The sequence below is a fragment of the Phallusia mammillata genome, chromosome 8, assembly GCF_965637545.1.
Source record: "Phallusia mammillata chromosome 8, kaPhaMamm4.hap1.1, whole genome shotgun sequence".
Taxonomy (NCBI): domain Eukaryota; kingdom Metazoa; phylum Chordata; class Ascidiacea; order Phlebobranchia; family Ascidiidae; genus Phallusia; species Phallusia mammillata.
In genome coordinates, this window is record NC_137259.1 from 7,347,141 (window position 1) to 7,479,469 (window position 132,329).

General features: G+C 37.6%; 8 protein-coding genes, 2 long non-coding RNA genes and 1 pseudogene across 12 annotated transcripts; 8 read left to right on the forward strand and 3 right to left on the reverse strand.

The window, feature by feature from the left end:
• The first annotated feature begins 7,983 nt into the window (after window positions 1–7,983).
• Window positions 7,984–21,602, forward strand: LOC145203880 (protocadherin alpha-4-like). Its single transcript, XM_080076237.1, has 18 exons — window positions 7,984–8,115; window positions 14,407–14,527; window positions 14,688–14,908; window positions 15,205–15,376; window positions 15,778–15,891; window positions 15,964–16,097; window positions 16,342–16,550; window positions 16,621–16,766; window positions 16,887–17,145; window positions 17,585–17,762; window positions 18,109–18,249; window positions 18,621–18,794; window positions 19,046–19,225; window positions 19,454–19,660; window positions 19,873–20,039; window positions 20,149–20,405; window positions 20,602–20,751; window positions 20,843–21,602. Exons 2-18 carry the CDS (start codon window positions 14,422–14,424, stop codon window positions 21,505–21,507), a joined length of 3,480 nt encoding a protein of 1,159 aa, XP_079932363.1. The 5' UTR covers window positions 7,984–8,115; window positions 14,407–14,421; the 3' UTR covers window positions 21,508–21,602.
• A 5,218-nt stretch (window positions 21,603–26,820) lies between these two features.
• Window positions 26,821–32,553, reverse strand: LOC145204697 (uncharacterized). The gene has a single exon (XM_080077289.1). The coding sequence runs from the start codon at window positions 32,551–32,553 to the stop codon at window positions 26,821–26,823; it is 5,733 nt and encodes a 1,910-aa protein (XP_079933415.1).
• A 17,868-nt stretch (window positions 32,554–50,421) lies between these two features.
• LOC145203881 (protocadherin beta-15-like) lies at window positions 50,422–63,124 on the forward strand. Its single transcript, XM_080076239.1, has 19 exons — window positions 50,422–50,624; window positions 51,207–51,442; window positions 51,988–52,168; window positions 53,177–53,293; window positions 53,678–53,811; window positions 54,639–54,844; window positions 55,551–55,696; window positions 55,978–56,118; window positions 56,525–56,642; window positions 57,240–57,414; window positions 57,841–58,008; window positions 58,490–58,666; window positions 59,238–59,426; window positions 59,542–59,790; window positions 60,244–60,374; window positions 60,861–60,999; window positions 61,457–61,526; window positions 61,721–61,873; window positions 62,072–63,124. The coding sequence occupies exons 1-19, from the start codon at window positions 50,504–50,506 to the stop codon at window positions 62,452–62,454; spliced, it is 3,234 nt and encodes a 1,077-aa protein (XP_079932365.1). The 5' UTR covers window positions 50,422–50,503; the 3' UTR covers window positions 62,455–63,124.
• A 7,630-nt stretch (window positions 63,125–70,754) lies between these two features.
• On the reverse strand, window positions 70,755–79,563 carry LOC145205343 (growth hormone secretagogue receptor type 1-like). Its single transcript, XM_080078038.1, has 9 exons — window positions 79,397–79,563; window positions 79,067–79,195; window positions 78,631–78,760; window positions 77,694–77,822; window positions 76,061–76,200; window positions 75,253–75,389; window positions 72,837–72,971; window positions 72,246–72,384; window positions 70,755–72,169 (listed from the first exon to the last, which is right to left on the reverse strand). The coding sequence occupies exons 1-9, from the start codon at window positions 79,426–79,428 to the stop codon at window positions 72,025–72,027; spliced, it is 1,116 nt and encodes a 371-aa protein (XP_079934164.1). The 5' UTR covers window positions 79,429–79,563; the 3' UTR covers window positions 70,755–72,024.
• Window positions 79,564–88,512: 8,949 nt separating this feature from the next.
• LOC145205192 (uncharacterized) lies at window positions 88,513–91,711 on the forward strand. 2 transcript variants are annotated; one of them, XM_080077851.1, is made up of 2 exons: window positions 88,513–90,569; window positions 90,652–91,711. In XM_080077851.1, the coding sequence occupies exons 1-2, from the start codon at window positions 89,365–89,367 to the stop codon at window positions 91,604–91,606; spliced, it is 2,160 nt and encodes a 719-aa protein (XP_079933977.1). In that variant the 5' UTR covers window positions 88,513–89,364; the 3' UTR covers window positions 91,607–91,711. The 2 variants fall into 2 exon arrangements, with proteins under 2 accessions (XP_079933977.1, XP_079933978.1); XM_080077852.1 differs by having other exon boundaries at window positions 90,656–90,766.
• LOC145205193 (uncharacterized) lies at window positions 91,634–93,260 on the forward strand. Its single transcript, XM_080077853.1, has 5 exons — window positions 91,634–91,924; window positions 92,007–92,124; window positions 92,220–92,475; window positions 92,538–92,718; window positions 92,883–93,260. The coding sequence occupies exons 1-5, from the start codon at window positions 91,738–91,740 to the stop codon at window positions 93,083–93,085; spliced, it is 945 nt and encodes a 314-aa protein (XP_079933979.1). The 5' UTR covers window positions 91,634–91,737; the 3' UTR covers window positions 93,086–93,260.
• A 1,657-nt stretch (window positions 93,261–94,917) lies between these two features.
• On the forward strand, window positions 94,918–95,630 carry LOC145205173 (uncharacterized). The gene is made up of 3 exons (XM_080077835.1): window positions 94,918–95,153; window positions 95,236–95,401; window positions 95,544–95,630. The coding sequence occupies exons 1-2, from the start codon at window positions 94,945–94,947 to the stop codon at window positions 95,396–95,398; spliced, it is 372 nt and encodes a 123-aa protein (XP_079933961.1). The 5' UTR covers window positions 94,918–94,944; the 3' UTR covers window positions 95,399–95,401; window positions 95,544–95,630.
• A 6,098-nt stretch (window positions 95,631–101,728) lies between these two features.
• LOC145205723 (uncharacterized) lies at window positions 101,729–102,310 on the forward strand. The gene is made up of 3 exons (XR_013853706.1): window positions 101,729–101,777; window positions 101,966–102,131; window positions 102,258–102,310. It is a non-coding gene; the product is annotated as an uncharacterized LOC145205723 (long non-coding RNA).
• Window positions 102,311–102,900: 590 nt separating this feature from the next.
• LOC145205527 (uncharacterized) lies at window positions 102,901–105,266 on the reverse strand (annotated as a pseudogene).
• Window positions 105,267–106,040: 774 nt separating this feature from the next.
• LOC145205420 (uncharacterized) lies at window positions 106,041–106,770 on the forward strand. 2 transcript variants are annotated; one of them, XM_080078141.1, is made up of 3 exons: window positions 106,041–106,331; window positions 106,408–106,561; window positions 106,692–106,770. In XM_080078141.1, exons 1-2 carry the CDS (start codon window positions 106,132–106,134, stop codon window positions 106,556–106,558), a joined length of 351 nt encoding a protein of 116 aa, XP_079934267.1. In that variant the 5' UTR covers window positions 106,041–106,131; the 3' UTR covers window positions 106,559–106,561; window positions 106,692–106,770. The 2 variants fall into 2 exon arrangements, with proteins under 2 accessions (XP_079934267.1, XP_079934268.1); XM_080078142.1 differs by having other exon boundaries at window positions 106,414–106,561.
• Window positions 106,771–109,269: 2,499 nt separating this feature from the next.
• Window positions 109,270–110,379, forward strand: LOC145203644 (uncharacterized). The gene is made up of 3 exons (XR_013853357.1): window positions 109,270–109,423; window positions 109,854–109,988; window positions 110,322–110,379. It is a non-coding gene; the product is annotated as an uncharacterized LOC145203644 (long non-coding RNA).
• The last annotated feature ends 21,950 nt before the right edge of the window (window positions 110,380–132,329 follow it).

Consider the following 132,329-nt stretch of genomic DNA (forward strand, 5'->3'; position numbering starts at 1 on the left):
TGACGTTTAAAATTACTACGTGACAACTTTTTTCTATCGTTGCGTACCACCTTAACCCGGTTTGCATGTGTGGACCATGGGTCGGCAACATTTTTGGCGACGTTTGCCAATTTAATTGTTATTTCCATCATGTTCACATGTGACCTCGCGTGTCAACGTTTTTCTAAGTAATAGTGGTTCTTGTCAGTTGAAAGCAATAATTAAGAGAAAGCAGAGTGTTTTGTGTATGTAAGACTGAATGTTAAGACAGTGGCATGATGGAAACAAGCAGTTTAACAGGTTTATTTGTTACTTCAATATAAACAAATATATCGGTTGGCGTCCCAAAAAAAACACCCCCGTGCCAGGAGTTGCCGACCCCTGGTGTAGACCAAGAAATCAGCCTATTTTTCTCGATCAGGCTAGCATATTTCTAAAACCAGCAAAGTTTTCAGTTTTAGAAGAATGTCCTAACATCGAGTTTCGTCTCAAACCATGGCTAAAATAGTTGGGTCTTAACAATTGGATTCTTGGTCTGATTAAAATTAAGTACAACAGAAATCTACTTCTACTCGCGTACCACCTAAAAAGCTCCTGTGTACCACTAGTGGTATGCGTACCACAGGCTGAGAACCACTGATTTTGCCGATTTAAAATTTTACCCCGGAAATTGTATGTCTCTCTTTGGGGAAGATATATATTAAAAAAACGATGTTGAGTAGGTTTCCGTCGGAATATTTCAGTTTCAAAGTGGTTTTATATGATGTTTGCTTCCTAACGAACCACGATACCTGCTGAAACCGGCATTTAAAACAACAAAATTTAAATCGATTTTTAAAAAATTGCAAAGCAAGATGGGTCAAAATTTAGTAAATTTTCTATGTTTAAATAATTTTTTGTCGAAACTATACGAAGACAGTTACTTTTCTTACATACTTCTAAACTCATTTCGAGACGCCGGAAAAGCTCTTTATTGTCGTGTCTTAGTTCTCTAATTACCCTGGTTATTTTCTCGAGACAATAGGTACGTGCGATAAGTAGAACTGGTGCGGTGAATCAAAGAAACGCCGTGCAAGTAAATCTGTGATTAATCAGCTGGCAATCGACAATTCAATATTTGCACTGACACTTCACGAACAGTTTAATCCTATTAGCTAAGTTTTGATTGCCGTTGATTTTTGTACCTTGCCTTTTTATGTTCCGGAATTAGTTTGTGGTTTTTGCCGGTTTGCCCCTTTGAACCAACGTTGTTTGTGTTTGAGACAGTGGTTCTCGATCTCCAAATCTGCAAAAGGTCCAAAGTATGACTTTTAAGGGAGCGCATTATGGCAAAAACATGCAATTCAAACTGTTCACAACACTTTGTCTGTATTTGCACTAAAAGGTTGGATTTCTATTTGTGCCAATCGAGCTTTTGGCAAATTCTACGCAGATTTTAACAATCTTAAAAAATTCATGTAAAATTTTTAATAGAAAACTAAGAATATAAAATATTTTCCTGGTAACGCAATCAGTCAATAAATATCGTATAATATATATAAATATATATATATATATATATATATATACCCCAATTGGCATGATTAGTTCCTATAAAACCACAAGATAAAACATAAATAAAAGTTGTACAAAAGTAAATAAACAGAAATATTGAAAAGCACTGGTGCAATGAGTCAAATTTGCAAATTCTTATTTGTTTAACTACCTTAATTTTGAATTCAATGCGGTTGCCAGTTTTGGTTGAAGTCATTTTGAATTTGAATCATAGCAGCGTTTTTCAAAGTTGCATTCAGAAAACTCTACACGCGCCGTTCTGTTGTGGTGCAGTGGCGTGCAGCATCCGTAACAACATCAAACCTTTGGTGGTCAACGGAGCATGAAGTCACGTGTTGTTTTTCACGCACCCTGATAACGGTTGGCAAACAAAATTAGGTCGTTTTTTGTCACAAGTCCGGTGTTGTAATTTTACGCTTAACCTTACGTGACGGTAAAAATAATTTTGGGGTTGAAATATACGGAAATAAGATTAACTATAGTTCAAAAGCCGTTACATGTTTGTCGGTTTGGTGATATCGGCAAAATAAAAGACACCTGCTCTCCCAACCAGTAATAAATTTGACATGTTTTGGGGTAAATACCAAAGTAGGCAAGGTATGCTCAATTGTTAGATACTGAGTGATCAATTCCACTTTTAAAATCAATTGGAAGCTTGTATAAAAGTAACTTTTTCGTATTGGCTTAACGATAAATTGGAATAAGGCGCCTTATAACGTATAGCGGTAATACAATGCTGAATAAATTGGTTCAATTCTGTTACATAAGGTTCTTAGTGTCTTTTGAAATGATACAGAAAAAAACTTTAACCTCAAATCGATTAAACCCACAAAAAAACCTTTTGAGTGTTGCACAACATTCCTAAGTGGACAAAGGATATATAATCCATCCCGGAACAAACCAAGCCGCACAATTTAACACCAAAAATCACCTGTAAACCTGTTCAAACGTCACAATGCGTGTCACACGTCACAATGACATGAGTTCATGACCTTTGAAGAGTTGAAACCTTCAACAAGCAGCTGGGGCTAAGTGGGTCACATTAAGTGGTAATGGACGTCTTGTATAACAGTAGCTTCAAATGTTCAAGAAGTTAAATCGGTACTGAGTTTTCAATCTTTGTAGTTTTAAAGTTTTCACCAGTGCAAAACCGTTGCAAGCTTTTTGATAGTAGTTTAAAATGGCATATCAACTTAATATTTTGTTGGATACGCAGATGCCAAACTGTCCCTTAACAATAATAATTCGTAACGTATTCATGCTACAACATTTGCAACAAACTTCCATCATTAAAACGAGCTTTAGAAAGGTTAGTTTTTGTAAAATTTAAGTTGCTGTATGAACTGTTTTAAGTGGTTTAAATATATCCGCACCCTATACACGCATATGGGCGTCATTATTTGTGACGTAGCGTCATGACGTCACGTATGATCTTCCTAGACTATCCGCCCTAAAGAGCCGACAATCTGATTATAGCGGTACCAATTTGTTTGCCTTTTCCAGTGGCATTTGGCAAGGGTGCGAACAATCCCACACAGCTAAGCGGCGATGACTTGCTGTTTCGCGTCTAGGTCGCCGGAACACATCCCATATGCTCCGGACATATTTTGTGGGAATTCGGATATTTGGAGTGTATATGAGGTCAACAAGGACTTGGCAATACGATGTAAGATATCAAACACGTAATATGCGGAAATAATGAATAACGTTGATAATGCTTTATTCCTTTTGTGGAATCGATAAATATTGCATACTGGTACAGTTGTTTATCAATTACAGACAATGATTTTTGTCTTCAAATTTATGACAAAAATCGCAAAACTTCAAAACTGGTGCAGAGTATTGAAAATAACTTTTGTAGCGTCGATTTTGGTGAACTTTGCAACAAAGCCCAAAATAAAAGTGCTGTTGATAATCTTCAATCAAATTTACTTGAAAACAAATTCTCCTAAAAACGGTCTTCAAAGTCGAATTTAAAATTAGTGGCCATTCTTTATGATCAAAGGATTCGGTAAAATAACGCCTCAAACTCTTTTAAGCTCGCATTAACACGTTCTTATCAGCGAAGTAAAACTAATTGACGGTGTCTAGCAAGTCTATGCGGATCAAAACCAACTGTTTACTTCGAACTTCAAGGTGACAAATTCTTACCTCCTACCCACTATCAGTTCCATTGTTGTCAAACAATAGCGACGGAGCTTGGAACAATGGTTACGGAAGCTGGTCATTGTTTTGTCAACGTTTAAATATCTGCACTTGGAGTTGGGGTAACGTCATTGCAGTTTCTGCCAGTTTAGAGGAGCTTATAATTTGAACAGGGGTTTATTGATTTTTGGCACATGATTTTAAAGTTTTTTTAAAAAAGTGTAAACACCAACAATTTTGAATTTTCGGGCTTTTGAGAAAAAAGGGCTATAGCATTTTGACGCATTACAAGTGTATGTTGCATATATTTAAAAAGCGAGTCATATTTAAGATAAAAAAACGATGTTTTGAAGGGCTTGGGTGGCAATGCGCTGTAAAAGTAATGGAAAGGAAAGACTTCGGTAAAACTACAACATAGACAAAACAAAACGAGCCACATCTGTATTCAACATAATGCGCGTTTACGGGGAATCCCCGGCACGCACAGACGGCGAGGTTAGAAAAAAAGAAAAAGGCACTTCAGTGGCAGGGGCAAGATAATTTGCTCTACAGCGGGAGAGAGAGAGAGAGAGTAAGAGCTTTTGCCACAAGCTGCTGCTTGCGTCTTGTCTTGTCGGCCGAACTCAATTTTAGTCAGTCCGACAATTTTGTTGTTATCGCATGTATTGAGAGGCAGTTATGTCAGCTTTAGTCACACAATTTGTTTTTGCAAATGCACAAGGCAACTACTGTGCTTTTCTGATATTTTATGTAAAGTTTTTGTAAGTGCACGTTTGCTACTGCTTTGCGTGTTTCCAGGCAGTAAACGTGGACAAAAATAGTAATTTGCAGCCTAATGCACATTTTGTTCATGTTTTCTGCGGGATTCATATGTAAGTTAAGTTCTCTCGCGTACGGTTACCGATAAGCTTAAGCACATTGTTGCAAGTACGTATTCAAATTTCAAACTGAGGAAAAAATAGTTTTTACTTGAGATTTGTACTAACTTACCGTGGCTAAATCGTATACCCGTCAACGAAACGCTGTTAGATAAGAAGACTTCAAATGGTGGTGCAAATTATGTTTAAGGTAGGATTAGATTTATGTTTCTCCATTGTTAGCCTACACATGAATTTTCTACGATTGACTCGCTTATAAATCCACCTTATAAATTAAAGTAATCAGATGATTTGACGGATTTGCAGTCAAACAGGGAGATGTATAGAGGGCAAGTGGGCGTTATTTATGTAAATAATCTGCCGCATGGGACTTTTTGCCCTCGATAGTTCCGGATTATGACAACGCCCAATCGACCTTTTTAATACGGACCGGTAATGTGTGATAATGCGTTGTTTGGTGGATAATTCGATTAGATCCCGGGTTAATGGCTATTGTGTTGTTACCACACATCTGCACTAATGGAAAATGTTTGTCAACAAAAAAGGAGATTATCTTTGGAGGTTTTATGCAGTATTTTGTCTCGTGCGTTAACATTGCTATCGATATTGTATTTTGATATCATTTTGGTGTTAGCACATATTAATTTTAGGAAATTTTTATTTATGTTTTTTGGGTGATTCACATTTTTCGTTTCGATGTGGTCTTCGAATTATTTTACAACTTTGGCAATACTAAAGCTAGATTTTAAATGTCGCAATACATAATTACGCTAGCGCCTTTTGAAACAGTTGTAAAGCCATAATTAACCATACACGCGAACCAACAAAGCACATTACCATTATAAGCGTGGCTTACTTCACTGGGTGTAAATTGATTCAAGTTAACATTGGCCTTCAACCAATCCACCAATTCTCGCACGAAAAATATACTTCCAAGTTCCAACTGTAATCAACATAGCGACGAACTCGACGGCAAGCTACATATACCAGGTATCCCTCTACAGGAAATTCGAATTTTCATGGCTGGTTTGGAATTCCGTTTCAGTAGTCACGAGTAAAGGATGCACCTGATTTGCCAGATTGCGAAAACTTGTTACTTGCATGGCAGTTTTGACTCTCCAAACAAGATTAAGGTGGTTGTGTTTTTGAGTAAGGTTTTGAGTACTTTGGTAGCAAAATTTCAATAACCCATTTAGCGAGAGCAAGTTTAAAACGCGCTATGGTCACGAAAGATTTATATACATTTATGGTCTGGTCATTGTTAAAGTGCCGTGGTATCGCAATGATATTCCCTATTCTAAACGTCAAAAATTGCCAAATTCAGTTTGCAGTAGGCCTATTGGAGAGGCTTTGAATAACATTTATACGAAAACTGATGCTTTTCAACATATAGGGATAGTTATTGATGCTGTGTAACAACTTTAGGTTGTAGTATAACCACAACTTGTAGTAAGTATATTGATTCATAAAAAATGCTTTAGGCGTTGTCCGCTGTTCTTTTCGTTCATGTTTTGGGGCAATATGACATAATTCGCAAAGCCACAATTGGCGCGGTTAGTCCATTATTACCCCCTTGTTTTTCATTTTCGCATTTGTTTGAAACAGGTGGTTTCAGCGTATAATGTGGTGCGGTGGTTGCACATGCGCTAACTCGATCAGCCGAAAAGTCCGCGCCAAAACCCGGCGGCAAGTAAACAAACACTCGCTCTAGGGTGCGCTTGGCAGCTGGTAGGCGGTTAATATCGAAATCCGAAGCTATAATTTGGATGAGTTGGGCTCATTACGTGCACTCGACTATGACCGAACCAGGTGTTATCTTGTCGCTGATTCCAGTGATGTGGAAAAGCGATAGTGGCTATTTGGATTAGATTCAAACCGATGATTTTGTAGATGCATTATAAAGGGTGAAAATTTGTCATTCGTTGTACGTTCTATGTTTATTGTTGGAAAACAAAACTGCTTTAAACAGCACAGGAGTTTTAGTTTTTAATCTTCGTATGCGGAATGTACGTCGGTTAACAAATTATTGTGTAGTTTTTTTGTAGTCTTGAAGAATTAAGACCTTTTTCGGGGCAATGGCTAAGGAGGTAACTAACTTCATTGTGTTGTGTACCGTCTGGCACACGAAATTTTACGTTATCTCGCGTGTCTATTGTCAATATTAGCTAAAATCGGCCTATGTGAAATCTAATGCCGAGATGTGGAATGTATTTTATCTCAAAGATTAGAAAATGTAGTTACATTGTATAATTTATCGCAAAAATACTAAAAATAACTTGTTTGACGCCGGTTTGTCGCGGTCCTGTAGCGAAAAATTATAACAAAAGCTTAATACACGCTGCATAGGCAACCACCCTTGGAGGCTATTTTTCGTCAAGCAGGGAATTAGTCGGACAATTGCAGTTGGCGGGGAACACCTTTTCAACCTGTAAACATGACACAGAAGGAACAGGGCTTTGGGGATTTAATTGTAGGCTTTACGCCTATTATCAGAGCGCATTGTCAAAGCTTGTCAGGACCGCCCTCACCCCCGGCAAGTGAAACAAGCGCGTGCCCGGGTCGGCAACAGCAAATGGCGCTTTACTATTCTCGCGTTTGTTTTTGTTTAGTTAACTTGCAAATGCTGTTGTTATTGTGTAAATAATTAAACGAGTTGCAGCCTAGGGAAAGAAAGGTTTAAAAATCAAGGTGTTGGGTGCTTTTCAGTTTTCACACCTGTAATAGTTTATACTTTATTGAGAGTATTATAGGGTATACTTAGTTTTTTTTCATACTACGAAACAGTATCTAACAAATATCGTTTTGCAGCTCAGTTTGCGCAAAATCCTGCAAGGCACAACGTACATATTGTGTTAAAAACGCAGAGACAAACGGTAATAGAATTCGAAATGGTTCATTATCTTTAAAACGCTCACTAGAAACAGCGAATTTTCTGATTGGCTGGATTTTTCCCTCACCTACAAACATGATATAATATGTCATCTGTTGTTAACGGCACCATTACAGCTCCCAGCCGTGCAACAACGCGCATTGTGAATTATAAATGACCCCCATGTGGTAAATAGCACCGTGTATAGCGGCTCTCGGCTCTTTAGCTGTCAACGCATGAAATATGTATTTAATTGTAAAAATACACGACAGATGTGTAATCCTATGTCGCGCACAACAAGCATATAGATTTCAATACATTTCAAGCATATTTGTAAAAAAATGTATTTGTAAAGGCAGGTAATGTATTTTTAACGCGTAAGAGCCAATACCGTTTGTAAGGTTTTATATTTGAAGTATACCTGCTGTGTGTTTATTACATGCAAGTATGTTTATTCCTACAATATCGACAGTTGCCTATCGAAGATAATTTGAAAACAACATATAGTCAATAAATTACTTTAAAAAAAATTGTTGTGAGGGCTGTGCTTTAAACTTTTGTTTTCTTTGCAATGTACTTTTAGAAGTATAAGATTAAATATATATTGCATAACTGGCCAAATAAAGTGCGTGGAAGAAAAATATCCTTGAAATATTCAGAAGAAACAGACAAACAGAAATTTAATACAAGGTATGTTACAAAAGATGTGTATAAACTGTTTGTGTTGTGTTGCTATGGTTTTTCTTCATGTATACGCTTTTGCTACGACAAGTATGTTACTGCGTTTGTTTAGCTATTCGTCGTTGGGTGCCACAACAGAAAACAAATAAACCCAACAGGACAATGGGACGTAGTTTAATCGTGTTATGCCTAACAGCAAGCAATTAAGGGGCGTGTATTTTTAATGCAAACATTTTGTCTGGCCAAACACCTGGTGTATGTGGTTTCTCCTGGCAAAAGTTGTTGGGCATTTAAAGTGTGTAGCTAATTGACTATACCTTTGCTAACTGAAGATAACATAGTCTGTCTACTTAATAAGGAACATGTGCTCCTATCATGGCATAGAAAACTTGACTTTGTTGTACATAAGCAACAAGACCATTTATATAAATCGTAATAACAAAAGTTTTGGGGGAATAAAAGAAGAAGAAGATACTAGTGGAAATTGCATGGCCGTAAAACGTGGAGAAATAATATTTTATTTTAAATTTTAAACTTAGTTCGTACTTACGACTTTAGAGATAAAAAAAACTTACTCTCTTTGCAATAACTGTCCAAAATAATCTAAACACTTTTTGAAATATTAAAAACATGCAAAACCATACAGTGGTGCTCAAAAGCTCCTTAGGGCGACGCTACAAGTTTTAAACCATAGGCGATGTTCAAAATCACTCATATTGCATCGCAACGGTTATTTGTGTGTATTCAAACACTTTCCAAGTTGCTAGTATCTCATTGCGCTGGCGTTTCGATTGTAGCTTTTCTAGGCAGCTAAGCACCCTTAAGACTGTTTGAACGCTCAAGTCAAGACAAGAGGTTTCAGGATATTGGGTTTAGAGGGAGTTGCCAGGCTAGTGTTGTTTTTGGAAAGCGTTGGCCTGACTTCGAAGGAAAACACTCTCAGCACCGATATTGTGTGAAACTCTTGGTTTTGTTTTGAGATCCACAACCGCTTTGAGAAATAACAAATCGTTATCGTTTTCCCAAATCCACAGAAATTTGATTCTATGTGAAAATTGTCGGTCATTTGCATATGTTTGTATGGTGGATTTCGGTAATAAAGAAAGTGACATTTGTTGCTTTTTATATGACCTTATAATTGGCCCTGACTTTCAAACAAACTTTATGGAGCACTGCATTTTTTTAAAATAAATATTATTAGGTTAAACCCCGCTCTAGTTGACCTAGACACCCGGTTGGCAACAAAAGTAACAAAAACAGCTTTTAATTTTGTTTAAAGGCATAAAAAACGATCAAACTGTCATTTTTTGCAAGACATAAAAAAGCGAGTACAGTAACTTCCAAACCCAGTTGAAAAATCGTTTGTAGAAACAAAACCGCCTTGTTTTGGAAAAAAAATGTTACTTAAAGGAGTAGCAAATAATTTCCAAGTTACCATCAAAGTTTTAAACATACTTGCTTTCCACCGGATCATAAAATTTACAAGGCAAGTAGGGTAGGAAAATGCGCGTAATAATTCCTTTGATCTCGTGCGATTTCTATTAGCGACAAAATCCGGGCGCTCGAATAGTTTAACGAGCTTTATTATGTCTCGTTTGGATCGAACACAACACTTGTAGACATCGTAATGACCAGAAAGCAAAGAAAACGTCCCGATTCGTCACCGCTATTACATTATTGTGTTACGAGTTGCGAAGTCGTTTTTGATATCGCTTGGCCGGCGGAGTGAAAAAATTAGCGCCGCTTCATATAATTTTGCATTGGTTTTAGTGAAAGTAAATGAAATGTAGTTGTTGTCGCAATTTGAATGAGACAGTTTGAAGCTATGTTACTCATTACTAATTTGGGTAGGGAGATTAAATGATGAAAATAACAGCCCAAATAGACGAAAAAGCGACATGCTTTGGTGTTGAACGTTTCGGCAAATGCTCATGCCATCATCAGTGACATGAACGTATTTTTGGGCCGTTATTTTCATCATTAAATTATAAATAGATCCGTAGATATAAGGTAGGGAGAATTATCCGTTGAATTTTGTATTCGAAACCTTTTGCCTCATTTGAAAACGTCGACTGGTTTAAAGTTTTTATTTCAAAGTAATGCAATAAATAAAGTTCAATGTAAATTTGCGTTACACCTCGTATCAAATGTTCTTTTAACTTAAAAATTCGTTAATCTAACGGCACAAACTGCATGGCTTACTCAATTTTAAACGGATACACGGATCAATGGTGCTCTGCGAAACGTTTACTCATGACAAGAGACGCGGAAATTTGTATTTCGTGCCGATTGTTGCATAGAGAAGGGAGCGTGAACTTGACTTAACCGGGCACCGCACGACAAAGATCTGTTTAGTTGACCTTACTCCTTCCGTGTAGACTGTTTATACGAGTCGGCGGAGACACTAGGACCACCAAAGTGCCTGTTTTTCAACACTTCATCATAAATATTGCATTAAGTTTACTCAAACTTGACCTTTTTGAAGTGGGGTGTCTTGGTGGTTTCACTTTTGTAAATACCAGAACATTTGACTCAAAGTGGTTTATGTTTGCTAAACGCAGTTTTTCGCAGAGGCGACTCGGAAGCAAAATATATATTCGGTATAAATAATGCATTTGATAAGACACAGCAATGAACTTGCCCTTGACACATGCATTCATTGCTATAAAGGTCTAGTTTTGCGGCGAACGACATGTATTGGGTCCCTTGTCATTTGTAATATAAACACCTAAAACAATTATAAGCTAAAACCTGATTACTTATAGCATATCCACCGTGGTTCAAAACCTATCTAAAAATTTATGACGATAAATTGGCGCCTCCCGTTGAAAGTCCATTGTGACCACAGGATAATTTCAAAGGTGTTTGCATAAAGAAACGGCGCGACCTAGGAGGTAGTAAATAATGCAGATGGGGCTTTGCGAACGGGGCCACATTATAAATAAAAGAAACTGCGCATATAGTAGTGCTCTCTTTGAGTATATGAGCGGGCGATTATAAACGGTATATTCGCTATCTAGTTTCATAAATGCCACTGTGAAATAAAATATTTGAAAATAGGGTTGTGGTTAGTACAACTACTTTAGGCAAAGTTTAATCTTGAAAAATATTCTTCATTTATACGTGTTCTAGAACATCAGGTCACTATGTAACATGCACAAACGTATACAGGTGAATTGTAGATAAAATTGGGACGATTATATTTTATGAATTTGGTAGGCAACCCACATTGTACATGTGGTTTAAAAGTAATTAGGAAATTAAGGCAACTGTGAAAAGACAGTTTAAACTAACTAATTATTACTGCTTACGACATAAAAACACAAACTTAAACAGGTCGTTCTAACGTTTAACTAATTACCAACAAGGCCCGTCAATAATTACATGGTCTTTCGGTATTACAACTTATTACCAACTTGCCTGGTGAAAGATTACAATGCCCAATAACGCGGCGTCTTACAAGTTAATCACGTTAGCAGACGTGTCCGACCAAGAACCCTAATCCGGTTTAAAAGCGTCAATTGATTACTTAACTTGTTAGAAAATTCTATCCTCCGAGACTCGAACATATTGATGACACTGATGAATAGACAAAAAAATTCTGACCAAGACCGGAGCGTTATCTTTTGACATGATCTAGGTTTAACTTGGCAAACTACCTTAAAATATATACGTGTTGCATTCTTCGGCTTGAGAGCTTTGTGCAACGTTGAATTGTAGAAATTGGATATGTTTGACTTGGGTTTGTTTTCTGGCTAGTTGGGGCCAAAAACGAGACACAGGAACCTAAAGAATTTAGCTGCGCATTTTTAGTTTGCAGTTTGGCTATAAGTTCGCTTTTTCATCATGTTGTTATGTTCTATTGATTTAACGTATGGGGTAGATTTTAATGAACTTGAAAATGCCGTTGCGCTTGTAAATGGACTTGCGCGTGTAAAGTTTAATGTCGGATTTACATTAGTGCAAAAGTTAAAGTTTAATCTAATTTAATATTGAACATTTTTCTCGAAGTTTAGCATCATTCACTAAATGCGTAAATCATTACGATTGGTGTATTGTTTCGTGTCTTTTATAATACTGAAGATTTTGATTCTTCCATACCTGTATCACATTAATGTAAATTATTCGCATTGATCACCTACTCACACACTTACCACATCGTGAATGTTTGAAAAGCGCAAAATGTTATTCGGAAGAATGTCACATATTATTAGCTTTTATAGATTGATACTCAGTACGTGGAACCAATGACATACATAGATCGCATTAAATCCAAATAATCGCGCCTTTAAACGCTGTATATCTCTATTAGCCTTTAATGGTGGTATTAATTCTGAAAGCGATACATCACAATACACACACACGATAAAATCAATACGCCAATGGGCAAAAAAATCTTATGTAATCTGTAGCACCAATGCATTACCATTAATAGACAGTGTGGCTTGAATTTAGGGCACGCACAATTGCATTGCTTATACCAACACAGCATTACTACCAAATCGGACAAAACAGGCAACAATACAAGCCAATTTATATGCCCTTCAATCATTGGTCATCCGCCGATTCGAATCTGAAAGGGTTCAAATGGGTCGTAACGGTTTTAGAGTGGACAAAGTGTTCGATGTGTGTGACTTTTGTCGAAGTCTCTAAAGGCAAAAATCTGTATGTTTAGAGCCAAGATAACCTATAGATGATATTTGATCACAAATAAGACGCCTGTCATGGATTTTCTAATATAACTGTTTGGATCCAATACAAACATTTTCGAAAGTTGTTCGAAAATCTTTTAAAACTAAAAAACGTTGTTGTTTTCTGCACAGTAAATGATGTGTACGCTATCTAGTAGCATGTTGTAATCGACTAATGACTACATATAGTAGTGTTGTCGATTATTCTAAAGTTGCAGATATTATCGTTTTCAAAAGGTACCTTTTATCATATTTTGAGTTCGCGTTCAGGGTGTAAAAATACTGCGCGAAAACTGCCCATACTGCGTTTGGTCCAATGTTTAACACTAATCAAATGTCAGTAAATTGACAAGCCAAGAGCGGAAGGGCATCCTTAGGTCTTGTATCGTTTCAAACTGTTCACGTGCTTGAAATAAAAGCCATCCATCGTGGGTCTTCTTAAGTGTTCTTCTGTGCCAAACAATTGAAACCTGGCAGCGTAACGGTCATGGGACATAAGTTTTTGCGAGCGACAATGTTTGTAGTGTGATGAGAAGGGGCAGCTGCATTTGAAGGGACTGCTTCTGCTACTGCTGTTGTACTTCGCATGTAATTACCCCGGTTAGTAAAATAATCGCTGCGTGCAGTGTTGAGGACTTGAAAAAGTTGGAACATCAAATATGAGCTGAAGTGAGATTTCCGCAAGTGTGCGTATTGGGACAAAAAATCGAATATCCAATTTTTTATCTAAAATATATTATGCTATACCACGTAATGTTAATTTGCATGTAGCCACAAAAACTCACTAAGGTTTACGTTTGTCGCCTTTTGATCGTTCATAATTGGGTAATTTTTAACGTATGATTTCATGCAATTTCTATGATTTCATGCAATTCTATACAGTGGCTTCTGCATGGTTTAGTGTTCATACTTGAAAGTAAATATATAGGCTTCGAAAATAACTTCATTGATATATCCACGTGCAATTTTATGCAAAGACAAACCAAAAAATGCGGTTTAGCAGACAAACTAAAACGTTGGCAACAAACTTTTTTTCAGTTTACGAAAGTTGGCAAAAAGATTAATCATTCAAAGTTTGCTTAACAACCGTATTGTGCGTAAATACACATTTGCCGGTGTAAAACCTCATCCGCCATTCATTTTGCCACTGTAATTTATCAAGTTAAATTACGAGCCTTGGCACTTCCAACTGCAATCATAGTACATATACCCGCTATTTGACTGCATAACCCCATTTCTCTACACTGATGTTTACGAGTTTCACCCGAATAGTGCCCTACCCCGAACCGCAGGGGTTAGGTTACAGTTAGACAATATTTGAGTTTGTTTAAACCCAAGACGACTCCGTGTTATGGGTTCTGACGCAAAACTGCACAGACAGACTTGGAAGTAAAGTTTTTTGATCGTTAAGATTGCTAAAGCAAACACACTGGTGTATAACTTGGTGTACATATACCTGCCAGCAGTACATAAAGTAAAGCAAAAACACTTCGTTATAAAAGTAGCAAAACATTGCAAAAACGAAAAACGATTTTGTGTTCTAATTACTTTCTTTTGTAAAGTCTAATAATTTGCTAAATAATTTCAATAATTTGCTATTTTTTTGCAGAACAGTGGCAGTAAAATGCATTTCGATGCTTCGAGCACTCTTGTAGCTCTTCTTGTGACGTCATCGTGCGTCTTGTCTGCTGCGCGAAAGACCGTCCACCTTCCTGAAGAATCACAGACAGGTACTTACACCTTTATGTAAAATTGTAGGAGTTTATTAAAAAAAACTGAGAGTTTTGTTTAAATGAGCATTTTAAGTACAGCTTTTTTACGTTATTTTCAATTCTGTCTGTTGCTAATCGAAAAACGTCAACCTTCAAAGAATAACATATTTGATTGTAGGCTACCGTATTGGAAACGTCGCTGAAATTCTTCGTATCATCCCTGCACCGAAATCACAATATCAACTGCTGCAAGAAAACCTGGTTACGACATCCACGCACCCTCAACAGCGCCGCAAGTGGATAGGTGTGGATCTTCGAACGGGAGCGATCACGCTGCGCAATCGAGTGGACAGAGAACGGCTATGTGGTGAATCTACCACGTGCATTATTCGTTTACAGGTTTGTTTTTACCAGTAATTAGTATTTATCAAATATGTATAGCTCACGAAGTATTAAAAATTTCACATAACATTTAATTCACAAGCGTCTCCATTCATTGAATACAATGATCTGACTTGGACCAAATAGCTCTTGTTAAAGCGTTTTAATTCGAAATTCTAGAAAAAAAGTGGGCAATTATTATTTTTACGGCAGTTAAAAACACCTAATCTATAAGTTAATCTAATGCAAATTAATAATGAAAACATTTCGCATGCGTTTGTATGTTTAAACCAAAAATATTTTTTGTGTTACAGATTTTTGTCAGTGGGGAACAAAAAATGTTAGATCTTGACGTAATAGTTGATGACGTCAACGACAACAGTCCCGCTTTTCCAGTCAGATCAATTGAAGTGAATGTTTCCGAAACAGCTGAATTAGGCAAATTCATCAACCTGGACCGATATCTTGCCAAAGATAAAGACCTAGGTACGAATTAGACAACCTGAAAACGCATTAGAAAGTGAAACTTCGGCGTTTTGACCTTCTTCAAATTGTGCGATATGTTGTGTAAGGTCATAGTTAAAACTAGGTTTACGAGTTGTAAAATATTTAAGTGGAGATTTGAATTTCTGCCCTAAGCATACTTTCACATAAAACTGATAACATCTACGATTAATTTTACTCTTGAAACACTCGCGTTTGCAAGTTTGATTTGAAAACTAGTTGGTAATGAGGCATTATGCTTGAGTAGTTGTGAAAATGTTTCCTTCAGATGCGTTATCGTTGTTCTGTGCTTTCTTTTTCTGTTTCCCTTTTTGCTTGCAAATGTAAGTAACTTTCGAAAACTTTGAAACTTTTTGACATTTGAAACATTTTTATGTCAACAGGTAACAACTCAGCAATCACTTACTCAATAAATCACAACGGATTTTTCGAAGTTGATCAAATTACAAACGACATGGGTTCGCAAAGTTTGAGGCTTAAAGTTGTCAACGAACTTGGTAAGTAAAGTTTCTTTATCATTCATTGCCGCAAAAAGTTCTAGAAAAAATAACTAATATTTTTTAACGTAGATTTTGAGACGGTTACCTTTCAACAATTAGAACTAACTGCTGAAGACGGGGGAACTCCCAAACGTGCAAGTCACGTGCCTCTACGTGTTAAAATCGTTGATGCAAATGACAACAAGCCAATTTTTGAAAGAAAGGTGAGCCAAAAATTGTCATTTCAACACCTTTATAAACTCACCAAATTGCCTCTGTAGATTAAATACTACGTAGAAATGGAACAAATTTCGTAAAATTTTGTCAACCAGATAAAAAAGAATAAATAACTAATACATAAGTACCATAGTCAATTTAAATCTATGAAAATTTTTTTTTGTATTTGACCAGTATGTATTTGAACTAGTCTAGTGTTGTAAGTGCATTATGAATAACTTTTTTGTCCAGGAATACTCAGTCCAACTCAACGAAAATATTCCATCCGGTTACGTTATGACGCGTGTTCGGGCCCATGACGCGGACACTGGCCACTGGGGCACCGTACGATATTCGGTGTCTAAACAGAACAAAGCCCTCGCACGACACCTGGTGGACGTAGATGCAAAAACTGGTGACGTCACACTGAATCAAAAACTTGACCGCGAAAAGCATGATGGGTAATAATTTGTTAAGAAACGTATTTGCCTAAAGTAAATCACAAGTTAAAATTTTTGACCAATTTGGTAGGATTCGTATTGGGGTGGAAGCACGTGACATGAGCTCGACAAATCAGAAAACAGGATTTACTTGGCTTGTAATCCATGTCAGAGATAGCAACGATAATGCACCTGAGATTATGGTCAGCCTAATTCCTCCTGGAAAAGACACTACAGGTAGTTAAGAAAGTTGAAAATGAAATTAAAGTTTTTTTTCGGAACAATTTTAAGTGCGCTGAAAATGTGCTATTTCTATAACCTTAACGAAAGTGGTAAATTTTGATTTGTTTGTTGCAGCTTATATAAGTGAAGACGCACCAGAGGAAACAGCATTTGCTTACGTCACTGCCACTGACGCTGATCTCGGACCAAATGCTGACGTCACTATTGAAATAGAAACAGTAGTGCCCTCAAGTGGCGAGTATGGCGATGATGTGACAAATCGATTTCAACTCGACTCAACCGGGTTACTTGGAATTGCGACGCAGTTAGATCGGGAAGATGAAAACAAATATAAAATTGTGTTGAGAGCTTGCGACAAAGGATTTCCAAAACTGTAAGCATACTTTAAATTAATTGCATACCGTTTCAAACCCGTCACTTTCCTGTATATACAATATTACATGTTACCTTTGCTATTTACCATGATGAAGGCGACATATATAGAACGGTAGCCTATGCATAATGCAGTTGTCAAAAGAACCTTATTTGGTATATCTATCACTAGTAAAACATTAATCTCTGTTTAACCAATTGTGTCGGTGTTATAACCGCATAACACAATAAAAAACTATCTGGAATAATCCAGCATTATGTTTAAACCAAAAACACAAGAAGCGCTACATAAATAGAACCATATAAAACAGCTTGATCTACTCCACAATTTCCAAACAGTTTGTATATATTAAATGCATTGTATTGCAACCGTCGCCGTCACTATAATTGCAAACTTCAAATTGGACAGCAGTGATGAATTGCATCTTAAAACTTTGCAGATGCTCCAACACCAGTATTGACCTTGTGGTTCTTGATGTGAACGATAATTCACCCATATTTTCTGAACCTGAGGTGACTGTCACTTTAGACGAGGACACACCAGTGGGAGAGTTTGTTACAACTCTTCAAGCTGTCGATGGCGATTCACAGAACAAACCATCTTTTACTGAAAACGAGGTGCAATATTGTCATTAACTTAATGATTTGTTTTGTAGTTTGCTTGCAGTCAAATTAAACAGTGAAAACAACTTTTGTTTCACTTGAGAGGAAATAAGTAGGGTTAACAATATATATATTGTTCTCAGAGGTTCTGTTGTCTTTTGGTATATTTTATAGATGACCGGTGTTTACAATAAAAAACAGCTCAAGATAAACTACTCATGCCACTTAACTCGACAGTAATCTAAAAAAATGTTTGTGATAAATGATACTACAAAGTTATACAATTTTTCTCGGGTACTTATAAAGTGGCATTATTACGTCGTTTCCTGAACCATTTTGCAATAAAACCTTTTTGTTCCAGTACGGCGAGGTGGTTGCGTCATCAAACGGTGACGTCATATATTCGATTGTGCACAGTGAAGGGACATTCTCGATCGAACCTCATACTGGAAGACTAACTCTTGTGCGTCCACTAGACAGAGAAGCGAGAGACTCGTACACGGTAAGCAAAACAAACTTAACAGAAGAATCATACTACGCCAGGCCTATTAAAGGCGTTGTACCGAATCAGCTGGTCTCCCAAGCATTCACATATTCCCATATCCTTCCCATACCCCATTATATGCCGAGATCGCTGGTCTGCATCGACGCTTCAGGGCTGATCCCAGTATGAATATGTCCATCTTAGCTTTAACAGAAGAACGTTGACAAACCAAGACTCAGCAAATTTATTTTAACTGCATTAGGCTGTTAACTGCAAAATATCGTTAAAGACACAACTGTTAAATTTTAAAAAAACAGTGCACAATTTGTCAAGACGTATTGCGGTGTCAAAACACAAGATTCTGAATTTAACTTGATTTTACGTTTTAGTTAACTGTGGAAGCAAGAGATGGAGGTGTTCCCAAAGTTCTTTCTAGTTCCTGCAAACTAACTGTAAGGATTAACGACGTCAACGACAACTCTCCTCTATTTACGTATCCACCAGAAGACAACATGACTGTCCATGCAACCATCATACGTGATGACGTCATACTACGAATTCAAGTAAGTATTATAACTGTATACCACAGGCCTTAGTTTGATTGAAATGGTATCAAGCTTTTTCCAGTACAATGTATATTCTAAATATCTTAAAATTATTTTGAACTATTTAGCTACTTTATTTATTGCCGAAGTTTTCGCAAAACAGAGAATACTTTTCAAAGCTGGAGTTTCGCATGATAAAATCTTGTAGCACAAATTGTTTTTAGGTTATATTTAAGATCGATTTTAATCCTAGATTTTGTATTTTATAGGCTTCTGACTATGATTTGGGCCCAAGTGGTGAAGTTAACTATTCAATCGCCGCCATAAATGGAGCAGCGAAAATCGACACACCAGTTTTTATTCTTGATTCCAACACAGGCGACTTTCGACTTAACACAACCATGACTGACCTCAATAACGTGTTGGGTTCATACTTGGTTGCAATCATGGTAAGCTTGTAGTTTTTGTGTTCAGTTTTCGGAAAGTGTTTCTCTAATGTTACCAAAATTCCGAAGGTGAATAATATCTATGTAATATCGACTTAAGTAAATCGCTTATTCTTATGTCACGAACCAATTCAAAACTTGGACTTAATTTATTTTTTTAATAAATTTTGCGGATAATAGCATGAAAAGGCCAAAAATATCAACTAAAACCCTAAATGTATTTACTCTTAGGCCCGTGACCATGGACCTACGTCACTCAGCAGTATACGTCACATCAACGTCATAATCACGGATCGCGATGTTCTTCCCAGCTTGTTTCCTCCTGCACGAGCTGGAACGTCACCAAACATCATTATTATTATCGCGCTAGCGTCATCGCTACTTCTCATCACAGTGGTTGTAGTGATAATATTCCTAAGATGCAGAGCCTCTAAAAAGGTGAGTTTAACCAAACTGGTATAAACAAGTTCCCGTTATTTTGAGGTAAACCTTTCTGGTAAATTAAATTTGCCATATGACCATTACTTTGTATTGGCAAGGGCCTTATGACCAGTTCATGTTGCTACATTTAGACGATTTTTTTGTTCATTTGTTATAAGATTCCCAACAAACGATATAAAGCAGTGAAAAACAAACATAATTTTGTTTAGCAAACCCGGACTTACGCGTGCCACAAGGTGTCGCAAGATGACAGTGAGTGGAGTCGCGCATCAGTGAGCAGTTTGAAACACAAACCAATCGACGCGAGACGAGCGGTTTCCCAGGAAACTGACATGGGAGACACAAGTGTGTTGTGGGACGAAGGCAATAAAACAAAGTAAGTTTTCCAAAATATGTTTCACCAGCAAAAATTCTGCTTGCTTGGAAAAATAATTGCACATTTTAAAAATTCAGAAATGATAATAATACTTACAATGTATTTACAGAACTGACTTGAATCTAACCGCTTCCAACACTGACGTCACAAATTCGTCGCGCAATGACGTCATGATGACGCGCCATCTACGTAACTCGACCCGAAGTTTAGGAAGAGGTTATTCGCAGAGCAGTTGCAGCCGATCCAATTTCCCGGAAAAATTTCAGTCTGTTCCCCATTTGCTGACATCCTCATCACATGATGGCGATAGTGGGCGTGGGGACAGTGACCCGGATGTTGCAAGCTGTGACGTCACATACGATCATGGTAAGTTAGGTACATTATTTTGCTTACTTAAATAAGCGTTTACATCACATTGAAAACAATTCAAATTACAATGGAAAAGGCCTTCCTATATTGCTTGATCCAAAAAAGTGATGACACATCTTTAGTAACCCCCATTACTCCACATATACCCTACACAATTTTGTTCTAAACTTTAATTTATAAGCTCTCTTTTTAGACATTTCCCGTTTCCGTTCCAATTCATCTCACGTGAGTGCCAAAAGTGACGTATCAGATCGACCAACCAATCAGCTTTCAAGGCGATGCACAGAATTATGTTTGAAATACGGACACAGCGATGCGTGCTGGATGCCACCAAGCCCTTACGGTAGGAAAACACAATTATTTTTTTTCCTTTTTGGTATAATAAGACAGGATTTCTTTTTTCATCATCTCAATTTGCATTTTCATAATTTTAGTTGAACCACCAGCGTTCATTGACAACCCAAACTCGATGTATGTGCAACTCTGTCCACTACCACAGAATCACTTACCGCATCCGGAGCAGCAGCGACAGGTGGATCTGGAACCGATTCCAGAAGCTACCCCGATACGTTACTTCGCCGGCTACCCAGCTTCCGACCTCAGTTCAATTTACTCAAACGTTGTAAATGCTACTCGGGCGCATCCCCAAAACGGATACTACTCTCCCATGAGACCAATCATTGAGTCAACACCGCGAGTGACGTCATTCGATCACCAGACGCCTACGTCATCAAGGTTAAGCCCCATATCGAGTGTTTCGTCACCACCCGCCTCATCTCTGCACGCCGATGACAATGTACAGCGTAAAAATCATTGCATAATTCGTCGTGACGTAGCGCCTGATGACGTCGCTGCTACGTCACCATGTTCGGCACCGGCCTCCCCAAGAAGACCTTCGACGTCACTAGCTAGAAGTTATTCGGCGGATTTGCTGGCAAGTGAAACGTCAAGTTTCAAGGGATACGCTCCACCGAGAGTCGAGGTTCGATCTCCCGCGTCCAGCGAGCAGAATTTCCGATCAGACGCTTACGGACAAGTTAGCATGCGTGAAACCGAAGAAATAGTGCAGAATATTGAGAAGCTTTTAAACACGCAGTGAAGACTCTTCAATTGTGCCGTTCATTAAGTTGCATTTTTTTGCATGCCGCTTTTTTACATCGCTGCTTTTTTAATAAAACGAAAATTTATCTTTCAGTTGTGTAGAGCAAAAATCCATGAAACAATCGTGCCCTTAAACAAAATTAAACTTTTGAATTTATGAAATAGGACCAATAATATACAAAGCGTGGGAACTTTAGCAACTTTAGTCTACACATGCAGGACCCAAGAACCAGTCACTGATAAAAACTTAGGCATTACTTAACACTTTTGCGTGCCCTAAATAACGCAACTGTAGACAGGCGTGCCAGAAAGTGTCATGGTGGTATGTGCAGCCCGACCAAACGGCCCAAAAATGTCGAAAACACCGTTGAATCAGCAAAAAACTGCTTAAACCATTAACAGGCAATCAAGCGGGTGCAACGAGGCGTGACGGTTACAAACGCGACACGTGATAGCAAGATCGTCATGCATGACCTGTCAGGGATCTGGTTTGCCTCTGACGGGGAGAAATGTCTGCAAAGGGATGCAGCCGTTGAAGGTCTGTGCGCGGAGAAAGAGTGTTGGTTATTTCGCTAAAACTTTCCGGTTGATTGTCTGCTATCTGACACTTGATACCGCAACCACTCGATGCTGAAAAACCACGAAGTGAGGGCTCAAGTTGGGGCCTCGACGAAAGAAGTTCAGCACTGATCAATCATCTCCAAGCGTGTGAGCTGCAAAAAACAACATCGCTCGTCAGTAAGTTGAAATACTTGCTTACTTACTCACACCAACCTAATTATCTTTCAGACGGAACCACGATTTCAGAGGTTGTTTTGTTTGTCCCGTTCATTATCGAGATAAAGTCTAAAATTGTTTCAGTACGATTTTTTGTAGCTATCAATTATGACAAAGTATCCAGATTCTTTGTCCAAACTTTGGCTCGATAACATGATATCCAGCACTACTAAAAAAATTTAAGTTTAGTTAAAGATTTAGCATTAGGTTCTTAGAAATAATAGGTAAAATTGCTAGTGATATGTTCAACCACAGAAAACCCACATACAGTTAATTGGCAGGTAAATGTAGACGGGTTTTCAGTAATGATGTACCGAGTCGGCGAAATTTCGATTCGGCCGAAACCGAATATTCGGTGGTTTTGCCGAATCAACCGAATCATTTATGACGTCACGCGAAGTCGTACCCTACGCGTTTGACATGAAAACACAAGTTTATCTACCTGGCTATTAGTACAGAATGGTTGTGTTTCGTCCTTATTTTGGTTGCCTCAATCTAACAAGAAAAGACACGTTTACGCTTTAAATGTGGGTTCGTAAAAAAAATGGTTTCGACCGAATCGCAATAAATTATTCGGCCGAAACCGAATCTTTGCAAAAGTGGCCGATTTGGCCGAATAAATTCGGCAAACCAAATATTCGGTACATCTCTAGTTTTCAGTACTGACTGGGTAATTCATACCCTTCACTAAAACACGCTAAATTTTCATTGTAAACAAACAAGACCTGCTCAGCAAAAACATACATAAACCTCTTTAGGGTTGACAATAATTTATTAGTGAAACCTGTTCAAGAGTCGAGATACCCTAAAACTCACTAACAGGTGAGTCATCGCTACGCAAGACTTGACTTCAAAAAGTTTTAAGAACTGTTGCCAATTATTTTGAATTAATTTTTTTTCAAGGTGCTAAAATCAGTTGAAAAATCAATCCAATATTTTGGAAACCAAGTGGCATATTGTGTTACGTAACAATCGTTGTCACGAGGCTGTACAGTGTGAAAATCTAGTCAGCTTCCTTGTACAATGTACATTTGTGCGGTTGCACGCTGTTTGGCAGACAGCTATTTCTTAGGGAAATTAGTCTCAATTGTTTTGTGCTGATGAGACTGCTGCCTAAGCCCTAATTTGAGTGGAGACTGTGTAAGGTATGCTACCTAGGAACACTGTACCTGACAATAAACACACAAATGTGGTAAGCATAAAATTGCAAATGGTACTGTATAGTAATGTTTGGTGTATGATGTAACTCTTTATATTTACGTGTCAGTTTGAGACAAGAGACACAATACAATAAACAATAACCTTTGTACGTAATTATTCTCGGTAATAGATTGATTGGGTTGAATAATGATATAGTGTTTAAATATGCTGCATTGGATAAGAATTCAGCACGTGGCCAACGTAAAGGCAAAAGTGTTTGATGTCCTGCACGATTTTAAGGTGCCAAGCGATGTTGTCAAATTCAGTAAAGTTCTTGCGAAGATGGTAGACATACGGGTACATCCAAATCTGCTTGGATTACTTGAATCGCTTGGTGCACCTTAACATTACATTTAATATCGCTTGGTGCACTTTAAAATCACTTTGTAAATTCTGGAGTTAACGTTTTTATTAAATTATTCATGTTTTCAATTACCAAAGCATATGTCAGTAAAAGTTAATTGTTTGTCGAAATTACGTCTATACAGCCGTGATATAGAACTTTGCGCAAGGAATGTTAAATATGTCGGGCAGTAAGTTTATGAAAATGTTCCTCTAACTTTAACATGGGCTGTCTTTTATGTGTTACTGCATAACAGTTTCATGATTTTCGCAAGACACCAAGTGTAATGTTCGTTAATTGTTTTCAAAATAAAGCCCATTGTTTTGTGTAAAGACGGATTTTGAGCGCATATTATGACAAACAAACGATTGCGGAATCATATTTGTATGTGATATAATTTGCGCTTATTGGTATATGTGGTAATGAAGCATTTTGTTCTTAATACTACTTTTCACATTAATAACGGTGTGTTTTAGGTCGTTTTGCTTCGAAAATTTGGCAATTGTTTTCATTTGAGTTTGCAGTAATAGATGTTAAACGACGCATGCATTACACGCTTATAGTTTTGCTGTGCTTCATTGAATAAACTGACACTCCCTTTCCGTTATTAGCAGAACCAAAGCACGTTTATTTACGCTTAAACTCACTGCTAATATACCACTGAAAGGTTCATTAGGAGCTACGGAGCCATACCTTGAGCCATTAATCACCCTAATCTCCTGAATTCTTGCATTCCGACAGGAAAAACAGGAAACTAATACTTAGGGCAAGAGGTCCGGCTCACGGATATAAGGTGGACAATAGTTTAGCAACCAAGGAAACAGGCCCTAATGCTCGTAAACCAGACTGCTATTCGATATCCCTAGTGTCCGGCTCAAAAGGAATGTTTTTGGTCGGTTCCTAACAATGCTAGTTTTATGGCCCGTAAATTAGTACAGTACTATAGGAACAATCTGTAAAAAACAAGCTGGCCTGCCGATTTCAGCGCATAGTATAGATGAAATGGACGCATAACGTTGTTTGTTGTGTATCAAATAGAAGTACTTTGTTTTGTTATGCACGTTTGTAAACGTTCTTGCGCCTAACGACAAATGTGTGGTAAAAATTTCGGCGAAAATATAAATTTTGACAGATTAACAGTAAATTACTGCATGGCACAATACAAACACATTTTCCGATAATCTTATTAGCCTTTTCTAGCAGTTATTGACTTGTTAATTTGTTTTTTATTGGACGCACACGCTGTACCACCTGTGCTCTAATCAACTTGGTTATAATCTGTCTGAGAGGATAATTTGGTTATGCTGCAAACAGGTTTTGTCCACTCATGTTGAAAGATATGCGCGTTATTGCAGGTATTGCATTGGCGCGGAACGTTGCCATGTAGTGGTGGTGAGACAAAATGAGCTCAAGTTTCGTTTCGAGTTTTCCCCAACATCAACGCGCTCAGTGAACAGAAAAACCGCAAAATCGAGAAAATATGCGTTTTTTTTTCTTGGGATTACCAAAGTTCTGGCTCGCTGGATTAAAGGAAGGAGTGTTTTTCCGTAATAAACAGGCCATGGAATTATGGCGTACACGCTTCATTGTTGATTGCATTTTTGCTATTTTAATTTCATCTAGTAGTACAAATTGTCTTTGACGCTTATAACCAGCATTTCTGGCATCGAAATGTTTAAAATGCATTTTTTTGCTAACAGACGCATAGGTTTATTTGCAACCATTTGCCTCGCAGACAGTATCAAATTTCTTAGTTGCTATTTCCTTGGTATTCAGAGATACTGGGAATTAACCCCATGTCATGTTCGTCCTACTCCTTTGTTTGGCCCCAGTGTACAAGTCACTGCCCAATGACGTGTCATGACGTCAGACAACGCGTGCCATCAACATGAAACTTTGATACTGAACTGCTGTAAAAAATAAGAAAAACATCTCAAACTTTTTTGTTTCGATGATTTAAAAAAGAAGTCATTAGAATACAAAACGTTTAAACTTAAAGTGTAACAAATGTACACACACAAAAACCGTGATACTAAGCGACAATGAATTATAACTCACCCCATTTGCAACAAAAACATTACCAGTTACGTTTGTACCTAAAGCATTAAATTGCCCCTATTATTTTCACAACGAAAATTTCGTTTCTTACTGCAATAGAGTTGTACCTTGCACTTTGTTTGTGCAAAGTTCTAGGAATTGGTTTGAATTTCTCAGAAGACACGGGCGCATGTTGGATTAAAAGCTTTGGGTAATAGCTGTTTATGTGCTGGGGTTATGCACCACGGTTTCTCACTACTTAGAACAAAACAAACAACAAATTGAACCACCTAATTTTCTCCATGCGTCAATTAAAATGAACTCCCGTTTGTTGCCACGCTAAGGCATATTTGGTTTGATAATAAATTTGCATAGCAGCTTGTTGTTTCTGCAAAGATGGCGGTTGTACCTGCCTTTTGCAGCTTAACAAATGCTTTTTGCCACTGGGAGTTTTTTTTTGTTAGCAAAGTCCAAGTAGTAAAACCTACTGTAGAATTCAAGCAGTGTGCTAATTCTACCTTTCAGTCTCTTGACTGGCAGAACAAGATAGCCGGTTTCATATGCACTTTATTTTCAGTGTTTTAAAACGGATTTTTGACCACCTTAATCAAATAGAATCAAAACGTCACAATTACAAACAGTCCAAACAATTTACCTTATATAACATAAATTATCCACCTCAGCAAAGTTTAATACAACACCACAGATTTAGATACTACTTAAACAATGACTGGGCTACACGTGCAGAGACAAAAAACCGAGAAAGCAGGACGCACATAAAGTTGGCAGTTATGTCGTCACAATGAACGTATAGGTCACGGGTTACAACGGCGGGAAAAGTTCTTGCTATTGGGGAGCGTTACTGTCCGTTACATACCGGCCCCTAAATAACGAACGTGGAAACGAAGTTATTTACACAAAACGACATAAGGACAGAAACGAAACACAACAAAGTTACGCTGCCTCAAGTAAGCACAACTTGCGAATATCGCGCGTATATACAGCCCTCGCAGTGCGAACGCGAACACTTCTGACAGCTCCTTCACCATCAGGGTACACCTCTTCGACAATGCCCTTTGGCCAGGCACCCCGCGGATTCATTTCGTCCACGACCAAAACCAGGTCACCAACCCCAAAGTTTTTAGTTGGACGTACCCATTTCTGGCGCAGCTGAAGTATTGGCAGGTAGTCGCGAAGCCACCTCTTCCAAAACGTATCTGCCAGCCACTGGACTGTACGCCACGATCTCCGGTAGCCGTCGGCAGTCGCGAACTTGTCCGGAGGAAGAGAACAGTCCAATTTTCCTATCATTAACATGTTGGGAGTCAGTGCTCGCAGATCCCGAACATCATCACTAAGGGCAGCTATCGGTCGGTTGTTGAGAATGCGCTCAACTTCTGCGAGCAACGTACACAACGACTCGTCGGTAAGCGAAGCATTGCCAACGATTGCTTGTAAAATTCGGCGAATAGAGCGGATGACACGCTCCCAGACACCACCTTGGTGGCTTGCAATCGGGGGATTAAAGTGCCAGTTTGTCCCTCTTTGACGCAGATGGCCATGAATAGCAGTTTGATTCCATTTTGCCATGCCTTCACGAAGTTCACGTTCGGCACCTACGAAATTGGTGCCGTTGTCACTAAAAACATCAGAAGCAGATCCTCTTCGGCTGGAGAACCTGCGAAACGCATTAATGAAAGAAGAGGTGTCCAGCGAATGAGCCACCTCAATGTGTACAGCCCTGGTACACATGCAGGTGAATACACAACCATAACGTTTCACTTGACTCCTTCCTATCTTTACCAGAAAAGGCCCCATGTAATCAACTCCCACACTGGTGAATGGTGGGTTACCAGGAGTAATTCGTTCCTTAGGTAAAGCACCCATGATCTGTGATCCGGCCTTGGCGTGGCGTAGTTTACAACCTTTGCATCGGCGAACCACACGCCGCACAGCTGAGTGCCCTTTAATTATCCAATACTTCTCGCGCACAGACGCGAGCACGTGTAACGTTCCACAATGACCTTCAGTGTGATGGTAGTGGTTGATAATTAAGTCCGTCACGTGGTGACGGTATGGCAAAATAATCTGGTGTTTTTGTTGCTCAAATACATCTGACCTCCGCAGTCTTCCTCCAACGCAAATAATACCGTTGACAAGATAGGGGCGCAGCTTGCACAACGACGAACGATATTTCGTTGAGCAACAATGCTGCATTGCCTCTTCAAAGCTTTTACAGCCCGGCAAGCAGGCAAGGTCAGTGGGAAACGCTTCTTGTTGTACCAACTGCACAATATATTTTGACGCATTTTCCAACTCCTGTACAGTCAGTCCTACCGGGTTAAAACTTGGCGCATCCGCAGACCTATTCTTGTCGTATTTCCAAAGCACACAGACCTTAAAGCGGCTCAACCAAGCGATAGACTTTTGCAGTTTATCCCATGAAGAAAAACGCTGCAACAGCTGTTGCAGTGGCGTGTCATTGGCAGTCACCTTTGTAGTGCATATAGTATGTGATTTTATTTCGAGGTCTGTATCAGCTGCAGCAAATACGGCCGGCTGATCAGGCCAGGAATCCTGACAGGTCCATAAAAAATCTGGTCCCCTGAACCACTGTCTGGCTTTAACAAATTCGTTGGGCATTAGTCCACGCGAAGCAATGTCAGCAGGGTTATCTTTGCTTCCAACATGTCGCCATTGTGATGGCCGCGAATGCTCATGAATTATAGCGAGGCGATTCGCAACAAAGGTCTGAAAACGGCGAGCAGTATTGTGTATGTAGTGTAGCACAGTTGTCGAGTCAGACCAAAACAACACATTGTCTACGTCATAGTCCAATTCTTGAACAATCATTGTCCCTAATTTAACTGTAGTTACAGCAGCGACGAGTTCCAGTCGCGGTATTGTGACAGGTTTTAAAGGGGTCACACGAGATTTTCCAAGCACCAGTGAACAGTGAATATTCCCGTTTGAGTCAACAAAGCGAAGATAACACACCGCACCGAACCCGGTCTCGCAGGCATCGCCAAAGCAGTGCAGCTGTGTTGAAACGATGACTGCATTGGGAGGTTTGTAGCAACGCGGTATAGAAACGTTTTTTAATAAAGGTACGTGGTCCAACCAAAGATTCCAGTGCTCAACCGCACTTTCGGGCAGTGGATCGTCCCAATCCAGCTGCTGGTTGCAAAGAGACTGCATTAGCCGTTTCATAGGAAGCATAAAGGGTTGGATAAATCCAAGTGGGTCGTAGACCTGACTGATCATTGAGAGCATTCCGCGACGGGAATGCGGCTTTTGTTTTATATTCATTCGAACCCCAAAGCTGTCATTGGCCATGTTCCACTGAATTCCCAATGTTTTTTCACTGGGTAAGTCCGACAAATCCAAGTTCAGCACTGCACTTGAGCGGTCTGGTTCGTTAACAGACTCGAGTACGGCTGTCGAGTTGCTAAGAAATTTCGTCAGGTGAAATCCTCCCTCACGCAAAACCTCGGTTATGTCCCTGATTAGCGCAGTGGCTTGCGTAACTGACGACGCTGATTTGAGGCAGTCGTCGACATAAAATTTTTTCAAAATGGTCTCAATAGCATCATGCGAAAACATGTCCTTCTGGTCGAGCGCAGCCTTACGCAGCGCGAAGCTCGCGCAACTAGGCGATGATGTGGCACCAAACAAATGTACCAACATTTGATAGTCCACTGGCGGCAGGCTTGTATCCCCGTTCGGCCACCACAGAAATCGAAGCGAATCACAGTCCTCGGGCAAAACCCTAACCTGGTGAAACATGCCTTTTATGTCAGCGGCAAAGGCAATCATTTCTTGGCGAAAGCGTAATAGCACTCCGACAAGGCTGTTGGTAAGGTCAGGCCCTTGCAGCAACTTGTCGTTCAAGGAAGTTCGTTTGTAGGAAGCGGCGCAATCAAAAACGATTCGGAATTTGCCACCCGTCGCGTGATGCGGAATGTACCATGTTTGCTTTGTACATGGCAAGCTATCTGGGGGAATCTTTCGAGCAAATCCTTGTTTCAAGTAATCTTGCATCTTTTCTGTGTACCTTTCAAGCAATTCCCTATCCTTGTCGAGGCGGCGCTTTAAGTGTGACAAGAGTCGTTCTGCCAAGCTCCTGTTGTAAGGCAGAATGGGTTCAGGTGATTTCCAAGGCAAGGCTATCTGGTAATGTCCATTTACTTTAATGACACTGTTTTTCATGATTGAAAGAGCTCGTTTGTCATTAAGTGAAAGTCCTAGGTCACTTGAACTATTATCTTGAAACTCAGTACTGTATAATTGCTCCAATTGATAATGTAGCTTTGTGTCAGCGTGTATGTGATTTACGTTTGCGTTCTCAGTGTCCTGCTTTTTTCCTGGGCCAAACAAACACCAACCCAAACCAGTGCGAATAGCAACAGGATCGCCACGAGATGCACGTACCGCCTCATGTTGCTCGTGAGCCTCGTAAACATCAGCTGCGACGAGCAAGTCGACATTCGGACAGTTTATTGTAGAGAACTTGAGATCCCGAATGTGCGGATACCGCTTTATATCATCCACAGTAGGAATGCTGCCTTGTAGGTTGGGTAACTTGGGAACGACCCTAACATCCTTCAACAAAAAACATGAGCCATCGTTCAGGCCTTGTACGGATAGCGAAACTTTTCGACTGCGCAATGTCTGCGTTCCGTTTACGGTAGTAATTGTCAAGTTGTCTTCAACACCGCTTAGTCCCAGTTTCTTTGCCAATGCTGCAGAGCACAATGACGTGTCTGACCCGTCGTCAAGAAAGGCATGTGTGAAATGGGGTTTACAATCTTTATCCAAGACGGTAACTGGCACGACCTTAAGTCGCACAGAGTGAGTTCGCAGAGTAGCAGCGGATATTCCAGGCAGGGCCGATCCGTCAACTCCCGCTAAAGCGCTAGAAGATTGCCCGGATGGGCCAGAAGGTTGCGCCCAATGCAGTAGCGTGTGGTGCCTTTTCCCACAACCGTCCACACGACACACATAATTGGATGTACATTCGCCCGCACAATGCTCGGGACGAAAACAGTTAAAACACAGTTTGTTACGCCGCACTAGGGCATGACGTTCCTTTACCGGTTGGCTCTTAAAGGCCTCACATTTCCACAAAAAATGTGACGACCCACATTGGGGGCATGTAAGGGCCCGTCCCGGTAGATCGTGATTCACAAATGAGTCTTCACCGGACACTGCCGAGTATGCAGCTGCGACTCGACCCGGGAACTTGCCTTTATTGGTAACTTGGCTCTTTGACTTACGTTCCTCGTCGGAAACAAACCTCATCATTGGCGAGAGTGTATCCTCTACCAACAATTCCAAAAGATCCAGCAAAGTTTGAAAAGTCACTGGTTGACTTCGTAAACGAAGCTCGGATGATTTAGTGATGAACCGTCGAATTGCCCTCTGCGGCAAGCGCTGAACAACGGCCTCAACATTTTGAGGCAGATCGAGCGTGTATTTACAGTCCCACTGACTGAATAACTTGTAACTTTCTGCAGCTTGTGCACGAAACTGTCGCAAGCCCTGGAAGTCGCTATCCTTTAATTGTGGGCGTTGCGTCAATCTGTCCATATGCGCTCTTACTACAAGGTCTAATCTCCCATGTCTCCTGTGGAGTATATCCAATGCCTCCCTGTATCCTAATTCGGGAGGCATGCTTTTGCATTCCAAAATGTTGGTCAGAGCATTTTCAGTGCAAAATTCACAGAGATATCCCAGCTTCTCAGCATCAGATAAATACGCCTTGTTTATCTGTCGATCGAAGTCGTTCATAAACTTGTGATAGTTAATAGGGTCGCCGTCGTACTTCATCAATGACAGTTTCGGTAAATTGAAACCTTGTTTTATAGTTTCTGCAATTACATACCAATTCTCAGGGGTCGCCGGTGGACCATGAGGGCAAGGTTTTATTGCTGCATATTGATGCTCCTTTTCAAATGTGCCGGCCCCAGTGGCTTCTGCGCAGGTGGCAACCACAGGACCGAATCCCTCTGCCTTCGCTGGGAGGACTCCAGAAGGCCCGACAGAAACCTGTGACTTGGCTGGCGCAAGTGGTTTGTCTGTCGAGTTCACATTCGTTGTTCGTTCTGAAATAGCTTTCGATGGTTGTTCCTCTTGGGCACACGTTAACGCCTCTGTATGCTTATAAATGTTAGGCGTTACTTCCTGATTGTAGCCCTGTGCCTTTGAAGAAACCTTTGCGTGTTCCACTAGCACTACAGGGTTAGGCTTTTTGATCGGGGTATGATCCCATCCATGTGAAGACTCACATGAGTCAAACTCGCTTACTGTATCAGCAGCAAACTCGGCCAACTCGAATTCTTCTTGGGCTTTGTCTAACTCCAACTCGAGCTCCATTTCCAACTTTTGTTTTCTGGCTTTCAGTTCCAGTTCCATGTCCAAATTTTGTTTTCTTTGGTTTCTGGCTTTCAGTTCCAGTTCCATATCCAAGGCCTTGGACCTAAGAGCACATCGCCGTTTAAGTTGTTCCAGCCTTAACGCTGCAGCTTCGGCTTCACGGCGAGCACGCGCACTGGCAGTGCTCCTGACACTTCGCACAGAACCTTTAACAGACGAGGCGCCTTCGTTGGTTTGTCCATTTCTTACAGTATCAATCACTTCAAATAACTCCTGTGATGTGCTGGGAATGTTTTCTCCCTCAATAGACATTTCTCTCGAGACTACCGACTAGTCCAGAGCAAATAAAAACCGTTTTAAATGATGTAGAATTCAAGCAGTGTGCTAATTCTACCTTTCAGTCTCTTGACTGGCAGAACAAGATAGCCGGTTTCATATGCACTTTATTTTCAGTGTTTTAAAACGGATTTTTGACCACCTTAATCAAATAGAATCAAAACGTCACAATTACAAACAGTCCAAACAATTTACCTTATATAACATAAATTATCCACCTCAGCAAAGTTTAATACAACACCACAGATTTAGATACTACTTAAACAATGACTGGGCTACACGTGCAGAGACAAAAAACCGAGAAAGCAGGACGCACATAAAGTTGGCAGTTATGTCGTCACAATGAACGTATAGGTCACGGGTTACAACGGCGGGAAAAGTTCTTGCTATTGGGGAGCGTTACTGTCCGTTACACCTACTAAAAGCACAATACTCGCAATGTGTTTTTTAAATGGGTTGTATGATTCGAGGCTTCATGTTAATTGTTTACAAATACATGTTAGAATTTAACCCGGATTACAAAAAGAGCCGAATCCCTTAAACGCAAACCCAAAATGCGGTCCGAATCCGACCTTTTAAAACAGTGTTTCTTAACATTTTTGCGCTCGTACCCTTTAAGCTTTCATAAAACTTTCTCGTACCGCCTGTCTACAATGGCCAACGGAAGTAAATAAAATTGTAACAACCAAACTCAGTGTATCTATAACTGGGGTGTTGAATGCATGAATGAAAAAAGTATTGTAAGTAGTACAAAACTAACCCGTTCTGGATACTGTATGTAACAAAGTAACTTGTTAAGCATTATTCACAAATATGCCTAATTAGCATATAATTTATATTATATTATAAATTCTGCACATTTTGTGGGCGTTTATGTATAAATCAGTCAATCAAACTTTTGGGTCTAAACGCGGGCTTCCCAAAAACGATTTGGATTCTGGCCGGGGATATACTTTAGGGTTCGGGCTCAATATTACAAATCTGTACCCGAATATTGGTAAAATTATGGCACAAACAAGGCTGTATGTAAAGTTGGACCCGAAACAAGAACGTTATATCAAGCCCGAATCCAACCGAAAATCCCGGCCAGACTTACAACTCAAATATTGCGCGTTAACTTTAATTACACAACGATTTAACAATATGACAACAAACAACTGAGAATCCGGTGTCACAAGTTTCAACCAATAATTTTTACCTTTATAATTTTGTCAGTGGGACAAGTTACAGTAACGCCAACTAATCAGCCCTTTACGCTTGGCGTGTGATAAACGGGAATGAACAGACACAGGGATGTATCCTTTGTAAACTATCAACATAACAGCGGCGTTAGGAAGGCGTCGGCAATCTAAACTTCCTATACCAACACCTGGCTCGTTTTGTGCCCAGGATAGTTATTTTTGGCTGAAAAGTCGTTGTATGTGCATAGTACTCTGTATATAGGTTTGTGCTGTTGGTAAGTGATTAAATTCTATGTTTAAGAAGAACTAGCTGTGTTGTTAATATGTAAACAAGAAGGGGTTTGTGTTTAAGCCAGTAGTTCTCAAACTGTGCGTCTCGACGCCCCGGTGCGTCGTTTCAATTTTTCAAGGGCGCCGCAGAATAGTTCCGTTTCGTGGCTTTTTGTTGTTGTATCAATAAACAGAACTTTAATACTAAGTTCCTCACTAACTTTTAGGTGCGTCGCAAGTCCAGCAAACTTTTCCAGAGGCGTCGAAATAAAAACCGTTTTAGCACCACTGGTTTAAGCTGTTCATTTACATCAACATTGAATAAACTAGGCAAAAACAGATTTACTAAGTTTATGAATATAAAAAAATATTACTAAGTTTATATTTATGAATATTGTGTTTTGCGGAATGTACAAATAATAATATAAATTTCAAAATGCTATAACCTTGGTAAACGCTGCGTTTTTGTACCTTGTGGGCATTCTTTAGTGGTAGAGGAATTATTTTAAGTCTTTAAACATACAATAACCTTCAAAATGATTTTTAAATGTGTCATCTTTTGCAGCAATCAAAACACCATTGTATTATATACTAACCTTATGTGCATGCTTGGAATGTAGCTTGTAACAAACTGTCCGTGGTCTTTGAGGTCTCTGAACATGCAATAAAAACCTAATTACCCTCTCGCATTTGCAGTCATTTGGTTGCACCACGTTCGTATTAAAACAAAAGAAGGCACAAGCACCGGCGACGTTCGAGGTCACGGATGACTACACGAGCGGGATGCTCTTCCCCGGCACTGCTTTTCGTTTATGTTGTAATGCCGTGTGCAGGTGCAGACATTCCTGTTCTTCAGGCATTGAATGCGAATTTGTCTGTTTATGTTTGAGCAATTCTTGGCGTATGGCAAGCGCGCAAATGTAACTGTGTATCTGTTGGAGATTGGCACGCCTCGTGTAAGACGATTGTGGCTGGTGCAGAGACAGGGTAGGTGACGGTGTGTACGCTGATAGGAGGATTGACTGCTTCACGATTATGTCAAGTTTGTTCCACAAGCTTGAAGTGCTTGAAGCATTCTGAGGTCTCAGTATTATTGTAATCGCAGTGGTTGCATTTTATCAAATTTCTGGGTTGACAGAAAACAGCATTCAAAGTAGAGCGGTTGAAAGTAAGGTGCATGGTTTACAATTTCAATTGTTGCGTGAGTTTTCCTAGTGCTTACGGTAAAATTCTTTAAAGTAAGGCATTTGTCTAGTAGTCGTTGTTTGTTGGCTCGTTTAGTTTTGCTCTTGCTATGTTTAACGTTTTAGTGGTAAGTCAGCTAATCCGTGCGTTACTTTGCATTTTCTTGAATTAGGGGCCATATAGTGTTTTGAACAAAGGCCAAAGCATTTTGTAAAATTTGCAAGCGTTTTCGCAATATTTAAACATAATTAACAAAATATTTTTGAGTTAGGATCTGACTTGGTAATTGGGAATTAAACGTTATGTTTAGAAATGATTCTCAGGCAAACAATGGGCAAAATTATTTTTTGTACTGTAAACGCCCTCAAAATCGTGCAGGAAATTCTACTTTAATACGCGCTATTGAACTTGGTCGCCCGAAACGCCCTCAAAAGTCTGGGCCTTGGATGAAAAGCCGTGCTTTTGACATCAGTGGGCTTTCGAAGTAATCCATCTATGCATCACAGTTGACCCATAGTGACCCCACGACAAGGTTACGTTGGATCGCCAATTATGGCAATGTTTGCAGACCTAGACTATGCGCCACTTGTTGCAAGTCTTGACCGGATTAATGTGATAATCCGCGTCTAATCGGTAACTTCGGCTCCATGTGAAGGTTTGTTGCGTGTTGCCTTGTGCACGGGACGATAAATGCCGTACTTTCATTGGACCGTTACAGCACGTGACTTCCTTGGGTATGTTAAGCGTGTTGGGATAAATAAGTTTGCGCGATTAGGCGAACAATGGCTTGCTGTTCGAAAGGCTGTTCTGCAAACGGACAGGTTAAAGTCTACAGTTTGTCTGCTGTGCATACATGCTTTAAACTTTTCCCACTCTAGTTCTGTAGCATACGTGAGAATTTACCAGCAATTGACGGCAGCCCCGGTGCAAGAAAGTTCCCAAACATATCTATTGCACCAATGAAAGTTACAGATCAAAGCCTTGCGCTTGAATTTCACATGCATGATACTTAACCAGTGTAAGATATCGTGTAAGTCTATGTTTTCTGCTAATTTCCGTGTCGACCTTCGACCTTTGCCATCACCGCTTATAACCTTATATCGCCACGAGCTCATTGTGTCTGCTACACCCACGGGTAAGTTTGTTGTATACAAGTAGCGCGTGCATTTTTAAAATACCGTCGTGACTGTCTACTGTTTACATGCTATTGGCGATATTGCTATGTTATTTTTTAAACAGAAAGTAATGCCAATTATTTTAGATTTTTTGCGTATGGCAGAATTTAAACCGTTAAGTGCAGGTTTTGTTTGCAGGATTGTTTTTTTTTTTTCGGTACGAATTTGCGACAGCTTTGTAGTAGACATACTTATGAGAACACATACTTTATGAACAAGCGGTATGTGACCCTTCGTGAAGTAGTTTCTAGTATGTAGGCCTATAGTAGTACCTACGCTTATATCAACACCAAGGTCACCAAGGCAGAGTTGCAAGTCGGGCCGGGCTTTTCGGGCCGGGTTCGGGTTCGGGCCGGGTTCGGGCCGGGTTCGGGCTTAGGTATTTGTCAGAAAACGGGCTCAAAACGGGCCTGACTTTACGTTCCGTTTCCGTCATTTTTTAGTAACAATTCTCTCGCTTTGATCGAATGCCCACCCTGGTCTAAAACGTATTGTTTACCCCATTGTCTACTATTGTTCATTGTGTTTGTTGTCTTTTCTCTTTTTTTCTTTCTCATACTTTGTTGCAAGGCTTTCGTGGATAGACCTGTCAATCAAAATTTCGGGCCTAAACGGGCTTCTCAAAAACGTTTCGGGTTCGGGTCGGGCTTCGGGCTTATACTTTCGGGTTCGGGCTCAGATTTCGGGCCCGCTTGCAACTCTGCACCAAGGCCCTATACTCTCATCATTTATTGTTGTGTAGCAAATAAGGCTCATTAAATATATGTCACAAACTTGTCGAATACACCAACGAATTCTTGCCTTTGAACTTGACCAAATATCAAATATATTCTAAACTAACGATAGGAGCTTCCATGGAAGTGATAAGAACCATATAAGGTCGCATGCTGATTCCTGTGTCATTCCAAACATAGATTGTACTTGCAGAAAGCGGACCCAGACAGCATATCGCAAACATTTTCAGAACCCCTAGCGTTTTACCAAAACCCGCCTATACGTGTTCTGCCCCAATGCCTGTTGCGGAAATATGTGGCTTAAACGTAGACTACACTGTCGGTTAAAATTGACATTTGTTTGTCTCCTTGCTGCTTCGATTTCATTGTTAACGTTTTTGCTGTTGCGTGTAAAATACTGTATTTAACGTTCTGTTTAGCTTACTGTACATATTTTTCGGCAATGTTGTCGTTTCTACAAGATGCCGGTAATTGGTAAACAAGACGTTTCACGGGAGTTTGTAAACGGGATTGCTGGTAACTTTGAATAACAGTATTCATGTCAATTCTCTTTCGTAAATTACCCGAAGTTAAATATCTGCAAACAACTTCAAAAAATGCCTGATTTGTTACATTTTAATGATGAAAATAACGGCCCGAGTAGACCTAAAAAGCGATATGCTTTATTGTTCAAACGTTTCGACAAATGCATCATTAAACCTGTGAACAGATCCGTATTCAGTATTATGATTTGTCCTATATTTTTTTGGACACTAATTTTGTGTAATTTCGGTAAAAAATTGTACTGTGATATAATATTGTTAGATGTACTGTAACATAATACTAGAAATTAGGTTGACTAGAAAATACTAAAACGATATGATCCAATTCTCTTTTCACCACAAACTACCAATACTTGTTATGACACTGCTTGTCGAACACGTGTAAACGTGCGTCACAGGTACAAGCCTTGTGTTATTTCTGTGGGACCAATACATGCCACTTGATACAGTGACTGGACCTCCCGACATAACAACGTCGCCTCTGTGAACAAAACCCCGGTCGCCACACGCCAGACTTTAGGAATCCTCTGCATTACGTAGTTGGTAAACTTTGCATGTTTGGAGTATTTGCGATATGTTTAATGGGGTTTGGAATGCATATTTGCCCTACCCTATGATCCTAATATACCACAAGGTTTGTTTGCTTAAATGATAGTAGGGACCCCTTGTGAAGCATAGTACATGTGGCTATTTATACACCAAGGTCATAACTTGAATACTATATCTCTATTTAATGTTGTTATAAGGCAAAGAAGTCAAACTAAATGCAAGGCTGATATATAAGAAACGTCAGAACCACGAACCCACTTTTTTCGCGACTGCATACCAAGCAAGCTTTGTAAATTTTGCACAAAATGTGTAAACTGTAATTTTGATTTGGTACACTAGCCGAGAAAAGGAGATATCAATTAGCTTTTAGCAAAAGGGTAGGAATGTTTCTAGAGCTGAGAGTTTCCTGTTTATGTGTGTTTACTTGTTGATTGTCTCGTTTCATTCTTACGAGTGGCGCCTTCAGTCGCGTGCCAGATAAAGATTATGTTACTCAAGCCGTGTTTCTGTTGTTGGAAAACGCCACATACGTATTTGTAAATGATGTCGTCGAGTGTTAAACTGTTTGTAGTTGATTTTTACAGTTTGTTTGTGCTCTTTATACAGTGCTGTATACTAAAAAATAGAATTATGTACAAATCTTTGTGTGGTGCAAAATGGGGAATTAAGAAAATGTTCTGTTTTCAATTTGGCTGCTCTCTATAGTGTGTGGGACAATTTGTTTCAGGGCATAAGTCTGACTTAAAATTGTTTTTTGTCCTTTTTGACTTTGTTTTTACGTTGATGCTATGTTCTGAAAACTTTGTCTAGATAATTTTTAGGGGGTTCTTGTTTATCTAATTACTTCAAAGGGATTTAACGCTATGTATGGAACTCACTGTTTTAAGACCTTGTGGTTTATACTGGAAGTGAGTACTACTCCTTTTTGGAAGCAAAACCGTTGCTAATCTACAGTTTTAAGCAAATCCAATACGGGTTTGGTAGCTCGCCTTTTCGGAAATTTGTTCACGTTGGCTTTTAAGTTGAGTTCCAGCCAGGAAACGTTAGGATAAAACCTGAGGCTTCTTTTTTGCGGGGTAAAAAGCGCGTGTTTGAGCTAATCCATGTTTAGTTCTCTAAAAAGTTTTGTAATCAACCGAGCATGACGAGCGTTACGCTTGATAAAGCACAAGCACAATGCGCATTACTTGCGTAATCAGAAGATCGATTTTTTTTCGACTTCGGCCGGCCAGCAGCAGGACATGCGTAAAATTGGCAGCGGTGCCTTATTTGCGCATTACGTGAGGCGCAATTTCTGGAATTAAGTTGTCAACGAGATCTCTTGGCCGCCAGCTTCGACCCTGAGCGGATCAAAGCGATTCGCGCTGTATTGGTTTGCGGCTATTAGCTTTCAGCAAACAGATGTTTTAGTTGACCACTGCTCTCCCACACCAAGATTTCGTCATGTCTATAAATGATGCTATTACGCGCCAGTTAAAAAAATGTTACTTTGTAATTATAGTATGTATGCGTTTTTTTTCATCTCCATGTTTTGAACGTGCTAAACGCAGCTCTACACGAGCCAATAAGGTTTTTGAAATTGTCAAAACGTCTTGAAACGCTTTGTCCAATAGATTTGGACTTTAAATTGTTTCCCCATAAGAGATTAAAAAAGGGTGTAGACAATAATAAGATTTTAGGATTTTACGCGATAAATTTCAAAACTTTAAGGAATGCAGTTTCAAAACAGAAAAAAAAAACTGACAACAATAAAAAACGTACGTCCATACACGATAATGTCATTTTTACAGCAATTAAAATAATCGGGATTGAATGTGAGAAACGACTTTTCCATGACATCTTACAAAACACGTAAACATCCAAGAGGGCTAGGCTATGGATCAAGTTGTGTTTTTGAGCTTTTGTTGAGCTGCACACCTAGCGGTTTAACTATGATTATGCGACGACTGTGGAATTCTGTCAACCTTATACGGTTTCAACCCTGCTGGATTAAACTGTGTGTTTTAGGTTTCGGACTATATTTTCCGCAGCATAACTATTGAAACTCGATAGAAATGTGTATTAATGAAGACAGTATGGAGTTCTAAAGTTTTATCTGAATAACTTTTAAGTCCACGACTCGAGGTTAAAAACACTATCGTTTCCCATTGTGTTTAAAGATGGTTTTATATTGTCCTGAACAGAATCTATTATGGACATTTTTTTCCAAACGTTACCATTTTTGAGCTGTACGTTTGCAACTCAATATTCTCAAAAAGACTTTTCATCCAATTTTGTATTGATTCATGGTCTATCTATTGTGTCTTAGGTTTCAACATTGTTGTCAGTTTAGCTTTTTAACTGACAATATTTATTTTACGTAATTAATTTGGTGTTTAAACATCTTTTAATCATTACAAAAGTAAACAGTTTCAATGGATTAGGCTGTTTCTGGTGCCAATGTAATCATTTTTAAACCAAACTCGTTAAATGTTTAGAATGGCTTTATAATGCGGATTACTTAGTTTAACTTACAAATTTTGCGGTAATCAATATTCGCTTTACCTCCAAGTAAACCCGACAAACGCCTTTTTCCCACCATAAGCCATCTGCTATCTCCAAGGTATCGGTATTAATTAGTGAACTATGCCTGGAGATTAAGGGACGTATCATAAAAATTGATTTTTGACCGCATTTTATTGCTGACTTGTGCCCCAAGGGGACGAACTGCGATGCCCCGATTGCTCTAACGTTTTTGACTTCTCTCTTTGCTATTGACTCTCAATCCACGTTAATAACTATTACAAAGAGATGTTCTGCAGAAACCATAGGATTTACAACTGTTGGTCGGAATGTAACCCTTTAGGAATGGAATTTACGTCTTTAGGATGGAATCTCCCCAATTGCGTTGAGTGGTTTTTTTGTTTTCCATTCAGATTCAGAAGTTAGGTTTCGGACTGTAGTTTTCAGACTAAGTAGTTTATGTTTTATAATGTTGTTGTATATTTTGCAAAATAACATGTTTAGTCTGCAGCTGAGGTAGTTTTTTCTTTCTGCTTTCAAAATTGTTGTGGTTTGACTACTTTTTGTGCTAAACGACAAAACGCGTTTGTGGGGCAAGTTTCACTCCGTTTTATAAAAAATAGAAATAAATGCCGTCATTTGGTAAGTTATGACGTCATCGAGACATTTTTTGTCTTCGATTGGTAGCAAGTTGTATGCCCAAAAACTTTCTCGAAAAATCTGACTATCTTTTGCCTTAAAATCGTATAGAGCAAGAGCGTCTCTAAACGTTAATTTTTTATCAAAACAAACCCATCAGTTTTTATCAAAGGGTTTTTCACGTAGTAGCATTTGAATCGTCGGTTTTGCATTTTCGTCGACGTAGCAAAACTGCTGGACCAGGCTAAGTTGTCAAAGCCGTCAAACCCATCGTTTACAAGAAATGTCGCCAAAATCGTAGCGTCGTGCTAAGGCCGGTCAACGCAGGATCGGTTTGTTTACAAGATTAAGCGGATTACCGATGCTAAATAAGCCGCAGCAGTTGAGAAATTACGACCGTTCGGTAAAAATTCCTCTGTTCCACTGAAATTCGTGTTTGGCGTCGCCGCTTTTCAAAATCCAGTGTTTTTGACAAGCAGTTGAGGCTTTTGTTTATGCGTTGCTGCAAATTATGTAAGTTTCAGTGTCGTGTGTTGATGACAGTTTCTTTAAGTCTTGATTCCGATTTTAGGTTCCTACACTTGTTCAACGTTGGCATGATTTTGATTGCGATAGTTGTAAGCCTGTGAGGCATAGATTTAGTCAGTATGTTTGTCAAGAAGAAACATATACTTCGAATTGTCCTTATTTGAACTTGTACAATGCTGCTTCAAAGAACTAGTGTTGTCTTATACATTTTGCATTGGATGAAGTTATGCAGTTGATGTGTCGCTGAACGTTTGCAAAAGTTAATGAAGTCAACTTTTATAATAATATTTTATTACATACCAGGTTTAAACTATTTTCGTTATGTATAATTTAGCAGTGTAAGCAACGCTTAAAACCCGTTCCGTGTGATGTTTTTGCCATTTGAAGACAGTCGAAAACGGCAAATTTACAAAGCAGGCAAGCTTTGTAATTCAACAGTATTTGTTGAGTCTAGCGTTTCCCAAACCTAATAAGTCGTGCACTAATTTTGACTTAGTACAGTAATTCGAAAATTCAATGAAAATTTTAAATAAAAGTTGCGTGTTGTGAGGCGGTCACATGACAACTTTTACAGATTCATATGAGTCGGTGGCATCAAAATTTTGGAAACACTGGTTCATATATGTTTAAACGTTTGAAAGGTAAAATATTCCCGGTGCATGGATAAGAAATTCCCACGGCGTGTATAGTGGTGTCCCTCCATAGGGGGACATCATCACACACCGACATTTTGCCGATAAATCGCACTTTCATGTGCATCCCATGCATAACGGGTCCTGTGGGATTTGTGCGTGCGCATATTTCTGCTGTAATGTCTGTTTACGTCACAAGCCAAGTAATCGCTCATTGCGTATGACGTCACTCTGTGCAGTTTTCATTTGGGGTTGAGGTTTTTAGGTGAAACGTCGATATCAAAATAGATTTTCAGCGTTGTGAAGTGAAATACTTTGAAAGTTAATTATGGGTCCCCTTCCCTGAAGGGGACACATATTGATTTTACTCAAAATGTTTTGTTTTTTTTTCTTTTTTTTTCTTTTTTTTTCTTATTTTTTCTTCTCCCCAAAGTTTGTCCGACTCGTTTTTCCATCAAATCCTTGATGGATTTGGATGAAATTTACACAGATGGTAGATGTAGTTATGTAGATGTGCATCCCACTTTGTTTTTGTTGATAACCCCAGTATTTACCCCGCTAGCCCCCTAAAATGGGTATTTTTTCCCCGAAGTTTGTCCGACTCGTTTTTCCATCAAATGTTTGATGGATTTGGCTGAAATTTACACAGATGGTAGATGTAGTTATGTAGATGTGCATCCCACTTTGTTTTTGTTGATAACCCCAGTATTTACCCCGCTCGCCCCCTAAAATGGGTGTTTTTACCCCGAAGTTTGTCCGACTCGTTTTACCATCAAATGTTTGATGGATTTGGCTCAAATTTACACAGATGGTAGATATAGTTATGTAGATGTGCATCCCACTTTGTTTTGTTGATAACCCCGTTATTTACCCTGTTAGCCCCCTAAAATGGGTGAGTTTTTAAACAGTGTCAGAATTGGCTGAAATTTGGATTTCTTGTATAGTATGCCATTTATATGTGTCGATTGTTGCGTTCAACCCTGTAGTCCTAACATTTACCCCACAAGCCCCTAAAGTGTAAAACGTATTTGTATGTTACTGGTCACCACAAACGAAAGATTTCTTTGGAGCAATAGTGTTACAAGGGCAACCATTTGTATGTTGCTCATTGGTGGGTTGCTTGGTGGTCGTTTTTGCGCCATGGCAGTTAGGCGCTTGTTAACAGCCCTATGACGTCAGAAACATTAACGGTTGTTGCTCAAAACACCTCTAGTGGTCGAAATTTTAAACATTGGCGGATTGGGCTGAAATTTTGCAGTACTATTCATTGAGTCATTGTGGTTTTTACATATTTTTTAGTTTGTGTGTCGAACCCAATTAGTTGCTCTACTAGCCCCCTAAAATGGGTCAGTTTTTTAAAACGTTAAATAGGACATACTTCAAACAATATCTGGGGTGAATCTAATTTTATAGCTTGTATTCTACATAGTATTATTATTTAAGCCCAGTGCCGATCACTGTGTTTTACCTTACATCACCCGACTTTCTCATGGTTGTCTCTTGAATTGCATTATTTTCAACTTTACATTTGTGGGGACCCATGAGTTTTTGCCTGCAGAAACGACTAAAGTTATAAAAGACGATGGCTAATATGGGACCCAATACAAAATAAGCATAGGAAATATATTTATGTTTCAAAATAGGTTATAGTGTATATGCAAGGGCAATATGTGCTAAGCCACCCTTCTAGTTGAAAAGACATGGTTAAGTGCATAAAAGTCGTTAGAAACAGCATAAAACGTTTAAAGCCTTGCGTACAACGTGTCTCATGTACAAACAACCATTTTACTTTGGCCCTAACATCCCATGCCAATAAGACGTGATTCTGGGTTTGTTCTGATACCAAAAGCACGGTATTACAACAAAACCTGTTTAACGCCACTTCGTAAATCGTCCTCTGATGAGTTTTAGTTGGTCACATCTGTCAGCACTCGAAAAAAGCCAGTCGTTTTAGTGCCAAGGGGGTCCAGCAGCTCAAGTCATGCATGTATGCAGGTGTGCGGTCATTGCAACTTTTGAAACTGACGGCCTAATTGGGTCTGGTCACGCTAATGGTCCGACTTAGGGATTAACGACAATTACGTTGTTGCTACTAATTTTAAGTGCATTTACTAGCAGTCAATCTGAACAAAACGTGTACAAACAGAATATTTCTGAATATGTTCAAAAGACGTTTTAGCAGAAACATTTGGACTAATACTGGTGTCGAGAATTTCTTTGTTGGTAAAAAGACGCTTTTTAAAATTGCGAAAATTTTGCAGGCTATGTTGGTTAAGCTGTTCTGCATCTGAATGATTGGTATTTTTGAGGATTTGAGAAATTAAAAGTAAAGTAACATGTGGTGCAAAATTTTTTTAAACCATTATTCCGAATTTTGCTCTTTCTGGTAATGTATAAAATCACAAAAAGATAGTAAATGTCGGTTAACGCTTAACATAAGAATTCAGGAAAGGAAAGCTTTCTTAGTTTACACAACAGCGTCAACAGCGTAGACGCCGTGCAGAAGCCATGCAGAAAAATGCCTTGTTTTTCCAGATGGAAGCTGGCGCGTTTTAGAGTGTTGGGGGTACAACACGGTCCAGTGCCAGGCAAGTGTAGAATTACCCGTCTATGACTAAACGCCAAGCACTGACCGTGCAAAAGTGACTCGACTCTCTCCCCTTGACGCTTTTTCCCGTGACTTGTATTGTTCTGTTAAACTGTTCAAGGAAACAGATTTGTCAGTGCAGGCCAAACGGTAATAAGGGCATGCGACTTTTTTGGTGATTTTTTAAGCAAGTAAACCTGGACTGTGATTATTAGTGGGAATTGTAAACTATACCACGGTTTATTGCTATATGTTAGTGTTTATTTCAGCATGTTGATTGGAAACGCCATACAAACTGTCTAGTTCGTGTGTTGTGTTACGTATTTTGATCGCACGAAAAGTTCATAGGTAATTTTGGTTGTGTTGTGAATACTTGGTTGCTTTGACCAGCGAATTTGACAGTTTTTACAGAATGCACTGGATGCAGATATATTTAGCAGACAAAAGCTAACAATGCGAATCGCGATATAGTTTTGGGCCTTGATAATATTTGTTTGTTTCTGATTTTTAATTCAAAGGTGGTGAGTTTATTTAGGTTTAAGTTATATGAATCGAGAATCTTGGTAATGTCAAATGTTTGATACAGAAAAGATTTAGATGGTAAAAGAAATTCTAAAGGAAGCAGCTTAGCCTGCGTTTGTATACTGCAGATTCTCTATTTTCAAACCAGACATGAACCATCGAAAGTGCAGTGCAGTTGTGTCACAAAAAAGTACCACCTGTCAATTGTTCTACATAAGAGTCGCAATTGTCTTCCGTGACAGAACTTTGTAGTCTAAATATACGACGCGCCAAGTTTCTCACCGAATCCGTCCGCCTTAATTTAGGTTCACAGTCGGGTTACACTGTCAAGGAAGTTTTTGAAGCACTGAGAGCAACGGGGTAAACTAGGGAAGATATCAGGTAGCAAAGACCGTGAGACAATAGAAGTACCTTGGATGGGTGCTGACATTTTGTATAGCACCTCAATTCACTGTGGTCGTGTAGAGGTCGAACTCTTGCTCAAAGTACCACACGCAATGTAGGTGCGTGCAGCGCTGTTGGTGGCCATTTCTTTGCCAAGAATGTTCTTTTGCGATGCGTACGTTTAAACAATTAATTTGTATAATGTATGACAGGGGTTCTTAACCTGGGGTGCACGCACCCCCAAGGGGTGCGAGAACTGTTCCTAGGGGGTGCGGGGATGCTGAATCATTAAGGTTGGTAAGGTCTATTCTATTTAAGCAATTACAGAAGGGGGAGCGAAGATTGGTTAGTGATTTGAAAGAGGGTGCGAAAATTGGTTGGTGATTTGAAAGGGATGCAGCAAGGAAAAAAGGTTAAGAACCACTGATGTATGATTATGTGTATGATTCTGTTTCTATTCGGTTTGCTTTGAAAGTAAAAGTCGGGTAATTTTCATTGCTTATTTTCCACAGGAAAACCGTTTCAAACGTCACATTCTTTGTAAATTTATTGTTTTTTTTTAAATAAATGGACAATGATGCGCATTTTATACTAAACCGTTGTAACTTTGAACATTTGTCACCAAAGGTTTAAATGCACCAATAAGTTATATCCGAAATTTACCTCTAAAACTAATAAATTCCGCTTTATTACCAAAGTATTATGACCCTAACTTCATTAGCTGAATTTGCTATACACATGCAGGCAAATATCACATGTTGGATAATTGACAGATTCTCAACTAACAGAGGTCACAGAAACCACCACTTTGGGCTGATATTGTTTGTTTTGAGCGATTGTCGAAGCGTAAAACGGCAATAGGTCGTCCTGTTCCAGTGCTTTACCACTCGTCGTTGCGGTTAAGATTATCAAATCTAAACGCAATTAGAAGAGTAACCCGATCTTAAGGGATTACGTGAATGTTATGTGCTGATCGTAGACTATTTATAAGTCACAAGTCACTCGTTTTTAGACTGCTTGATGGTATGTAAAATATTCGTTTATGATTGTTTGGTGCTTGGTTTATCAAATCAAAAGGCATTTATAAGGGAAATTGAAGAATTCATTTTTAGCCTGAACTTGATTACATAGTGGAGTGTAAACATGAAATAAAATTACCGTTTTCCCATTCAAATTCACATTTTAACTTTTAAAGAATTGTTTATTTGGTCCTTATTGTAGCGTTATTTCCATTTTACTCTAGGACAAACAGAGGGAAACAACGTTCTTTATCTAATAATAGAAACGTTTTTCAAAACAATTACAGAATAGGTGACAGTTTTTTAATGCAAACACAACAAAATAAACGCTTAGTGCAATAAACATGCGTTTTGATTGCAACCCAGTCGAACTTCACGAAAACAACTTTATTTTATCTTTACACATGCAACCAAGCATTTTATTTGCTTTTTGGTATGTGGTCTTAAAACCTAATACAAAACGAGTGTTAAAAGGCTCCAGGCTTAACAGTTCTACCCCTTGTTTTTTCTTCTACCGTTGAACCGAATCCCACTGCTTTTCTGTCGGTTTTAGGTTTCAAACTTTTCGATTGGCGAACGTACACGAACCGCATCGGGTTTGCGAACTCGGCGAAACGCTATTTGTCGCTTCAAAGCAGGAAAATGTGATGTAAACAGACTACAAGAAAATTGTAGACGCATTCTCTTGTTGTGGTAGTAACGTCTCTAAACTTTCTTTAGTAATTTCCAATAAGTTTTTAAGGAACTAAAATTGTTTTAAAGCGATGTGCTTGTTTGTAAAAATTGTCTTGTGAAAGTTATTACCCCACTTTTTTGCGAATAAAAATCCCAATAAATAAATGCACAATGTTTGTTTGAAGCGTGCTTTAAGTATAGCCTGTGCTCTGTAACTTGGATCTAAAACCCTTTAGAAATAAGTTTATTAATATTACATTAGCATAAAGCAGAAAAACAAATTTATATTCGTTCAAATGAAACCAACTGGCCCTGTTTTAACCAAGGATTTTATCGTCCATTGCTTTTCCTGTTTTATAGTTGAATAAATGTAAACAGTGATCGTTATTCGAAGTCCTGCTGTTTATGGTTTTGATTCACTATTAAAACTGTTAAACAAATTTGTAGTTTAACTGGTGTGATGCAAAACGAATTACTAATTGTTTTTTTTAAGAACTTAATTTGGCTGACGTTGTGCCCACCTGAACGGCAGGGCTTCTTCAGAGCAATTAAGTGAAATATATGCCACCACACAAGCGAAAACGCCGCACCATTTAAATTTTAAACGACAAATTTGTGAAATATGCAATCTGGTGGACGAAACGCTCAGTGTTGTCTATTATAACTGTTGTTATGTCAATATTCTTACGATACGAAATCATTCATATCTGATGATGGCATGAGCATTTTCCGAAACGTTTGAACAATAAAGTATGTCGCTTTTTACGTTTATTTGGCCCGTAATTTTCATCATTGAACTTGTGAACAGATCCGTATATAGTATTCCAAAATACGAAATCATTCAACGAATGCCAATGTGATTAGAATTAACCACAACTAACACCTCAAGTTGGTTCACATTTGTCTTTGCGTGCGTGCGGATGCGCCTGTTTTGCCTCTTGCTATTTTCTTTCATGTAACCCAGTAAGTTCTCTGCACTTAGAGTTGCATTGCTCCATGAACTGCCAGGGTTATCAGCAGCAAACTCATCGCACGGGCACGAAGTTTAAATAAAAGAGGGATTTTCTTTTGAGATTTTGGTGTCTGTGTGTAGAGTGCTTGTTACTACGGGAGAAAATGTGATACGATAGTGGTGGCTTTGTTTTAACTTTAGTGTTCTATGGGAAAATCAAATTGGGCTGAGATTTTTTTGCTTTGTTTCGCTTAACGAATTTGTTCCCTGTAAGGTTTTTATTGTCGGCATTTGCTGTCCTGAAAAAGGGGAATAAAATGACCACTATACATGACAAGTTTATTATTTCATTTTTTAACAACCAATTCAACACAAAACGATAAAACATTTATAAAAACTATACAAAGACAGTTAATTTTAATGTAATTAGGCGGGTCTATTGAAATAAGTAAAAAAAGTTGCCATAAAAGCACATTATGGGTCAGCCGACTAAGACCCTAAAACTGGACACTTCGAAACATAACATTTACAACCAAATTGTTTCGAAAGAGTGTTAAGCTTAAAAAGTATGTGTTTTGTGCCGTGTCTTTAAATTTAGCTGACAATGTTTCCACTTTTCCGTTACGCAATCGTTGATTACGAATTCACAAATTTACTGCCAAATCGAATGCCTGCCAATTATCTTACATCGATTATTTAACTTCTTAAACGCACGCTGAAATCGGATTAGATTCATCGTAAAGTGGAATCGGAAGTAATGATTTTGTGAGCGCGTGTTTGAAGTGCTTTAACAATAGCTGGTAATCGAATCAGTGCGCGAACAAAGAACTGTTGTTGCACCAGTGCTAGTAATTTTCACCGCAGCAGAAACGCATGCACTTGCCTTGACTTTAGGCCAAATAAATTGTTACAATAGGAGAATCTGTTTTCAATTTTACGTGGTGGTAAACGCATTAAACTAAAATTAAATGACGAATAAAAGTTTCCGAATCTTAAGAAAAATTGATGAAAAATCATTACTGCTAAAATGTTGTGATTAATTAATGTTCATTTTATATCTTATGTAGAATTATATTGCATCTTTTCAGATGATTTTTAACTAAAAGTTCATTTGAACAACTTTTTATGTGGTTTGTTGAACTTGTTTTGTTGTTGTTGCACACACCTATTGTCATGCTCTCAAATCATGCAGATAAAACCCAAACGTTGGAACATTTTTAAGATTTTCCCGATTTTAGTTCTAACAAAATGGTTTCACTTCGCTCTTGTTGGTGTAAACGAGGACCTTTGAGCCCCACACACATGGTGTTGGGTAAGTGGGACCCCTCGTACCCCCGTTTGATCCAGGGGTCACTCTTAGTTACGCATAAGCTTGTTGAAAACACACACACAAATCACTGTGTGCAAAGAAAGTTTTGTTTGTTGTGTTGAAAAGCGAGGAAACCAAGCAAAACGCAGTCGCCATGTCTAAGTCAATTCCTTAAACACTTCTTGAGATTACAGTAGCTTGTTTACGTCAATTTAAAGGTCATATTTGGTAAAATTCTCATGACCACTCAAGATTTGGTAAATTTGCTAAGAATGAACTTATACCATTTGCAATATAGTACACTGACAGCTAGAATTTGTTTTTTGTTTACCGCTTTAACCATTATGCAAACCTCATTTTTGATAGTAATTACAAAGTAGTTTTGCATTTGGCAAACATTAAAATTTTGTCACGAATACTTTGCTAAATAAGTGCATTTTTCATTTATTACCAGCCACATACTAAGATCAAATATTTGTAAAATGTGTATAACGTTGTGAAAAAAAAACATTGGGATATTGCTGAACAACCGCCACTTGAAATGGAATTATTTACGACTGACATCTTTGGAAAGCTTTTATTACTCCTCGCTTTAAATCACGTGACTTTTACAAGAGCCAATGAGAGTCGACGAATCACGCGGTCAGAGGAAAGACCTGCAGGTATGATGCAATAACTCAAAACTGATTTTTTAGCACTTTGGCCCTAAATTAGTGGTTCTCAACTCAATCATATACTGATCGCGTACCACCTAACGACTTTTCCTGTCGCTGTGTAACACCTAATCCTAAACCCTGTTTATATGGGTAGATAAAGAGTTCTTCTTGATTACATTAGCAAATTTATGAAACCAGCAAGGTTAGCATATCCTAAAAAACGTCCAAAACACGGGTTTTGCACAAAACTAGGGCTGATCAGTTGGGTCAGTTAAGCAGCATTTCTTGATGTCAATTGAATTAAGTATGTCTGAAAGCTACGTACATACCACCTCAACAGCCCTGGCGTGTCACTAGTGCTACTTATACCACAGGTTGACCACTGCTGTAATGGCTTCACATTTTCACAGAATTTTCGTTTTATTTTCATCAACCGTTATCGAAGTTAACAACGAGTTGAAACGTTCTGAAATTAACAGTCGTGTTTCGTTATTAAAATATTTTGATAAAAAACTGCACTTTCTTGCATCTAGAGAGTTTTAACATTATTTTTTTTACAAATTTAAAGAAAGCTTTGTTTCATTTTAGGTTCGACTATTGTTGATATTCGTAATATTCTCGCCTCGCCCGTAGCGGAAACCCCGAATGCAAAATTCAAGATCTTGGAGCAGGAATTGAAATATCCTGTGAACCGTCCTCCTCCCCCGAACTCGAAACAGCGCGAGTTTCTGTTTGTTACATCACAAGGGGAGGTGAAACAACGCGAGAAGTGGGATCGTGATGAAATGTGTGGAGATGTCGTTGATTGCTACATAGAAGCCCGCGTAAGTGACTTTAAATAACCGTTTTTGCATTCTACATTGATTAGCTTTATTCAACGCAAACAACAATTTCAAATAAAAAGGATACAGCACAAAAAGTTAAGTGCAGATTCCGTAAACCTCGGTTAAACCGGATTCGGTTAGGATCTTTGCCCAATCCGAACAATTTTTTTGGTCCAACGGGTCCGGATTGACCGAGGTTTGTGCTATCTGCATTTAACTTTTGTGCTGTAGCCTGTTTAGTTTTGTTTAATCACTGCCCAAAAAGTACATTCGATTTCAATGTTGAAAGGAGATTAAGGACATAAAAATAATAAAAAACTATACTTTCAAGTTTTGGGGGTGAAAAAAAAAAACGGTTTTTGGTACCACTTTGCCGGAATATTCCAGTTTTAAACTAGTTTTTGGTCGGTTACTGCCTCCTGCCGAACTTTATTCGATTTTAGGGTTTCAAAAATTTAAAAAAATACGATATGTGTGGGTTATCCCCGAAATATTCTAGTTTTAAGCGTTAATTCCCAGTTTGAACTCGTCAAATTTCTACATAGGTTATAATGCGACCCAAGAATCACGATCTCCGCTGGTTGGAGCTAAAGATTTACATCGATGACGTCAACGATCATGATCCTCATTTTCGTTCGTCGGTGATTGACCTTGAGTTACCTGAAACCGCGCCACTTAATCACGTGATCAATCTAGATCGTTACCAAGCAACCGATGACGACATAGGTCAGTATTGATTTTTTGTGCATTGTTTTTATAGTTGTTTATTTTAAGTGAGTGATTTGCTGGATAAATCAGTTTAATAACTTTAAAGTTTTAGGTTTTTGTTTGTACACAGCATTATATTACTGAGCGGCTTCCGCATGACATTAAATTCTTTTTATGTCTTCGGGCCCCGTGTGCTAAAGGAAATAGCTACAGCGACTAACATAGGCAAATGATCAAAAATCACACACAAAACAAGTACCTGTACACATTAAAGTTTGAACCCATATATTTTATACCAGTTTTTTGCACTGAAATGCTAAATACTTGCGTTGTTTTTCCCCTGCATGATAGTGTATCTAGATCGCTATCTCTCACGTTTTGTCGCAAATCTCTAAGTTTGGCAAGTCTTCAACCTTCCACGTTTATGCGGTTCACCACATTGTATACATTTGGGCTAGGCGTGTTTTTCACACGTTTTTTACGTTAAAGCGAGTTGTGTTTGCTTACAGTAATTTGTGAGAATGAAAACAATAACGATGAAACGGTAGAATATGTAAATTTAGGGCTTGCTCCAGTGCATTTGGTCTCTGGTTGCAACCGCTGGCGGTTGAAGTATAAACGAGCAGATGCTTTGGGACTATTCCGTAATACTGAAATTTAAATGCTGATTTCTTCAATCCTTAATCTGAGGTCGCTTTCTCTACTACTGTTGTTTTCTGTCTAATCCAGTTTTGTCAGACAAAGTTTTTGCACAAGGGTTTTGAATGGAAATTTGTAAATGAAAAAAAGGAATCGTGGGGTAAACTGGCTTCTGTTTGACCCTAACAAATATTTCGGACAAGTAACATGGCCCAGGAGTATATTACATCTATTCACAAACAATTTCCGTCATTCATGACTTCCAGTATCCCCTAAGTATGCAAGCTGTTGGTATAAACCTATAAAATCTGCCACATCTATGTTGATTATTTTGTATTCATTTCTTGTTGAAGTAATAGGAAAAATAAATCATGATTTGTTGTTTAGGCAACAACTCGATGTTGACGTACACCCTGTCGCCTAGCAACGGCAACTTTGTATTGCGTCACGTGATTTCTGGTACTGGACTTTCCCAGCTTGAACTGGTTTTAGTCAAGGAGCTAGGTAAGAAAAAAGTCAAACACGACCATTAATTAGATTATGTACACTTTTTGTGAATATTTTCTGTAAAAATGTCAACTAATGTACAGGGACTGAAAGCAATTGTCTAAAAAGAAATACTAACTATGGTTTGGTTTGTTAATTTTCTAAATAATTCGAGGATTTGAATGATATTGTTGCGTCAAATGGTTTGTTGGGGGAAGCGGATTGCACAAATGTTTAAATAACTTATTGTGTCAAAATTTAAAGCGACTCTTTGTTTCAATGAGTCATTATGTATTCTTTAAAATCTACCTTATTATTGTGAACAATATAAAGGACATAGCATCTAGTCCGGTTTTAATTTTATTTAAACTGTAGAAGTGTTAACTATTAATGCATTTTTAGATTATGAAAAAATTCGAGTTCACCGTTTCACGCTCACGGCTCACGATCACGGTGTGCCATCACGATCATCAAGTGTTCGACTGAAAATCAGCGTCATCAACACGAATGATAACGCTCCACGCTTTGAAAAGAAGGTAACAAAACATTGAACTAACAAAGCATTCTGTAAACAACATATATCTATGTGCAATAAATCTGCTTTAGTTTAAGCATCTCACGTTAATGCTCGGTGCGTTATGACGTCACAAAAACTCCCCTTTCTACGTTAGTTTCAACTCTACAAGGTCTTTTAAGTCACCAGCGGTGTATTACGCTGTAGCATACCCACGAAGTGGGCGTTTTTCCACCATCTAATTATTAGATGTATTAGATTCTAATCATCAAAAAACAGCGATGCTCGGTACCGAGTACTCGGGTTCTGGCTCGCCTCGGCCCGGCCCGGCCCGGCCCATCCCTACTAGGTGCAAAAGGTGTTTTTTCTAATGACTGGTGATGTTTACTTTAATATTTACTTAAAGTCTTACAATTTCTTGTTCTATCGCTATGCTCAGAGAGCTAATAAAAAACCAAGTATCTTTTTAATAATTATTTCCTAATAATTCCGTTTTGCCAATTTAGTAACTAACATGTGTATACTTCGACCCCTTTGGCCACGCCACTGGTTAAAAATGCACACATTTTCTGGAGCCTATCGTATTACATGCTTAGGCCTATTAAGATTTTTCTTTGTGGGGTTCCGCAAAATTTAACAAAATACTTCAAGGGTTCCGTGCCACTAAAAAGGTTGAAGAGCACTGATCTAAATGTTGAAACAGTTTTGCTCGATTAGTGTGAAATCTTTGGGGTAAATTTGGTCTTTAAAAACGGGCTTGAAAAGTGGTAAACGAGACAAAAATGGTGAAGAATCTCTGCCTTATATTACATAAAGTTTGTTTAATTTTTGCAACATGATTTTTTGTAGGTTTACGAAGTAACACTGAAAGAAGACAGCTCTCCTGGGACGATAATAGAAAGAGTTGTAGCCACCGATGAAGAAAGTGACGTCATCAGGTACGCGGTGACCGGAAGTAGTGACGGAAGTGACGGCGAGTCTTGGCCGGTAGAAGTGGATGAGAGCACAGGATTTGTGAAATTGAACACAAAGTTGGATCATAAACGTCACAATGGGTAAGTATTGTTTGTGAAAATTTTACCACGTGGTTGTTTGTGATTGAATGTTTTTTTTTTGATAATTATACTAAGCTTTTGCACGTATAGTGGGTTTTCCAACAAACTTGATGCATATATGGCAAATATTGTTTTATTCAGGCGTAAACCTCATTCAATTCTAAGTTCTATTGACATTTTAACTTTTATTAGCCAAAATAATGTAGGCAAATTTTTGGCAAATGCATTTAAAAGACATGGTTTGTTAAATGAACCTTGTTTAGAAATACGCGTAGAGTCAGCAATAAAAATGTCATAAAACGTGTGTAATGCATTTGGGCTGTTTTGCATCGTTACTTTAACTCAGTAGTGGTAATTTGAGAAATATGGTAACATAGATGTTTTCTTGTTTTAATTAATATTTTTGTTGGATGTGGTGTCGTTGGTATAAAATATAACTTCGATTTTGGACAGATGTAGCGATTTTGTACGCTTGCAAAAAATGTATTCCTTGTGTACAAAGATCTCAAACAAGCAGTTACATTTTTAATCAAGTAGCTGTACTTACTTTATCAACACTAATAAAATATTTTACATTGGGTCAATGAGCTACTAATAGTACAACTTGACACAGTCAGGAATGCACATAGAAAACCGTAGCGAACTATGCAATTTTGGTGAAACAAGGTGAATGTATGACGTTTTTAACGCGGCATCAAATTTTCAGGCTTCGCATATTGATTGAGGCAAGCGACATGGATCCAGTGAAAGCGAAAACTGCCAAAGCTGTGCTTGTTCTCACTGTAACAGATGTTAATGACAACAAACCAAGTATTTCCATCAACTTTATTACAGAACACGATGGTAATAGAGGTAAAAAAAAACTTTCAAATTATCGATACCATTACAAATGAAATAAGACTCTAAGCTGAGAGCCATAATAATTTGCAAGTTTAATTTGCTTTGCAACCTTGCTGAATGTCTTAAATTTGATTTAAATATTAGCTACTGTATATGCAGTGTGAAAAAATAAGAGGATTTATTTTTTATCGCTGGCCATTTATCTTTTTCAGCAAAAGATACTTGTCTTTTTTTAGTGTTTTTAATTCGGTTTTATTGAAGTTTTATTGACGTCACGTATGTATTTTTTGTAGCTTACGTCACGGAGTCTGCTCCCAAAGGGACTTACCTCGCCCACGTGAGCGCAACGGACCGTGACCAAGGCGCTAACGGTGACGTGACAATCACTGTTGCAACTGTTGTCCCAGGAACAGAAGCACTTGGAAATTTAACAGGTTTGTGCTTTGGCATTTTTACCCCTTAAACCAGTGGTTCTCAACTCGTTTCGAGCCATGGACCACCGCCCCAGTAAAAATAATAACGTCGACCATTTCGTTTTGGAGCAAGATTAAAGTACGCATACGAAACAACCATTAACCGATGTTCAAGAAATGAGATACAATTATTAACAGCTAACATTTTGATGCTCTTTTAATATATACTATGCAATCATCTCTAGTTTGTCAATAAATTTAGTGGACCACCCAAAAGTCATCATGGACCACCAGTTGAGAACCACTGCCTAAAACGTTCCTAGAGCGGAACATAGGTTAAATGAGATTAGTACAGTATGTTACGAACAAAACGATTTTAAGTTTTGTGTATTGGATCTGTGTATTACATTGTTGTTGTTTTTTACAGAAAGTGGTACTTTCCATATTGAAAACAACCTCCTTGCCACCGATATTCCATTCAACAGAGAGAAACGGGGAAGATATGACGTAGTTATTTCTGCTTGCGACAACGGGACTCCCCCTAAGTAAGTTAAATCATCATTCATCAAATTTGGCTGAAAGCGTAAATATAGTGCTGTTGCCGGGCAAATTTTATAAACTATCATTTTAGTTTAACCGGCAAATATAAATAAATGATCCGACGTTTCATACGGGGCACCTTCATTAGGGTAATGTCAGCTACCCAACATATTAAGATAGTTTAACTTGAAACGTATTTACCTATTAAATAGTCCAAGGTAACGCAACAAGTATCCTTTCGGTACACACTCAATAAATATTGTTGATATTTGACAACAGTGATAACTTTTATGTAACACTCATTTACAAACGATTAAACGCAGCTCTGCAAGGCAATTTTTCCAGAATAATATTTAAGGGATCACGTTTGCAAAGCCATACAATAGATTGCTTGGGACATGGCATGTCACATAAGGTAATGCCGGTAAAAAATGTTCAGCGTACTTCCCTCGTTTATTGTCGCATACTTAGAACTGACAATAAAGATGGATATAATCGTGCAGTCTTTGCAATTCCTAAACGACGCACTTTATAGGAGCATCTGTTTAATGCAATAACGTAATGCAATAAGTTTTATTGTTTTAACAAAACGTTTATAACAGATGCAGTACATCGGGAATAGTAATCATAATCTTGGATGAAAATGAATTTGAGCCAACTTTCCAACATCTGGACATAAGTAGAGAACTCCCGGAAGATACTGATGTTGGTTCGGTGATAGCTGTTGCACATGCTACTGATGGAGACTCGGAAAATTCCCCGGCCTGGCGATTAACAGTGAGTCGTTTTAGAGTTTCTCGTTTTTTTGTTATCGCATTGTAGGGTTGTTGTTTTTTTTCTTTTTTGTTGAACTTGCACTCAATGTTTTTTCATTTAATATGTTTTAATACTTTAGTATAAAACAAATTGCCAGCGAAGTTGAATAAAATGTATTCATTTTATTGAACAGACGTTTCGACAAAAGGCAATGTTCTAATTTTTTTCTCTTAAAAGGTACATTTGCACGGCGAATGAATTTTGACAGAAAGTTTTTAACAAATCACCCTTAGTAATCTAAAATTCGATTAGGTTTTTAGTTTATAGGTTTCATTCAATAAGTTTCATTCAAGCAAAATGGCGATGCTCTCCACCAAATGCACAACTACTAACATGGACCAGCCCTTACAACTTTACTAAAACAACACGCTTTGATTTCGTTCACAGGACGATGGAGTTGAACCTTCGACAAATGGTGAAATATCATACAGTCTGACCCTGTCCAATGTGGCTGGCACCAACAAAGGACTTTCTCCTCCAATTATGATTGATTCAGCCACCGGAAAGATTACGCTCATCCGACATTTCGACTACGAAGAGTGCAGCACGTGGAAGGTGACGTCATAATTGTGTTGCTTATTACGTAATAGGGGAAAACGAATCGTGCAATAATACCGGTTTGAAGGGAGTAAATAGGTTACAAAGATAAAAGTTTTAAAATACTTTTAAATGTGCACAAAAATATGTAGCACATCTCACTGAGATGAATATATTCATACTGGGGTCAGGTCTGAAGCGGCAACGGTGCTTGTGATTCGAATTTCGGTTTCACCACTGAGCCTGTGTAGCTCAGTTGGTAGAGCGCGAGTCCCGGAAAGACGCCTGTCGTGGGTTCCAAAGAAAAATCTAGCCTGTGCCTTGCCATATAGTAAAGTAATGCTCAGAAGACCGGCTGATTCAGTATGACGCCTTTAAGGCCTGGCGTACTATGACACAACTTACTAAATTTGAATTTTTTACCGTAGAAGATGAACATATATATAAGTTTTTTGCTGTAGCTGAATACACAGAACGAGTAAATATTTTTTGCTTGCAGTTCACGATTTCTGCTCGGGACGGTGGTCACCCGGTGACGCTAGAGAGTCGCCGCACTCTCACAATCCACGTGACTGACGTAAACGACATCCGACCGATATTTTCTCACCCTGCAAAAGACAACATGACAATATATGCAAGCACTGTGGCTAGAAACCCCGTGTTTTATACACTAAAGGTAAATTTACTCCATCTTCAAACAATGTACTCTAGAGATGACCAGTCTTTTATACTTACATCGCCAACTGCTTGTTTTAGACGCGGCCGATTTTAGTTAAAAAATAACATTACTCATTAACTATCTTTGGCACTTGATGGATATGCCTAATCAATTTGATTCGGCGGGCATAGACTAAACAAGCAAATGTATTTTCTTTGGTGTAATTTTGCGACTGATCTAGCAGCTGCTTTTTTATTGTTAAACGTCTGATTAAGTGTGTAATTGCATGATGCTTAACTTTTGGCCAATATGACAAACGCGTGCCACTGTTGGCCCTTTCCCTTTGAGTTTAGTTGCATGCAAATATCGGAGGGAAAGATAAAAAGTAAAACAGATTTTATGACTGCAATATTATGACCCCTGTAAAATTGAGGTGTTTTTTAGCCACGGGTCCAAGGTTTCACGGTGTGTAGAATTCGGTCTTGCTTTGCTGTATGTATACTTGTGTTGGTTTTATTCGATTTTTGTGGACGTTTTTTGGTGTAGCAAATTGCTACTAGCAATATGAAACGGTTTTGTTTTTACTCAGGGACGAGACTTGGACACGAAGACGCCATCAGATCTGAAATATTCCATCAAGATTTTGAGAAAAGATGGTCACCGTTTGCGTCATAGACGTTTTGCGAGAATATTCAAAGTAGATCAGATGAGCGGAAAGATGAAGTTACGTGGAAAACTAATGTCGGATGAGCTGGGGTTGTACGAAACGGTTGTAAAGGTAAAAAAATGTTTTTATTTTAGTTTTGAAACTCTTGGTTTTATCTGAATTATTATAAAGTCATTTCAAAAACTGACAACTTTTTGAAATATATTCTTACTTTCCAAACAAACAGGCCTCGGACTCTGGAATACCGCCAATGACATCATCAATGACGTTGTACATCAAGGTCATCGACACCGAGCCGCCGGCCTATTCCCCTAGTACAGGTGGCGTCATTGTGAATGATAACGAACCGATGACGTTGATCGTTGCGTGCGCGCTGGGTGGCGCAGCGGTGCTATTGATTTTGTGCGTCACTGTCGCTACCCTAGTGCTTCGGAAGAGAAGAAAAGGCAAAAAGGGAATTCAGAAGGAATATAAAGTGGGTTTGGCGATATTATTAAAGATCTAAACTGAAAGAAAATTAATTTATTTCACTTGGTTCTCCTTTAATTTCACGCTTGACTGATTAGTAAATGTGGAACATATATAGGTTGTCATTATTACTTAAGCTACTCAGTCTGGTGCTAATTTGACTCGAATCAATCTTAATTGCGTTTATCTATTTATTGTGTGCTGTGTATGTACATTTTTATTATTAACATGACTTGCCATATGTTACCACCATAACATAATACTCGGACGTAATTGTAAGTCATTTAAAGAATATAACAACGCCAATGCTCGCAAGGAATAATATTTGTTGTCATAAATTTTGTAACTGTGTATGAGTTTATCTGTGCGCTATAAATTGCTACCTCAAAAACCTGATTTTAATTTCACAAACAAGATGAATTTTCATACATTGTTGCCAACTTTATACGGTGGTTTGCAGAAAGAAGACACTGCGCACGTGGAGGAAGAACAACAACCGCTTTCAGTGCGAACCAAATCGCCAGCAAGTAGATCAGCATCATTCAGTGTTCCCGATCCAGTTGCACGAGATTCAAGAAACAATAGCCTTTGGTAAGTTCTCTCTTTGATAAATCTTTACACACAGTTTATGAATACGCTAGGGCTGGGAATCACCGTTAAAGGTAGTAACTTCCAGCAAGGCATACTCTTACTTATGTTATGTAGTGTTTAATTTTTGCATAATTGATTCTGTTAATTTAAATACTCGAGTCAAAGTACGGTATGCGAGTCGTAAGGCAGCGAGTACTGGTACCCGGTGCTCGTTACTTGAAAATTAGTATTATTTTTAACATTTTGAATTTTTTTATAGTATTATATGTTACCACATAGTCTTACCATTTTAACTAATTTTCTAGCCATAGGGTTTCTTAAGCAACACAGATACAAGGCTAATGAACCATTTTATCCGCATTTTCTACCGAGACAAATGACCCTTATTCGGTTCACTGTTGTACTTTATTACTTTTTCAATGGCTGTAAAAACAACCCTAATGCGTTGGGTCAAGTTACGAAGGTCTGTCGTTTTTGTGTTTGCAGTCTCCACATGGGACCTCGGGTTCGAAGGGCCAGTGCTAACCCTACGACCGATCTTGCATGTCAAATGTGCGATGCTCCAAATTCGCCAGGTGCTATGCAGAGATATATACATGAACAGCAAGCCCAGTTTGTCAAACAGGTGAGTTTATGATCTAAGTAATTATAAAACCGCTTTTGCAAAATAAATATTGTTTGCAGTAGAGTTGCAAGTCGGGCCGGGCTTTTGGGTCGGGTTTGGTTTGTTAACAAACGGCCCTAATTCGAGCCTGACTTCACTTTTTGTGTCCGTAATTGTTTTAAATATAATTTACCTAGTTTAGTAGCTAATTACTGGACTTCAATTAATGCCCTACAGCCCTAAAATGTCCTGTTTAGGCCATTATCTATAATTGTCCATTGTGTCTTCTTCATTATAAGCTTGTCAATCACACCGTCTGGCCTGGCCTGGCATTTTGCAAACGATTCGGGTTTCGGGCTTAAACTTTTGAAATTTCGGGCTCGCTTACAACTCTGGTTTGCAGTGTTTAAAAAATAGATCCGTTGTTATTTCACCAATGATGTCCATAACTTAATGTTTGAATGAAAAACCTTTGCAGAACAAATCACCACCTGGGGTCAAAGGTCGACCACACAAGAGAAGAATGAGCACGCAAGAACGTGGAAGCGGTAAGATTGATAACATTTTAACACAAAACTGTACTTTACCAGAATTGGCCTGACATAATTTTAGCATTGACACTACAATCTTGCGAAAAACTATGACGTGATTTTGTAAAACGTTTCTTGTTTATGACGTACGTCACATTTGAGGGTAATTGTTTTTAAATTTAGTGATAAACTTTTTAAAAAAAAATCAACAGAACCTCTTCACAATGCGACAGCTTCACCTGTCAACCATAGATCAATTCCCAACCTTGATCTTTCCAACTTAGGAGGACAGAGCATGGGGGAGCAATGTACTGAATTGTGCAAGATCTACGGACACAGCGACACCTGCTGGATGCCAAACAGCGGTAAGCGTTTTACCATTTAAAGCTTTGGCTTTAAATGGTAATGCTTTGTCCTCCTAAGTTGAGAAAAATTGTAATGTACGTGAAAGCCTAACTTAGAGGTATTTTTGACAATCTAAGGGTTGCTGTTTACAAATGTAGTTTCATGTATTATCTTGGTTATCACAGACATTGTAACATATTAAATAAATTTTATCACAGACAACATCACGAACCCGGATTTGCCAAGTCCTTCAGACGGGAAATCCCCTTGGCACGCGAAGCAGCACGCCACCAAGCGGAAGGATTCCGGCTGCTCAGTCGACACAAATTCATCCATATCATATTACAAGATGCCGCGTCGTCACCAGGGGGCACCCAACGACGGCCAGCACCTTCCCGATGTCGTCACACGCAGTCGCCACGTCACCAACAGCGACGCGTCATCACTGATGTCATCAACGAACTCGTCCGGGGCGTCATCGGGTCGCACGCCTCACACAAGGTTGCCGCCGTTTCACCACCAGATGTCGCCTGGTCACCGTCCTGCCAAGCAATCCAACAGCGACTCCGGTTATGACGTCAACCCCTCTACTGAATGTTAGGCTGACGTCATCATTTTTGATGTTGAAAGAATGGTACAGTCAAAGTAATGCAGTCATGTATTTGTGGCTTTGATAATGGAGTCCAATATTTAATTAAGGCATTCTAAAAGTATTTTCATGTTTACCAACATGTTTCAGAAAACTGTTTAATGGGTCAAGATCATATTAAACTTTATTGTCCAACCGTAAGAAATGTGTTGTTCCAATAATTTGCTCACTGTGTGTTTTCCACGCGGTTTCACTTTCTTGTGCTTTGGTTCCATTTCGTTTTTTGCTTTTCGTTTTTTTATTGTGTTCTTGTTTTTTTTGCCGCTCACTCTGAGTTCCACTTCACAAACCAAGCATTATTGCGTTCATTTTTCAAACAAGTTTCTTTGTCCATTTTTAGATGCAAAATACTGACATTTTCAGATCACCGGCACAAACTGCGTCTCCAGTTTGTATAAAACACTATTTCCACTCAAAATGACACCAACTGCACAATGTATTGCATCTTATAAAGCTTTTATTGCCAGCATTTAAGAATATTATGTGGATCGCAGGTGCCAAATGTATTCCATTATATACTTGCTTATAGCAGTGTTTTTTTGCTTTCTTATGTTTTGTGTTAGGCTGAATTTCTTTGTTCGTTTGCTCATTATAATGCACAAGTTCTTGAAAATAAACGTTTGCAAAAAAACAATTCCAGAGAAAGACATTAAACAACAGTTTTGCCGAGTTTTAATGCTGATCTTACGTCCCACTACAAAGGTAAATTTTGGTGTTTTTCTATTTATCGAAGGTTTAGCTTGATGCTTCAGTGCTGATTCCAGTTTTATGAATTATTGTTCAGCGTAACTGATTACTGGTCAATCTGGCGAACCATAGCTCAGTTAGTAGAGTGGGTCCCGAAAAGACTCATGTCGTGGATTCAAAACCCACCACAGAGAAGATTTTTCTACCCTTGCCATAACGTATAGGAATGCTTGGTGACCAGCTGATTCGGTATGACGCCTTCAAAGGGCCAGGCGTACTGTGAAAATCGAAAATGAATACAATTGCTTTTTTGGTGTTTTTGCAGCAGGAAATGAATTCACAAAAAAATACATGTAAAAAATGTGAAGTTGTTTTACAGTCGTGTTTTGTTGGCGTCTGTGCATTATGGTTAAGTCCAGCAACTCTACATGTACGCACATGCATACATGGTGGACCTAATGTTAGGAAACAGCTCTAAGCTTTAAAACAGCGGTTCTTAACCTTTTTTAGTCCACGCCCCCCTAAGGTGTTTGTCGGACACTTTACGCCCCCCTTCCCCCTAAAACAGGCAAAAAACGACAGTGCACATGCAGCAATGGAACTAGCAGAAGTTTCCGTTGCCTATGTTGTAAACCAGGGATCACGTAATTACGGCCCGGGGGCGTTAAAGATTGTGAATACATTCGTAATACATTTTACCTGGTCTAACAGGATTACAAGGCATAAGTATCATCCAAAAGCAGTTTGTTACGTCACAGACAAAAGCAAAGAATAGAAATTGTGTGCGAACAATTGCCACTTTAGTTCTTTAGTTCTTATAATAAACGTGCATTAGTTGGTATGAGACACTTTTATATTTTTCACAATTTTACAATTAAACAGTGGCACAATCTGAATACAATCGCCTCGTGAGTGCCAGTTTGGGAAAGGCTGCTTCAGGGCTTGTAACCCATGCGGTTCTCGAGCGTGATTGTTAAAATTATCCGGCCCGCAGTTAAAAAAATTGGTTACCCCTGTTCTAAACTGACAAACTAAAAACTTTGCCACGTATGTCATTATTCAAAATTTGTGTTACGCCATAAGGTATTGCATCATAATATTCGTTTCTTTTAAAAAAGGTTTTTGCTCGCAAACAATACACTACACTTGCAAAATTAATTTTAGGGGGAAGTGAGTCCAAAATTAAATAAATTTGTTTATTTAACTTTTGGCTCACGCCCCCCTGGAAATGTCTGGCGCCCTCCTGGTTAAGAACCACTGCTTTAAAACCTCGTAAAATTAATTTGTTTATCGCCTTCACAGATGTGAAAAAAAAGTTTTTCAACTGGATGTCAAGAAAGGGTAGCGTATATTGAACCACAAAAAAGTTTTCATTGCAAGGTCTTGCTTCCTTGGAAAGGATGCTAATGAAACAATAGTCAATTGTTAGCACTTCATAACCTTAGGCCAGGGGTGCACAATCTGCGGCCGTACGGCCACATTCGACCGCGGAGACGAGTTTGTGCGGCCGTGAACTAGTATATTCAAATATATGTACTGGCGGCCGTGACGTAAATATAACTTTTTTGCTAAATATTTTGATATTTTGTTGGCCTGAAAAGATTATTACCAGCCTAGTAGACATATGCGTCAGATTTTTTGTACGCATATTGTGTACAAACATAGCGATAAAACAAGTACCACAAGCGTCAAATGTGATATTGATTAAGACGTCATAAACAGTTAAGACTGATCTTCACACCATGCAGCCCAATCTGTGCATCAAGTTGGAAACTAATCTGGGCTTTCTGGGCGCTAATAGATGGTATATACATACGATATAAACCAGGGGTCGGCAACCTTTTAGGCGACGCGTGCCAGTTTACTTGTTGTTTCCATGTGTTTATGACCTCGCGTGTCCACGTTTTTCCAAATAATAGTGGTTCGTGCCAGCAGATATTATTAATAAAGAGAAAGCATAGTGCAGGGGTGGCCAGACCTGCTTTACACTCGAGCCGCATATTACAAAACTTAGTTTTTAAATGAGCCGCAACAGAAAAAAAAACGAATTTATTCCCCGACAATGAAGTGTATGCTATCAAATAATGATTACTGTTGTGTGGTGATACTGTGAGTCTCCACCTGGGCTGCAAGCTGTTTGAAATTAGGCTGATACGATGGGAAAGTTTTTGTGTTTAAATTCGTAATGACGTTTCAAGCTACTAGTTTTGTAATGAATGAGCGAAGCTTGACATATAAGACACACAGGTTTACCTCCTTTATCAATGAATGCAAACTCCTCCTCTCATCCTGTTTTAAAAGCTATATTTTCTTGTTTATCTTTTTTTGCAATTATTTCTCAACGACATTTTTATGGCTATGCTTTGCAGTTATTGCTAGTATAGGCTGCAATACAAATGTAAAATGCTTTTAGTGTCAGCCCTGACTTACAGCTTCAATCTGGTAATATATTTGACTACAATGCACAAGCTAGCACGCTTCTGTACAATAATGTTTTTTTTTTTCGGTTTTCGGAATGTATATTGGTTATTATAAACAGTCAGTCTATTGTTAATACGTGATAGATTGCATTGTTTTATCATCGGGTTAAAATACTCGGCAAGATGGGGAAATGCATCTGCAACATTAAAGAGCCGCATGCGGCTCGGGAGCCGCAGTTTGGCCACCCTTGTGCATGTAAGGCTGAATTTTAACACAATGGCATGATAAAAACCATAAACAAGCAGTGTTACAGGTTAAATTGTTACTTCAATATAAACACGCAAATCGGTTGTAGCGTGCCATGATAAACCCTCTCGCATGCCAACCTTGTAATTGACGGCCGTTAGTAAAATAGATCCTCTGCGATGCGGCCGTAGTAGCGAAAAGGTTGTGCACCTTTGCCTTAGGCGAAAAGGCCAACCAAAATTTACATTAATTCTTTGCATATCAACAGGAATTTCCCCCGAATATTCAACGAAATTTCCGGCAGACAGTATGGTGTCTTTTTAAACCTAAAATCGAAACTTACTATAGTTCAAATGAGGAAACAGTTTTATATAGCAGTATAGTGATTTTTAAATAGGAAATTTGGTCAGTACATGTTAACCTGCGTGGCGGTTGCCCATTGGCTCGTGATCACGTGGCTGTAGTGTAAATGTTAGGCAGACTAGGCTAACAGTTAAGGGTGCCGCTTAACAAATAATTACTTATGTAATAGTTCGAAATAAAACGCTTTTACGTTATTCTAAAGCAGTGGTTTTCAACCTTATGCTGATTATATACCACTTGACGACATTTTCTATCGCTGTGCACCGCCTAAACCCTATTGTAAACGGTAGAGAACAAGCGATAGGCCTAATCTTAAATCACTATGTTAGCAATTCCCAGGGGCGGCTCGTGCTAGGGTTCTGCGGAGCTGCAGCACCCCCAAGATATTTTTACTTAATACACCTACCATAATATTACAAATAACTTTCATTATTTTGATTTTTTTTATTCCTTAGCAATATATAATAAGCATAATTTCCGCCCTAATCACCTTTTTTTTCATTAAAAATTTTTTTTTTTTGAAACACTAATGTATATCTATGCTGGAACTGCAGCTCCAGTTTTCTGACGTTTCGTGACGTTTTGCGGTTCTGCGCATGCGCACTTTGAAAAGCTACATGCTGGGCGAAATAGGAGCCAGGGTGCTGCGACTCGCGCAGCTCCACCAATCACGTAGCGTGTGACCTGGGCACCCGGAAGTAGTTGTCTGTTCCGCGTTTATTGTGTGCCAAAGCAAATCACGTGTACCATCAGGTTCGACAATGAGTACAGTACGACAGTTATTCTTTTTTAATCATTTTTACTAGTGATGTACCGAATCGGCAAAATTTCGATTCGGCCGAAACCGAATATTCGGTGGTTTTGCCGAATAAATTCGGCCGAATCAACCGAATCATTTATGACGTCTCGCGAAGTCGTACGCTATGCGTTTGACATGAAAATATATGTTTATCTACCAGGCAATTAGTGCAGAATGGTTGTGTTTAGTCCCTATTTTAGTTCTGTGGGGTTTAAAATTGCCTCAAGCATGATTGCCAACCCGACAATGAATTACTGATTACTTGTCTGCAGTGGTAAAAACGATAATGTGTAAAAAAAGATAATGATTGGCGCGATTTTCGTTGGTACTAAGCAGAAAAGACACGTTTAACGCTTTAAATATGCGTTCGTAAAAGATTCGGTTTCGGCCGAATCGCAACAAATTATTCGGCCGAAACCGAATCTTTGCAAAAGTGGCCGATTCGGCCGAATAAATTCGGCAAACCGAATATTCGGTACATCTCTAATTTTTACGGTTTTTGATTGAAAGGTTAATCATGGCTTTTCAAGATTCTAATTCGGTGACTGTAAGTGAGCTTCAGCAACTTAAGATTTCGCAGTTATCAAGTGCTGAAAAGGTAAGTATAAAGAAAAAAGGGCGTCCAACGCCTGATATTCAACTTTGTCAGCCAGGAATGAGCTACAACAAGAAATATATACGCAGTTTTAATTCTGAATGGTATCAAAAGAAAAATGGCTTGGTGGTTGTGAAGTTAAAAATGCACTGTTCTGTTTTCCATGTTTGCTGTTTGGAGGTGATGAAAAATGCTGGACAAAAGATGGTTTTACAAATGTAGCCAAAATAGGCGAGAAAGCAGAAAAACATGAGAAGTCAAAGAAGCATGTGGACAATGATGTTTCACTTTCACTTTTGGGAACTGTAAATATTAAGGAAAAACTTAGTGAGGCGTATATAGGCTTTCAATTATTGAACACAACAAAAAAGTGGAAAAAAATCGTGAAATTTTGTCCAAAATAATAGACTGCATTTTGTTCTGTTGAAACTTTGAAACTCCCTTACGTGGACATTATGAAAAAGATGAGTATTGATATAATGGACATGTACTGTTTGCCTAAACAGTAGCTGCTAAATTGCTTCACAGGAAGTGTTTCTTAAGAATGAACATTCTACAGACAAGATAGTAGTGACCACCAAGCACATCCTATTGTTGACAAAGAATGAAAATGTTTCTGTAGATCTGATGTTCATGATTACTTTGAAAAATAATCTTTTTGCTGTTTCCATGAGTCCTTCAAAGGCAAAACAGTTTGGATGCAAACCTTTGTTAGGAACACCATTATTTCCAAAAGACTTGCACTTGCAGTGCTAGTACTACTAAATAGAAAAACAGTTTCTCAGTTGTCATTTGGAATCAAGGAAGAAGCTATCAATTATAAATACCAAACTATAACTTTATGATTCATTTTGGTTGTAAAAAGGAAGCACAAGGTTTAATAATATGTTTTAAATTTAAGTGAGAGTGTTGTAAATTTTAAAGCTTGAAGGAGTTTTGCACTTAAAAAAGCAATTATAAGCTATTTGCCAGCAAATAAAGCAGCCATTATAGCAGTTAAAAATCTGAAAGACAAATAATAGTCTGTACACAAAAATTCAAAAAAAGATGTTAAAATAAACAAGTTCTGACATAAATGTAAAGTGGTTGTTAAATTTGTCAGTTATGATACCAATAAACAGCTGTATGGCTAGTTTTTTGTGTGACAATTATAATCTGTAAAATGTCATATAATATGTTGAAAACGCTGACTGTGACCATAAGGTTACTTAAATGAAACATGACCATTTTTTTAAATGTTGTCGAACTAAAATACTTTGACCTTTTTCGAATCATTACTTTTTTTCTATATTCTTGTCGTGTTTTACCGTATTTACAACCGCTTAGTTTCGAGTCTGTGTCACGTGTGCTTTTGTTCCACATTATTACTGCATGTTATGGTGTTTAGGCTAAACAGTTTAGCCGTCGCTGTGCAAGTAAACAAAATACACAAATGATATCGTCTGCTATTTACACTCGTGTACATTATTGCGCAACAAAAATTACGTCACAATGGAGTTTCTTATTAAGATTTGTATTACTTGTTTTTCTACACAAAACAATGGCTAGAAAACTATAAATGTAGGTTTTCTATATATTGCCAACTTATATATGTTCAATAAAGGCTAAAATTTATTTTGAGCAGCACCCCCACAAATTTTAGGCACGAGCCGCCACTGGCAATTCCAAAACAATGCCAAAGACACGAGTTTTGCCCCAAACCATGGCGTTATTTGGGTCAGTTAAGTTGTATTTCATAATCAGACTTGAACTAGGTATGGTAGAAAGCTACTCGCATACCACAGAAATGCTCTGAATCTGATGTACCGCTAGTGCTACGGGTACCAAAGGTTGAGAACCACCGTTCTAAAGTATTGCTCAAATAAGTAAGCCTGAACAAGGGCAAGTGTATTTGGGTCTGGTCAATTATCATTTTTTGTTACAAAAAAACTTTTAGATTATCGATAGACAGAAAATTATGAACAAAATCGTTATTTTTGCCCTCATCATAGCAGCTTGTCTAATCAACCAATCACAACAACGTCGTCGTCGCAGATGGCGTTCGTGGCGTGGTCACGCCAAACGATGGATTGGTCATATAGGTCGTTGGATTGGCAAAGCGGTAAAAACTATCGGGTGAGTAGAAAAGTGGTTCAGTGTAATGTAAAGGCCCCCTGTTTATATTTTCTTAATATTTGAGAAGATGGATTCTAATCTCTTTCCTTGTTAAAAGTCCCCCTGCGTTGGTATTGTAGCCATAATCTCCGCCATTATACTGCATTTTAAACAGACAAAATGGTACAAGTGACGACGTGTTTTTTACATCATAGAGTGATTCTGGTGTTAGGTAACGCAAATGTACCGTAAATACTTAGCGTATACGTAGATTTGTAAATGATATCGTAATCCATGTATATAGGTATGTGTGCGTCAAACCTACTATAACAGACAAAACACTTTGTCAAGTCTTACGTCGTTCACGTTTTTTTGCTTAGCTAGTTATAGTTCACGTAAGTAATAGGCATTATCGGTACATTATTCAAATAGAATGGAATTCTTTGAATATGTATCTATACATAAAAACGGTGGATGGCTTGAGACTTGTAAAAATTTTCAGTATGTTATTATGCCACCGTTGTCTCCATCTCTCGTAGTGAGTCTCTGGTGACTCGTCATTTATAATGTTTGTTGTTTACAACGTAACCATATTTTTTTGTAGAAAGTGGGATGAAAAAATTTGCAGCATGACTGAAAAGGAAATGGCGGGACTGCAGAAGGACAAGGAGTTTTTGCAGATGCTAGATCAGCTGGCAAAGGACACACAAGTGTTGAGGCAGGCTGCCGCGGAAGATGTGGACCTCGAAGCCTTATTAAACAATTTGTAATGTGCTATACGGTAGTGAAACGATATTTTGCAGTGTATGCAAAATACTGTATGAACACATTAAGCCGAAATTTGAAAATAATACGGATGTACCGTATCTTTTGTGACTTATTAAAATGTTGCATTTGCAGTTGCATTTTTGTTATAGAAGAGGGGTTCGCACACATATTGTCCAAATCTTTAATATGTACACAGAGAAATACTGTTAATATCACGCCACAAATTAATTTAGGATTAGATTTTTATGACCGGTGAGGCAGCGGGTCATAAAAAAATGATCGACGAAAACGACAGTATAATAACAGAGAGAAAACTTTAGCTACTTAGCTCAGTAATTTATATTTTGAGACCGGACTCGGAATGTGTAGTAGAACTGGTCCTAATCCAACCGGTTTGTTAAAAAAAGCCTATACAAGACCTGAACCCAAACCTGGCCTGAAAAGCTCATGAGATCCAGCTCTGAAACAACACGTTGGCGTTTTCAAAACGCCGTTTTGTTAAACGGTATTTGGTGCTACCGGTTGATAAAATAAAGACGTGCTTTTTCCACATTGTAAGTATTCTTCTATACGACTAACAGACTATCAAAAACTCAAGGGATTTGCCAATTCCTCCTAAACCTTTCACCAAAAAAAGAAAAACAAACTACACAACACGGCGAGTAAATGAAAACAGCTTACCATAATTTAACCTATGCAAGCAACGACAAAAACTGCAACGGTCAAGTATCTTCTGGGTCTCTCTTGTCTGTCGAATAACAAGCAAAAAAATCGTTTGTAGAGTTTCAGAAAATAGAAAAAAATCTTTTCAACATTTATGCTGGTGCATCGCGAGTGCTGTCAATCAATTTAAATGCGTCACAGCCGGAGAATAAAGAAAAAACGAGCTTGCATATCTTGACATCGTAAAACTTTTGTGCAATGAATGCCCCGTTTTTTATACCGGGCTCTGTGCCGAACATACATACATACCGAATCTGCCTTAGACCACTGATCATTTATTTGATGCTGTAAAAGCAATCTAACGATCATGTATGCAATGCTGACAAGTGCAGCAGGTAGCTTGGTTTGTGATTCGACTTTTGGCAGGCGTATAACCAAGCCTTAGTTAGTAGCTCAGTAAACGAACCACACATTTTTGAAAACGTTCAAATCTCATCGCAGGTAAGACAAAATCAAACCGGGTGGGGACCTGTTGTAGGGTAGATTCCTTTTGGTCAAACGCCATTTAACGCTTTACAGAATGTTAAACTTGTGTTATAAATGAAAAACATTGGTTTATTTCGACCACAAATGTCTGAAACCATGGTCTTTTGATCACAATTGCTATATCCAACTACATACTCAACGAACCTCAAGCCAAGTAAATGAGCCCAAGTAGTACAAGCCCTCTAATTTAAGCTTTAACTTGGCCCAGTCTACAACTCGGTAACAGGAAAGCAATCATGTTTGCCCTCAACTGTGATTATTCAGCATTCGAAACAGAACTACTGCATTAATGCCTTACAGCTTCGCTCTGTCTGACAAGGAAAACTGGATTTCAATTTTGTTACATTTCCAGTGCATCTCTTGATTGTGAAGCAAGTGGCAGTGAGCTTTTTGGCGTTGCTTGTGACGTCGAAACTCGCGATTTTGAGGTGAAAGGTCGCGCACAACATTTGCATAAAACAGAAACAGTTTCGTGTCTCATTTTTCTGCAAAAAAACAAAACAAAAGTTTTTCTAATGAGTTTTAAGGAATTTGGAGAATCAATAGTATACAATAGGTTACCTGGATGCAAGGTTGTAGAAGATAGGGTTAAGACATTCACTAACACGCAAACAAATATAAGTTCCAATTCCAATCGTCCAATCAAGTTTTTTCGCTTGGTAAGTTTGCGGTGTTGCGCCAGTTGTGTAAAAATGATAAGCTATGAAAAAATGAAAGCTAACATAGGCTATGAAAAAATAAAAGCTGTGATAAACTATGAAAAAACTATAACTTTGCGAAACTAATAAGTCAAGTTCACAATGTGTTTTGGCAAGCGACTTTGTTTATCAGAATTGTGAAAAGGAAAGCGATGCTTTTGTTGTACAAAAAAATGGCTGAAAATAGATTATATGATTAGATTTTACATACTTATTTAAGCAAAAGTTTAATAGAATGTAATTAAGAAAAACTATCAAGGTCAAAAACAAATATTCTACTACAAACGAAAATTAACAATACTACGCATGCACAATGGAACAAAGGAACTCTTTTTAACGTAAATATTCTCAGCTATAAATTGCATTTTTTTTCAAAAAACACACACGTAAAACTTCTATAACATTCATTTATTTAGGGGACTTTTTTCGTTTAATGCTATTGTATACTGCTTACCTGTTTGAGGTAAATAGCCAGCAAAGAAAGAACCAACAATCAAACCAAGTTGTAACATAATTTGATTTTCTTTTGTTCTCCTTCTGGCTTCCAATCTGGCCCTTGGCTGCCTTTGAGGCGAAGACCCAGCTCGGCCTATAAAGTACATTAATTATTTTAAGTTGCCCGTTGGTAATAATGGGTTACATGCAGTAATTTTTGTACAACAGTTTGCAATTGGACTTTTGAGATTTAGATTTAAGTTCCATCAGCCATGTCAATACATATTATGGGTTTATACAGTTATATTAAATCCTGCCCTTTTTGCATTATGTTAAGTAGTAACGTAAAATTGTTTAGTACAAAATGGCAACATGAACATAACATCCCATTATTGTAAAGTATATACGCTAATGCAGTAACAAATTGAAGGGTGATAACGGTTTAAAAATATCCTCTATAAGCGGTAAGGAGGAACATGTTTGGGAAAGGTTAGATATTCGCATTTGAATCGATTGGCGCTAAAGTCAGTCGAGATTAACGCGATTTAAAAGGGTCTGTTTGAGTCTAAGATACTGATTGTATCCTGTTAAACAGTATGTTAAAATGATAACTGTGAAAGCTATAAACCGACTTAATGCTGTATTTTTTTCTTTAAATATTAAGGCGAGGAAAATTCGCCTTCAAATCTTAACAATGTAAAACAGTTTGTTCTTCTGTATTGAATTAATGCTTTGGTCGTGTTAAGTGTACTGTGGCTATCTTCCGATTTAATTCGCAACCGCCAATATAAAAGTTTTTTTGTGTGTTTTTTGTATTCTTAGCATATAACTACACCACAAATGTAGGTATTATATTATGAGGGCTTTCATCCAAAGCAGCGGTTCCCAACCTTTCTGGTGCCGTGACCCCATGATAACATTTGCCAAGTTGCGGTGACCCCAAGGTCAAAAATTAGTAGGCTCTAAATTAAAATTTACTGTATTTATTTGAGTGGGGCTAGTGGTCCTTGGCCTAAAACAAGTTGGGAGCCATGGCTTAGGCCAGGTGTGTCAAACTCAAACAACCTTGAGGGCCAAAAACAAACTTTGAAGTAGGTCTAGGGCCGCACTATTGAAACATTGTGACAATGTAACATGACAACAACAAAAATTCTAAGATTTGAAAGAAAAAGGTTCATTACTGCCATTATACATACAGATATACAGTGGCGCAGTGTGAAAGAACCAACTGTACTTTATTGCTTTGTGCGAAAACAATGGCATACAATGACGCAACAATCGCAATTGTTGATTTTAAGGTGGGCTGTTTTCGATCATCCTACTGAAACGTTGCATATACCACTAATAGAGAATGATTGTATCATCTAAACTCACTGGTCTGACAGACTACTTCGCACGAGTAAAAAACAATAACTTATAAAAGTTACTTTGCGGGCCGCATGTTTTAGCCCTGCCTTAGGCGACCCCAAGCGAATTGCCATGCGACCCCAGTTGGGGTCGCGACCCACAGGTTGGGAACCGCTGATCCAAAGGAATATGTGCGAAATTGACGTCATAGACACTTAACAGTTTGTCGTAAATTTACTTGGTAAAATAAGATTCCAGACATGAGAAATTACTATGTTACGTTTTAATTTGCTGTATAAAGTGGTTGAGGGCGTAGTGTACGCTGGAAATTATACAGGCTCTTGGTGTTAATTGCTTCTATTTGTCACTCACATGATCGACCTATATACTTAATTACATCCGTATGAGGTCAACATATTTAATCCGTGCCTCAGGCCCTGTCTACTTTACAAGTTAACAAGTTTTTAATGTTTAAAAGTATTCTACACGAATCCCAGATGACCCGTTAGGCTAAAAAGGCAACAAAATGATTTAAAGCAGTGAAGGTCACATTACATCTTTGCAATGGAGGTAAAAAAACGATAAAGTATTAAAAAATGAACTTGATTATAGCCATATTGTTGCGCAACGCACACCAGGAACATACTGTTGTGAAGATTTTTTAACAAAACGTATTTCTTGACGGTTTTTAAAAAAATCGGGAAAGTAAATTTATAGCAGAAAACTACCCAAAGTCTAATTAACTAAAAGTATTGAACATTCATAATTTGCAAGCTGCAAGTAAACTTAAATTTACATCCCAATTTATATTGATAATGTTTAAGTTATATTTCGCCATAATAATTAGTCGTTAGAAGGGCAAACTTGAAAGTTTTGGTTCGGGTTTGAGCTTACAAATAAAACTTACACAGACTTCAGTCCCCACTTTGGCACATTTGCGTCGCAATTTTACGTTTTTTTGCACGAATGTGCAAAAAGTAAAAACTCTACATACTGTACAGCAACATTTTTTGTGTAAACTTATTTTTGAGATTGGTTCGTTAAAACTTCCAGGCAAAATCGCAAAAAAATGGAAATATTATTCTCACCTATTATAGATTCTCGCCGCTTCCGTTTGTCAAAAAGCACATACGTGATGGCGATAGATAGTACGAGTAGCATAAGCATAGGGAAGTAATACATGATACTGTAGGCCACCACGGAATAAAGGCGAAATGCCGAAACCCTGCAAAAAGAAAGAGATAAACAAGTTTACCAAAGGCGTATTAGAATCAAACATGTCTCATCAGCGACAAGACATGGGCCGGAAAATCTACCATGCGGTGGGATTCGAACCCACAACAGTTGGCGAACCTAGGCCCTAACTACAAGTTAGGGATTGGTATTACGCCTCTTCTGGGCCTGGCGACGTGCTTTTTTTCGAGTGTACCTTTAAGGCCAGTAAGAATAAACGTACATTTTAAAATTGGGCAAACACATTTAACATTCCTGTACGAATCTGTTTCAGATGAGTTACTCCAAACCAGGATCTAATACCATGACCTTAACTGTTGGCTTTGACAAATTCAAAAGTTAAACAAAAGGTACCGAATTTGCAAAAAATCAAAGAATGTGGTTTGAGAAGACACATGTGTTGAAAACTGGATCAAGGTTAACCATCACCGATCTAATCAAATAGAGTGGCCAACAAGAAATTCTTAAATATTACCTCTGAACTAAGGTAAGTGGTTTCCTATACAATTTCTCATACTTATACTTATGATTTAGGTCAATGCGTGTCACTGAATTTTTATGATAAGAATAGAATTAAATTGCGGATCAATGTATTAAAAAAACAAGACGTTTAAATTCAAACCACAGCAGATCTCAGTTATAAAATTATGTATAAAATCTTACCATTCAATGCTTAATGTACAGGCTGGCCACTTTGCATCTACTGCGTCGCTTTGTCGATCTCGCGTTTTGGACTCGAACCAAATGATAAAAGGTACAAATCCGATGAAAAATGTCGCAAACCATATCGTTGCAATGGTGGCCTTAATAGAAAAACAACACAGTTTTTAACTTAAATTGGTAACGTACAAAACAAAGCTGTTTCGAATTGATTTGTTAGATTTTACCAGTTGCAGAATTTGTTAGAAGATCCGATTTCAAGTAAAAAGAGGAGAGTTATATACAAAATATTTACATATATTTTTTTGGTTGTTACAAAAATAGCAAATCTTAGACAAAAACAATATTTAGGAACAGTAAATGAGCTTGAAAGTAGCTTGATCTATGACAAAAATGACAAAGATATGTAGTAAATAAATTTGAAAGTGCAACAGGTCGTTTGTAATGAAATGCTTTTCTTAACAAATACAAACAGTTTGATTTTTGATCAAAACAATTTGTTTCTATATGTAAAGTGTTGCTGCCAGGCATAATATATAAACTAAAAAATGTTCTTTTGGCAAATGTTTTTCTTTAACAGACTTTTAAACCTTCTATTTTGGTCGCTTTCATCAGGGTAATAACACTCGGCCGCAATGAACAAAAATTGGGTTTATAATTTTTTTTTACACTGATAAAAAGTTTACCTATGTGTAACAAAAACGTTTAAATTACTAGTCCAAGTTCAGACAATTACTTTAACATACAACTGTTTCAGACAGTTGACAGCATAGTTAATATAGTTAATGACAAATTACTCCTATGACGAAGCTTGTGCGGTTTAACCCCGGCAATTGCGTCTATAATTGACGGATAATCGTACATATGGAACTAGCCCTCGATGGAACGACATCTTAATTCATAGTTGTAGTAAACAAATACTTCCTATGTCACTTGTTAATTTTAAACAATATTTTACGGAAAGCACACTTGTTGATTAGGCGGGACAGTTTTTAATTTTAATATGGTGGTAATTAAGTACTTATGCAAGTTAATGATGATTGCAAGTCCAAGCATTACAAAATATTGACGAACAACCTAACTTGTAACTTGCAAAACAGGCGGGCACAAACCAATTGCTGTTAACGTTTCGAAAAACCTACCAATTTGAAGAGGGATTTAGAAGAAATTGTTGGGTGGTATAATTGGCTTTTACTTGAGTATTTGTCTACAACTGGGGTCCACAACCTGTGGCAGCAGAGACGTGTTTATACGTCCGTGAACATATTTGTTAAAATATATGTACTGGCGACCGAAACGTAAATAAAACTTTTTTGCTAAATAATTGTATATCAAAACTGCTGTAAAGAATTTTTTGCGAAATATTTTTTTGGATAGGGTGTTATCATATGTCATATATTTGAGATAAGTCTATTTATTTATATCAGTAATTTTAATACAAAACATGGGTGAAATAAGTATCTGCGATGCGGCCGTCATAGCAAAAAGGTTGTGCACCCCTAAACTGCACAGTTTAAGTTTTCATTTGCTCCGAACGGGTTACGCTGGTTCAATTTATTCGATTCTAGTTACCATTGGTTACTCAATGTACTAAAAAAGCACAAAAACAAACGACCCCAAGCAACAGCTTACTCACTTTTACATGAATGGACTTAATCTTGTAGTACACCGCTGGCCATTTAACTGAGATAAATCGGATGACAGCAAAGAGAAGAATGTGGGTAGAAGTGACGTAGGACGTCCAAATATCGACAGCCCATATAAGCTGAAATGTAATAACAACGGGTTACAATGAGCGAACACCAGGATTAGCTGCAACACATAACAAATCAGACATAAGGTGTTAATACGCGCTGTGGGTGAATCTTTTTTCTAACGACGCTTCTCAACGGTCTGCAAAATAGTTATTTTTTGCAACCTAAATCCAGTGCTTTAATGGGTTTTGTAATGAGGTTTCAAAATGTAAAATATTGGGATATCTTGTTTCTTGGTAGATTTAGAGTACATATACTGTAATAAAGATAGGGTTATCGAAAAACACTTTTTAAAATGGATATTGCTCTTTGTTCGGTATTCTTACGTAAGTTAGCATTTCCAAAATTTGTGATCAGAAGACTGTCAGAGAATGGTTGTTTACACATAATCAGCTTAATATGACAAGGCCTTTCAGAATAAAATGATTGAAGTCTCTTAAACAGGAGTTTACAATGTAAAAGGCACGGACAATTTCGTAGAAACTAATGGTCGAAACGTTTTCCTATTAGCTTACACATATGCGTAACTTGGCGCAACTTATGCTTTACAAATACCTAATATCTTTTCAATAATAAACCATATAATGATTGTTCGTTGTGGTAATGTGTTGCAGGATAAACAAAAAGTTTAAAATCTAACAGCATTTAAGATCCTTAACAATGCATTCCCTAACATGGTACAGCACAATGTACTGTGACCAATTTATATGTAAAAGAATAGCAGTATAAGTCGGAACGCAACCTTTAGTGTACAATGAATTATGAATTGTTCAAAGTTTGAGTTAATTTGAGTTCGAAGAATAAAATGGTTAGAATTACCTTGCACATAAACCCTGATGCGTTCCACTCGTCAAAACCCCAAGTTCGCCTGTATAGGAACAGTGGACTGATCATTGCGGACATGAGATCAGAAACACACAAACTCATAATCATGTAGTTAAATGTTGTCCTGAAATACACAGCAAATAATGATTTAAACCATTTTAAATTGCAGTAAATCTTTAAGCAAACCAAAGGACAAAAGATATACATTTATTCTTGACACAGTAAAATCTTGAAAATGGAAGACAAAATGCGAAAACACTGAATTAACCTGTATGGGCTTATATTCGGCCAGAAACGTCAATACAGTTCCCATATTAAACTAAATGTATTGTTTTTTGTACGACTGGATGTAAAATTACACTAAAAAACGAACAATGTAACCAATGCATTCAAACCCCAGCGAAAAAAAAAACCTGGTTTAGATACTCACTTAAGTTTTTCAGATTTCGCAATGACCGACATCGTGATGAGATTTGCCACAATTCCAAATGCACAAAGGGGAAGGAGAATCGATGACGTCACAATCATTGATACGTCACTGAAAGGCCGACGGTAAACGCTGCAAAAATATTTCTTGTCAGAAACTAAATGGACATGCCCAAAACGTGTGCACGCGTTTTTTGTAGACGCTGAAATGTCTAATGTTGTGAATACGCTATTGACGTGTTTATGGTAAAATGTAAGTAACTGAAAGACTTAAAACTAGCTGCAAGTTTAAGGTAACAAGCCAACTGTATTATAGATGTATAAAAATAAGTACCTGCTATTAGATAAATTTAGCAAAACCTCCATCCTGCAAAACTCGTGCAACCTGCAGACGAATGCAACACAAAAAAACTAACAACTTTACTACCAGATCATTCCACACAGCTAACTAAATTCAACCGTTCTCATTGCCACCTGGCGTAAACTGAGGACATTTGAAGCGTGCTGTGGCCAGCGTAATCACCTGAAATGCTACAGGCGTTTTGGAATCGTGCGAACGACTCGAGAACTTAATTGAAGGAAGCATTCAGTGCGTGGTAATTATCAAGAATTACTATTGGCGTTGAATTTTGAAGTAAGTTTTCTTTTTTTGGCTATATTCTGTAATAATTACTGTCACAGGTTGAGCCATTTTTCTAAAAGTTTATACTTTAATACGGCTTATAATTTTATTTGTATCTCAGCAAATGCACATTTGAGTCCATCATTGGAGGATTTGCAATTTGATTTGTAATTTGTTTTACTTGATAGAATTTAAAGTTAGTTGGTGCATGTGCCAACAAGTTACGTGAGGACAAAACAATTTTTTCAGGTATTATTTAAATTTGTAAGCGAGTTATGTTATATTTCAAATCCATCCTTTCTTAAAAGATGCATCCCTTTGCACTGAATTGCGCACTTTTAATTGCTCGTTGTTTTATTCCAAAAATTAGCATTTAAATGTTTAATAAAATCTACCACAATAAGTTCCGAGCTAAATTGTAAAAAAGAAACAAAATCCTGCGTATAGACTTTCTACTAAGTTAAATATCTGTCTAATCTATATAAATAAGTTTGCCCTAAAACAACAGACATTGACACACTGAATACAAAGCTCACTGCTATTTATTCAAGTAGTCTGTGTATACAGCACGATACGTTGCACAATAAAATGTTCGAATGATTGTTTCCGCCAATATATCGTACAAATGTGATATGTACAGTGTCATGTTACCTTGTAAGTTATAGAATGTCAATAAAATGTAACAATTTTTTTAGGAAAACAGAACTAAAAATTACGGAGAAAAATTGCAAGAGCTAATTAAATTTTTATAAGGTTAAGGACAAAAGACTTCCAGGCACAAATATTTAATTATGTACATGAGTAAAATGTCTAAAACTATTCAACTAAATGCTAAGCCCGTTTACAAACAATAATATGTGATTGCACTCTAATCGCTGCGACGAGCTCCAACTAGCGACTAATCAAGCATAGTTTTGAACTCATCACGAACATCGGCATCCTGATTTTCAGCGTTTTCATTGTCATTCATTTGTAAACGTCGATCAAGCAATTTCATGATGTCCAACAGATCCATAAAGTCATCGTTCCGGCGTAATGTAGTTACCTCTAAAAAACATTAGACGTTTATATTAATTTTGCAACTAAGTTACAAACGAACCAAACACAATACACGTGAAGTCTATTAAGAGTTTGACCAAATTGCAATGGCGTAAAGGGTTATAATAATTTTATACCAACAAAATGCAGAAATAAAGGTCTTAATTCTACTGGATTTGGAAGCAAATGATGCAGCAAAACAACTAACCTTCTGAGGACATATCCAACGGTGATTGGTAACTGAAACAAGAAAAATAGGAACATTTTAACTTGTTAAAAGCTCTGCAAAAGAGCTGGCAAAGCATGTTCATTTGCTGTGTTAAGATGCATTATCAACGAAATTTTCACCTAATTCGGACCAACTTTATAAAGTACAACTGATTTGTAATGTGGTAAGGTTTTTATCTACTTGATATCGGTTAATCCGGATCTTCGCTTAATCTAGACGACTTTTTTGGTCCAAACGGGTCAGGATTAACCGAAGTTTACTATATAATACCAAAAGCGATTATAAAAACACTTGTAATCAAATATACTTACTTTACTGTTTATACGAGCTGCATAGTTTGTTTTTGATTAAGCTATTTTTTGTCCCTAAAAGTAAGTAAAACTCCAGCTTAGTGTTCTATAGAAGACTATAGTCTCTAGTCTACTGTTCTAGTTTGCGGTCACTTACCCGTATGCCCCACGGAACAATGGACCACATTGGCCAGCTGCTTGTCCGTATCCTCCAGCAGAGCCGCCACCGAGATTACCAAGTCCGCGAACTAAGCTTCTAGCATGCCGGAAGGCAGATCTAAAAAATCCCGACCCGTGTCTTCTACTTTTGCTTCTACTTCTAAGAAAATATCTTAAATTTTAATGTACAGCAAAGCTTCGCAGTTTATATTCAAAGTAAGTGAATGCAAAGCTCTGGTTAGACTTAGAGTAAGTGCGATTTAAATTAAACAAAGGAAATTAGCCTGAAATAGAGTTTTGTAAACAGGTAAACGAACAAGAGTTTTAAAGGAAAATGACTCGAACACGTGTGAAATGATCTGTTTCGCAAGCTAGAAAAAAGTTACACTAGCCAATACGGCCGATATCTCGTCACCAGCTGCACTGATGAGATCTTATAGGTCGAAACAGTGTGCATTGTCTGCAGCTTAGAAAAAAGTTGTTTTTACAAAAATGTACAAAAACTTTGACAGTTTTATCAAACTAACACAAAATTACCTGTTATACGATCTTCCTCTTCGTATTCGTCCGCTTTCGACACAAACGGCAAAAATTAGGAACGCAAATAAGATAAAGCTTAATTTACGTGACATGAGTTTTGAGTAACCCTGAATTGTTATATGCTATGTTATAACACGCAACGATTTCTAACGACAAAATAAAAGATGAGTATAATTAGTCAACAAGATGAGGCTTTGTCAGCTACACTGTTAAGAAATTTACATCTGATTTTATGTCAGTTTTCGAGTTTTTCCAAGAATATAAAAACATTACGTGAAACGTAGTTGCTCCAGTTTTTAAAACCGTCCAGCAATAACTATTGATTGCGACGCGATCCAATAGATAAAGCTGCCAATGCCCACGCTGGCCAATTTTTGGTTAACCGTCTCCGATTTTTATAGCAAAAAATATGCATTAAACAATATGTGGGGAAGTTTCGGTCGGAAGGAATTGAATGCAAAATAGTTTCGTATTTCCTTCATTTAAAGTTTTTCAATTTATATAATGTCCAATGACTTCATTGTTATTTTAGCATGCTTTGAGGATTTGTTTCGGTTATATTGTGTTACTCCAAGGGAGGAAAATCACAATTGACAATGCTAGTTATGCATCCTTTCGCAGGAAATTCGCCACAATCGGTATATTTATTGTTCGTTTTCGATCGGAAATTTATGAACAAATACGCTATAGGTCTATTACTTGATAGAGGAAATCTTCCCTCTGGTGATGTATTGAAGAGCGGAACGGTTTAGCAGATGTCCTTCCGCCTTGTGGAGTAGCCTACGCATGCCTGTTTCACTTTGTAGGCAGTCGTAAACAATAGGTTATTCACTCTTAAGCTCTAGTGTCCATGTTATTGTCGGGCCAGCAGTTAGCTGTAAGCGGCCTCTCCCCCACCGTCCGAAAAATCAAGCCCAAAACCCACCTGAACCCGAAATTGGTGGAATTGCGGCACAAACGTACCTGAGTTTGCCAGGCCCGAATCAAACCCGTTTTTTTAAAGCCGGAACCCGGCCCGAATTCAAACCCGACTTACACTAAGAAATTTTGTTTGCATTATAATGTACTTAAAGTGACGAGTATTACGTTCCAAATAGACGTAAAAGGCTTCATGCTTTATTATTGAAACGTATCGGCAAATGCTCATGTCATCATCAGTGATATCAGACTGATGAGCAGATACGTACATAATGTTCTAAATGTACGTTTGTTATCTGATAAAACAGTCAAAAATACATGACTAGATAATTTACACATTAAAAGCGCAACTACAGCTAACTATAGAATAATTTAATTTATTTTCAGGCATGACACGATTGTAAAGTATATTCAGCAGCCACATGCAGCCTGTGAACGTAACTTTACAGCTGCATATTGCAAAGTGGTCAATAATATACTTTAGGGTGTGTTGTGGTGGTTTGTTTTCACCTTTTTTATCACATTTTAAAATATGCATTAAACAACAAGTGGGGAAATTTCGGTCGGAACGTGTTGAATGCTAAATAGTGTCGTATTTCCTTCATATAAAATCGCTATCAATTTTCACTATGTCCAATGACTTTATTGTTGTTTTAGCTTGGTTTCGAAGTTTTCGGTTATGTTGTGTCATTCAAAGGGTGGAAAATCACAATTGACAATGCTTGTTATGGATACTTTCGCAGGAAATTCGCCACAATCGGTATATTTATTGTTCGTTTTCGATCGGAAATTTAGAACAAATACGCTATAGTTATATAACTTGAAAAAGGAAGTCTGCCCTCTGGTGATGTATTATAAAGCGAAACTGTTTAACAGATGTCTTTCCGCCTAAAGAGTAGCCCACGCATGCCTGTTTCACTTTGTAGGCAGCCGTAAACAATAGGTTATTTCACTCTTGAGTTGTAGTGTACATGTTATTGTCGGGCCAGCAGTTAGCTGTAAGCGGATCCAAACACCAAAAAACCAAAGCCCAAATCTCGTCCGAAACCAAAAATTTTGTTGAAATGAATGAGGCATAAAAGTTAACGAGGTGGAATTGCGGCACAAATATATCTGAATGTGCCGGGCCCAAATCAAAGCCGTTTTCCTTAAAGTCCGAACCCGGCCCGAATTCAAACCCGACCGCTATACCTACACTAGAAAAATTGTTTGAATTATAATGTGCATTTAATAACGAATATAACCAAATACATGTAAAATTAAGCGACATGCTTTATTATTCAAACGTTATGGCAAATGCTCATACCGTCATCAGTGATATCAGACTGATGAGCAGATACGTACATAATGTTCTAAATGTACGTTTGTTATCTGATAAAACAGTCAAAAATACATGACTAGATAATTTACACATTGAAAGCGCAACTACAGCTAACTATAGAATAATTTAATTTATTTTCAGGCATGACACGATTGTAAAGTATATTCAGCAGCCACATGCAGCCTGTGAACGTAACTTTACAGCTGCATATTGCAAAGTGGTCAATAATATACTTTAGGGTGTGTTGTGGTGGTTTGTTTTCACCTTTTTTATCACATTTTAAAATATGCATTAAACAACATGTGGGGAAATTTCGGTCGGAACGTATTGAATGCTAAATAGTGTCGTATTTCCTTCATATAAAATCGTTATCAATTTTCACTATGTCCAATGACTTTATTGTTGTTTTAGCTTGGTTTCGAAGTTTTCGGTTATGTTGTGTCATTCAAAGGGTGGAAAATCACAATTGACAATGCTTGTTATGGATACTTTCGCAGGAAATTCGCCACAATCGGTATATTTATTGTTCGTTTTCGATCGGAAATTTAGAACAAATACGCTATAGTTCTATAACTTGAAAAAGGAAGTCTGCCCTCTGGTGATGTATTATAAAGCGAAACTGTTTAACAGATGTCTTTCCGCCTAAAGAGTAGCCCACGCATGCCTGTTTCACTTTGTAGGCAGCCGTAAACAATAGGTTATTTCACTCTTGAGTTGTAGTGTACATGTTATTGTCGGGCCAGCAGTTAGCTGTAAGCGGATCCAAACACCAAAAAACCAAAGCCCAAATCTCGTCCGAAACCAAAAATTTTGTTGAAATGAATGAGGCATAAAAGTTAACGAGGTGGAATTGCGGCACAAATATATCTGAATGTGCCGGGCCCAAATCAAAGCCGTTTTCCTTAAAGTCCGAACCCGGCCCGAATTCAAACCCGACCGCTATACCTACACTAGAAAAAATGTTTGAATTATAATGTGCATTTAATAACGAATATAACCAAATACATGTAAAATTAAGCGACATGCTTTATTATTCAAACGTTATGGCAAATGCTCATACCGTCATCAGTGATATCAGACTGATGAGCAGATCCGTATATAGTGTTCAAAATATTTATTTGTTATCTGATGAAACAGTGGGCAAAAATAAAATTGTAGAGAATTTACACATTGCACAGTCACAGCTAAATATAGAATAATCTGAACTATTTTCAGGCATAACACGATTGTAAAGTATATTCTCAGCAGCCATATAGGCTACAGTCTGTGAACGTAACTTTACACCTGCATACACCTGTATATCTTTATGGTATCATCACTTTTTATAATTAAAGTAGCCCTACCATAATTTCTTGTCATACCAAATCCATACAGTATACGAACGTAAATTACAATGTGTTTTTTTGCGGTAATTACATTTTTTTCCGTTTTAACAACTACCAAACAATTTTTGTTTACAGAAACAATTTTTGCAGAAACAAAAATTATAGAAACAATGCTGTTGAGTGCAGAGTTGTAAGCGGGCCCAAAATGCCAGCCCGAACCCGAGGCGATAGTTAGGATGGCAGGCCTATAATAAAGCCGTAAACGATAGGCAATGGCCTAAACGGGACGTTTTAGGGCTGTTGGGCATTAAAACAAGTCACGCAACTAGGATTTAGCTACTTAATTTATATTTCTAAAAATGGGAAGTATGACCCGAATCAAGACCGTTTAAAATAACAAGAAGCAAATCCTGAGTCCGAACCCGACACGAAAAGCCCGGCCCGACTTTCAACTTAGGTTGGGCGTATCAGACAGCTATGAGATCTTAATCCTACAATCAGTCTACGTTTTAAGCATATATTTGAACAGAATTGATCAACTACAGTACCGTTGTCTTAATGACTACAACCATGACATACAACAATGCATTAAAACAGTGGTCGGCAACCGCCGGTCCGCGGTCCGGTACCGGTTCGCGAGGAGTTTGTTACCGGGCCGTATAATTTTTCAGGTTAAATGATATAAAACATTTTGCCCATGTATCCCGGTGATGATAAACTAATTTAAGCGTTTTTGTTGCGAAATATTTGTAGTTTTTTAAAGACCGGTCCGTGATAAAATTTCACTTTCAAAAACGGACGAATCCCGATCAAGGTTTTTTTGTATGTCTGTATGTGGGTCAGGCGCGCCAGACCATTGGGCCAAGTTCCAGCCCACATTAAAACTATAAACACCGTTTGCGGCGATAATTAGGTTATTAGCGCCATCCAGCGGTGTTAAATAATCAGCACTTGTCTGTATTTTTATCGAAGCGATGTTAGTGGAAAAGATTAGCATCATAATGTCAAAAAAACATCTCGAAAATTGTGCTTTAGCGTCACATAGCGGAAAACGATGAGAAACATGTAAAAACCACTGGGTAAATCGTAAGTTATTGTTGGTGTAAGTTTATACAAATGACTTTTTGTTTAAGGTAAATTAATGCAATTGAATTTTTAGTCTTAGGTCCGATATCGCAGTATGATCTGCTGGTGTCCCTTTGACGCATTCTGTGCGGCTTTAAGTTCACAAAATACGGTTGCTTAACTTCCCGGAGAAAACACTTTAAAGAATGAAGCATATTTGAAAAAAAGTACTTCAGGAAAGCACTAACAGTTAAAACAATGAAAATACTTTTTATTTTAATTGCAATTGAACGAAAAGCCTATTTGAAAACCACTCAGAGTATTTAAATAGTTCCAAAACTACTTCTAGCAGATGTAAACTTCTTACATGGCGGCTCTATCGAAATAATAGGACAAATCAGCTAAAGTAGGTTATATTTATTTTTTCAAAACCCAACTGATTGCACTCGGGCTTGTGCAAATGTTAATCGCGCAAGATCGGTAAACAACTCAATCTATACGAAGCATGCATTGAGTGGAACTAAAATTACACAAACGTGACAACCATGCCTAATCTATATGGATACGGATCAACTTAATGTGACTAAGTGGGAATTTAATTACGTGAAACGTCAGGTCAGGATATGGATTGTCTGTTCATCGAAGCATCTTGCTTTAGCTTTAGCACGTGTTTATTTTACATTACAATTTGAACCGAATTGTTAAGGTATGACTTTTCTGCCTCGTACACCCAACAAGCTGATGTGCGGTTAGATGGCTACAATGGCCAATGTCTTGTCACCAGCTGCACTGATGAAACTCTATAGGTTGATTCAGTTTGTACCGTCCGAAGCTTACTTCATCATTTAAATTTGTGTTCTAAGAATTCACACAGAACAAAAAAGACTTGGTTTAAAATGCTACTTATGACACACACTATTTTGAATATACAAGTCACTTATTCTAAAGATTAATTTCTTGTACCTACTGTAAACGTGGGATTCGTTAATATCCCTAGAATATACAGAGGTTATTGATAAACTAGAATATTTCTATTAAGATTCTTCAGCACGGCAAACAAACAAAGCGCACAATGTTAAAAAAGTGTAAAAAATATGTTAGAAAGGTCGGAAAACGTTCAAGGTCGTTGCAAGGCTTTTGAAACATAAATGCTTGGGGTTTGGGATAAAAAAAACGCAAAACTTAAGCAGACTCTTATGAAATGTATAAACGCAAGTTATTAATTTGGCAAAATTGTATTTATAAATTGTAGAAATGTGAAACAAAAAAATTGTAATGAAACAGTCACAACAGTTTTATTTTCTGCCATGTCGCAAGTAATTTATCATTTGTTGATTATGCTTATAGTGTATGTATATGCAAAACGGTGTTTGATACAGTTGACGACTCAATACTCTAGTCATAAAATAATTCCGCGTTACACATTTCGGTCGGTAATTTATTTTTGAACAGCTCATACTACGACCGGAATGTGTTTTTACGCGATACCGCGTATTAACAGGCAGTCATTCAACGCGGGCCTCGTAGAATAAAAAGAATGTATTAAAATTTGATCTATTTGTGGGTCACCACATGGCTCGGAGTGTTTTCGTATATCTGTTGTTCAGGCCATGAATATCCGGTTAAAATTGTGGGTCATTCACGCAGTTGTTGACACTATTTGTTGATCCGTAGAGCGAGTCATAAAATGCAGTATGATGCTTAATACGGTTTTACATGGAGCACCACAACGCACTTATAAATATAGGAAGTATTTCAAGCCTATCGGAAAGAATATAAATGACAGTGTAACAGTTTTAAGCTAATGAGCACTTCTTTTTAGAATGTGATAACATATTTTAATTAATCATGCTTTATATCTAACTGTATTCTTATACCATAAAACAAAACAGTACATTTTCAAAAATTTCGACAACTTTTAGCAAAGCAGTTAAGCACTCACCACAATATTCATAATTTTTTCTTCCCAGTCAGAAAATATCTCGGAGTTATCCCCGGGCCAAACTAGGGATTTGGGTCACTGTTCGAATTAGCAGTGGTTTATCTGAGATTATCTCAGATGAGTGTTCTTACACATTTTTTTTATTTGAGGTTGTGGAGACGATGTTTTAACAAGCAAACAATATTTTAATTCATGTTATTGCAAACTATGTTAATCTTGTGGAAAACTGTTTCTATGATTTTCTGCGATAACCCATGGGTAAATTGTGGATGTGCCCATGGTATTTTTGAAATCTTGTCTTATTGCCAAATCAATGACTTTACATTAAATTTACTGTTTAAATTTGTATCTTATTACAGAATAATACGTCCTATACATAAAACGCGGGGGCATATAATTTATCAATAGAGCGGTTTTTACACTCGCTGTACACATGCACAAACTATGCAAAATATTTTAAAATTGTTGGCTGGTTTCGTCACTGTGAGTCCATTTATTCCCACGTTTTATCTTTTTGAAAAAGTTTGGCAAGACACCGGACTTGATTTCGCTATAACGATTTCGGTTTTGGCGGGTGGCGCGTGTTTAGGTGGATTCAAGTTGTGTGAAGTCCGTTAGTGCATAAAATACGCAGTGTATTTGATTTAGGCTCCAGGTGTTAATTAAAGTTTGTGGCATACATTGCTTTATGAAACAAACTATAAGGCTGCAGGTTTGTGGAATGTATAATGAAAAATGTAAAATCTTTTAAATGTAGGCCACGTTAACTGCTGGCAAGACTAATCTACATTTTTCCAACTTACTCTTTATAGTTAAGTTTCTGCTACTGCTATTACATTTGGTGTTTAATGCAATGGGAAGACCAAAGAGTAAAAGAACATTTTACAAATCTTATAATGCACTGTCCAGAAAACAAAAATGGCTTCGTCGTCAAAACACATTGCGACAAAATGATTTTCAGAGTGATGAAGATAGTACGAGTACTAAAACTATACAAAATATCCATATGTCAGCCATTGGCAGCAACCCCAGTGAATCCCCATCAACCAGTGTAAATACCCAGGCCCATAACGAAACTGATTTTTGCAATGTTTTACCAGCAGCTGAACTAAGCTCAGACTCAGATCAAGCTTCAGAAGAATCATTTAATTCTGACCATGTTTACAGTTGCCAAGAAGAAGGTTTGGTTGAAAAAAGAGCAGAGCACATTCCTTTCCATTCAAACACTGATCCTGATATCACAAAAATAATAAGATCATGGGCTCTTAATGAAGTCAATGTACCCAAAACTTCGGTGTCAAGGTTGTTAAAGGGCCTGCATGCTATTCACACTAAATTACCAATGTCATTCAATACCTTACTACCAAGGCCAGACCTTCAATACAAGTCAATGATTCATGGAAAGTATGTTCACTTCAGAAACTGGATGTCTTCTTTAAAAGACTTGTTGTATAACACATTTAATCACATCTCTGGTACTGTTCAGTATTCCTTGGTGATTAACATTGATGGGTTGCCTTTATTTCAACATTCACCAGACTTTAAAATGTACCCGATACTGTGTACAATTTACAAAGTCAAGAGTAGACCTATATGCATTGGTATATTCTCGACAGAAAAGTCAACTTGTCGCGAAATGCCAGATCCAGAAGTTTTACTAAAAGACTTTCTAAATGACATCCAACGTCTTCATTCCCATCCCATTTCTTGTGATAACTTAAAGTTTCAAATGGCTGGCAAGGGAATTTTTGTTTGTGATGCTCCAGCAAGATCTTCACTTAAAAAAATTAAATCGCATTGTGCCTACAATAGCTGTGAACGTTGTACAGTAACTGGTGTATATGATGATTATTCTCACCATGTTTGTTTACTTGGTCATGGCAGTTTTAGAACCAATGAGGATTTTGTTTCACATACTCACGAAAATCACCACACTGGTATTTCTGTGCTTGCTGACTTTGGTGTGGATATGATACAATGTTTTGTCCTGGATTATATGCACTTATGTTGTTTAGGGGTTACTAAACGTTTATTGTCTTGGTGGAAGGGAGTGAAAAGGTAAATTTTGCACTTTGTGTTGTGGATTTTAAAACGCTTGATAAACAACTAAATATATATATATATAAATATGTATTTTAAGACAGTACACAGCCAAGCTTTCATCGTCATCCATATCCATTATAAATGAACGGATAGAAATATACAAAGACTATATACCAGTTGAGTTTAATCGCAAAATGAGGAATCTATCAGAGCTCCCATATTGGAAAGCATCGGAGTTGAGATTATTTCTTCTGTATACTGGTGCTGTGTTATTAAAATGTAAAAATACTATATCAATTAAGAGGTATAGGCACTTAAAAAGTTTATTCATTGCCATGAGAATTTTGCTTTCATCTTCCTCTAATGAAACCAGTCTTCATCTATGCTCAAAATTGCTTTATGACTTTGTAAGTAAGTGTACAACAATTTATGGCAAAGGTTTTGTTACCTATAATGTACATAGTCTTGTTCATTTGGTAGATGACTACAAAAACTATGGATCCCTTGATTTGGTAAACTGTTTTGTATTTGAAAGTTATCTTGGTCTGTTAAAGAAGTATGTAAAATCTGGTTATAAACCATTGCAGCAAGTCAGTTATTACGCATTTCATTCTAATGAAAATATATTGTCTATGACACATAGCAAATTTGCTGGACTTAATAAAGGTGCTGCTGCTGGCATTATTGAAGGAGGTATTACACTGCCTGGGTTTTCAAATGCAGTACATTTTCGGAAATTTAGACTTTATTCTGACTGTATCATATATGCTAACTCGGTTGCTAATTCAACTATACAATTTAATGGAACCATTGCAAAAGTATTTGACATAATCTTGCATGGTACAAATGTTTTATTCATTATTAAAAAGTACAGAAATGTTACAACATTATTCAAGAAACCTGTGCCCTCCTCTGCTGTTGGAGTGTTTAATGTTGACTGTTTAAGTGATTCATATCAGGTTATTAATGCCAGTGGTAAAATTTGTAAATGTATTATTCTTCCTTATAAAAAAGGATTTGTTGCAATGGAAATCATTCATTCCATTGAATAAGGTTGTGGCGTTATATGTGTTTTGCTATATTATGGTTTTTACATTGTTCTGTATTATTGTAAGTGTACATTACAAACATTTGTGACATCCCAATTTGTTTTGCAGGACTTTGGTGTAAGTTAAGAAACAAAATGAAAAACTTTGTCTGTGTCAAGTTTACTAATGGTGGTACATCTGATATTGTTCATTGTGGTTGGATGGTTGATACCTCCTTGTGCAAATGGCCTAATTCAGGTGATATACAGCAGATGGCTCGAGACTGTGTTCTTCCTGAACCAAACTGGAAAGTGTATGCATGCAAAATATTATGCCAATCAAGTATGTATGTGTTAATAGTAATGTAATCTGTATGTTTAAAAGTGTATTTTTTGTGGAATCATATGATGGTGCCTGAAAAAAGCATACGCATTAAGTGACGTCGAATCTTCAGAAGAAGAAAACAGTTTGGGACAAAATACCTCACAAAATGATTGCTTCATACCTCCACTTGTCCGCAACAATAGTCTTTCACAAGAGCGGTATGTATTTTATGTTTTTATTACTAATTTCATAAATGTGTATAAGGTCTAATGAACCTGACAAAATGAAATCCAAATAATGTTTTTTGTTTCAGTTCCTTTTTGGTACCAGATCAGAGTGTGAGAGCCCCGAAAAAGCAGAAAGCAAAAAGTACAACAATGCCACAAACAGCGAATCTACTCCATGAAATAATGAGACTATCTGCCCAGCTAAACCAACTCACTCGAATAACAACAAGACTAGAAAGAAAAGTTGATTCATTGCTGGTCATGAAAGATGACGAACAATTTTTTGATTTTAAACCTGCATCAAACGAGTTCGAATTAAACAACATTTTGCAGAATGTTACGGTATGTAGTGAAAAATTTTATGTACCATTTCTGCACAAAAACTGACTTTTTAAAATTCGCAGGATTATAAGGATATAGCAAAACGAACAGAGAGAGCATCATTAAGATCAACAATACGGAGCTTCATAAAGCTGTTTTTTAGTCAGGAATTGGCCATAACTTATTCATGGTCTGGTTTAGGAAACAAACGGCAACCAACCAAGAAGTCTTTTAAAAAACATCAAGTCTACACACTTTTAACTCGTAAGTTACTTAATTAAAATCATGTACAATTTTAATAATTGCCAAAAATGATGTATAATCTTTACATTTCAAACCAAATTATGTAAGTATGCTAAAACATATATATTTATAACTTTTACCATACTAATCACACTGCCAAGTGCCAACCATTTTTTTCATCTTAGGGGTATTGCAATTCACATCCTATAAGGATGCAACAATCGATAACATTGAAAATGAAGTGAAAGTTTCTTTGGCTGGTGTTGGGGATTGGAATGGGCACGAGGAAAGAAGACAAAAGAGAAAAAAAATTGAAAATTCAAGTGAGAGTGACAGCAATACCAGCACAGACACCATACCATGTGAAGACTGTAATGACATGGAATGAAATTTAGGTTTGGGGCAAAGGTTGCATCTGGCAAAATGCTGCCTAAACGACTTTTGCCCCAATCTGCCGTTCAAACTATTCGTTTGTTTGTTATATTCGTTCTTTAACTAACCGTGCATGTCATACACTGTATGACCACTGTCATTGCAAAGACAATAAATAATTGCTGCAGGGATTTTGCATTTGGTGTAAAGCAGGGATATGTGTGGCCAGGCTACTTCCACGTTAGGCCCATATATAAGGACCTACCAAGGGAAATCAGCGATAATCTAACATGGGCCGATGTTACCTTTCCTGTCTCCCGCCAGTGATAAATCTATGGGGTAACTCCGATGAGCAAGTTACGGGCCATACTAAACTCGAAGATATTTCGACTAAGGCCCGCACTAAAATTTCTGAATGATAATTATCATTTACCGGTTCAGTGTGTATTGTCAAGATAAAAATCTGTGCGGTATTTGTTCACGTGCGTCTTAACCACGACCTATCTGCTTTTAAGAGTAACTTTGGATCGCACTTTTTCCTTTTTGATGCGACAAGGAAGTTATACAGCTAGTGTTCGTTTCACCTCGCAAATACAGACAATCTGTATTGCATGTATATTTTAGCCCGGAATACCTAAAATCGTCAGTTGTCTGCTTAAATAAGTTGACAGTTGTCTAAGTTACCAATTCTCAAATATTTTTTTTGTAAAAATAGAACTACGACGTTTGAAATAACTGTTGTCATTCTAAACCACAAATTCATCGTTTTGAAAAAACCGAATTAAGGTCAAAATTTTTTTTTTAACAAATATTTTAGAACCAATTGAATTGTGAAGCATGCAAATACATTTTTCAGTTAATAAAGGTATGTAGTTTCAAAAATTAAAATAAATATCAAATTGGGACACCAATACATGCAGTAGCATCGAAATAATTTAATATAGGTCGTTTCAGAACCGTGGCCAACTTCTTTTAAACGCCTCAATCGTTGTTGAGCAAATTATTTTCACATACATTGTAAAAATATCCCGCAACATGTTTAATACAAAATACATTACTAAAAGCATATTGGAGATTGCACCATGAATCAAGCTTTTATAATACACAGCAGTAACAAAGCAAAATGAGAGCCGATTTTCATGCCATTTACCTACATATTATAGAGATTTTGTAAAGTATGGTGCATAATTTCCTTGTATAAGAAACCTAACCAGTTTTGGACAAAATACATAAGCATCTGGATTTTAATTTACATTTTAACAACTATTTTTGAGTCCAGCTGTTAAATGCGGTAAATTTTCAAAACAATGCCAAAAGGCTTTAACGGGAAAATAACACCAGCGTCACAAACTAATTTGCTTTCGTCCGATTCTGAGTCATTTAGCTTCCATTTTCCGGCTTCGTAGGGACATTGGATCGTGCTTTAAGTCAGTGGAAGCGTTTTTCTATTGATTCGTCGAAGGAAGAAAACAATACAAGAAAACGTGACCAGTCACAATATGCGTTGTTTTGGTCAGAGTTCTTGTGGTAAAAAACGTTTGTCGTAAAATTCTAAGTTTGACCCCAAAACGAGTATAAAAAGCAGCAGAAGGGAATTAGATTACATTGTGAAGGATGCAAGCAGGATGCGGAAAGATAAAGAAGAAATTTGTGCAAGAACTAACGTTTGGAGTTTTTTTTGCAATTCTAGAACATACTAAATATGAATTATTTTAAACTAGCTTGTTTTGCGCAAGGTGACTAAAAAAATAACAACACCAAACGTCGGAAAATAACAACACCAAATGTAAAAATTCATCGAATCAAAAAAGGTCTCATGTGAAATAATGCTGTGTATGTTTTAGATCAATAGATCCTATTTAAACCAGAAAAATCATGAACAAACTTATTCTCTTCACCCTGATCGTTGTGGTTCTTCTGCTCGTCGACACCGACGCGTGGGGCAGGCGACGCCGCCGACGTAGCAGCCGCCGCCGTCGTCGATTTATCCGCAAGGTTAAAAAGTGGGTGGGGCACGCCAAAAAGTGGGCGGGGCACGTCAAGAGGTGGGCCCGTCACGTGTCTAAATGGATCGGCGTTTTCGGGTAAGTTGCAAATTAAACGTAATAAAACGTGTTCGCGATGAGATTTGAACTGACAACCTTAATATGATTGTGTATGTTTCAGGGATCATTCGGCGGCAGACATGACTGAAGAGGAACTGGACGAATTGCAGAACAATGAGGATTTCATGCAGTTGCTGGAAGACATGGCCCAGGATGCAATGAAAATGCAGGAAGATTCCTCAGCAGAAGAAAGCGAGGACATTGAACAACTTTTGGAAGAGTAAAAGGTAGATTATAAGTTTTTCTTTGTTTTGTTAAATAAGTTCTGCTTTGTTTTGCTAAATGTGCCAAACTGATGAGTTGAGAAAAAGTGGATTTTGCCAAGGTGAAAAAAAAGGTTTTTTTATTAATATTTTGAACGTTTTTTAGGCAGAAACCAACGGACCATCATAGAAACGTTCCTGTACCCAGAACAAAATTTCTTTTAAGATATAAATAAAAAACGCACAAAACTTGTCTGTCTTTGTTTAACTGTAAACATCAACTTCAGAGGAAGAAGTGAGTTGCCTTAATACGCAAAAACGTTCGTTAATTTCGCAGAAACTAAAATAATGTCAAAGTGTAAAAAAAATCTGTCGTATGTACCAATTCATTCCTTCAATATTGTAAAAAACTTGACAGATATTGTCGAAAAAAAAACGACTAGTTCGACACATTACTCTAAATTATTACGTTATTAAATTACGTTCATAAATTTTTCGGTAGACTATATATAAACAACGATTTAAAAAAACTGAATCCATTAAAGATTAACGTGGGACTATTAAGACAGCGTTGCTTTTCAATATGTATCAAATCAAATCATGAATATCGTGTAAAGATAAATAGGGGTCACTTTTGATCAAACACAACGCGAGAGACAAGAAAAAGTAAAAAACATTAGGTGCGGGACCCGAAGGAGAGAACGGAGGTTGTTTTTTTATCGACCGATAAAAGTCCATCGGGAGAGTTAACGTATTGCTTGACAAGATAGGCCAAGGTAAATAAATAGAATACAGCAAGTACGAACAAACGGGAGGGTAAGGCGATAGATGTTACTTTACTCTAGGAAGAACCATATTTTTGGATGTTTATGCTTGCACCACTTTTATTTGGCCATTTTCCTGAAAAAATTAAATGGACCGGTGGCTTTTGCACAAACTGCACATAAAACATTCAGCGATGTCCAAACGTTCTTCGAATATATCGCCGTGTTCAATAGCGTAGTGGTGCACCAAAACCGTTTTATCATCGTTCGCGTTCTGTTGGTGAGCTTTCGTACCGATCTATGGCCATTCCGACGGATGGAAAATCGGTTTTTCGTCTGGCCAACATATAGCGCATTGCAAACTCGGCGTGTTGCTACATAAATGCCGAAATTCCTGTATGTTAGGTGGGACGCTAATGTGAACAACCCATTAGGTGCGGTGAGGCTGTCGGATGCGTCCACCATAGACATGTGACTACCGAAGTGGCCACACAATGCACAGTGACCACATGGAAAAGAACCCGGCAGTAATAGAATGTTGGTCAGAAAACTACATTGTGTAATGGTTCCGTACCTTATGAGTATCCTAGCTAGAGTCGGTGGAATTCTATAGGAAACCATCACATTAGGTTTCAGTAGATGGGGAAAACTAGTCGCCCAAACGTCCCTTTAAACCAGTGGTTCCCAACCTTTTTGTAGTCACGGACCCCTTTTATAAATTTTATAGGTCCGCGGACCCCCAAAGTAATTTAGCCGTGATATTCGTTTCCTGCATTGTACGTTATTATACTTTCCCTTTTAGGGGCAGAACTTTAATCAACCTTCACAGTCCTTAAATCTCAATAAAGTTCTGTCAATGCGTTCTGTCAAACCAGCCAATGCAACAAAGAAATAAGTTTTCTGGTGCACATTACTTGAAACAAGGCACTATAAAGTCTATTGTCCATGTGTGTTGTGATGTAACAATGGAGGTAACAATCACACTAAAAGCAAGTTTTCTTGATCCAAAGGTTTGATAAACAGTTAGCACTGGCACGCAGGATTGTAAAGACGGTTTGAGAACTTAAAAATATTGTACTGTTGTTAATGCTACTACAAATGTTTGCCTCCACGGACCCCCTGAAACCATCTCACGGACCCCTTGGGGGTCCGCGAACCCCAGGTTGGGAACCACTGCTTTAAACCCCACACTTTCTGAATGGGTTTGCTGGAAATCTTCCTGTCCATTTTTCTGCTTTACCAATGATGTTTTGGTCCATGTTTTCTGGGAAATTTGACAGTGTGGCTTTTGCTGAAATTAAGTGTCGCAGACTCGTTGAGAAATCTTGGTCTCTTTCACTAAGTCTACGCATCTTTTTTGCCTTTACCATGCAGAATCGACTTAAAAAACCGTTATTGAATGGGGAGACCTTCCGTCTAGAAAACGGCGATTGAGAGTATTTTTCTTTACCTGATTTTTTGTTACATCATAATTGCGAAATGTCAATGAAAGGCCAAATTTCAGCAACCGATTTTCTTAAGCCGGTATATATCTGTTCAGTCTACTTTTTGCCCAGACATATCCCGGCGGTATTCAGGGACAATACTTTGACAGAAGGCAACACTTATCGGTGATACAGATATTCCAAGAACGAAGTTACTCAGGAAGTACAGGTGTGAGACAAAGCTTGCAGCAGTCGGACTGGTATGTCATGAACCCGGACGGTTTCAATGTCTTCCGCAAGAATTTTACGGGTTTTTTAATAAAGGATATGCGTAAGCGGGGGCTTTGTTAAAAAAATGTTTAGCTGTTGGTCCCGTAACGTGATGATACAAGTTAGCCTTACATCTACAACGTGTAGTAGATGCTGATCGAAAATTTAACTCTTCTGGTGCAAAAAAATTACCTTTTCCTCACAAGTCTTACGTATTTTCGATACATGTTTATATCAAATGCATCTCGCGTAAGGGGAAGCAGATCAAAACCAGTCATCTCTCGTTGCATTACTTATCGATAGTGATCAAAGTCCAATATCAGCATCTTTCCTTCTTAGTCCGAGCGGCAAATCACAATTTTTTGACCAAATTTATTTTCGAGTATATAATACTTAAGTCATAAGTACCATTAAATGTCGTAGGGCTAGCAATACACAACACTTATGTACTCATTAGTATACAGTAAACAAGAAATAAGAAACAAGAAACATTTCTATGTTCCACTGCTTGGCATCACAGCATGTAAATAACACTTAATCTAAATCGGGTATCACCTTTTTATTTCATAAACAAAAAAAGAAGCTAACTTTATAAAACGTCAGCCAAACAACGAAAACACCCACATAACCTCTGTAATAACATGGCAAAATCACACCTACGTCCCCAGGGCAAACAGCGGAAAAAAGGCTCCAGCAAACACACAAAACATCGCATATCTTCAGTTCTAGTACAGGTAGAAAGGTGAAATTTCACACCTGTACTAAGTCGAGCATGCAGAATTTAAAAATGCCAAAAAAAATTTTGCCACAAAATTAAAAACATTTTGGGCCGAAATATCCCGATTTTGGTAACTTAAACTAAAACGGGAAAAATAAAATATTGCTCATTTTTGTGGAAAACCTTTACGTTCCTGAAAATCTAAGTGATATGCGCCAAATTTCGGGGCGGCTGGTAAAAAAAATGCAATTTAGTTAAAAAAATTTATGACGTAAAAACGTGGCAGTTTAGGTTTGGCACTCAAATTTTGGGGTCAAATCCCAACGGATTTGAATGAAACTCGCAGGAAATGCAAATAAGGGTCATTACTTTGCACAGAAAAAATATCTACTTAAAAAGACCTAATGGTAAAAATTGATAACCGATTAAATGTTATTACTGCCAAATTACATTTTGGAATAAGTACGATCTTCAGTTTATCTTTGAGAAACGCAAGAAATTGACACTTAAATGCAATGAATCACACACATATGCAATTATAAGGTATTTAGGCTTCTATATTGTAAAAATCAAAAGAAAACATTGATTCTGAGCGAAATATTAATCATACGAAACTGAATATTGCCATTGTCCTTAAGATAACGCTGGATCCCGTGATTAAGAGACTTTGACCGCCTGAGATGCGGAAGCACGGAGATGCGGAACAGAAGAACCGCGCGTCGCAGGTATCGCCTCACGCAGCGCACGTTCAGTCAAGGTGCAAGTAAACAACATTGACCCAGAAAAACAAGTCCTAACTTGCACAAAAACAAGTCGAAATATACAATTTATGAGTTTCAAACTAAAATATGAGACTATAAAAAAATATCTTTTAGGCCATTTTGATCGGTCGCTCGTCATTGTTTGCTGGCGAGCGGGACGGCGGCAATATGCGCGAGTTATGAACTTCAAGTGAATATTGCGAGCTGTGGCCCCGAAGTTAGAATAACGATTTAGGGCTTTTTGAAAACGGCATGCCTGCAGAAAAAGAATATGGCAGTGGCTTTTATGCCGCGCAACGTGGTTAAGAGCATTGAGCAGTCATATTCATAAGCGTATTAATATTTGTGGTTTTGATTATTTTTTAAGCGAGTGCCATTGTTGGTTTGTTAATTCCTTGAAAAGTATTGTGTGCGAATTTTTCTGTTCAGCTTTGTTTGGTTCGCGAGATATTGAGGTCGAAAGTGAACCCTTTTTGGCCATTTTGATCGGACGCGCGTCATTGTTTGCTGGCGAGCTGGACGCCGGCAATATGCGCGAGTTATGAACTTCAAGTGAATATTGGGAGCAGTGGCCCCGAAGTTAGAATAACGATTTAGGGCTTTTTGAAAACGGCATGCTCTGCAGAAAAAGAATATGGCAGTGGCATTTTTTCCGTTTCAACACAATAGCTAAATATCCGCTTCAAAATAGGACAAGCGTTGGTCGTTATGGCAATATTCAGTTTCGTATGATTAATATTTCGCTCAGAATCAATGTTTTCTTTTGATTTTTACAATATAGAAGCCTAAATACCTTATAATTGCATATGTCTGTGATTCATCGCATTTAAGTGTCAATTTCTTGCGTTTCTCAAAGATAAACTGAAGATCGTACTTATTCCAAAATGTAATTTGGCAGTAATAACATTTAATCGGTTATCAATTTTTACCATTAGGTCTTTTTAAGTAGATATTTTTTCTGTGCAAAGTAATGACCCTTATTTGCATTTTCTGCAAGTTTCATTCATATGCGTTGGGATTTGACACCAAAATTTGAGCGCCAAACCTAAACTGCCACGTTTTTACGTCATAATTTTTTTTAACTAAATTGCATTTTTTTAACCAGTCGCCCCGAAATTTGGCGCATATCACTTAGATTTTCAGGAACGTAAAGGTTTTCCACAAAAATGAGCAATATTTTATTTTTCCCGTTTTAGTTTAAGTTACCAAAATCGGGATATTTCGGCCCAAATTTTTTTTAATTTCGTGGCAAAATTTTTTTTGGCATTTTTAAATTCTGCATGCTCGACTTAGTACAGGTGTGAAATTTCACCTTTCTACCTGTACTAGAACTGAAGATATGCGATGTTTTGTGTGTTTGCTGGAGCCTTTTTTCCGCTGTTTGCCCTGGGGGCGTTGGTCAAAATCACCCAGACATAAACTCCAAGTCACTGATGCATAAAATTAAAGGAAAGTCAACTTAAAGGAAAAACACATTTTTTCTTACAATTTATATCGTGAGGCGATTATGGAAGGTTTTCGTATGTCAGTTGGTCAGGTCATGTATTTCCGATTAAATTATGGCTTGTTCACGCAGCATTTGTTGACCCGACGAGAGAGTCATAAATACAAGTCTGATGCTTAATACGGTTATGTAGCGCACTTATAAATATAAGAAGTATTTCAAGCCCATCGAAAATAATTCAAATGGAGTTGTGACAGTTTTCAACTAAGCAGCTTTTTCTTTCAGAATGTGATTATTTTGAAAATACCATGCCTTAAACCTAACTATATTTTCATCATAAAACAAAACAATACAATTTCAAAAATATCGACCACTTAATTTTGCTTTCGTCTGGGTCTGATTCAAGTCAATAAATGTGTTAGGATTGTTTGTTTTTTTCCATTGATTCGTCGAAGGAAGAAAACGATAAAAGGATATCGTGACCCGCCACACTATGGGTTGTTGTGGTAAAAACGTTTGTCGTAAAATTCAAAATTTGACCTCAAAAACGAGTATAAAAAGCAGCAGAAAAAGATTAGTTTTCATTGTATGTGGAAGCTGAATGCGGAAGGGTAAAGAAGAATGTTTTGCAAGAAATAAAGATTTGGGTTACAATTGTAGAACATTTGAAAATACGAATTACTTTAAACTAAAAAAAACTAAAAAAAAACTAAACGTCTTTGTAAAAGTCATCGTATTAAAAGGTTTTGTGTGAAAGAATGCATCGTATGTTTTAGATCAATAGATCCTATTTGGACGAAAAAAAGAATCATGAACAAACTTATTCTGTTCACCCTGCTCGTTGTGGTTCTTCTGCTCGTCGACACCGACGCGTGGGGCAGGCGACGCCGCCGACGAACCAACCGACGCCGTCGTTCACTTTATCGCAGGCTTAAAAAGTGGGCGGGGCACGTCAAAAAGTGGGCGGGGCACTTCAAGAGGTGGGGCGGTGTCGTGCCTAAAAGGCCCGGCGTTTTGGTGTAAGTTGAAAATTCAATAAAACTTGCTCGTGTTGGGATTTAACTGATAACCGTCACATTTGAGAATGATACAAGTTGCTGTTGAAACGTCATGTTTTATGCAAATATACTGGCTTGTTTGTTTCTCGTGAGAATCTTTAAAACCGTGAATTGTGTTTCTAACCTTAATATGATTGTGTATGTTTCAGGGATCGATCGGCTGCAGACATGACTGAAGAGGAACTGGACGAATTGCAGAACAATGAGGATTTCATGCAGTTGCTGGAAGACATGGCTCAGGATGCAATAAAAATGCAGCAAGATTCCTCAGCGGAAGAAAGCGAGGACATTGAACAACTTTTGGAAGTGTAAAAGGTAAACTATAGTTCTGCTTTGTTTTTCTGAATGTGCCAAACCGATAAGTTAAAGAAAAACTGGATAAAACATGTTGCCAAAGTGGAACGAAAATTTTTTTTTTAAATATTTTGAATGTTTTTTTAGACAGAAACCAATTGACCATCAAAGAAACGTTTCTGTACCCAGAACAAAATTGCTTTTAAGATATAAATCAATAAAAAAGCACAAAACTTGTCTGTCTTTGTTTCACTTCAAACATAATTTCAGAGAAAGAAGTTTGCTGTCCTATTCTACTACCAAAAAACGTTTGTTAATTTCGTAGAACGTAAAAAAATCTGTCGTATGTACCAATTCATTCCTTTAATATTGTCAAAACCTTGATATATATTTTCAAAAAAACGACTAGTTTGACAAATGACTCTAAATTATTCCGTTTTTTGTATTAGGTTTATAATTTTTTCAGTATATAAACAACGATTTTTTTTTATCCATTAAAGTCTAAAACGGGACCATTAAGAAACCTTTGCTTTTTTATCATGTATCAAATCAAATTATGAATAGCGGGGTAAAGATAAATAGAGATAAAGTTTATTAAATACATCTCGCGTCAGGGGAATCAGGTCAAAACCAGTCATCTCTCGTTGCATTACTTTTCGATAGTCACTGTCACGTTCCGTTTTCACGGGTACGCAAAAGTTTGGGACTGACTATCGAAAGTTCCTTAACAGCTAACGCTCGTGTACTCTGATCGGCAGCAATCCTTTCCCTTTACATTTCTATATTCCAGTCTATATCATTCCATGTTATATTAACATTAGATGGGGGCGCTTATATATCATGCGTTACAATGATCGGGGAAAAGGGCGTTAACTCGCTATGACTATTTCCTATAGATAAAACAATAAACACTGCAACGGGCAACGGCGATGCGAAAAAACTGGCACACTAGGACAATGACAACACAATAGCGCTTGCAACGATAGATTTTAGACAAACCGACACTGCCCATTATCCGTTGTAATTGAGTCGCGGGATATTGTCATGGGGTGGTCTAGAATATTTGTGACATAACCCCGTGTTTAAAAGGAGATTTTCCTCGAATAAGAAAATCTCGCGCAATCTACCACAAATGTTCCCACAATTCGTCAGTGCCACCCGAAAGTCAAAGCTCTTGCATATTGAAGATATCGCTTTTCCTATCCAATGTTTTCTTTCATTGCTTTTCTTCTTCTTACTTCCGTACCTGAACAACGTGTGGAAATTCCCTCGGAAGTGATATGGCTTCGAATCTCGGAAAGATGATTCCGAAAATTGTACGCCTGACCTGGCTGCATTGGCTGTCCCATCTGTTGGCGGGTTGGCAAGGACGGCGGGAGACGGATAAATGGGCTTTGAACGTTGCACTCACTGGTCGGCGCTAAAACGAGACTGTCATCAGTTGGTTCCTCGAGAACCTGTTGCAATGAAGAAATAGACATTTCTCTCCCAGTATTTGCACCTCAACACTAGGGCGATTCTGAACCAATTCTTGATCTTGCACATCGACGACTGTCTTTGATATGGCGCTCTGCTCCGTCGTCTTTTGTATTGAAGCAACAATCCCGCCTCCCTCTTCTGTATGTAATTGCATATTGACCTGCTCCTGCGACAACTCTGCGTCTTGCCCACCTGTCTTCGTTTGAATCGTGGCGTTCTTCTCCGTCGCTTGTTGTGTCACAGAACCTGACTCTTCTTTGTCACACATCCACACTTCCGTTTCAATGCGACCCTGCGACAAATCCTTATTTTGCTCGTCTGGCGATTTGACGTGTTGCTCCACTGAATCGCAGATTTCCGTCCTCTCTACAGAAGTTGTCACAAGCCGTTTATTCATTGGCCCTGGAATGCGCTCTTGCTCATCTTCCACCAGGTGGACACGATCCACGTTTACTTTCTTCTTCACACAAATTTGGGACGACATAGCACTGTTTTCCCTCGGAAATGCCGCAAGCAACTGCCTGTCTACGGCATTTATCTCATACATGCGTGTCGGTCGCTCTTGACACTTGCCTGCATTAGTTGTCACCCCGTTCGTTTTTTCTCTACGGCGGTTCCTCGTTTCCAACTCAAGCTTCTTCATAGCCAGTTCGTGCCCCATGGCGCGGTTTCGTTGCCGTTCTTCTCTTTCGGCCTCAAGGTTTCTTTGCCGTTCTTCTCTTTTGGCCTCAAGGTTTCTTTGCTCGATCTCACATCTTTTCTGCTCAGCCTCACGATTAGCCCTTCGCTCTTCACGTTCATGTGCCTCCTTCTCACGGTCCTGTTTCACCTGCTCCTCCACATGCTTGCGCAGCTCTTCGTCAACGAGCCTTATCTGTTTTCCCGCCTCCACGTAGAGGTTTACATACGCCATTGCCGATCTTACAGGGGTTAGTGATCAACTTCGCGTTTTTAAGTCAGATCCCGGACGAGACCCCAGATGTCACGTTCCGTGGTTGCCCATGATTCGTGGTAATTGGGTCGCGGCTCGCGGGATATTGTCATGGGGTGGTCTAGAATATTTGTGACAGTCATCAAAGATCTAATTTTAGCATCTTTTCATGAAAAGATCTTTATCCGAGCGGAAAATCAAACTTGGATTGTCTGATTTTGAACAATTTTATTTTCGAGTATATGATACTTAAGTACCATTAAATCTCACAACACCTATAGGCTACCCGAGTATTGCACATCCAGCAGTTTTATTGTAAACAACCGACGTTTCAAAGTCCTGTACAAGACGCCTTCATTAGGATAGTGGCATATCTTGCATGACAAATTTCTTATAAAGCGACAAATTGCAACCAACCACACATAAAACAGCTATAACAAGATCGTGCGGCTGCAAACTCGCACCAACGTAGTGATAAATGAAGCTCAGTGGTCTAAACACAACACCTATATGTACTCACTAGTATACAGTAAACCAGAAACGAGAAACATTTCTATGTCGTACTGCTTGGCATCACAGCATGTAAACAACGCTTGATGTGCGTCTAGAATATTTCATTTTTATTTCACAAACAAGAGAAGAAGCTAACATCATAAAATATCATCCAAACAACTTAAACAGTGACATAACCTCTGAAATAACATGGTAAAATCACCCAGGCATATACTCCAAAGCACTGATGCATGCATTTTAAGGAAAGCCAATTTAAAGGAGAAACCCATTTTTTCTAACAATTTATATCTTGAGGCGATTATGGAAAGTTTTCGTACGTCAGTTGTTCAAGTCATATATTTCCGGTTAAAATTGAGAGTCGTTTACGCAGCTGTTGACACTATTTGTTGATCCGATCGAGGCATTAAATGTAAGTCTGATGCTTAATACGGTCTTATGCTTAATATGCATGGAGCGTAACAACGCATTTATAAATATGAGAGGTATTTCAAGCCTTTCGGAAAGAATATAAATGGCGTTGTAACAGTTTTAAGCTAACGAGCATTGCCTTTTAGAATGTGATTATTTTGAAATAACCATGCCTTATACCTAATTGTAGTTTTACCATAAAACAATACAATACATGTCTAAAAAATTCGACAACTTAATTTTGCTTTCGTCTGGGTCTGATTCAAGTCAGTAGATGCGTTATAATTGTTTATTTTTCTATTGATTCGTCGAAGGAAGAAAACAATACAAGGACATTGTGATCCGTCACAATATGGGCTGTTGTGGTCAGTGTTTTTGTGGTAAAAACGTTTTTAATTCTAAATTTGACCCAAAATCGAGTATAAAAAGCAGTAGAAAGGGATTAGTTTTCATTGTATGTGAAAGACGAGTGCGGAAGGGCAAAGAAGAATGGTTTGCAAGAAATAAAGATTTGAGTTGCAAATGTTAAACATTTAAGAATATAAATTACTTTAAACTATTTTGCATCGTAGCGTGATAAAATCAATCAAAAAACAAACAACGCTAAATGTCTGTGTAAAAATCCATCCTATCAAAAAAGGTCTTGTGTGAAACAGATCAATAGATCCTATTTAGACGAGAAAAATAATCATGAACAAACTTATTCTGTTCACCCTGTTCGTTGTGGTTATTCTGCTCGTCGACACTGACGCATGGGGCAGGCGACGCCGCCGACGAACCAACCGACGTCGTCGTCGATTTTACCGCAAGATTAAGAAGTGGGTGTGGCGCGCCAAAAAGTGGGTCAAGAGGTGGGCCGCTCTTGTGCCTAAAAAGCCCGGCGTTTTAGTGTGAGTTGAAAATTAAATTCAATATAACTCGTTTGTGTTGGCATTTTAACTGACAACCTTAAAATGATTATGTAAGTTTCAGTGATCGATCGCCAGCAGACATGACTGAAGAGGAACTGGACGAATTACAGAACAATGAGGACTTCATGCAGTTGCTGAAAGACATGGCTCAGGAAGACTACTCGACGAAAGAAAGCGAGGACATTGAACAACTTTTGGAAGTGTAAAAGGTAAATTATAAGTTCTGCTTTGTTTTGTTAAATGTGTCAAATTGATAAGTTAAAGAAAAAGTGGATAAAGCTACTTGCCAAAGTGGAAAAAAACATTTTTCAATAAAAATTGTAAATGTCTTTTTGGCAGAAACCAACGGACCATCAAAGAAACGTTCCCGTACCCAGAAAATTGTTTGTTTTAAGATATAAATAAAAAACGCACAAAACTTGTCTGTGTTTGCTTTACTTTAAATATCATTTTTAGAGATAGAAATTTGTTGCCCTTACACGCGAAAACGTTCGCTCATTTTTCAGCACTAAAAAATATCAAAATGTAAAAAATATGTCGTAACTTATGAAAAAATTCATTCATTCAATATTGTCAAAAAAACAAATTATAAATATAATATGGGTAATTTCGAGTCAAGCTTTGAACTACCCATAATACATTTGCACTTTGTTCAGTATATAACTATATATAAACAGCGGTTGACAAAAATTGCATCCAATTAAGCGGGACCATAAGGAACGCGTTGCTTATAACGTGTCTTCAAATCATGAATATCGTGGAAAAGATCAATATAGGAGATGCCTTTGCGCAATAATACTAACAGTTACTTTTGACCGACTTTAATTACAAGTATATGATACTTATAGCCATAAGTACCAATAAATGACGTAGGGCTAGCAATACACAACACCTATGTACTGATTAGTTTACAGTAAACCAGAAAAGACAAACATTTCTATGTCATACTGCTTGCTATCGCATGTAAATACTCAATGTACGCCGAAAATCAGGTATTTGACAAACATGTATATATATGGAGCACACAAGTCGATAAGAAAGCTAACTTCAAAAACATCAGCCAAACAATTTAGACACTGACACAATCTCTGTAATAACGTGGCAAAATCATCCATACATAAAATCTAAATCACTGATGCATAAAATTAAAGGAAAATCAACTTAAAGGAGAAACACATTTTTTCTATCAATTTATATCGTGAGGCGATTATGCAAGTGATATTCAGCCAGGCACCTTATAGGCGCTATATCGGTTGATGTGTGTATTGATCAGTCCAAGTAGGAACAATACTGAGTAAAATCGTGACCCAACGCGCTTTTTCAAGCACACAATGTGCTGAATGACTGCGGTGGATTTTTCTGCAGGGAAAATTTTCCCTATTGTGCTAGATCAGTGGTTCCCAAACTTTTTCATATTTTGTTCAAAAAGGTCATTTTTCCATTATTTCGAGTGCTCGCGGTCCTTAAGCTTAAATGTGTATTTCATAAAACGAAAGTTGATTGCAGGATTTTAGCTAGTTATGCAAAATTGCGCAAAAAAATCATCCAAAAACAGCTTGTGGCATCACAGACAAGACAAAAGCATTACGATTGTGCGCGAACAATTGCATTTTTGATAGTTGTCATGCAATAAAGGCTATTGTTTGGCAATGGAGACAGTCGATTCTCAATTTTAATTTGATTTAAACTTATTTAGTGGCACAAATGAGAATTATAGAATTACTTTAACCGCTTCGCGGTCCCCCCAAAATTGCCTCACGGACCCCTAAAGGACCGCGGACCCCAGTTTGGGAACCGCTGTGCTAGATAGAATATGCACAAATTGCCACAGTTAGAAATAGAATTAACATTGTAACATACAAAGTCAATGCGATAAAAATTAATGTTGACAAAGAAATATTACGTGGGTTTGTGTTGTAACAAAAGACATTTTAGGATTTGTGAATTTACCAAATCCAATTATCTCATTAAACAACTAGATCTCATATCAACAACTGTTTCCCTTATTCTGTAAAGGTCAGAACCCTGCAATATTTGCTCACTTGACTCACCACAAAACACAAAGCTACCGAACACTGGTTGGGTGTTTGAGCGAAAACGAGATGTACAAAAATAATTTTCTCATCTATATTTCACACCAATCACAATCCATGCCATGTATCGAATTTTGGCTGTACAAACAGAAGGTCATTAATACAAGCTTACGGTATTCTAAACGTTGGGCTTCCAAGTAATGAACGATATGTCAAGTAGGTGCCACAAATTTAAAGAACACAGAGATAAGCACGCCGTTGCCAAATAAGGAAACAAGCGTGTAAAACAAACAAAATACCAAACTTTTAAATACATGGTTAAAACTAAAACATGTTTGTCATAAATGTGATTGTCTGTTTCAAAAACCTCATATGCTGTAAGAAAACGTTAAACGGGGCTCCTTTCTTTGCTGTTTTGGTTTAGAAGACATCGTCAGGTTTTGACTTGTTCAAATAGAACTATATTTCTTGAATAATTTGTATATTTGTTTTAAAACGAATGCCATTTCCTTATTTAAAGGAAACTTTAATTCGAGCTTATTGTATGCGCTGAATTGGTAACTGTCACGATTGCAGCAACAATGAGATGAAAGAATAGAGATAAAAGTCGTGATGAAACTCAATTTCCAAACGGGATTTCGTGTTTTCCACTGCCTAAGTCTTTTATCTTCCGTGTTTTATTGTTCAATTTTACTTTCATGTTTAAAAGTGGGTATAAAATGCAACTTAGTTCAATAGATTTCAGTATGTAAAGTGCTAAGCTAAGTCAAACCGAGAAAAGCAGAACGATACGAGAGATATTGGGTAAAGATAAGAAAGGCGAAACGGTCTTCATGACGGTCCTCATTATTTTAGTGCTTTTTGTTTAGTTTCACAGATAATAATAGAAAAAAAAATCATGAAAAAAATTTTAGTCCTGATCATTGCCGCTCTACTTTTCGTCGACACTCAGAGTTCATTGGTGCAAATCGTAGGAGAGTGGGTAAAGCACTCAACTCAATTGAAGGGTCTTGTGAAGACATGGAAGTCTATTTTAGGGTAAGTGAAGTTCGAAGTTAAATATATTGCTACATTGGAATTAAACTTATGTCTGATGTTTTGTAGTTTTAAATCAGTACCCTAAACCAGGGGTGTGCAACCTGCGGCCCGCGGGCCAAATGCGGCCCGTTGATAAAGGTTGTGCGGCCCGCGGAGACGCTGGAAATTTCTAATTTACTAGCAAATGAGTCCAAATATTCCACATTTTTTGTGCAGATTAATGCGCCCGGTGGTATTTTTCTGCGACCTGGCAATAATGCGTCTATAAAAAAACGCGACTTTTACTTGTTAACTCAATATAAGCATATTTGGTATACAACCAAGTAAAATCAACTTTTGGTGCGGCCCGCCATCTAATCATGGTAAATGTATTTGGCCCCCACAGTGAAAAAGGTTGCACACCCCTGCACTAAACGTTTGTTTTTTTCAGAGACAAATCATTAGCTGACATGAGTTTAGGAGAAATGAACGAACTGCTGAGCGACACGAATTTCATTGCGTTAATGGACGCAATTCAGCAAGAAACCGAAATGATCCAGAGAGGCTTAAAAGACTTTTAAATTAGGTACAAACATGTTTATGAATTTTCACATGTTTTAGTTGGTTTGTAAATAGTTGTAAAACAAGCATAAAACTAACTAACAAATCGCACACTCTGATTAAGCTAAAGTGGTCCACTGTGTTCAAATATACAACTTAGGCTACTCATCTTTCATCTAATATTGGGCATCTTCAGTGTCGTTGTCTAGTCTAATAGAGTAAAGAAAACTTTTAACGTTCAGGAAATATTTGTTAATATTAACTTAATAAAATTACAAAAATCAATAAAAATACAAAATTTTATCACAAATGCCATCATATTTGTTTTCTAAAAACAATCAGCATTTTTGTTTTTTAGACTGAAATCCAGGAATGCTGTAAAGATTGTTCATCACAGCGAATAAAATGTTATGACAAAATGTTGTTTACCACTTTCTGTATTTATTCCACTTTAGACAGATGTGTTAGTAAGTGGGCCTAAGAGGCAAAAAAACGCAACACGTTATTGAGAAATGAAAAAAGTCTCAATTGAAAGTGTCGTTTTAATATCAAGCAATATGAGTCAAAAATGCAAATAAAATAAATCTAAAAAAAATACTCACAGTTACCTAATAATTGAGAAACAGCAGTTCTTGGTCAACCAATATTTTGTAAAGGTAAGCTTATAAATTAACTAACAAAATAGCATGCAAATTCGATGCAACAGTCATTGTTGCACTGATATTGTGGGAAGGATAGGCATTGTTGTCATTTTAAGTTGCTATACTCGATGACAGTATAAAATGACTTTGGTATTGTATCATTTAGGTCACACTTTCTAAACATTGCTGCAATTGACGTGATTTAGCATGTATTGGACATTAGACATTGGTTCCACTCAGACAAACTTAGTTATTGCACAAACGATGCAAAAAACGATTGTACAACATAACATGTCGTGTTTTCGGATTGCAAATAATAAAAAAACAGAAGTCGTCGCGTTTACGTAACAATTTGAACAGGAAACCAACATTTTATTGTCTCAAAGTTTGAGTGTTTAATACAAAGTGATTAAAACAACTGTTGGTTTGGAATCAACTACCGGCATACCACCTTAGTGCTTATTGATAATAGGCTACATAAAGTATTTTAAAATTGTAAAAACATTTTTTTTTCGGAAAATGTCACAAAATATAATGGAGCTGTAGATTAATGTTTTGTACTTAAATCAGAAGACGATAAATCAGAAGTCCACGTTACATTACGACACAATTAAAAGTTCTATTCTATTAAAACTAAAATCTAAGAAATGGGAAAATTTAGGAAAACAATAAATTATCCTTGCACACTCTTTCTGTTACCTTTTCAAGTTCAAAAGTTATTAACAAAACCAAATATGTTATTTAATGTGGTTGATTGACTTTACCACTAGTTTTAATTTAAATGTTATTTCCTGATTAAAAGGAAACTTTGCACCGTGCACCCTGTAACCTTGGGGCAGTTTCACATCTATTGATAATGTAAACAAAGCACAATGTTGGTAAAAATCGTGACATAATGGGATTTTCCCAACAAGAATTCGTGCTTCCTGTTGATATAGCGAACTTATTGTTCCTCTTTCAAATTCCAGCAAAAAGCGTTAATGAAACTTTAAGGAAGTTGATCACAGCACAAGGTTTGTCACTTTTATGATAAAATGCCCATTAAATTGCCCGAACATACATGTTTTACGAAATGTTGTGTAATTGATACCACATGCTTATCTTAATGTTTGTACGTATCGCTAGTCAATGTGGCAATAAAACCTTTCATGAAAAACTGGTCAGTAGTTTAACCCTGAATTATATTTTGATGTTGTAAATAGATTAATTTGGCATGTATAACAACCACACTGTTAGCAATTCTATTTCTACATTTTCTTATAATACTCGTTGCTACAATACAATGAATACATAGACTGACAAACTGTTACAAAATTGCTTGGCAACGTCATACATTTCGCGTGCGCGGCAATTTATGCAGTCATTTTCTGGCGAACATGTTTTGATGCTAAACATTATATATGTGCCAAACAACTTTACCCCGTTAAACTGACTGCAATGAAACCCTTGTGAGAATGTAGAACAGCAAAACACATAAAAACCGCCCAGTTAGGTGAGCTTGGGCTTGAAGTGATTTTGATAGGTTTTATAGTCAAAAGCGAACGAAGCGAAATCAAGCAACGATTTTGAATTATCCAACAACTGATTTGAACTTTTCTAGGTTACCAAAGAAAGCGTAAGATAGAAAACAGGCATGATGGTTTGATCAATATAAATACAGCTGGGGAAATGTAAATTAGCAAATGATTGCAACAATTTTGGGGCAGTAGAAAATTTGATTATTCGAGAAAAGTTGGTTTAACAAAGAAATGTTCCCACATTTGATAAGCTGAAGAAAAGTTCCAAACCAATTAAAAAAATGAAAATTGCCGTAGATATGCGTAACATGTGATCAGCTTCTTGAAATCAAGGTACTAGTTAGAAAGCCTATTATGATTGACATGTGACCTTTTGCTTTTTTCCACACTTAAAGTAAATTTAATTTAATAGAGACGAAAGTCGTGACCAAGCTCCGTCTTCCAAATGGGATTTCGTATTGTCCACTGCATGAGTCTATTACCTTCCGTGTTTCATAGTGTATTTTTACTTTCAGGTTTGAAAGTGTGTATAAATACAGCATTGAGAAAGCAGATTGCAGTCAGAAAGGTGGCAAACTAGCGGCGAACGGGAAAACGATTTAAGAACCGTTAGTAGTGTTGAAACAAAAGACGCTTGAAGATTAGAAATGTAATATTTTAGTTAAGCGGTTTAAACGGTTTTAGTGATTTGGGTTTCCTAAAAAAAGCAGAACTGAACAAAAATACGTTCCATGTTGCAATTTAACATGATGTATTTGATGCTTTCTGAAAAAAATAATTTCAATGTTTCAGATTCACAGATTATATTTGAGACAGAAAAGAATCATGAACAAAACATTTGCCTTGATTGTTGCCTCTCTTCTTCTCGTCGACGTCAACGCGTCAAGTGTGTTTCGCGCCAGAAGCAGAGCTGATGGTGAAAAGGCAGACAAAAAGTCATGGGGGCAACACACAGTTGAATGGTTGGGGCATGCAGCAAAATGGATGTCGATGTTTGGGTAAGTTAAACATAACGTAAAATAACGTTTAAACACTCAAACTTTAGAAATCATAGTACGCCAGGCCTATGGAAGGCACTGTACAGAATCAGTCGGTCACCAATCATTTATCATATGGCAAGGCGTAGGCTGGAAAGCCTGCGGTGGGATTCGAACCCACGACATGAGTCTCTCCGAGACTCGCACTCTACCACCTGCGAGCGACACAGGCTCAGTTGAAAAGCCGCCGAAAGTGATAACCGCTGGTTTGCATCAAAGCTGTATGGTTGATCCCAGCTATTCATCTATGTCTAACCCAAACTTTAGATTTAGGATTTGTACAGAACCGATTTTCTGTCAAGTTGTTATCGTTGCCAAAATATTCATTTGCGTGTTTTTTTGGTTTTTGTTTTAGAGACAAATCGTTGGCTGATATGAGCCTACGGGATCTGAATGATCTGCTGAATAACAACGAGTTCATGCAGTTAATGGACGCAATTGACCAAGATGCTCAACAAAAAGATGCCGCAGAAAGAAAATTCGCTGATATTGAGCGACTCTTAGAAGGGTAAAAAACGGCTCAGGCAAGTTCCAGTTATTTTTTTAATGTTTCAATCAGTTAATCAATGTTTGTATAATGCACATTAAAACATATTCACAGTAAATTGTATGTAATCAAAGTTTGGATTTGACTTACTTGTAGTTGTAATTTTGTCAAAATGTGATCTAATTTCTTAAAAATAATTTTGCTTTTGGAACACTATATACGGATCTGTTCATAAGTTTAATGGTGAAAATATTATTTTCATCATTAAATTTTGCTTTTCAGACTGAAATCCAAGAAAGCATCTATGGATTCTTCATATACTCAGAATAAAATTTTGGACGATGTTAATAAAACAACGTTGTATTAAAAAACTTCGCTTGTGTTTGTTTAAGGTTGAACCAGTAGTTCAGAAACTTTTCAAATATATTTTACCAGCCTTTCCTTAGCAATACTTAAGCCCACTAAGTCCTAGATAAACAGAGCGTTAATGATGGAAGCATATCTCAGCGGAAGGAACGCTTCAGTTAACAACACAAAGTCAAATGTCACAATGCGAAATAATTCTTACAACAACATTCAAATTACATTTCATGTAGTTTTGGGTGACTACTGGCATAATCATGACTCAAAGGAAGTTGAACACATCACAGGTGGAATACGCAAACAATCGCGTTCGTTAGTTTCTTGTAATTGTCTAAAAAAACATTACGAGTTACGACACTCAAAAGAACTCACTTTTGCAAACAAGATTTTTACAGTACTTCAAACTTTCAGGGGTCCTGATAGTTTTGCGTTTCGTAGGCCACACTTTGGGATCGCTGCGTGAGACTGCTAATTAACACGAAAAACGACAAGAAGAAAAAAAAGAGCAATAATAAATAAAAAATGGTACAAAAAGAAAGAATAAAGTTCATTGACCAACTAATTTTTGCAGCAGTTTTTTATTTTTTTATTTTTACATAAACAACCAAATTTTCTAGACAAGCCGCACATGATACGTAATAGGGATTCCAATAGATCACATTGCGTCATTTCTATATTTTTCTTACATGCTTAGCATCGTATGCCGTTAATGTGACGCCAAAGAGCAATTATTTCAGACATTGCTTCGTCGCAAGCCTGCTTTGCATACGACTTTTGTGGCAATTGATAATCGCCTTTGTCGTATGTAATATAGTCCAAAACTTGGAATTTCATTTAAAATAATTTTATGACTTCCTTAATATTTAAAATTTTTGAAGGCCGGTCCGCGATAAAATTTCATTAACCGAAAGCGGGCCGCAGTGAAAAAAAGGTTGCCGATCCTTGGTCTAGAGTTCGTTTTGGGTCAGGAACTTATAAACGAAGGAGCTATAGTTCAATAACTTAAAAAGGTAAGTTTGCCCTCTGGTGATGTAACGAAAAGCGGAACTGTTTAGCAAATGTCCTTTCGCCATGTAGAGTAAGCATGCCTGTTTCGCCTTGTAGGCAGTGGTAAAGCCCATAGGTTTTTTCACTCTTGAGTTCTTGTGTACATGTTATTGTCGTACCAGCAGTTAGCTGTAAATGGGCCAAAACACTCAAAAAACAACCCCAAATCCCGTCCGAAACCAGAAATTCTGTTGCAATAAAGCCTCTTAGGCATAAAAGTTATACTTAACGAGGTGGAATTGCGGCGCAAATGTAGAGAGTGTGTCACTACTTTATCAAAACTAGTCACTTCTTGAAGCCTGAACCAGATACTGATGCTGTAAAAAACTTAATTCGACATGTATAACAACCACACGTTTTGCGCGTTTTGTTTCAACATCCTGTTGAGAATACTCGTCGTTACAATACAATAAAGATATCGACTGAATAATCTTTGAAACACGCAAACATGCTGAACTGAGAAGAAGCACAGCTACCATATCCAAAAATTCGTTAACCTGTTACGTTTGTCTGGCGACTATATACATTACGTCATGTATAACTTTAGATGGAATATGCATCAATTGCCACAGTTAGGAATAGATTTAACAGTGTGACATGCCAAGTCAAACCAATAGAAATTGATGTTGACAAAAAACTATTGGCAGTGTTTGTGTTGTAACGAAAGACATTTTAGGTTACATGAATTTTAACAAGTCCAATCATCTCATTAAAAAACTAGATCTCATATCAACAACTGTTTCCCTTATTCTGTAAAGGCCAGAACCCTGAAATATTGGCTCACTTGGCTCACCACAAAACACAAAGCTACCGAACTCTTGTTCAGTGTTTGAGCGAAAACACGATGTACAAAATTAAATCCATAGTTAACACAATCCTGGCCACTCGTCGAAATTTTGTTGTATAAAAAGAATTGATCCATTGATGCACGCTTGTTCCAAACATGTTTGGCCTGCATGAAGGTTATGTCAAGTAGGTGCCACAAATTTTAAGAAATAAGAGAGAATGTGTACGCCTATGCCAAATAAGAAAACAATCGCACAAAACAAAAAAGCCCAAATTTTCGATTACACGGTGAAAAGTAATATATGTTTCATAAATGTGATTATCTTCCCTTAAATACCTCATAAGCAGTAAAAACTTTTATTCGACTGTCTCTTTTTTGACTGTCTCGATTGCAGCGACAATGAGATGAAAGAATAGAGATAAAAGACGTGATGAAACTCAATTTCCAAACGGGATTTCGTGTTTTCCACTGCCTAAGCCTTTTATCTTCCGTGTTTTATTGTTCAATTTTACTTTCATGTTAAAAGCGGGTATAAAATGCAACTTAGTTCAATAGATTTCAGTATGTAAAGTGCTAAGCTAAGTCAAACCGAGAAAAGCAGAACGATACGAGAGATATTGGGTAAAGATAAGAAAGGCGAAACGGTCTTCATGACGGTCCTCATTATTTTAGTGCTTTTTGTTTTGTTTCACAGATAATAATAGAAACAAATCATGAAAATTTTTTTTCCTGATCATTGCCGCTCTACTTTTCGCCCACACCACCAACGCAAAAGGTGCGTCCACCCGTAGAAGCAAAGGTGATGTTAAACAGTCGAAGTTTCAGAGTTCATGGGTGCAATTCGTAGGAGAGTGGGTAAAGCACTCAACTCAATTGAAGGGTCTTGTGAAGACATGGAAGTCGATTTTGGGGTAAGTTAAGAACGAAGTTACATTATACTTGATTTTTATGAAAATTTGAATCAACGACCGTGACACAACCATGCTAGATTGGCATTAAATTTATGTCTAAGGAAGTTTTGTAACTTAGTTTTAAATAAATTGGGCGTTGATTTTTTTTAAATCTTTTTTAGAGACAAATCCTTAGCTGACATGAGTCTATACGAGAAATGAACGAACTGCTGAGCGACAAGTATTTCATTTAATTGATGGACGCAATTCAGCGAGCAACTGACATGGTCCAGAGAGACTTGAAAGACTTTTAAAGTAATTACAAACATGTTTTACAACTTTCTGTGTTTCATTTGGTTTGTAAGTAGTTGTAAAACACACTTTAAGAAACTAACAAATTGTACTCTGATTAAGCTAAAGTGATCCACTGTTTTTGATATATACATATCTTTCATATAAAAATGGTTATCTTTAGTATCGTTATCTAGGAGAATAAAGATAACTTTTAAAGTTTAAGGAATATTTGTTAATATTAGTGAAGTTTCAATACTCAAAATTTGACTTGGTTTATAATTTATAATACCACATTTGGCAACGCTTACATTTTGACAGAATAAGTTATTACACAAACGATGAAACAAAAACGAACTTTTGTATAATAGCATATAGTGTTTCAAATCAAACAGATAATAAACATAAAAGGCGTGGCGGTTACGTAACAATTCGAACAAAAAAACATTTTTTATTATCTGTAAGTTTGTTACAAAGTGAATAAAACAACTAACGATTTTGAATTAACTACAGACATATCACCTAAGTGCTGATTAATGATACACAAAAATTACAGAAAAAAATGAAAAAATATGGAAAATGTCTCAAAATTATTTGAGCTGTAGATTAATTTGTTGTGCGTTAAAACCCAATAAATCAGAAGTGGACTTGACTTTACGACAAATCTAAAATCTGAAAAATGGGGGAGAATTTAGGAAAACGATAAATAACCCCTGCACACTCTTTTTGTTACCTTTTAGGTTCACAACATATTAATAAAACCAAATATGTTTATGTATAAGACCAATTGCCTTTTTCGCCACTCGGTTTAAATTTAAATGTTATTTCCTTATTAAAAGGAAATTTGCACCGTGCACCCTGTAACCTTGGGGCAGTTTCACATCTATTGATAATTTAAACAAAGCACAATGTTGGTAAAAATCGTGACATAATGGGATTTTCCCAACGAGATTTCGTGCTTCCTGTTGATAAAGCGAACTTATTGTACCTCTTTCAAATTCCAACAAAAAACCTGAATGGAAGTTAATCACAGCACAAGGTTGTCACATTTAAGATAAAATGTCCCTTAAATTGCCCGAACATACATCTTTTACGGAATGTTGTGTTATTGTTGTGACATGAATATGTTAACATGTAGATGTATCACTGGTCAATATGGCAATAATGTACTACTTTATCAAAACTGGTCACTTGTTGGAGCCTGAACCAGATTCTAATGTTGTAAAAAATTAATTCGACATGTATAACAACCACACTTTTAGCAATTATAGTTTTACATCAGCTTACAATACTCGTTGCTACAATGCAATGAATACATAGACTGACAAATAATACTGAACTGAGAAGAAACATAGCCGCAATATTCCGAAATTCAAAAACCTGTTACAAAGTTGCTTGGTGATTTCATATGCGCGGCAATTTATGCAGTCATTTTCTGGCAAATATGTTTTGATGCTAAAAACATTATATATGTGCAAAACAACTTTATTTTGCCTCTCTAACTTGACTACACAGCAAAGGCACCCTTGCTAGAATGAAGATTACCAAAACACATTAAAACCGCCTATTTAGGTGAGCTTGGACTTGAAGCGATTTTGATAGGTTTTGTAGCCAAAAGCAAACGAAGCGAATTCAAGCAACGATTTTGAATTATCCAACAAATGATTTGTATTTTTCTAGGTTACAAAACAGAGTGTACGTAAGATAGAAAACAGGCATGAGGGTCAGAGCAGTGTTATTACAGCTGGGGAAATGTAAATTAGCAAATGCTTGGAACAATTTTGGGGCAGTAGAAAATTTGATTATTCGAGAAAAGTTGGTTTAACAAAGAAAATGTTCCCACATTTAATAAGCTGAAGAAAAGTTCCAAACCAATTAAAAATAAATGAAAACTTTTTTTACCGTAGATATGCGTAACATGTGATCAGCTTCTTGGAATCAATGTACTAGTTAGAAAGCCTATTATGATTGATATGTGACCTTTTGCTTTTTTCCACACTTAAAGTAAATTTAATTTCCCGATTAGAAGGAAATTTTTCAACGTGAACCCTGTAAGTTGTGAAAGTTTTAATTCTATTGATAATAATTTGAACAATAAAAAATGTTACATTTGGGTCGTGACTCGTTGCATTTTTTCAAGAAGATTTTGTTATCCTTCGACTTAGACTGGTACCTTCCGTGTTAGATTGCATTTTTACTTTCAGGATAAAACTTTAATATAAGGTTGTATATGCAAGCTACGGGTTACAAGAAACTGCTCACTCCAGGCCAATCAAGCTTTCAAGTAAAGGTTGATTATGTGCCAATTAGCTGCCACAAAGTTAGATTGAATTTGTAGGAAAATGTGCGACTGCCAAAAAAGCAAAACAAGTTTTGAGACAAATAAAAGACCAAAATGTTTGGTTACTTTGACAAAAGTAAAATGTGCTTCTCGTCAACCTCTTTATTCGAATAACTTTTAAGCTGTTTTATAATGAATGTGTAATGTTATACAGGAATCAACCTGTGTAACAGGGTGGTGACCGACGAATCTGTCTTCACTTATCAAATGTACAAATTACTCAAGAGAAGCGCCATACGATCAACGTCGATTCGATCGTTTATTTACGCAAAAACATATTAGTTTCGCCTATTTTGAAGGCATTGTGAGTTTTCGTTTTATTCAAATAGATAATGCTATTTAAATATCGTCTGCCGCTCTTACTGAATAACTTTTCCTTATTAAAAGGAAACTTTATTTTGAGCTTATTGTATACGCTGAATTGGTACATGTTTCGATTGCAAAGACAATAAGATGAAATAATAGAGACGAAAGTTGTGACCAAGCTCCGTTTTCCAAATGGGATTTCGTATTGTCCACTGCATGAGTCTATTATCTTCCGTGTTTCATAGTGTATTTTCCATTTCAGTTTTAAAAGTGTCTATAAATACAGCATTGAGAAAGCAGATTGCAGTCAGAAAGGTGGCAAACTAGCGGCGAACGGGAAAACGATTTAAGAACCGTTAGTAGTGTTGAAACAAAAGACGCTTGAGGATTAGAAATGTAATATTTTAGTTAAGCGGTTTAAACGGTTTCAGTGATTTGGGTTTCCTAAAAAAAGCAGAACTGAACAAAAATACGAGCCATGTTGCAATTTAACATGATGTATTTGATGCTTTCTGAAAAAAAATTTCAATGTTTCAGATTCACAGATTATATTTGAGACAGAAAAGAATCATGAACAAAACATTTGCCTTGATTGTTGCCTCTCTTCTTCTCGTCGACGTCAACGCGTCAAGTGTGTTTCGCTCCAGAAGCAGAACTGATGGTGTAAAGGCGGACAAAAAGTCATGGGGGCAACACACAGTTGAATGGTTGGGGCATGCAACTACAGCGGCTGGTCATGTGGCAAAATGGATGTCGATGTTTGGGTAAGTTAAACATAACGTAAAATAACGTTTAAACACTCAAACTTTAGAAATCATAGTACGCCAGGCCTATGGAAGGCACTGTACAGAATCAGTCGGTCACCAATCATTTATCATATGGCAAGGCGTAGGCTGGAAAGCCTGCGGTGGGATTCGAACCCACGACATGAGTCTTTCCGGGACTCGCACTCTACCACCTGCGAGCTACACAGGCTCAGTCGAAAAGCCGCCGAAAGCCATAACCGCTGGTTTGCATCAAAGCTGTATGGTTGATCCCAGCTATTCATCTATGTCTAACCCAAACTTTAGATTTAGGATTTGTACAGAACCGATTTTCTGTCAAGTTGTTATCGTTGCCAAAATATTCATTTGCGTGTTTTTTTGGTTTTTGTTTTAGAGACAAATCGTTGGCTGATATGAGCCTACGGGATCTGAATGATCTGCTGAATAACAACGAGTTCATGCAGTTAATGGACGCAATTGACCAAGATGCTCAACAAAAAGATGCTGCAGAAAAAAAATTCGCTGAGATTGAGCGACTCTTAGAAGGGTAAAAACGGCTCAGGCAAGTTCCAGTTATTTTTTTAATGTTTCAATAAGTTAATCAATGTTTGTATAAATCACATTAAAACATATTCACAGTAAAATGTATGTAATCAAAGTTTGGATTTGGCTTACTTGTAGTTGTAATTTTGTCAAAATGTGATCTAATTTCTAAAAAATAATTTTGCTTTTCAGACTGAAATCCAAGAAAGCATCTATGGATTCTTCACATACTCAGAATAAAATTTTGGACGATGTTAATAAAACAACGTTGTATTAAAAACTTCGCTTGTGTTTGTTTAAGGTTAAACCAGTAGTTCAGAAACTTTTCAAATATATTTTACCAGCCTTTCCTTAGCAATACATAAGCCCACTAAATCCTAGATATACACAGCGTTAATGATGAAATTATATCTCAGCGGAACGAACGCTTCAGTTAACAACACAAAGTCAAATGTCACAATGCGAAATAATTCTTACAACAACATTCAAATTACATTTCATGTAGTTTTGGGTGACTACTGGCATAATCATGACTCAAAGGAAGTTGAACACATCACAGGTGGAATGCGCAAACAATCGCGTTCGTTAGTTTCTTGTAATTGTCTAAAAAAACATTACGAGTTACGACACTCAAAAGAACTCACTTTTGCAAACAAGATTTTTACAGTACTTCAAACTTTCAGGGGTCCTGATAGTATTGCGTTGCGGAGCCCACACTTTGGGACCGCTGCGTGAGACTGCTAATTAACACGAAAAACGACAAGAAGAAAAAAAAGAGCAATGATAAATAAAAAATGGTACAAAAAGAATGAATAACGTTTATTGAACAACTAATTTTTACAGCAGTTTGATGCAAATAGTCAGTAACTTTTTCCCGAATTATGCAACTCAATGCAACTCTATGTTGATTCTAACATATTTGAACAGATATATATATATATATATATATAAATATATTATTTATTTATTTTTTTTTTTTGGGGGGGGGAGTTAAGCAACCAAATTTTCTAGACAACCTGCACATGATACGTTATAGGGATTGCATCGAACCGAGCAAACCATATAGATGCTCATGCGGGTTCGAATATGAATGGGACATGGACCTAGGGGTGGAACGGATATAAGAGCTAGACTGTTTGTGTATTTAATTCCTGATTTTTTTTCTAATGTCTATCACTGTCGCTTCGTTTAACGTTGCTGGAATCCGTGACCCAACCAAACGAAAATCAATCTTTAAGTACATTAGAGATAAAAAATATCATATCTCCCTAATACAGGAAACTCATTGTTCTTATAAAGATGAAAAACTTTGGCAGATGGAATGGGGTGGAGAAATCGTTTGGGCACACGGTACAAATCGTAGCAAGGGTGTGGCCATATTATTTTCCAAAAACCTAACATACTCAGTGATTGAACAGGCAGCTGATCCGAACGGGAGGTTTTTGATTACATCGGTAAAAATCGGAAATAGAAATTTAACGATAGCAAATATTTACGGACCGAACAACGACAACCCGGACTTTTTTAATATTTTTTTTACCCGGCTAATATCAGCTGCTGACGGCGACATGATTGTAGGAGGGGACTTTAACGTTATCTTAAATTCAACTTTGGACAAAAATCGTGGGCCCCCGCATGCAAACAAAAATTCGCGAGCCACTGTGCAGGCATATATGAGTACACTTGAGCTATATGATGTATTTAGACATCGGCACGGCGATGCGAGAAAGTACTCGAGGATTCAAACAAATCCAATGGTGGCGACCCGTATTGATTTCTTTTTAACCTCAAAATCGTTATTAACCAATGTTACGAGCGCTAATATTGTTACAGGTATTATGTCTGATCACAAAATTGTGACCATGACTTTAAATGTGGCGCCTAATGTACACGGCAAAGGCTACTGGAAGCTCAACACGCGTCTGTTAGATAATAAACAATACATTGAACTAGTGAGGAAAACGATAAAGGATTACATAATAACCAACCCGGCTAATCACGTGAATCCCCACGTTAGATGGGACGCCCTTAAAGCGGTACTTCGCGGCGTCTCGATTGAATTCAGTGCGAGACTTAATAAAGAAAACACTGCTCGCCAGAATGAACTGGAGCGAAATATAGAAGCGCTCGAGGAGAAAATTAGTCGAACCAACGGTTCTCTTCTTGATCCAAACGCTCCAGTAAAATTAACACAATTAAAAAGTAGTTTGGATGTACTCGTGGAAAACAAAACAAAAGGGGCGACAATCAGAAGTAGAACTCTTTGGGCCGAAAAAGGCGAAAAAAACACGAAATATTTTCTTAATTTAGAAAAACGCCATGTTGTAAAAAAATCGATTAACCGTCTAAAAAACGGTGACCAGGTATATACAGACCAAAAGTCGATATTAACAGAGCTTTCGCGATTTTATGAAAACCTATACAATAGACGCGACCCTAAATGTCCGCAGTCACAAATCGACTCTTATTTGGCAAACCTGAACCTCCCAAAAGTAAACGCGTACGAGACCGAAACAAGCGAAGAGCCCATCTCCAAAGATGAGATTAAGTTTGCCAATAACACAATGCCTAAAAATAAATCACCCGGCCTCGACGGATTACCGGCCGAGTTTTATCAATGCTTCTGGCCAGATATTACATCTATATTTTGTAAAGCTTGGGACTATACTGAGGAAATTGGTCATTTTAGCCAGAGTCAGACTCAAGGGGTTTTGACCCTTATACCTAAACCTCACAAAGACCCCTTATTAACGACTAATTATCGACCCATTTCGTTATTAAACACTGACTACAAAATTATGTCTAAAGTGATAAACAATAGAATCAGAAAACATATAAAGCACTTGATTAAGCCAGATCAAAACGGCTTTATGAAGGGTAGGTACATCGGCGATAACCTTCGCGTCTTGTTTGACATTATAGATTCCTGCGATTTTTATGAAGTTCCAGGGGCGGTACTTAGCCTCGACATTTACAAAGCGTTTGACACAATTAGTTGGGATTACATTGCTTCTGCACTAAATGCGTTTGGGTTTGGTAACAAACTAAAAAGATGGATCAAATGTTGCTACTCCCGACCCACATGCAGAATAACTAACAACAATTTTTTATCGAAGGCTTTTCGAATCGAACGAGGCGTGAGACAAGGTGACCCATTATCACCAACATTATTTTTAATATGCATCGAATGTCTGGCTGAGGCCCTGCGCCAAGATACCTTTCAAGGGATAAAACTGAAAAATAAGGAATTTAAAGTGTCTCTGCTTGCGGATGACACTTTAATTTTCCTCAGAGGCGACCAAACTGACTTTGATCGGGTATTTCGTGTACTTGATATGTTTGGGGAAATGTCCGGATGTAAACTTAACAATCCCTTGCATTTTTTATAGGTCCAAAGCGACTATCCGAAGAAAAACCATACGCTGATAAAGGATTAGCTTGGCCAAATGCGTCGTTTCGATATCTGGGTGTCGAAATCCCGATTAAAGATAGGAAACAATTGTTTTCTCTAAATTTTGGTAACATGATTGGTAAAATCAGCGCAATTTTAAACATATGGTCGTCTCGCGGGTTGACTCTTTTGGGACGCATATGCATTTTGAAAAGCCTTGTAATTCCGACGCTAATTTACAAAATTAGTGTTTTGCCAATAACCCTTCCGAATATATTTTTACGAAAACTAAAAACAAAATTATTCCAGTTTGTATGGGGCTCGAGGTGGGAAAGAATAAAACGTAACACTCTTATCGCAAACGTTGATAATGGAGGTGCAAATATGTTGGACGTCGAGGCCTACATTTTGTCCTTAAATCTTAAATGGGTTTTAAAACTTCTTGACGTCGAATACGAAGCCCCATGGAAACATTTAGAAAAAAATGCGTTGTCCTTAATGGAACTAGAGTCATGGGTTCGAGGCAACTTACCAACTTCCTCGAAACAATGTGCACAAATTATCCCCTTACAAACGGTAAGGAAGATAATTACAGACATCAGAAGTATTACTCATGTAGCTCATTCACCCAAATCGCACAGTAGAGCACTGTGGGTTTCAAAATCTGTCAGACTTAGGTCAAAAACATTTTATTTAAAGTCTCTTATAAATGCAGGAATACTTGATTATTCCGATTTACTTAATTCTGAGGGGGAATATTATAAGTACGACCAATTGGCAGACAAATATAAATTTACCCCGAATAACACCGACTTTAAAATTTTCATTAAAATGGTTGCCGCCCTCCCTCCCGAATGGGACCATACTGATGACCTTTCCAAAAACAGTTTAAACTTAATTAATGAATGCCTAGAAATGTTTCAGGAATATAAAACACCAAAGGCGCTCTACAACAAAATAAAGCAATATGTAACGGTTTGCCCAGATAAGCAACAAAAAAAATGGGAACGGGACTTGAACCTCGCACCAAATACCACCCCTTGGGAAAAGCTGTATTCAAAAGTTTATCACTCTACATTCGAAACCAAATTGCGTTCCTTTCAAATAAAGCTAAACCTGCGTGCCATTGCAACAAACGAAGCACTCCACTCCTTTGGAAAAATTGATTCTGACCAATGCGTTTTCTGTCTAAAGGGCCCCGAAACTGTATCGCACTTATTTTATCTTTGTGAACATGTTAAAAGTTACTGGGAAGACGTAACGTCTTGGATTTCAGCAAAACTTTTAATTCCCTTGCGAATTAACCCTGTAACTCTTATTTTTGGAACTCACCTTGATGATGATTTGTTAAATTGTTTACTGTTATGTGCGCGGTTTGTCATATACCGTTGTAAGTATGGAGGAACTTTGCCCACGCTGTACTTGTTTATTTCATTGTTTAAGTCGGTTAAAACCTCAGAATATGTAAGTGCATTGAAGAACAATAGACTTGCGACCTTTAAGGTAAAGTGGGCGGGCCTTTAGCCCATCTTGTCGCTTTTTTGATTGGTGCTATTTTTATTCTCCGTCTTTCCATTTTGTGTCTTATACGTATATAATTCAAAAAAAAAAAAAAAAAAAAAATTGTTGTTTCAACGCATTAGTAAATGTTATGGTCATTATAACGATATAGCCATTATAACGGCACCATAGTTGATCAATTGTGTTCAAATTTATGCTTAGAACGTAGGTTAAATGTAGGATTGAGATATTGCATAACGTGCTGATACGCCTAACCAGAGTTGTTTGTCGGGCCATGCTTTTCGGATCAGGTTCCAGCCGGGATTGGCCACAGAATTTGTTTTTTAACAAACAGGGTTGATTCCGGCCAGCCTTGTAGGCCTTTTCACTGACAGATTTGTTTAAAGTGGAATAAACACAGGCAAATGGTGAACAACATTCTTGTCATAATATATTATTCGCTGTGACAAATAATCTTTAAGCATCCCTGGATTTCAGTCTAAAAACAAGTGCTAAAAACTTTACTAATATTAACAAAAATTCCTGAAACTACAAGATAACGATACTAAAGATGGCCAAAATTATTTTAGCTTGGGTTTAGAATTTGATGTTTTCAGTTATGTTGTGTTACCAAAAGGGTGGAAAATCACAATTGACAATGCTTGTTATGCCTACTTTCGCAGGAAATTCGCCACAATCGGTCTAGAGCCGTGGTCGGCAACCGCGGATCCGCGGCCCGGTGGCGGTCCGCGAGGAGTTCGTTACCGGAACGTGTAATTTTCAGAGTAATTGCTATAAATCATTTTCCTCGTGAATCCAGGGGAAGATAAACTGATTTAGGCGTTTTTGTTCCTTAATATTTCAAGTTTTTTTAAGGCCGGTCCGCGATAAAATGTTATTTTCAAAAGCGGCCCGCAGTGCAAAAAAGGTTGCCGACCCCTGGTCTAGAGTTCGTGTTCAACCAGGGACTTATAAACAAAGGAGCTATAGTTCAATAACTTGAAAAGGGAAGTTTGCCCTCTGGTGATGTATTGAAGAGCGGAACTGTTTAGCATATGTCCTTTCGCCATGTAGAGTAAGTATGCCTGTTTTGCCTTGTAGGCAGTGGTAAAGCGCATAGGTTTTTTCACTCTTGAGTTATTGTGTACATGTTATTGTCGGGCCAGCAGTTAGCTGTAAACGAGCCCAAACACCCAAAAAACAAAAAACATGCCCAAATGACGTCCGAAACCAGAAATTCGGTTGCAATAAAGCCTCTTAGGCATAGAAGTTATACTTAACGAGGTGGAATTGCGGCAAAAATGTAAAGAGTGTGTCACTACTTTATCAAAACTGGCCACTTCTTGAAGCCCGAACCAGATACTCATGTTGTAAAAAACTTAATTCGACATGTATAACAATCACACATTTTGCACGTTTTGTTTCAACATCCTGTTAAGAATACTCGTCGTTACAATACAATAAATATATCGACTGATTAATTTTTGAAACACACAAACATGCTGAACTGAGAAGAAGCACAGACACCATATACCAAAATTCATTAACCTGTTACATTTGTCTGGCGACTATATACATTACGTCATGTAAGCCTTTACGAAACAATATGTATATATGCAAAACAACTCTATTTTGCCCTCCCACCCTGCCTACACGACAATGGCGCTGCTGCAAAACACAATAAAACCGCCTACTTCGGTGCTGAGCTTGGGCTTGAAGCGATTTTGACACATTTTGTAGCCAAAAACGAAAGAAGAGAATTAAGCAACAAATTTGAATTATCCAACAGATGATTTGATCTTTTCTTAGTTACAAATGAGAGTGATCTTTGTAGGCTGTGGTGGTTTCAATTATATTGATAATTTGAACAATGTCAGAATAGAGTCCTGACGTGTTGTTTCAATGAGATTTCGTTTATAAAAGACGAAAATGTTGGTTACTTTGTCAACAGCAAATTTAGTTGTCGTAAAACTCTTCAAATAACTTTTCAGCTGTTTTAAAATGAAAGCGTAATCCCAAACAGACTACAGGAAGCAGCCTGTGTAACAGGGTGGTGCCCAACGGTTCTGTCTCCACTTAACAAATAGACAAATTACTCAAGAAGAGCGTCAGTTAAATCGTTTATTTAGGTAACAAAAATATTGCTTTCGTCAGTTTCCTTCTGATTCAAAGAGATAATTAGAGACAAAAGAATAGAGATAAAAGTTGTGACCAAGCTTAATTTTCAAAACGGGATTTCGTATTTTCCACTGCATGAACCTATTACCTTCCGTGGTATTTTCTTTTTTTTTTTAAGAGCCGTTGGTAGTGTTGAAACGAAAGACTTTAGTGGCATAAAGTTTTGCGTGATTTGGGTTTCTTGTTAAAATAAACTGAATTAAAATACTTTTTTTTATCTATTCTGTATGCTTTCTTGTTTCTATTATAAAATTGATTTTTTAATGTTTAAGATCCACAGATTATACTTGAAACAAAAAAGAATAATGAACAAAACATTTGCCTTGATTGTTGCCTCTCTTCTTCTCGTCGACGTCAACGCGTCAAGTGTGTTTCGCTCCAGAAGCAGAACTGATGGTGTAAAGGCGGACAAAAAGTCATGGGGGCAACACACAGTTGAATGGTTGGGGCATGCAGCAAAATGGATGTCGATGTTTGGGTAAGTTAAACATAACGTAAAATAACGTTTAAACACTCAAACTTTAGAAATCATAGTACGCCAGGCCTATGGAAGGCACTGTACAGAATCAGTCGGTCACCAATCATTTATCATATGGCAAGGCGTAGGCTGGAAAGCCTGCGGTGGGATTCGAACCCACGACATGAGTCTCTCCGAGAGCGCACACGGTTGAATGGTTGGGGCATGCAACTACAGTGGGTGGTCATGTGGCAACATGGATGTCGATACTCGGGCAAGTTAAACATAATGTAAAACAATGTTAACGGGATTTAAACCCCTAAACTTCAGAAATCATAGTAGGCCAGGCCTATGGAAGGCGTTATGCCGAATCAGCAATCATTCACCATAAGGCAAGGCGTAGGCTAGAAAGCCTGGAGTGGGATTCGAACCGTCGACAAGAGTCTTTCCTAGACTCGCGCTCTACCCCTTGAGCTACACAGGCTCAGAGGAGAACCCGCCGAAATCGCTGAACGGTGGTTTGTATCAAAGCTGTATGGTTGATCCCAGCTATTTAGGCTATCTATGTCTCAACTCAAACTTTAGATTTAGGATTTGTACAGAACCGATTTCTTTTCAAGTTTTTATCGTTGCAAACTAATTCAATTGCTTGTTTTTTGTTTTAGAGACAAATCATTGGCCGATATGAGCATACGGGAATTAAATGAAATGCTGAATAACAACGATTTCCTGCATTTGATGGACGCAATTGACCAACATGCTCAACAAAAGGATGCTGCAGAAAGAAAATTCGCTGAAATTGAGCGACTATTGGAAGAGTAAAAAAGGGTTCAGGCAAGTTTCGTTTTTTTAATGTTTTAATAAGTTAATCAATGTTTGTATATTGCGCATTAAAACGTATTCACAGTAAAATGTATGCAAAGTTTGGATTTGGCTTACTTGTAGTTGTAATTTTGTCCAAATGTGATCTAATTTCTTAAAAATAATTTTGCTTTTCAGACTGAAATCCAAAAAAGCATATATGGATCCTTCATATACTCGGAATAAAATTTTGGACGATGTTAATAAAACAACGTTGTATGAAAATCATTGCTTGTGTTTGTTTCAGGGTAAATTAGCAGTTCCAAATCTTATATATATGCTATCTGTTAATAGCGTTTCCTTAGCAATTTTCCCAAGCCCACTCAATTCATCTAAAGTGCTAGACACAGTTGTACAGTAGCGCTTGGAATCTGTTTACATCTGTGCAGCTTGGTCCTGCACCGACCGCCGCACTAGGGGGTTTCCTAATTTGCAGAGAACGCAACCCTGTCTGATGGTACAAATTCTTCCTAGGTTGCACAACAGCATTGGTTCTCTGTTAAACGAACAGAAACGTGTCACAATCGGCTAGTAATATACACACACAAACTGGCCGATAAAATTAAGCACAAAAAACATGTAACATACACGAAAGTTGTTGTCTCTTAACTCGTACACAAATATTATCACAACATTAACTAATACAATTACACACAATCTAATTACGTACCAACTTGTTAGGAAGTTTTTGTAGCAAAAGCAAAAAAAGGCACTTTGACAGACGTTTGAGCATTTTAAGTCACTTTCTAGCATTCATATTTTTATAGCTGCACATAATACGTTGTAATGTTAGTACATCAATATTTCCAAACCAATTTAGTTCAACCTCCAACCACGAATACCAAAAAAGTCTGCTCACAGCACAGAAAGAAACTGAAAAACGTGGTCTGCACAAGATTGCACTGATGACATCATACGCATTGTTACGTTAGAGATTTCTCCACTAAACAAGGCAGGCGCTTTGTTACGTCACAGTACACGAAGTCAGATAACTGGTGTGGACTAGAAACAGGCAAAGAAAGCACATACAACAGTGCTTTTCAACCGGGGTTCCGTGGAACCCTAGGGTTCCGCGCTACACGGACAAGGGTTCCCCGAGGTTTGTTGTAACAATTCAAACCTAACTGATTCATAATATTATTGCTGCGAACAGTAAAGCTCGACTGTACAATCTAGTTGAGCGAATCGAACGCTTCAGTTAACAGAAAAAAAAAAATTTTACGTTGCGCGATAATTCCCACAATAAGACTCAGTTTACATTTTAATCTAATTTCTGGTGATTACTGGCATAATCATGACTCAAAAGGAAGTTGGACACATCGCAGATAAAATGAGCAAATAATCGCGTTCGTTAGTTTCTTGTAATTGTCTAAAACAGGGGTTCTTAAACTTTTTCGGTCGCGCCACACTTTACACTAATTATTTATTCTCACGCCCCCCCTAAAAAACATTAGCACTAATGATGCTTGTCTTGTTTTTCGGAAACAACATACATGGTAGGTCCCCTTTAAGCTACTGTCAAGTTAGTTCCGAACGTTGGAAAAAGCCACTTCAACACTGATAAGTTGCGAAAAAGTAGGCTTTTGCGAACACAGAGACACGTTGCCAGTATTCTTTTAAACTACGCATATGTTGCCCAGAAATCGTTGATTCACTCAAAGTCAGGGCAATCTCTAATGCGAAATTGCGCACAAATAAAGAATGTACAGCCGACTATATAGTACAGGGGTCACCAAACTACGGCCCGCGAGGTCATTTCATCCGGCTCGCGACCCAATTTTTGGTTTGCCAAATCGTATTGATAGCTTTGTTACTGTCAAAACTTAATCTACTCCTTACGAAAGTTTACTGTTACGACATGTAAAATTAATATTACCGACTCTCAAAGGATTGCAACGCCCAGGATTGATCCAAACCCAGTTTATTATGTCACAGACAAAACAAAAAGTGTTAATTGTGCGCAAACAATTGCCTTATTGTGTCACTTAAGACATAATATACAAGCATTCCTTGTAAGATGAGACTAACTATACAATTTAAGAGATTTTAAATGGGGTTTTAAAAAGACCATATCTTGGCGCCCATATAAAAATCGCCTCATGGGCTAAGTTTGAGAAGACGGCACTAGGGCATGTAAACTATGCGGCGGCCCGCAGTGGGAAAAGTTTGGTTTATACAACTGGACATCCATTTCAGAGTATTGAAGCGTTTATACTTTAAACAATAAGTTCGAAATCAGCGCCGACATAATTCCAATGCAATAATTGACAATTGTTTGCAAGTGAAAACTTTGCTGCCAGATTGTGCTGCGCCCCCCTTGCGAACCCTTCACGCCCCCCAGTTTAAGAACCCCTGGTCTAAAAGATCATTACGATTTCTGACACTCACACGATATCGGTTTTGCAAACAAGATTTTTACAGTTGTACTCCAAACTTTTAGGGGTCCAGATAGTATTGCGTTGCGGAGGCCACACTTTGGGACCTTTGCGTTAGATTGCTAATTAGAACAAAAATACGACAAAGAGAAAGATAAAACGAGAAATAATAAATAAAAAATGGTACAAAAAAGAATAAAGTTCATTGAACAACTAATTCAGTTGTCTGATACAAACAGTCAGTAACATATTTTTCCCGAATTATACAACTCAATGATTAAAGTATGTTGACTCTAACTTATATTTGAACCGAGAGGTAGAGTAACGTCAATGCATAAGCATGACATCATAGTGACGATTTTGATAGTTTTTACCTGAGCACAGCGTATGATTCGACGATTTTAAATCATTCATGACAAGTTGTTTGCCGAAGAATTTGAATTATTGAGGCTTGTCACGCGAATGCGCATACTGGCAGGCAAATTATGCAGCTGTTATGGTGATTTTTGCGACAATCTTACGACACTTGAAGTCGCTAAACAAATGACACACACACTTGTTCTTGGTTTAACCCGTAATTTACAACAAAT

What these genes read in the sequence shown, in the direction of transcription:
- LOC145203880 (XM_080076237.1), top strand. Translation starts at nt 14,422, where the DNA reads ATGCATTTCGATGCTTCGAGCACTCTTGTAGCTCTTCTTGTGACGTCA. An exon ending in CGTGCATTATTCGTTTACAG is followed by an intron (nt 14,909 to 15,204) that starts GTTTGTTTTTAC and finishes TTTGTGTTACAG; the next exon opens with ATTTTTGTCAGTGGGGAACA. An exon ending in GACAAAGGATTTCCAAAACT is followed by an intron (nt 17,146 to 17,584) that starts GTAAGCATACTT and finishes AAAACTTTGCAG; the next exon opens with ATGCTCCAACACCAGTATTG.
- LOC145204697 (XM_080077289.1), bottom strand. Translation starts at nt 32,553, where the DNA reads ATGTCTATTGAGGGAGAAAACATTCCCAGCACATCACAGGAGTTATTT.
- LOC145203881 (XM_080076239.1), top strand. Translation starts at nt 50,504, where the DNA reads ATGGAATTATTTACGACTGACATCTTTGGAAAGCTTTTATTACTCCTC. An exon ending in GTCAGAGGAAAGACCTGCAG is followed by an intron (nt 50,625 to 51,206) that starts GTATGATGCAAT and finishes GTTTCATTTTAG; the next exon opens with GTTCGACTATTGTTGATATT. An exon ending in GATCATAAACGTCACAATGG is followed by an intron (nt 54,845 to 55,550) that starts GTAAGTATTGTT and finishes TCAAATTTTCAG; the next exon opens with GCTTCGCATATTGATTGAGG.
- LOC145205343 (XM_080078038.1), bottom strand. Translation starts at nt 79,428, where the DNA reads ATGGAGGTTTTGCTAAATTTATCTAATAGCAG. An exon ending in CTAAATTTATCTAATAGCAG is followed by an intron (nt 79,196 to 79,396) that starts GTACTTATTTTT and finishes ATATTTTTGCAG; the next exon opens with CGTTTACCGTCGGCCTTTCA. An exon ending in GCGGCGAGAATCTATAATAG is followed by an intron (nt 72,972 to 75,252) that starts GTGAGAATAATA and finishes TGTACTTTATAG; the next exon opens with GCCGAGCTGGGTCTTCGCCT.
- LOC145205192 (XM_080077851.1), top strand. Translation starts at nt 89,365, where the DNA reads ATGGGAAGACCAAAGAGTAAAAGAACATTTTACAAATCTTATAATGCA. An exon ending in TGGTGGAAGGGAGTGAAAAG is followed by an intron (nt 90,570 to 90,651) that starts GTAAATTTTGCA and finishes ATGTATTTTAAG; the next exon opens with ACAGTACACAGCCAAGCTTT.
- LOC145205193 (XM_080077853.1), top strand. Translation starts at nt 91,738, where the DNA reads ATGAAAAACTTTGTCTGTGTCAAGTTTACTAATGGTGGTACATCTGAT. An exon ending in AATAGTCTTTCACAAGAGCG is followed by an intron (nt 92,125 to 92,219) that starts GTATGTATTTTA and finishes TTTTTGTTTCAG; the next exon opens with TTCCTTTTTGGTACCAGATC. An exon ending in ACATTTTGCAGAATGTTACG is followed by an intron (nt 92,476 to 92,537) that starts GTATGTAGTGAA and finishes TAAAATTCGCAG; the next exon opens with GATTATAAGGATATAGCAAA.
- LOC145205173 (XM_080077835.1), top strand. Translation starts at nt 94,945, where the DNA reads ATGAACAAACTTATTCTCTTCACCCTGATCGTTGTGGTTCTTCTGCTC. An exon ending in AAATGGATCGGCGTTTTCGG is followed by an intron (nt 95,154 to 95,235) that starts GTAAGTTGCAAA and finishes TGTATGTTTCAG; the next exon opens with GGATCATTCGGCGGCAGACA.
- LOC145205420 (XM_080078141.1), top strand. Translation starts at nt 106,132, where the DNA reads ATGAACAAACTTATTCTGTTCACCCTGTTCGTTGTGGTTATTCTGCTC. An exon ending in AAAAAGCCCGGCGTTTTAGT is followed by an intron (nt 106,332 to 106,407) that starts GTGAGTTGAAAA and finishes TGATTATGTAAG; the next exon opens with TTTCAGTGATCGATCGCCAG.